The 144,179-nt window shown below is 37.2% G+C and overlaps 5 protein-coding genes, 2 long non-coding RNA genes and 2 other non-coding genes across 17 annotated transcripts; 3 read left to right on the top strand and 6 right to left on the bottom strand.

Annotated features, from left to right (window-relative positions):
- Positions 1-16,308: 16,308 nt before the first annotated feature.
- On the bottom strand, positions 16,309-26,034 carry LOC126816490 (uncharacterized). Of its 3 annotated transcripts, XR_008787682.1 has the most exons (10): positions 25,582-26,034; positions 25,277-25,322; positions 24,787-25,049; positions 24,502-24,662; positions 24,194-24,382; positions 20,352-20,848; positions 19,357-19,481; positions 19,010-19,097; positions 16,799-17,855; positions 16,309-16,737 (listed from the first exon to the last, which is right to left on the bottom strand). It is a non-coding gene; the product is annotated as an uncharacterized LOC126816490 (long non-coding RNA). The 3 variants fall into 3 exon arrangements; XR_008787681.1 differs by lacking the exons at positions 24,194-24,382; positions 24,502-24,662; positions 24,787-25,049; positions 25,277-25,322; positions 25,582-26,034 and adding an exon at positions 23,844-24,103 and having other exon boundaries at positions 16,310-17,855; XR_008787683.1 differs by lacking the exons at positions 24,194-24,382; positions 24,502-24,662; positions 24,787-25,049; positions 25,277-25,322; positions 25,582-26,034 and adding an exon at positions 23,844-24,103 and having other exon boundaries at positions 16,310-17,855; positions 20,352-20,814.
- A 32,693-nt stretch (positions 26,035-58,727) lies between these two features.
- Positions 58,728-74,651, bottom strand: LOC126816461 (cysteine desulfurase). The gene is made up of 13 exons (XM_050543065.2): positions 74,452-74,651; positions 73,269-73,354; positions 72,195-72,311; positions 71,062-71,199; positions 70,154-70,252; positions 68,650-68,743; positions 66,282-66,416; positions 65,035-65,192; positions 64,071-64,176; positions 63,359-63,440; positions 61,540-61,623; positions 59,893-59,982; positions 58,728-59,146 (listed from the first exon to the last, which is right to left on the bottom strand). The coding sequence occupies exons 1-13, from the start codon at positions 74,555-74,557 to the stop codon at positions 59,083-59,085; spliced, it is 1,359 nt and encodes a 452-aa protein (XP_050399022.1). The 5' UTR covers positions 74,558-74,651; the 3' UTR covers positions 58,728-59,082.
- Positions 74,652-74,685: 34 nt separating this feature from the next.
- Positions 74,686-76,997, top strand: LOC126816457 (pyruvate dehydrogenase [acetyl-transferring]-phosphatase 1, mitochondrial). Its single transcript, XM_050543057.2, has one exon. The coding sequence runs from the start codon at positions 74,785-74,787 to the stop codon at positions 76,327-76,329; it is 1,545 nt and encodes a 514-aa protein (XP_050399014.1). The 5' UTR covers positions 74,686-74,784; the 3' UTR covers positions 76,330-76,997.
- Positions 76,998-77,088: 91 nt separating this feature from the next.
- LOC126816497 (uncharacterized) lies at positions 77,089-82,535 on the top strand. The gene is made up of 2 exons (XR_007678418.2): positions 77,089-81,408; positions 81,528-82,535. It is a non-coding gene; the product is annotated as an uncharacterized LOC126816497 (long non-coding RNA).
- Positions 82,536-84,449: 1,914 nt separating this feature from the next.
- On the bottom strand, positions 84,450-102,027 carry LOC126816453 (RNA-binding protein 39). Of its 5 annotated transcripts, none has more exons than XM_050543038.2 (15): positions 101,871-101,985; positions 100,800-100,856; positions 99,540-99,589; positions 99,172-99,233; positions 98,439-98,497; positions 97,808-97,994; positions 97,075-97,140; positions 96,014-96,232; positions 95,484-95,607; positions 93,962-94,252; positions 93,270-93,335; positions 92,166-92,373; positions 89,535-89,709; positions 88,343-88,527; positions 84,450-87,913 (listed from the first exon to the last, which is right to left on the bottom strand). In XM_050543038.2, exons 8-15 carry the CDS (start codon positions 96,037-96,039, stop codon positions 87,759-87,761), a joined length of 1,230 nt encoding a protein of 409 aa, XP_050398995.1. In that variant the 5' UTR covers positions 96,040-96,232; positions 97,075-97,140; positions 97,808-97,994; positions 98,439-98,497; positions 99,172-99,233; positions 99,540-99,589; positions 100,800-100,856; positions 101,871-101,985; the 3' UTR covers positions 84,450-87,758. The 5 variants fall into 5 exon arrangements, with proteins under 5 accessions (XP_050398995.1, XP_050398994.1, XP_050398993.1 ...); XM_050543037.2 differs by having other exon boundaries at positions 97,808-97,895; XM_050543036.1 differs by lacking the exons at positions 97,808-97,994; positions 99,172-99,233; positions 99,540-99,589 and having other exon boundaries at positions 101,871-102,027.
- On the bottom strand, positions 90,432-90,640 carry LOC126817050 (small nucleolar RNA SNORA53). Its single transcript, XR_007678742.1, has one exon. It is a non-coding gene; the product is annotated as a small nucleolar RNA SNORA53 (small nucleolar RNA).
- Positions 95,107-95,316, bottom strand: LOC126817049 (small nucleolar RNA SNORA53). The gene has a single exon (XR_007678741.1). It is a non-coding gene; the product is annotated as a small nucleolar RNA SNORA53 (small nucleolar RNA).
- Positions 102,028-111,580: 9,553 nt separating the features above from the next.
- LOC126816484 (adenine phosphoribosyltransferase) lies at positions 111,581-121,413 on the bottom strand. 2 transcript variants are annotated; one of them, XM_050543106.2, is made up of 5 exons: positions 121,308-121,413; positions 119,671-119,764; positions 117,865-118,102; positions 117,065-117,143; positions 111,581-116,329 (listed from the first exon to the last, which is right to left on the bottom strand). In XM_050543106.2, exons 2-5 carry the CDS (start codon positions 119,751-119,753, stop codon positions 116,193-116,195), a joined length of 537 nt encoding a protein of 178 aa, XP_050399063.1. In that variant the 5' UTR covers positions 119,754-119,764; positions 121,308-121,413; the 3' UTR covers positions 111,581-116,192. The 2 variants fall into 2 exon arrangements, with proteins under 2 accessions (XP_050399063.1, XP_050399062.1); XM_050543105.2 differs by lacking the exon at positions 121,308-121,413 and having other exon boundaries at positions 119,671-119,854.
- LOC126816447 (coiled-coil domain-containing protein 102A) lies at positions 120,155-138,118 on the top strand. 2 transcript variants are annotated; one of them, XM_050543027.2, is made up of 9 exons: positions 120,155-120,287; positions 124,704-125,530; positions 126,695-126,803; positions 127,841-127,906; positions 132,147-132,263; positions 132,849-133,058; positions 133,847-134,017; positions 134,689-134,792; positions 136,948-138,118. In XM_050543027.2, exons 2-9 carry the CDS (start codon positions 124,782-124,784, stop codon positions 137,066-137,068), a joined length of 1,647 nt encoding a protein of 548 aa, XP_050398984.1. In that variant the 5' UTR covers positions 120,155-120,287; positions 124,704-124,781; the 3' UTR covers positions 137,069-138,118. The 2 variants fall into 2 exon arrangements, with proteins under 2 accessions (XP_050398984.1, XP_055955978.1); XM_056100003.1 differs by lacking the exon at positions 127,841-127,906.
- Positions 138,119-144,179: the final 6,061 nt, after the last annotated feature.

The following is a 144,179-nucleotide window of genomic DNA, read 5'->3' as shown; positions in this document are numbered from 1 at the left end:
TACAGCAACATGACAGCCCTTATTTTAATCTGGGGTCTTCCCTAAAACTTTGGACAGTGATTTAAGGTATTAAAAACGGTGAAAGTCTTGTTCGTCTCCATACAGTATTGTTTACACTGTGTCCGTGTTGATAGCCTCGTTTGTCACGCAATTAGGTTTTCTGCAATATTCTGCTATGCACTGGTTAATTTGGGCATAATAAAATCGTGAGTCATGACGTAACGTTGTGTAAACATAATTGGTCCAATTGGGAGCTCTGTTTAAAGCGTAATGACATTGTTTCGCAGTTAGCTATTGGTTGTTAATCGGACTATTGACCAGTTATAATTTGGAACAGAAATTTGCTTCCATTAAAGCAGTGTTTAGTGGGATTAGCTTTTATCACCCAATAATACATTCTACAGTAGATATCGCTTGTGTGATATATTTCATAATCTACATGAATTTGATTGGTCAGTTGAAAAGGAACTATTTTTTTTTATTTTCAAATAACAGTTCATTTCTTATAACAAGTAACTTTTTTTTTTAAAAAATGAACTATTGTTATTCAATTGACCTTGATGGAAACACTGGGCCAATATAAAGGACTTTGCAATGGTTGAATTGCTGTCAAAAAATGATGTATCACTACGCCGTAATGTTCAGTAAAAGTGAAATCTATAGCAAAGAATTATATTTATTTATTTGTGCATGTAAGAAGGGTTTGGGTGATAAATAAAATCTCCTACTCGTAGGAGATTCTCTATTTATCAAACGAAACACTGCGGGGAGTATGATGTTTACTGTGTACGTAGTTTTCCTATCTATTACCACCTACAGAAAAGGGTTCCGCATGAGTAACTTTCAATGTCGGTATATATCCGCTTGTTACTCTTACTGGTGGCCTGCCTGTATGTAGTAGTTATTAGCACACTTTCCGAGGTGTATCGGAGATATCAGGACAGTTTTGGTCGAGGGGCCCAGCCGAGGCGGAGCCGAGGCGGAGCCGAGGCGGCTCCCGACCAAAACTGCGTCAGTAAAGACCATTCACAATACCGCAAACACAACACAACCCGTAAATGAAAGTATTAGACTTGTATTCTACAGTGAGACGTTATACAATGGCGTGGTACTCAATGCGCATGCCAGAGAAGCCTTCGGCATCCAGGCATGTGCATAATAATAACATAGCCTAAAGTTACTATATATAGTATACTGGCGTAATCACTTTTCTCTTCTTTTTTTTTTAAGTACGTAAGTACTAAGAAATACAAAAACAAAATAATTGTTAGCAATTCGAGACATGAAATTAAATGTTAAAAAATTAAAGTTCAACCACAAAGTCTTTTAGATGTTCTGGTAAGTCTTTATGACGTGTGGACCTGCGTAAAATATCTTCCGCTTGTACGACTGGTGTTCCGGATTTTGGTATAATGTCGGTAGTGTCATTCGGTGGCGCTATGAGTGGTGTGTCTGTCGGTTCTGGTGGGACACAAATTTCAGGAGGGATATTCTGGAGCTCATTAAATGAACTATCATTGTCATCATCACTTAGCACATCAGAATAGTTTTTCGAGCTTAGTTGAGTGCTAGTGAACTTTTGAACGTTACACCAGTTTTTTGTAATAGAAACAACAATATAGCGGTCACGAGCAGCTTTCTTACTGTAATCAGAGTAAAGATATACTATATCTCCAACTTTGAGTTCAGCGAGCGGAAGTGTTCCTTTACCACGTGCCTTGGATTTTGAACTGTAAGAGTGATTAATAGAGCGTAGTTGAGATTGATCATGGATAAGTTGTTGATTAGAAACTGTGATAGATTCATGGGAAAACTGATCACGCAAACATAACATCTCCTTTGAGGAAAGACCACGTTGTCGTATGCGAGAATTCAAACGAGAACAAACGATGGATATCTTTAAAGGGGTTAGTGCCATGCAATGTGGATCATACTTGAGTAGTTCGTCTGTAAATTCCGAAATGGCCTTCTCTGCTACAGGATTCTTGTTTATGTTTTTATGGCGTCCTACATCAAGATGAATGTTGTATGTTTGCAACAGAGCGTCGTCTACTAGTCCAACGAAGCCTGGTGCCGGGTCAACACGGATTGTTATTTTCTGATTATTCAGTGGTATAAAGTTAAGACATAACTGTACAAGAGCTGACTTCAGAGTTGCTTTTTGTTCATTGTCGACTAGACATGCTGTAGTGTAGGGTGTAACGGTTTCTCTTAATAAGAGGACATACTGACGATATCGTTTGATGACATCTGCAGCGAAATTTACACCAATTGTCTCAGGAGGTGGGCAGGAACTTTGTTCGACTAGGCTTGTTGGTACCTTTTGAAGTAAAGCACATAGGTGACAACCTTGGACGATATGATCAATGGCGGAGTCCAGATCTAAGGCGTAGAATTTAAGAAGGAAGATAAGTTTTAACTGGTGTGCGGATGGGTGACCGAACTTAAGATGTAAAGAAGTCAATAATCCATGGACAATGGATCTAGGAACAACGATTCGTTCTGTTGTAGCCGATAATGGTTCTTCTTTTGGCACAATGAGTAGACCATCTTTGGCGATGTTTACTAGTCGTAGATATCTTTTCACGTCCTTAATGTCAGTTGCTTTTTTCGATGGACGAGTGCCTTGTGTTAAATGGGCGTGAACCCGTCGCAGATCAGAGCAGTCGTGTTGTAGGGACAACCAGGCATGTCGAGATGAATATGGTACGGAGCATTGGCCACTGACGACATCCTGTACGGAGATATTACATACCACTGAGTCGTCGATGGTGTTGATGAAGCTACAGATCTCGCATAAAGGTTCAAAGCATTCAGGTGCATTTCTGCTGGCGAAGTCAGAAGACGTGTTAGCACTGCCAGAAAGGTGAAGAACGGTGACTTGATAACGGCTAGCAGTTGAAAGAAATGTGGTCACTCTAGAGCTAGCAGAGAACTGTCCGCGGCATAACTTCTGGTATGCTTGTACACATGGCTTGCTATCAGTGAGAATTGTGGAACGTACAGTGGATTGGATGATGTATGGCGCATAGTGACGAATGGCAGCAGTGATAGAGAGGGCTTCTATCTCACATGGTAACCAGGTGACTTGGTGTTTTTTTTAGTTTGGCGCTAAAGAAACCAGCAAGCAAGAGTTTGTCATTACGTTGAGCGTATAATGTGGCTCCAATACCCGTCTCTCTGACGCACCCATCTGTCACAATCCATAACTTGTCGTTGTACCTTGGGAGGTGAATAGTTTTGTGGGAAAGTAAGTGAGTCTGTGCTTTAGAAAAGAACGTTTACAGTGGTTCATCCCATGGAATTGTTGCCTTAGATTCCTTTCCAGCAATAGCATTCTCAAGAGGAGTAAGAAAGTTTGAGCACCCTGGTAGTACTCTAGCCAAGACTTTATAAGCTCCTTTAAAGGAGCGGAGCCCTTTTACCGTGGTGGGGCGGGATGCAGTACTAAGGGTCGAGACGACATGAGGTGTGGCTGAGATGGCCCCCATCTTCCAAATCCACCCGAGTATAGTTGTGGTTTGAGGAGCTACAATGGTTTTACTGGCTGATAATCGAAGATTAGATTGGTGAAGAGCTTTTAGAGTTCGAGTCCAGTTACTTAGAAGTTGTTCAGGGGTGTCGCCTCCACAATAGAGATCGTCGGCTAGCTTTGTTACGATGCCCTCTTCTAATAAGTGGCCTAACACACGACACATAAGTTCCTCTAGTGCAGTTTCGGATCCAGGCATTCCCATTGCAGTGCGAGTATATACACGAACACCTTTGTAGGGGGTGACTATGCCGCGGTACTTCATAGACTGTTTAGATAGTGGGATCTGATAGAAGGCTTTGGTCAAATCAGAGACGATAATGTAATGCCATTGTCCTATGACTTGAAGGGAGGATTGTACGTTGGGCATTAGTGATGGTTGAGGTTTACTATATTGACCCACTTCACCAAACGCGGTTACTAGACGATGGCCACCGCCGGGTTTAGAGATGAGGAATGATGGGTTTAAGTATTCAACAACAACTCCTACATCTTCGGGTTTTTCTAGTACATGAAGTTGTTCTAATTCATCGAACTTTTGTTGAATTTCATTGAGTTTGGATTTAGGATACAGGGGCATTCGTCCTTTACGCTGGGGTGGTTGTACAGGTCCCATATTAACAACAGCTTCAATGGGTCCAACAGCATTATTGTAAGTTTCGATGACAGGATTAAAGACATTAAGGAGGTCTCTGTGTAGATGGACGAAGCCTTGGCGTATGGTTGTAGGGAGCAAACAGTGAGGGTCTATGGTGATTTTTTGAAGGTATACGTGAGACAAGGGTGGGGTTGTAGAACCGGCAGGTGAGGAGTCAGTGGTAGGTGCGGATAATGGCGGTGACATTGATGGCAGGACTTGACATATGTGATCATGTTTCTTTATAATCACTGGCTCGGAATGAGAGTTGACTAAGCGAAATGTGTCGCCAACTGGTTCAATCAAACAGGCTTGAGGCCAAGAGTTAAGAGAACGTTTGAACTCTAGGCGTGGTTCAACTGCTAGACAAGGAATATCAGTTAAAGATGGGGGTATCTTTATTTCGACGTAATCGCTTGGCCAGATGGTGGTGTTAGTTGAGGCTCTGAGGATATGGGCTACAGATTGTCTTGTTGGACATGATGATGGTAGTGTAGAACCGGTCTCATACGTAATAAGTATATCATTTCCTAGTACGGTCTGGCTTTTGGAAGGTCGAAGGGCAATATCATTGTGTGATAGAAATGGTGTTCCAGCAAGGATGTCGACTTCGAGGTCATCAACAACTAAAGCATCAAGTGTAAGACTGATGCCATTTCGAGTAAGTGTTAAATGGGTTTCGCCATAAACGGAGAGTGGAGTTTTTCCATCTGCTTGGAGGGCTTTTTGTTGACTTTCAATAAAAGGAGCTTGGATGTGTTTGGCTAAGGATGTTCGAATCATGTTGATTTCTGCACCTGAATCTAGAGTTAGACGAACTGTGTAATGGTGGTAATATGCAGTGAAGTAGGGCGACTTTAAAACACCAACACGGGAAATAGTGGCCCGTGGAATGATGGTATCAGTAGTAGATGTGTGTAAGATTTGACCTGGTCCATGGGTACCGTTTGGTGTAATCTCTTCATCATCAGCAGCAATTAAGCGGGCTCTGGATAGGAATTTACGGTCACTTTCAGGTAGATATGTACATAGGCTCAGATAGTGAGTATAATTAGGTCGGCCGGCTTGTTTGCATAAGGGACATATTTTTTGGGTTGATGGCCGCATTGGTCTGTAGCTGATCTTTTGGCGCGTTCTGTTGATTTGGACGTCGTCGTTATAGGTTAGTTCATCAAATAACGAGTCTAGGGCCTGGGATATTTCAGGTTTAATTGAGGCAAGAGTGTGTGAGCGGAGTTCAGTGCCATATTTTTGTTTAACTAAACGGGGTAAGCCGTTATGTATTAGTTTTAGCCAAATAAGCACAACAAAGTTTTCTAACGTAGGCGTAAGCTCTTCATCGATAGTTATAGCTTCACCATGGTGACTAAGGCCAGAATCCAGACGGAGTAAATTATCTTCTACAAATGACATAATGCGTTGGTAAAGTGTCTCGGGTCTTTCTTCAGGTTTCGGGCGAATATCATTAAAGTCAAGAAAGTGGGCGCCTGTGGTCTGGAATCCGTAATGGAGTCTGAGAGTCTGCCAAATGCTGGGTAACGAGGTTGAATTACGTATGATTGTGTTACGTGAAATTACGGGAGCGTAATTGGCAATCTGTCCTAGTAGGAGCTCTAACCTATGTAGTTTCTGTGTGGCAGTTTTGCGATGGGCGGCTCTAACGGCGTCTCCGTCATCTTCAAAGCCGCGGTTAGGATTTGCCGCAGACTTTTTGTACCACGTGGTGTTGGGAGAGAGAAATGGTGTGAAATGTTCATCGAGAGCTAATATGTACAACAAATTGGCCTGCCATGCTTCAAATGACGTAAGTGTTTCATTCTCTGTGAGTGACCACTGTTTTGGGGCTCTTGATGTCGCACTCATTATAAGATAATACGAGATAATACTTATCACTTGTAGGGTGACCTATGTACTCACAGAAATACAGTCCACCGCTGATAGTTCGAGACTACCACTGAAGCGTGCACATTCGCCGTGCCGAGACCAACTTTCTGACAGTATGATACTATAAATAGCCATGGCACGTGCAATTCTCTACAAATCTATCAACTATTACAGCCGTAAAAAATTTATTGTTGACGATTTTGAATAGCAGTTAAATTAAGCTTCTTGGTTATTACAGCAGATTTAGAAATTACGTTCGTTTCATTTTTTAAATCGCTTTATCATTAACTGTACCGTTAAGAGCGGCATCTTTTGGTTTAGTACAAATAATATCTCTGAATCACTCGGGTTAGGCAGGAACATGATACTAGCAGTAGTTTGATTTTACTTTTACAAGCTTCTTAAAACGATTGTTGAGCTACCTAACGTGCTTATTTCTAAATTCAATTTCTTGTTCTAGCTTTCTGTTACGTTTCGTAAAAAAGTAGTCTTGATTATCCCGACCTGTCAATCAGACGTAGAATGGTCGATAGACTGGTTAGGCGAGACTAATTTCAAAACAAGGGCACGTAACCTATCTTTTACTCAAAAGTGTCTGGATGTTATGGACGACTCTTGGAACCAGTTTTCAGTCTATTATTTATACATGATTAATGGTCATAGCTTATTAAGTACAACATGATCGTTTATTTAGTGACTATAATTGTGTGAAACTAATTTGAGGCTTGGCATATATTTAAATATTGTGGCGTAATTGTCGAGATATATGGAGATATTTATTTATGGTGGGTCACCCTATCACTTGATAGGTGAGGTGTGTCTTATTCACGACCTGTATTTCGTCGTCTGCTTGAGGTTGATGTTGTGAGCGTTAGTTATACTTTTGCGATGTAAGGTACGGTTGATTTCTCACTGGTTTGAGTATCTTCGTTTCCAGACACAGCCACCACGTCAGTAAAGACCATTCACAATACCGCAAACACAACACAACTCGTAAATGAAAGTATTAGACTTGTATTCTACAGTGAGACGTTATACAATGGCGTGGTACTCAATGCGCATGCCAGAGAAGCCTTCGGCATCCAGGCATGTGCATAATAATAACATAGCCTAAAGTTACTATATATAGTATACTGGCGCTGTCCTGATATTCACCGATACACCGAGGAAAGGTGCTAATAAGTTACTTACATCACATTTCTATCGAGTATTGTGAAGCAAAATGTGAAAAATAGTATTTATTATCGAGTCGTTTCAACCGAAAAGTGACAAATACTTTCTGTTCTTTCATTATTTATCTCTTTCTGAGCCTCACGTTACATTTCATGGTAGAATGATTTCGCAGTGGAGAGACGACATGAGTAGTATTCACACGTGCGTCTTGCTATGATACTCTGAGCATAAAAGAATCACGTGTTTGTTTAGACCACATCGTCAAAACAATGTCTATGGCGTAGAGGACTGCGATATTATTAAATGTAGTGTAAAGGAAATGCGAAACGTGGGTCATTCCTGGAGAAAGTATGCATCGGCGGATGGTCCTTCCGTTGAAATTTATTTGTAATAAAGTTTATGACTTTCTAGGCGTTTTTTTTTTCATCCTGCTTATTTTCAATGCCTGTGAAGTGTCCAGCAAGAGAACTGCGCCTTCTATCATCACAATTAATTAAAATAATTATTCAATATTCTAATTTATATATTTTGCATATTAATATAAATCAAACCAAATTATGAAATAGATGCCAATTGGTATGTATAATAACTGATTTTTGTAATATGTTATGTTAATTTAATGTCATTGTACATGTTTTTGAACTGCCATGTAGTTCCCCCATTTTGTTTTGTTACTATGATTTTGACTAGTTGTTTCATGTACATTGGTTAGAGCCTCGTTATCAATTGCGATCTGGGTCGGACTAAACGTCCGCCAATTATTGCTTGATAGATATCTAAAACGGTATAAAAGTATCCGTGTATCAGAAATGATCAGTACTCTCTCTGTACATTTCTGATACACGGATACTTTTAAGCATGTATTGCAATTAAACAGGACAGTTTTATCAAAGGTTGCCAGTGGCAACGAGTAGAAGTGGGATGTAATTACATTTACACTTATATTCACGAAAGCAACAAGGTCACATTGACCGTACATTATCTTTTCGCTATCGGTATTACGCCTTTGTATCATAAAGTCTGTCATTGAGTCAACTGGCGTGCTTTCGAATCCCCGGTTGTACGTGGCAAAGAGTAGGGTCGGCTGTCCAACCTCGTGGGTTTTTTTTCCGGGTCCTCCGGTTTCCTCCCACTGCTAAAGACCCCTACGCGCAAGCGAATTATTGAAATAAAATTAAACCATAGTGATTGTAGCTGCCTAGCGAATATTCACTGCCGATCAGTGTGGTCATTTGCTTGTGGAAAATCTGAATTTCTTATAACGTGAGGTCTAACTTTACCTTATAAACCAAAGTCCACTGCAGATCTACTCTAATATTAAAATGACCCCTCACGTGACTTTTTAAATGTGTATAATATTCAGATGTGAATCATTTTCATTTTTCAGGCATTTGGATTTTTCTCGTGTGTTGTTTTTGCGGCTGATGGAATTTTAACTGTAAAGGAATTGAAGGCCGAGAGAGATGCTTATCTTTCGCGTACTCCACGTACTTCTACGCGCGCCCCGGATGTTGATCTGGAACGTTATTAGACCCGTATTTCATAGTCACCATATAATATACACCAAGGACCATTTGGGTCGACATTCCGATTTTCCATCACCGATATTCAGTCGCTCATTATAACGATTTTCCATGGCTGATGACTCCTCGCCGACAGTAAATTGTTGATATATCAAGAGACTGCCTCGTAGATTGATGCTGAAAAATCAATCTGATTAAAGGAGCTAAATCGCTAACATTTGGGACTTAGAAATTCACAAAAGTGGGTTGCAATGCATATAATACTGTAATATGAATGTATATAAACTGATTTACATTCAATGGTTTCCGTTTTTACTCTAATTTCAAATCAGTTAGGTTCGGCGAAATAAGTCAGCAATCTCAATCGAGTGCAAATTTCTAGCGTCTAGTTATTCTAGTCTACATAACTCCATTTGATTTGGTGCAATGTGTCTAGCCTCGTCCCTCGAGTCTCTCAATACAACTGGGGCTGAAGCGCATAACGTGTCAAAGTTTTTGCCCCGATTTTGCCACGTTGTAACGAGGTAAAAAAAATACCTCGTTTGTCTGGAGTTCCAAAACGTGGTTTTTTAAATTGCCCTGTTTTTGGAACGAGGTATTTTGTTCAGAACGAGGCTGAGTAAAATTGCCCCGTTTACTAAACGAGGTATTTTATCCAAGATAATTATTAGCTGTTTTTGCTGTCAACAAATATAGCCATACAAATAATGTTCGGACCATCATGTGACCAATTGCAGATTTACAAATTAGATTATTTATTTGGGACATGATATTGTTCATAGTTATGGCTTACTACACTGAAGTTCTATTGTGTATAATAAACGCTTCCCAAGCGAAACAAAACATAACAATGTCACGTGACATATTACATATGGCGGATACAAGCGTTCTTTGATTACATGCTGTTTGGTTTGATTTTTAAATAATACGGCAATCTGTATTTATGGGAAAGGAGAATGAATTTCCCCAAATCGAAAACTAGATGACTGGATTATTTATTGAATGGAAAGTGAATATTTTATAAACAAAAATATTCGGATTTGCAGTTTTCTAGCTTAGGTGGATTTGTGATTTGAATCTCGAACTCAGTGTTTTATACATTTTATTATAAAATTGTAATAAATGTTTTTCATGAATGAATAAAATCTACAATTTCAAACAGTACAATAACATTATGATTCGACGCTCTACAAATTACTAAAAGTATAACAATTGCTTGTTGAAAAAGTGTTACTAAAATGATTTTTTCAATGCAGCAAAACCTACTGGACTGTTTTACTTAACTTATTAGTTTTTAAACATATATTCAAAAAGAATGCGTCTTTTACAAATTTCAATATAACCACAAATGGTTGATTGTTTTAATGCTTAGATAAGTATTAATGCTTTGTATTTGAAAATCAAATTATATAAGCGAAAAATATTAAGATACATTATTTATATCTTAAAACAACGCCCTTAATATATTTATTAGTTCACTAGTAGGCGGGTATAGAAAACAATACACCTAGAACAAACTGCAACAGAAATCATTTCTTTGGGAACCGTTCAGGTATGGTCTCTAGTACTTCCATAACAAAAGCGGCCATTATCGGTCTTGGGGAAATTTGCATAAGTAACATAAATCCAAGATGGCCGCCAGTGGACCAGAAAATCGCCAAAATCTCCGAATCAGTTGACTTTAGTGCAAATAAATGTATTAACGGCCTATAGGATATCGATACTCGCGAGTTCAAAAATGCCGACATAACCTACGATCTTATTATGACGTCGTAACGTCATTTTGATGGCATTACATCGTTCTCATTGTGACGTCATTATCAATTGTATTGTAACTACGCTCGGAAAACTGTTGGAAACCATGAACCGCTGCAATCTGTTCCACAGAGGATTACGAAAGTCTTCTAATATCTCTGTAAAAGATGACTGCCTTCAGCACATGACGTCACATCACGCGACGTCAATCATTGGCTCAATGGGGCGTGCAATGTTTACATAAGACGTTACTGCTTCGGGCAGAATGCTGCCTTTTACTCATTTTTATACCCATTTACACTAAATAGGAAATAATATTTACCTACAAATACTTCAAACGTCGTTATTTATTTTTCTAATACTTTAAACAAATGTTTAAGAATTTAATTTGTCGGGGTAAAAAAAATGTTTTAGAATTTAATTTGTCGGAGTAAAAAAGCAAATATTTGGGGCTCATTAAGTCGCATCGATGTCATCCTTATCATTGATTGTAGCATGTTCCTGAAGCAACGACCGCGAGTTTTACAACATCTAGCTTGATAAGATGTACGTAGTTAAGGCGAGATCAAGACTTCTATTGAAGATGTGATTGTAGCGGCTTAGCGAATATTCACTGCTGATCAGTGTGGAACCGCTGTACAACTCATCAAACTGAAACTCTACATCATCGTTCATCTACAGCTGGGGGACACGGTGGCTTGCTTACCTGGGGGTGGCAGGCATTTTGAAAGAAATACCCGGCGCCATATGAAAAATACATTTTTTAAATTGATGTTTGTCAAATTGAATTTTTCGGCACATTTCGCTCGCATAATCCCTCTGTGTTTGAGGAATTTAAAAATAAATTATTTATTCTGCCACTACTAAAACACTCTTATTACGAGATATGGCTCTTCGAAAATTCCTGAAGACCGCCATATTCAATTATGTTGATTACGTCATTTTGTTTGACATTTATCATTGAACTAAACTGCATTGGTTTCTTTTGCAATTTGTTTAAGGTAAAACGCTATCCCACCCAACATAATAATACTGCAAGAAGTATATAAAGCTGTATGACGCCATGGTACGTCATGGTTTTTGTGGCGTCATAGTTGGGACCCAAAATTGCGCCTGGAAATGAGTTGTCTTAACTTTCCCTATATAGGGCTTTGGTTACGGTAAGGTCGTAGGGATAAAATGGCAGCATTTTTTAACTCGCGAGTATCGATTTCCTATAGGTCGGTAATACATTTATTTGCACTAAAGTACACGGTTTCAGAGATTTCGTCGATTTTCTGGTCCACTGGCGGCCATCTTGCAATTATGTTAATTATTCAAATTTCCCCAAGACCGATAACGGCCGCTTTTGTTATGGGAGTACTAGAGGCCATACCTGAACGGTTCCCAAAGAAATGATTTCTGTTGCAGTTTGTTCTAGGTCCCCCGACACATATTGTTATCTCTATCCACCTATAGTTACAATAAAATCATGCATTATAGCTATTTTTATTTATTTATCCCTGGTGCTTCAAATTCAATTTAGGGTGCATCAACATATTTAAAAATATGTTTTAAAGCTTTAGCTCATTTTATTATATCTTTCTACCATAAATAATGCCCGAATTTAAGTATACCAAAAGTTAAAGAAGAAATATGACCAGTTTTTGAGTCATTCAGATATGACTGCCAAAATTGTCATCAGCACGCATGTTTTTTAGGCTAAAGTCTAACCAGAAAACTTAGTGTCAATACATAATAAAATTTATATTCCATTAATCAATTCCATTCCGCCATTGGTTTGTCTTAAACTCGGCATTTGTGTTCATGGGCATCAGGGTCGAGATGGCAACGTTATATGTTTTATTCGTCTAATTTACTATAAAACACCATTCGGTTCGCGTCACGGGTTAACGGCATATTAATACTTTATTCACTGAGATGGTTCCTTTACTTGTGGTTTATTTTTCGAATTGCTTTTTGTATTTATTTACAGAGGTTAAAAGTTTAAATGGAAATATTTAAGCACCTTCTTGTTAAACCGTTGAAAGATTTAAGTGTGTATTAGGGTGTTAAAAATAAAAAGTTATTCCCTACAAGGTGGTCCCCTACGGTTCTTACCATACAATTCAGCTGTGAAATAACACAGTTTCTTTCATTATGTGTACAACAATGAAACTAGTTCAATTGCAATTTGTCTAAACCACGGTGTTGTCATGTATGCATCTAAATGTTTCGACGACCCACCAATCAGTAGTGGCATGATGATTAAATTTATCGGACATGGAATGTGAAAATGCTTTGGAACTTTCAACTATAACACCTTGCACTAATTACTCAATATAAGCCAAAAGGATCCACCTTGTTCATTTATAGTCCGGCCCTGTCTTCAGTATTAAAATATTATAATGAACACAAAGTATATTTAGTAATCCGTATAGTAGTAATGTCAATCACGGATTGTGTTTTTTTTTTTGTTGTTTGTTTTTTTTTTTTGCAAAATCCAAAATAACTACGATGTTCCTTGAATGACATTTAGAAGTAGAGGTATAATATTCATAATAACACAACTTTATGGATTTACTACTTCTTGGTTTATTACATGCAACGTTTCAATACTCTTACAGGTATCTTTATCAAGCAATGATCAATAATGAATAACAACTCTACATTTATAGTACATCCATGAGTAAGAACCATTTTAACAATAAAAACATAACATTAATTAAGACTATAACAACAAACATTTCCCTTTGAGTATGGCTTTACCATTTTTTTTTTTTTTTTTTTTTTTTTTCAATCTAAGGTGTTAAAAGTGGGGATTGAAGCCACCGCCTTAGCTAAAATGCAATCAAAACCCATTAACCACACCATCAAATATTTAATATGACTAATTTCAATACATTATGCATAATTAGTTAGGTTGAACCCACCCCTCTTGCTCATACATTTACCATATTATTATATAGAATTTTTTTTTAATTATTGTTCCAATAGAACAAATAAATAAGTTATAGTAGCCCTTATAAATAATAGTTCCACTGATAAATAAAATTTTTAATTTCCACTCCACTGATACGAATAATAACTTATAGATCCACTCACTTTACTTTGGTTACCGGCCATTCAGCCATTCGGGTCGTACATGTGTCAAGTATACAGTCATATATACAAACGCATAACTATAGAAGCCTATAACTACAATTCTTAATTTCTACTTTTCCGCCTCCAAAACACGAAAAGTCTTAAAGTAGCAGTCACGACAAAATGTGAGGCGACACACGCTATACAAGTCAAAATCTTCTCGAAAATAGGAAATTAAGAAATAATACACTGCGATAATAGCGCCCCACGTTTTTTCCTAATTTCTTATTTTCGACTTGCAGTTTGGCTTGTATACCGTCTTGTCGACTTTCGACTTAGTCATATTTTTGTATTTATTGATGTTAGTAAAATGTTACTATGGAGAACGTAAATTTCAGATTATTAATTCCAGACTTTGTAATTGTAAAAGTGCTCTAAACTTCCATAGATTTGTAATGCATATTTCACATAATCCGACATGGAGATGTGACCATACTCAAGAAGACAGCGACCATTATTTTCTGCACTGCCCAAATTATTCGTCTCAGCTTATCTCAACATTAAATACCCTCCCATTTAAATCCATAAATACAAAAGCGTTCCTATATGGCGATACCAACGAAAGTAACTCGTACAACGAAGTGAGTTTTAGTAAAGTTCACAAGTGTTTAAAACAAATTGAGCTTTGAATAGATATGGTAATTGGCAGGCGACGATGATTGATGTTAAATAGTGATGATGATGATGATGATGACGATGATGATGACAATGAAGATGATTTATTTATATATTTATTTATATATTTATTTATTTGTATAAATGTAAGATATAATACCTTTAAACTATTCATCAAAGTAGTTTAAAATCCATCAAACGGTTCAGACGAAGCCGAAGATGTAAAAATTAACTGACTAACGAAAGGGGGAAGTACATAAGCTAGGCTACATCTACAGGTCAGATGAAAACATAAGGCTGGTAACAAGTTGTACAGGTTGATTCTGAAAGATTAAGCATATCCTGCTTTGTACATGACACCCTTTATAACTTCTAGTTATGAGACAAATTAAGACCTTTATGAAAGTTCCTCTTGATTTTCCATTGTGGTTTCCCGTTTTTCAGAGGGGGTGGGGTGGACCTGGCAAAGAACAACGTCTAATTGTTCGGTGTTTAATGCTGATAATCTAAATTATCAAATGATATTCGCCGAAATAGCAACTGAGAAGGGCGTTGTTTTAAGATATACATAATGTATCTTAATATTTTCGATTATATTATATAATTTGATTTTCAAATACAAAGCATTAATACTTATCTTAGCATTAAAACAATCAACCATTTGTGGTTATATTGAAATTTGTAAAAGACGCATTCTTTTTGAATATATGTTTAAAAAATATTAAGGTAAGTACAACAGTCCAGTAGGTTTTGCAGCATTGGAAGAAAACATATTAGTAACACTTTTTCAACAAGCAATTGTTATACTTTTAGTGATTTGTAGAGCGTCAAATCACAATGTCATTGTACAGTTTTAAATTGTAGATTGTATTCATTCATGTAAAACATTTAATACAATTTTATAATAAAATGTATAAAACACTGAGTTCGAGATTCAAATCACAAATCCACCCAAGCTCGAAAACTGCAAATCTGAATATTTTTGTTTATAAAATATTCACTTTCCATTCAATAAATATTCCAGTCATCTAGTTTTCGATTTGGGGATCGCCATATGTAATATTGTCACGTGACATTGTTATGTTTTGTTTCGCTTGGGAAGCGTTTATTATACACAATAGAACTCCAGTGTAGTAAGCCATAACTATGAACAATATCATGTCCCAAATAAATAATCTAATTTGTAAACCTGCAATTGGTCACATGATGGTCCGAAAATTATTTGTATAGCTCTATAGAGCGTACCCGATTGGACAACAACACGCGGCCTCTTCGTAATCATGGTAATAGATTTTAGTACCATCCAACATTGATTGTTTTTCAGAGTAAATGAATATAAATACGCCAGGAAATAATTTACATCTTTGAAAAGAGCTATGAACGTGCTTTTCAGTGATACGTAATATAACATCTGGAATTTTGTATTAAGACCCATATTTTTAATTTAAATACCCTATTCCCGTCAAATAATACGAGTTTCGTACCACACTGGACTTTCATCGCTTTTCAAGGCATGTAAATACACTGTAAAAAAACTTGTGTTGAAACAACACAAACTTGTGTTGTTTTCAACACAAGTAAGGTGTCTCTATTTAACAACACAAACTTGTGTTGAAACAACACAAAACTTGTGTTAAATGTTGAAACAACACAAAACTTGTGTTAAAATTTATCAAACAACACAAACTTGTGTTGAAACTTGTGTGAAAATCTACACAATACTTGTGTTGAAATTTTTGAAACTTGTGTTGAAATTTTTGAAACTTGTGTTGAAATTTTTGAAACTTGTGTTGAAATTTTTGAAACTTGTGTTGAAATTTCTGAAACTTGTGTTTTCCCCAATTTATATACAGTATAGCAACCTTTTTATGCAGGACCCATCTCTTTGCTGTTAGACCTGTAAAGTTTGATAAAAGAAGGAAACAAAATTTTTTTTTGTTTTTGTAAGATTATTATTTATTCATAAAATCATAGGAAAAAGTAAATTAATACATCAAAACTAAATAGATATTTGAAATGTTAACAGAAAAACAGAGAATTCTAATACTAATTATATTGTGTTATATATAATGACCCCCCCCCCCCCCCACACACACACACACACACACACACACACCCCACTTTACCCATCACAAAATATAACATAGCTATTTAAATTGTTCTTAACCCCACACACTTTACCTATCACAAAATATAAAATAGCTATATAAATTGTTCTTTACCCCAAAACAAGAACTGAGAATATAAAGATATGTACACAGTATCCCTACCCCATACTCCAAAATATATAATTCAAATAATATCTAAATTTAATAACATCCAAACCAAGCACTAAGATTAATTATGCACTAAATTGAAACAATTTCAAAAACTGAAAAGTGCTACAAAATCACACTACAAGTGATTTGTGAGACATATAGAAATAACTAATATACACAGAAAACTAACAAATGAAAAATGCACTATTTTGCAGGAGTAATAAAATGATGTAAAACCTTTTCCTCATTAAAAAAAACCCAAACAAAATGAATATTTTGTAAATAAAAGAAGCAAAACATCAAGATTACAGGATTGAAATAAAAAAATATCATATGTACAAAAAATTTATATACAATCACAAGTCATAAGCCACAGTGGTTCAGTGAGTATAAGGTGTTGGCCGAGAAATTTCAACTGGATTTTCCGGCATAGTTCCCACTTGTCAGTAGTGTTGGATATGGCAAGGGATAATTGGGTACAAGCCCGGAATCGAAAGAGAGAGAGAGAGAGATGGGGTTTAACGTCCACTTGACACAAACTAGGTCATTTCGGGATTAACATATGGTTTAATTTTATTTCAATAATTCGTTGTGCATAGGGGTCTTTAGCAGTGGGAGGAAACCGGAGGTCCCGGAGAAAACCCACAAGATTGGACAGGCGACCCTACTCCTTGTCACGTACAACCGGGGATTCGAAACCACGCCAGTTGACCCAATGACAGGCCGTATGATACCGCACGCACGTACTTACCATTCGGCCATCCACCACCCCCTCCCCCATTCCCGGAATCGAAACCATCCCCACTGCGTTCACTTAGAAGAACCCTTGACAATTGAATTATTTGACTCAATGACAGACTTCCTGATCAAATGTGTGCGTGTTAATCATTGCCCCCCCCCCCCGGGTTCCCGTTAAAGAACCCTTGACAGTTGAAATATTTGATATAAGATTAGGGTGTATGGCAGAATCACTCTAAGAACACAGAAAAGTAGGATACTAAACCGTATTTCATTTCATAAGCAAGGGAAAGTCACCTTTATGTAGGTCAAGGTTTTTTGTAATTCTGGGTGTATTTGATCTACATTTGGTTTCTAGTAATGCCTATTAAATACTTTATGATTTCTGACCAAATTCTAAGTGATATATATGTCACTTTACTTGCTATATTATACATACATTTCTGAAGAGAATTAAAATCTAATTGTGTTTTGGAAGAAAATTTAACATTAAAAACAAAAAATAAATATTTAAAAATTGGGTCAAATGCATTCTTTCCCAGAAGTATAAAATAAATTGATGCTTGGGTTTTCTTGTTGTTATCATACAGCAAATACTCTTTCAATGGTGTTCCAGCCTAAAAAATAAAAAGTAGGCAATAAGAATACTTTCTATGGTTCACAACGTTTAAATAAACAATTTATTTTGCCACATCGAGACCGAGTCTCTATTTGGTTTCAACTTTGCGTAACTCTTATTGTGTCTTGTCCAGTTACAGTCCCAGGCAGATTATTATGCTCAAATCAAATGAGTTAGAAGTCAGAAAAAAGTCTTGATATTTGGGACTGAAGTCTCATAATAGGTCAACTATTCACCCTTTCATACATGTATTGTCTGCAAATCCAGATTCCCTACTACATCATGGCAGCACCTATTTACTTGGCAATGTCTAATTATTTTTGGACCCATTCTTATTTTATTTCCATTGACAACAAATTGGATATTACCCTTTAAAATCTATTGAAATCTATTTGAAAGTAAAATACTGTCCATCATTATTTTACTGCTATTTACTGTAAAAATACACATACATGTAGGGCCTATCGCAACTTGAAGGAAATCAATGGATGTGATTGGCAAAAATCAAGCATGCCAAGTACTTGAAACAGCATAGTCCTAGGCATTGCCCCAAGAAGAATAACTAGATTACCAAGCAAGTGTATAGAAGTACTTCCTGATTAAAAATACAAATATATATGTTACTTACATTTTGCGTGTTTTCCCCTTGTCAGTGATACAGGACGGAGGACCTGACAAGGACAGCTGTCTAGTCGTTCGGATGGGACGAAAAACCGAGGTCCCGTGTACACATTGGCGTGCACGTAAAAGATTCCTTGGCAATTGGAATTCGATATAAGAGTAGGCTGTAGCGCCGCTGCCCGGGCAAAATTCCCTTCATAGCACACTGTATGGCGTATGCCCGTCTTCATTAGCCCAATTTATGAGCAAAACAGTAGGATGTTAAACCCCATTTCATTTCATTTTCAAAATTATAAAATAATTTGATGGCTTAATATTCAAAAGGTACAGTCCTTTATGTTTATAAAATTGTACGGGAGCCATAAAAAGCTCCTGATACCTTGAATATATGCAGTTTAAAAGTAAACAAAAATCTCAATATTTAGGAGAGAGAGAGAGAAATGGGGTTTAACGTCCATCCACCCCCCCACCCCCACACCAAGTGTATAGAACCAGTTCCTGATTTAAAAAGCAAATATGCATGGTACTTACATAGTCTTTGTCTGATAAGCAAGATCTGTGAGAAAACGTCTCCACAATATCAATAGCCCTTTCCAACTTGATCTTCCGAGGTGGGTAACTGAAAAAAAAATGGCAATGTATTAGTTGGCTTAAATTGACTAGACAGTTTTGATTAATTAAAAAAATGTTAATTTAATTACATTTGTTTTGTTTCATGTGTTGGTTTGCTTTGCCACAGATGAGACAGTGATATCTACATATAACTAAGATTATGTCTCTGCTCATACATGACGTGTACAGTTTTACTATACTAAACTGAATTTTAGATTTCAAAATAGCATAACAATCTTTTCTATTAGAATTGAATAGTTACCCACCAAGAAAAAGCTGCTCTATCATCATTTTTTCCAGCCATTTCTTCTTCCATTTTTTTCTTTTATAATTTCTTTTGTTATTACATGATCTTTTTCTGGGTGATTTGCATATACATCCAATATTGAAACTGAAAAAATAAATACATGATATGTAATTTACGATTAAAGCTACCTTAGCATATATACAAACTGTGTGATATGAAATTGAAACTAATGTATCTATATGTATCAAAAGTTTTAATCCCAAGGAACTACCTAAGCCATAAAAGTCTATCTTAATAATCCTTGTTTGTCACATGGTTTAACTGTCGCAGTAATTAGAAGACGGCCATGGTGAGTAAATTAGGTGCTGGCACACTAGCATGGAGGCCACAGGTTATCTCTTGGGGTTGACCGAGAAAGCTCATCTTGATTTTGCAGAGTGGTTTTCCCTGAGATCCAATGTACACATTGGCGTACACATAAAAGTTCTCTTGGCAGTTTGAATTCGGTATGAGAGTAGGCCATAGTGTCGCTGCCCAGACAAACATTTTCACTTAGCACAATGCATTAGACCAGTCGGAGCTGACCAGTAGGACGTTGTCTTTAAACCCCATTTCATTTCAGGTAATCTAGTATTTTTCTAGTAAGATTGAAGTCTCTCTACTTTCTTTATATGTAAATATCATATTTGAAATAAGTCATACTTTTATTCGATATGGGGTGGGCTGGGGGGAATGGTCTAGTAGGTAATGCATGCGCATGAAATCACAGGGTCTGTCATTGTGTTAAGTGACATGGTTTCAATTTCAAGGAGTAGAGTCGCCTGTCCAATCTCTTGAGTTTTTTCGCTGGGTCATTCGGTTTCCTCCGTTTTCTAAATACATGTACCCCTACGCCAAGCGAATTATTCATATTAAATTGAAGCATACCTTCTCTAATCTCTGGGTCCTTTTGTTCCTCCTTTTGCTAAATACCCATACCCGTAAGCGAATTATTCATATTAAATATAACCTTACCTGTCCTTTTTCCCGAAACGACCTAGCGTCTGTAGGCTAAGTAGATATAAGGACCCATCTTGCAACAACTCTACATGTAGGTTCGTGCATAATTAATATTACAGTAACATACCAATTTTTAATACATGTAGAATGAGACAGTGTGCAGGGAAAGGGTGGAAACGGAAGTAGGCTAATCCTCGTCGTAGTTAATTACCGGTATGCATATAGGCACAACATGGACTACTTGATTCTTCAAATACAAGTACATGTAAGGCCTTGTTTATGTCATTTCTCTCTCTCTCTCTGTTGCATGTAAGTGCCATATAAATACTTTATTTTGGATTGTATGTTCACATACACTAATCATTGTAGGACATTGGTAAAAAAAAAAATAGAAAATATAAAAATTAATTGAAATTTTTAACTGTTTTTCTTCGATTCAATGCCAATGGAGTCCTTGGTAAATTCTCAATAATTATTGCTGGAAGGTGGAAAGAGTCACATATCATCATTGACTGGAAAAAATAATAAAACTATAGAGAAACTTCCACAGGCTGATTCTAGTTCCATTATTTATTAACTGTGACTGAATCAGGCAAAAATGGGGCCTAATATTAAATATTACACAGACTCACAGAGGTTGAACAACGGATTACATGTCATTTGGGACTCACGTCATTTGGGACTCAAAAAAATATGACCACGACATTTGGGACTCGGGTTAACGACGTTTGGGACTCGGGATAATTTATTAGAAATAGGCCAATTCAAAACACGAAAGAAAATATTTAATAACATGAAACACGTGGTTAGTAAAAGGCTCAACCAAACGATAAAACATTAGTTGCACTTACGGTTCTTTGATAATCATCGTTTCTCATAAAAGTTTTATATTTATTTAAAACGAATAATATGCTGATGAATTTATTTGAAAATGACCTACACAAAAAACAAAATAAATATTTACACGACATGCAATCTTTTTTACAAGCCCCTAGAAATTGTTAACGATAATCCGTGAGCTGCACGTTGACATGCTTGTCGTAGATGGCAATACCAATTGATAAATTAGTGCGTACAAGGCAAAGTTTTTTTGTGGAAAATATAAGAAATGGCAACGAACAAAGCGGGATAATTAAAGCTGATTAACTGATAATCCCAATGTTATTACAGTATGTTCAAAGAAACCTAACGGTTCTTTGGTGGATGAGAAAAAAAGTGAGTTGTCAATCATCGAGAATGGCGGCCGTGTGTTGATTGCAGTTATACTGTTTCAGGAAAAAACATTAGCAGTGGTCGGTCAATCAAGCTCGTTTACTATTTATAACGCAAATTTTTCTTTTCGGTTAAAACAAAATATACGTCCATTTTAATTGGCCGAAGGATGTGTGACTAATAGAAATATGGCGGGCGGACAAACTGACCAAACAGTATATTTCGAGGTATTTGAGGTAAGCTAATTTAATATTATATCATAACTGCATGTGCATACTTGTGTTTCTGTGTGATTAAATATTCAAAAAATCATTCTTAGTATACAGCCTCGACACCAGTCCGCCTTGAATTGCAATGTTTGTTTTGTGTTCTGGGCGCCATTTTGAAAAAAACTGACATGACCTATATAATACAATCCAGCGATAGTGCAGTCAATTTCCTTTAACAGGGAATCCGAATTTGTTAATTTTCTGCAATATCACTTCGGTGGTAGCGGACGTTAAATAAAGCTATTTCACGTACAAAGACCTACAATAAAATCCAGGTGAATTGGGAAAAATATTCATGTATTTTCTTGATGAAGAGTAGCTATTTCAATTTGTAAATGCCCAGTCATCTTAGACAAATAATAATTCCAACTTCAAATCAGTTGTATTTATTCAAATCATACTATGAATAATTGTATTTTTCCACTTGCATAATAATAAAAACTTGACTTTTATTATTTTATTTTTTCAGGCCAAGAACATGGAAAATTGGTAATTGCCTTGTATCACTGCTAACTATAAGGCACAGGGAGCCTTGGGCAGAAATGATAATAATATGTTTCTCAGATATGTTACTGTGTACAGACTGAACAAAAAATATATATACACTTGCTATTACATGTACATTATATCATTGGCAATAATAAAATCCAATTTTAGTTTTTAGTTACACACTGTTAACCACCAATAGATGACAATAAATCATAAAATGTATTCAGCTCGACGTAAGACTTAAATAAATAGATACAGTTGGTTTAACTTGAATAGAAGTTTTAATTATCTATGCTGCATATATGCATATATCACCTTGCAGCTGAATCACATTACATATCTTTTTAGTTGATGTTCATATCGTCTTACGTATTTGTCAACATCAATGTGACCTTGTTCTATGTCACATTAGCCTTTTCACACTTGACTAAAGAAACATTTTGTAGGAATGTATGCTTTTATAGATTGGACACTTGTTTGCAATATCATTGTCGGTGGAAACTGGCACTATACCTAAAGAATGACTGAACAAATAGCGGAGACGGGGTTTCAGCCGGCTGATTTGAATTATTTCTTTAAATGCAGTAAAGCTTGAAATATGTCAGTTTTCACTCTTTAGAATGTTTTTGTAAATAAGTTTTTATTGTAGTTTCCGTGGCGTATTCCCAATAAGCGTTAGAAACAAAGATATACACCCTTAATCCCGGTGCCGATAAATGTTGGGTTGTGTGGAACATGCTAACAAATCTCAGGTACGATATATGTTTGATTCTGGTTGAGAACAGCATGAGAGCAATATGAATGTTTTCATTGGAGATGAGACGCAAATATTCAAAGGGGTCAGACAAACTCTAAACCAACCGCGTTCCCTTTACTGAGTCCCTTCAAAGGAGACCCTGTCTGTCTACCTGTGGAATAACATGCATTTGTATCTGTTAAATTTGCGTGGTAGACAGATTGATATTATTTATATAACGTCTTACCCCAAACAAATTGCAAAAGAAACCATGAAGTTTCTGAGAGCGATATTTCGTAATTAGTGTGCTTTAATGGTGGGAGAATAAATAATTTCTTTTTAAATTTTTCAAACACAAACTGGTCATATATAAAATAGCATTTTCTGACAAGACCAGCGATAATCTCGTAAGATATGACTTTTACTATGTCTATTAAATGGTTTTCGACGTCTCTTCAAGGTCACCGTCATGCGCCAAAGTCGTGAAACGCACCGTCGAGGGATTTGTTGGGGCCTGTCTCCCCCAGAAAAATTTCTAGAAATTTCAAGTCGGTCTTGCCTGGCCGTGAATACGGCAACCTGAAAGTGGTCGATTTTAATGTAGACATCTGAACTCCAATCAACAAATCAATCAACCAGGCTGTTGTCGTTGCATTCACATGACACCAGACGTGTCACCGATGAAACAAATATGCCTGAAACAAATGTCGCTGTTAGTGCGACCCATTTGTGACAATTTCAAGGTCCCAAATAATAGTCCTTTTACTATTAATAGTAATTCAATCAGTAAGTGCTATTTACCTTATAATAGTCGTCTTGGCTTTTACCCGACATTACACAAAACACCAATGGTAACTGTCGGGTGGTCTCTCCAGTCTTAATGAAGGCGTGGATGGAAAACAGCTGAGACCATGGCTTGTTCACCACCCGAAAAGTTGCATCCATATACCAAGTTTTTGCGCGTGCGAGTAGTTGCATCTGTCTATCAGTACAAAAAATGTGATGGCGCCTTTCCCCAACTTTTACTCTTTTTTGATAAAATCCCGGTGCACTATGATCGATGAAATGTTAATAAATAAATAAAATTGTACATTTAATTACATGTTAATAAATTCTTATATACATGGGTATTTAATTGCATGAATACTTACGCTTGACAACACGTCAGTGGGATCTTTTGGTCGCAGAGTCTGTCGGGTTCTTTGTAGCGACCTTACAAGTGCTGCCATGGGTGGTCTGCTATGAATGGGTTCTTCTGCAGAACCGACACTGGATAAAACTCTCTCCGCTATTGAGGAACATGACTTGGTAAAAACATTTCCTTTGGCTTCATGCTTTGCCTGTAATGATAAGATAAAACATATTAAACTACAAATATATTATTGGTTTATTTATATTTTATTTATTTACACACATATATAAATTTTTAATTTAATTGATATATAATTTTTAAACCTACTGTAACTTTTATCTTGGTGCCGTGTGTATACCGGGTTCTGCTGGGTGAAGATGGTTCTTTAAGCCTGGTTGGTATGTATCACCATCTTGGATTACTGTTGCCGGACATCGTGTTGGTCCGCTTCTTTTGGAACACCTCCAAATCGTAGTTTTCTTCTCTGTCTAAAATATATTAAATTCATTTATTATTATAGAGTTAACTAGGTTAACGGGAGTTAATTATCTTTACATTTTGTAGCTGAAATACATTTCTATACAAGGTAGTTAACTAGGTAAAAAAAATCACCTTTCCTTAATTGTATAACTAAACCCTTGGTTGTCAAACAACTTGGACTTGCCACGGGAGGAACCAGCTTCTACCTGCGTATACACCACTACGGGTTCTTCGTCGCAGAAGACACTAACGTCGGCATCGTCTGAGATGGAGGACTCCATGACCGGAACTGGCACATCGTATCGGGTTTCGGCTGTAAACGATTCTTCTACTTCCTTAGTTTCAGTTGTTGGGACCTCCATAACTTCTTCTTGTTGTTCGTCCATATCTTCCGTCTGCTTATTAGATTTAAGGTTGTTTTTTTAAACATAAATTAGATTACAATTCAACTAACACAAAAGTGTAAAAAGATTTTTTTCTAGTCTGTGCCCGCGTTTACGTCTACTCTTGGCAAAATCGTTATAATATAAAAAAATCATGAAACAAGAATCAAAATGGCCGCCAATCGGGTCTCCAACGCCAATCCAACCTCCCAAGATATAGTTTCAAAACAGATTCTTACCTGCTGGTTCAAGTCGAGCCGTTTCTGCTTTAATCATAATGTGATTCTGTAATGTAAGTATTTGAACAACATCGTAGCGCCGAACAACTAATGTTAATTATGCATGATTTCAGAAAAATTGAACAGATTTGATAATAACATGCCGAAATTTTTTTCCTGACCGCGCCATATTATAAACATGAACTTCCGGTTTAAATTGTTGGAGTTTTTTTTAAGGAAACGAAATACTAACATTATACAGAGAAACAATATCGATGCTAAATTACATACATGGTATTATTTTTTTTATATAAATATTCACAAACCTGCGGTCTTGTATTCTATGTGACCATTAGCTTACATTTGTCAAACATATCACTGCTCCAAAATCATTTCAGCACGTTGTTAAATGTTAAATTAATTGTGTGAAATCACTTCATTTAATGTCCGCTTCCACCGAGATGATATCGCAGACAAAATGTAGCCTATAGTACGTTGATTTTATCAACCAATCACATTCAATAACAGTTTTACTTATTTTCTAGTCAACGCATTTGGAGTCAATTGTTAAAATCACACCGGGCATGAGCGCTCAACAGGCCTTTGATCTACCAGTTTATTGGGCCCAACTTTATTTTAACTACAGACATCTTAACACCAATTAGCATTCAAGTCTGTCTGGCTATATTGTCTGAGTAAAAAATACCTTTCTCTTACTTGTGGACCCCGGATTAAGACTTTGTATGGAGTTCAAATTTAAAAAAAAAAATATTTGTTGACGATACACATTACTTGTGTTAATTATATGGAAAAAACACAAGATTTGTGTTAATGCATTAAAAAGAACACAAGTTTGTGTTAATGCAATGCAAAACAACACATAACTTGTGTAGAATAATTTTCACACAAGTACTTGTGTTGAGATCCAACACAAGTTTTTTTTCAGTGTATGACTGTCCTGGAAAATTATTTATATACTTGAAAGGGGCAATAAACATGCTTTTCAGTGATAGGTAACATGATATATTATGTAATTTCGTATTCAATCTATATCAAATCGAGCAATGTAACAGCGCTTCACGTTTGAGGCGATCGATCGCTGTCGTTCAAATGTCATTTTAGACGGGTTTTTCATCGCTCTTCCGTAGATAAAATCGCTCTCGTCATTTCTTACAAAATTGTCCCCCCCCCCCTCCAAAAAAAGAAGAAAACCCCGAACCCCCAGACTGCAAATAAAGCCCAAGTAAACGATCCACGAATATCGTCCAATGAAAATTTTATTTTGGACAACAAAAATAAGTAGCCTATTGCTGAATTCGATACTCGGTTCTGGAATCACGATGCCTAAAGTAAATATGTGCTTGAAATATTTTTGTTAACGTGAAATTATTCTATTAGTTCTATTAGCAACTGCACACTATATATTCCTACGGTACTACATATTGGTCATTGAGGTTATCGATCTAAAATTAATTCCAGCCAATAATACTACAAAGTATGCAATATGCAAATAAGATTGTTCGCCTTTGTGCTTGCACGCTGTTAGCTAATAGTTACTGGAAATTTTACGGCGTTTAGACGGCTCTAACCAATGATAAAATAGTTGGCGACGCAGCGGAAAGTCTGCATTTTTACGATATTTCCTCTTGATTAAAGATGAATAACAGAAATAATAAAATGATTATATCGAATCAGTGAATAATTATTATACCTCAAATTAAAATTTACAAAAAAAGAAAGAAAATATATCCAGTGAGTCAGAACAGTTTTTCAAACGTTCGATTCATCATCACCCTACGTACGGTATCCAGCTTCTCACACGATTTTCTATAATAAGTGTGTGTGTGTGTTTAATTAATGGGTTTGTTTTGAAAAAAAATTAAATGAAAATAAAAACTGAATTAACATAGGTCTCGAAATGTCGCGTCAGCAACTAACCTATTAACTTATTATTTTCCACGTCAGACATTATCCATGTAGGTACACAAACACGATGCAGCTAGTTCGCCTATATAAATAAATATAATGGTAATTTTTTAAAAAATACTTAACGCCGTAGAAACAGAATTTTATATTATTTCATATTAACAAACACAACACCGCTCCGTCGCTATAAACGCGTTATATGCCACGATCGAATTCGGATTTTAAATAAACAAATTATTTTATACCGGTTATAGCCTATAAACAAACATCGTTTTGTCGCTATAAACGCGTTATGTCACGGTCGAATTCGGATTTTAATAGAAATTAAATATAAAATTTAAAATACATAGACAAAATCTTTATTCAACATAAAAATCACATGACAAAAGCGCAACAATCATAATTCCAACTGCAATCACATTGTAACTATCGGATCACGTGTAGTCTGGTTCTCCACCGAGATGGCGGCGGCCAATGTGTGTGACGTCATGTGAAATGAAATGAAATGAAATGGAGTTTAACGTCCTACTGTTCTGCTCCTAACCTGAGCTAATGAAGACGGGCATACGCCATACAGTGTGCTATGAGGGAAATTTTGCCCGGACAGCGGCAATACGGCCTACTCTTATATCGAATTCCAACTGCCAAGGGATCTTTTACGTGCACGCCAATGTGTACACGGGACCTCGGTTTTTCGTCCCATCCGAACGACTAGACAGCTTCCCTTGTCAGCCCCTCCGTCCTGGACGTCATGTGAATTAACTCTATTTGTAAATCTGCAATTGGTCACATGATGGTCCGAACATTATTTGTATGGCTATATTTGTTGACAGCAAAAACAGCTAATAATAATCTTGGATAAAATACCTCGTTTAGTAAACGAGGCAATTTTACCCAGCATCGTTCTGAACAAAATACCTCGTTCCAAAAACAGGGCAATTTAAAAAACCAAATTTTGAAACGTTTTTGCCTCGTTTGGACAGAAATGCCGAACGAGGCATTCTGAGGTTTATAGTGATTATGGTACACGATTCGTGTACCAATGATAAAAAAATTATTTTATCTTAAATATCGGATATCAGAAGCTCATCTTTTCCCGGTAAGTTTACATCATCAATGTTGATTTAAATTGACCAATAATTCGTGTTTTCGATGTCGAAGATTTTGGAGGATTTTGAGTTACGGACTTAGGTCCTTTAAAACCTCTCTTATTTCGTTTCGTGAATAAACTATTGATAAATTGTGTACTGTTACGACTATTGATTGATCCGGTTGTGTAACATAACTTTTATCCTTAAAGAATTTGCCCGAAAATTTTATTTGTCACCTGAATCTTCAGAATGAATCAATCATTAAAGCCCATCGTACACGAGCAAATTTTCTTTGACAAATGGAGATTTGTCAAAGAAATTTGCTCGTGTACGAGAGGAAATTTGCCAAAAGGTGGCATGCATAGCTTTTCGTCAAATAAATAAGTCAAAGATTTGGAACTTATGCTCGTGTACGATAGGCCGTCAAATGAATTGCTGGCTTCGTACACTGTCAAAGAAAATTTGAAGAGACCGTCAAAGAAATTTGTCAAATTTTCTTTGCTCGTGTACGACGGGCTTAACTAAAACGAATTTTCCACAAATCTGTGATGACCGAATCTGTTTGGGAAAGAGGTTGGGGGTGAACTCAATTGAATTTACATAGGATTTTGTCATAATGTTTGTACCTCACGATAAAGGTTAATAAATGAATTTATAAAAATTAACATCGCTTTGTCTCTTTAAGTTTCGAACAAGACACAAAACGAAACATCACATTCGCTCCTAATTTGAGCGGGGGGTTGGATGGCCAAATGGTTAGCACGTGCGCGCTGTATCATGGGGCCTGTCATTGAGTTAACTGATGTGGTTTCGAATCCCCGGTTGTACGTTACAAGGAGTAGGGTCGCCTGTCCAACCTCGTGGGTTTTCTCCGGGTCCTCCGGTTTCCTCCCACTGCTAAAGACCCCTACGCGCAAACGAATTATGGAAATAAAATTGAACCATATGTTAGTCCCGAAATGATCTAGTTTGTGTCGAGTGGACGTTAAATCCTCTCTCTCTCTTCTCTCTCTCTCCTAATGTGAGCGCCACCCTTTTTCTTTGAGGGTATATCACCAATCCATTCTTCTGAAGGAATACAAATAAAATATTTCCCGTAATTTCGGGGCATATCATAATATTTGCGGCACTTCGTTAAAACCAATAAAATACCCCCTTAATAATCGGTTTAATACACGTATAGACAAACCAAAAAACTTGAAGATATACCCGTTAATACTTCGTGAATGTTTATGTGTTAATTTCAAAATTACGATACTGTTAACCCACTTCTAGTTAATTAATCAAAGAACATTTTACTTTTGCATATAAACCTCTTAATACTTCGTTACTACTAATTCTAAAAGTCAAAACATGTGTTCAAAAAGAAGCTATTATCATTTACAATCTTATAAAAATAACATGTAATAGTATCAAGTCTAAATCATCAATACAACAATAAATAAAGGGGCGTGGCAAGGTAAGTTTTAATTTGTAGGGCTGCGACGATTCATCCATATCGATGAACCGCGATGTTTTAAAAATCCACGATGCACGATACAATCACTGGCCGTATCGCGATTCGTTATCCAAATAACAATTTCACAAAAATTGACTGATATTCCTTTAAGTGCGTAAATAAATCCATGAGCAAAATAACTTGTTTTACTTTCAGCGAGTGTTAACACGTTTTCGACACATGAAGTGGCTAATTATAGCTATTTCGCCATGATTGAAATATTAGTCTGGCTAAGCAATAGAGCAGGAGCCCAGAGGGTTAACCTAGCTGAAAAGTGTACCAATTTTCTCCTATATGGTATCAATGTATGTATATCTGGTATCATCAGAATGTAAGTCTGCCGGGTTTCTGGTGGTGGGTGCGGTATTCCACGCCCAAAATGCCATGCCCCCCAACTAGTCTAGATTAGCTCAAAAGTGTACCACATGAAAATCGCACAGCAATGTAAAGTACATCTTCAGGTATTACAAAAACACTCTAACAGACATTTCTAGTGGTGGGGTACCCCCGACAGAGCTATGTAATTGCCAGACATTTGTAGTGATGGAGTATCCCCGACAAGAGTTATCTAATTTCCAGACCAAAGCTAGGCTAGATTAGCTCAAATCTGTACCACCTAAAACAGCTTTGGAGTTGTTCAGTACCACCACAGGAATCATGAATGACCACCGCCAGACAGACAGACCCCCAACTAGGATAGATTAGTCGGCACTGTTTCTGTGGTCCAAAAAATTAAAAATTGTGCCAGGATGCGTAGAATAGTAATACCTAGCACATTTGGAAGAGGCGATAAACTGTGGTTGTAGGAACAATTTTATTTTTCAAAAACGCATTTTTAGCCCCATAAAATGTTTTTTGCCCCAAAATCAATTTCTTGCAATCACAGTTTATCGCCTCTTCCATACGTGCTAGGTATTAGTATCCTACGCATCCTGGCTAAAAATCTAATTTTTTTAGAACACGGGGACAGTGCCTGCGAAGCTAGCCTAGTTCGGGGCGTGGCATTTTGGGGCGTGTCTGTTAGGGGTAACCCACCGCATAAACTGTCTGGCAGTGGTCATTCATGACTCCTGTGGTGGTACTGAACAACTCCAAAGCTGTTTTAGGTGGTACAGATTTCAGCTAATCTAGCCTAGCTTTGGTCTAAATATTAGATAACTCCTGTCAGGGATACTCCACCACTACAAATGTCTGGCAATTACATAGCTCTGTCAGGGGTACCCCACCACTAGAAATGTCTGTCAGAGTGTTTTTGTAATACCTGAAGATGTACGGTACACTGCAGTAAGATTTTCGTGTGGTACACTTTTGAGCTAATCTAGCCTAGTTGGGGATCAGGACATTTAGGGCGTGGAATACCACACCCACCACCAGAAACCCGGCAGACTTACATTCTGATGATACCAGATATACATACATTGATACCATATAGGAGAAAATTGGTACACTTTTCAGCTAGGTTGACCCCCTGGGCTCCCGGTCTACAAGTAGTGCTGGAAATTAAGATGCGTTCAAATTACACACTTGAATAATATATTAATATATATAGGCCTATATGCCATTTGTGATAATATTACTGTATAAGAATGGCGATTTGTACATACTGCATACATTGATCAGCACATTTTCAATGTATATTAATATTTGATATTAAAATCTTCGTAGCGTTATTTTCTTTGCTGTTCCGTAATCTATGACTGACCTGACAACGAGAAAGTTTCACTGGCTGCAATTGTGGTGGCAATACGAGCCAGCCAGCTGAAATTTGTTCATAATGAATTCACCAAATACAGGTCGCAGGATCGACAAAAGCAATATTGAGTGACAAGTAAAGTATGGGAGTTTTTAGGATTTTCCGTTAAGAATGACAACAATGAAATCCGGTCTGTTGATCCTGAAAACCCCACATTTAAGTAAAGTAAATCATAAAAGTAGGCCTTCGAATTTTCACAGTGAAAGTCTGTCAAAATTAAACAACATTTTTTAAATTTATTTCCTATATCGCGATATTAATCGTATCGTAGACTATGAATCGTAATGCGCATCGTATGGTGGCCTGGCGTATCGTTGCAGCCCTAAACATGACTCACCCGAATCAACAGTTGATGGATGGGTCCACATATAAAACCAGTTGATCGATGGGTCCACATATCAAACGAGTTGATCTATGGGTTTACATGTTACTTAAGTTTATCGGTGGGACTACACATGCCGGTATTGTTATTGTTATTTATTCGATTCGCAGCCGCTGTGGGTCTTACATCAGAACAATGGTAGTGTAACATTATTATCACTTTACATGGGTTCAGTACTTTATATTTTAAAATATTCCTGAAAGTCCACACAAGCACATTATCGATCCCCATAGCAGATGAACGATGGTTCAATTGGTTCCATGCTGCTGGGGGTAATTTCCCTTGTGGTACGAAGACGTATGTATCGTGGGAACCTTGGTATCCTTTATCACTACATTGACTTCCGGGCCTCATATCACACTTCCGTTCCAGGCGGCCATGTCGGGTTAAAGCATACACCAACTTGTTAGAAACCATGACATCTTTACTAATTAAGTCCAAACCGTATTCCGGATACACGTCGCCATGATTGACCATCACAAGTCGTCCGCTCAGATTAGAAAAGGCGAATTCGTACGCGGTGCTTGATGTTGTTGTGTCCTTTACTTTATGGAATAATAGCTTGTTTAGATTAGTTGTTATCTTAGTTTGAATATATTTGATGATATGTGGCTGGTCGTACAGAAAGTGTATATTAGAAACGCATGGATGACTTAAAGTGATTTTTAAACATTTAATATATTCAGCTAAGCGCTCTTCAATCTTTTCCCGTGGATATTTTGAGTAATTTGAGGAATTCATTATGACTGGGTCTGTTAAGAGAGGAAAGGTCGTGATAACGTCGAGCGTCATATTGTTCTCTTCCGCTGTACTGCTGAGTAGTGTTTGCCGCTTGGATATTGTTGGAGAACAAGGTTGTCGGTAGACATAAAGGCAACAGATCGCCAGAACTGCTATGAATGGAAGAACGAACAGAAGAGACTTTGTCTAAAAAAAAAGAACAATGTATTAGAAATATATCTTCTTTTATCAAGTAGGGGGTTGGATGACCGAATACTAAGGGTTTCTGATTTTCTGGCGTGGTCCCCCATGGCCGAATGGTTAGCACATGCGCGCTGTATCATAGGGTCTGTGATTGAGTCAACTGGCGTGGTTTCAATTCCCCGGCTGTACGTGACAAGGCGTAGGGTCGCTTGTCCAATGGTCTCTAGCGTCATTTTGGCGTATATCTGGTGGTCACTTTGCTAAAACACAGAAACTGAGAATTAAGTCAATTAACGCATCATTGTAGCGTTCTACAGTGTTCATTGCTAAAACACAGAAACTGAGAATTAACGCATCATTGTAGCGTTCTACACACTCGTACTTGACCCCGATTACCTGACGTGACCCGCAAAACTTGACGGTGACGAGACCCGCAAACGGAACAAGGGCGGTCCTGGGCCCCACGGCGCTAAGGCCTGACAGAATCCGATTTTAATCCTACCCACACCACTAGGTACCCACATTGAGACAAATCATTGGTTTATTTCTACTTTACAATCAATTAAAGATAAATTAGTTAAGAGTTTTATAAAGAATTCGCCATTCTTGCTATAATAATTCAAAAACAGATGATAAAAAAAGAAAATATATTGAAAATTTCAAATTACTTTATTCTGGGCGGAATTGTCACTGTTGGAAGTTTGGACTAGAAATAGATATCAACTGTGTCCGCACCGTCTACGAGAATTGCCGATCGTTTGATTGACAGATGATAACGCCGCCCATATATTCTCGATTATCAAGTAAACTCTAAATGGCTATGGTACCTTCGCCTGGTGGGTCTTTCATCACCAGTTTCCGGTAGTGACGTCAGTGACTAACGGTAAACGTTAGCTTGGTCGGCCATTTCTTGATTTAATTTTAAATGGGCGACTGTTTAAAACCAAGCTGTATCCAAGCTATCCGAGGGCCCACAGAGTTGATTTTGAGCTTATCATGCGTAAATAAAGGTCTAATTAATAATAATAACATCTGAAGCCTAAATAAAGACTTGCAATAGGCAGATTTAGCTCTTGCATAATGTATGTTTAACAGCGTATATTTTTCTTTATCAATTTATACCAACAATGTTTTTAAAACATTATTCGGCATACCACCGGCACCGGGCACCAGCCCCCCCCCCCCCGCCTCCTCCTCTTGACGAGTCTGATTGTAAGCATATCTCTTACAAATGAAATAGAAATTTTTACTGCCGATTCAGATTCTGATACCGTTACTGTAGCTGAAAATACAGTCATGACCCCTGCCAATATGAATACAGTGCAAAATCACAGTTGATATATCGATAACATTATAAATAAGCTGAAAAGAAAACAATGGCGCCCTATACTATGAAGACCTACTCAGAAAAAATGTCAACATTGTTTTGTTTTGCTATTAAACGTCGAAACCTTCAAATTAAGGCTTGTTGCACGATTTCTACACGAAAAGCCGACGGAATTATAATACGGATTGAACTATTAATTTGAGCAATTCCGCCCAAGATATAATGCATACAGCGTAAAGTTGACTAAAAATACGCTCGTATCATGAAGGGCGGTCATCTTGGATTTTCCCTCGTTTCTATATTAATCTACATTGTTAAACATACATTATGACGTCACATTAATAATGACGTCCTTGTAATTTAAACATACATTATGCAAGACCTAAATCTGCCTATGTCTTTCTTTAGACCTGAAATGTTATCTAAATTATTAATTAGACATTAATTAACTTTTCCAGGCCATAATCAACTCTCGATGGCATCGGATTTCTCCGATATTAAATAGATTAATACAGTTCGGTCATATTTTGATCTAAGCTTAAAATGGAGGTGCGAGACCTAGCTACGAACAACCAGTACGGTGGTTGAACTTATTGCACACGTCTTGTCAAACGTTTAAAGGCTAATATCTTCGCTCGCAATAATTTATCCAGATCATAATCAACTCTCGATGTCATCGCTAGCCTGCAATATTTACTGGATTGGAATCCGATCTACTGCTCAAAGCTCATTGATGATTAATTTTTTTTTTTTAAAGTGGATAATCGAGACTATGTTTTATACTGTACCGACTTTAGTAATGATGATCGAGGCTAGGCCTAAAATTCAATCGCTAAATTCTCGGTTCAGAGTCGTGGATCAATTTGACTAAAATTTTCAGCAAATTCCCTTTACTTTATCTAGTTTCTAACTATTATAGTAAGAATTGTCAACTCTTTATCTAATCTCCCATATTGTATCTTTAATCTGTTGTCGAGACAGTTTGGGGAGCCATTTGCAGCAAACAGAAACTCTATTATAATTTTTCTAGGTCAAACCAAAAATTGAAATGACTATACGTCTCGTTTCGACTACAGCTTATATGTTATACGGTCCACAGGCACTTGAAGGGATTTATTATAAAAAATAAAACTTCTTACTACTGCTTGGCTATATATTATAGTATATAAGAAGGTATTTCAGCCGCCATCTTTGTTTTCACGTCTTCAAGGCATTTCGTCTGCTAACATATCACAATACTCACTAGTTCTAACACTACCCGTCGTTTTTATTGCCAACGAGGCCTTATTTGATCATTATTCAGCTTCCGGTGTAATTAAATTGGCCATTTAACAGCGTTATTAATTACAAATCAAACTTGAAGCGCTGTCACTTACCGATATTCGTCTTCATGAGCCCGGAAATAAGATTTGTTTGTAGCAGTCTGTATCACCCAGTCCCTTATAAATCTATCCGTTACTCGAAATTTGGTCGGTAAATGATCGAGCCTACGAAGCGAGGCCGCAGTCTGGATCACCAAGTTCCTAGGAAAATTTCGAGTAACGGATAGGTTTATGAGGGACTGGGTGATACAGACTGCTACAAACTAAACTTATTTCCGGGCTGATGAAGACGAATTTCGGCAAGTGACAGCGCTTCACGTTTGATTTGTAATTAATAACGCTGTTAAATGGCCAATTTAATTACATCGGAAGCTGAATAATGATCAAATAAGGTCTCGTTGGCAATAAAAACGACGGGTAGTGTTAGAACTAGTGAGTATTGTGAGATGTTAGCAGACGTAATGCCTTGAAGACGTTAAAACAAAGATGGCGGCTGAAATACCTTCTTATCTATAATATATAGTCAAGCAGTAGTAAGAAGTTTTATTTTAATCCCTTCAAGTGCTTGTGATACGGTCTGGTGGTTTTATTAACCCGACATGTATAACCTCTCTATAGCTAAAATAGACCCTGTCATAAATACATGTCATTTCGACTAAACAGCTTACAACAAATAATAACCATAGTAACAATTAGGCCTATTGTACACAAAAAACATAGCCTATAAAGAAAACTGGAAAATTGCCAATCCTTGATGGCATTATGACGAATCGAACGTAAACAAGCCAACAGTGAGGCTGATGTCCCCCTCCGAAATCCCAAAATAAATAGATGACATCGCACATTTTTTTTTTCAAAAGTATCGAGCAATCAAACTATACACTAAGTTTCATCACTCTCTATCAAATAGAATCAAGATTATGAAACTGATAAGCTCTGCTTAGCTTCAGTTCGAAATGTTAATCATCGAACTTAGTCAAGGTAATGATATAATAAATTTATATTCGGAGTTTCATCGCTCTCACTTCATTATAAAAGAAGTTATCATGCCCCAAAGCATCAACCAATCAGATTGCTTATCTCTGCTTACCGTAAGCATATAATGTTCATCATCAAATTCCATCAAGCCATTCACCTAATGAAAGTCTACACCAAGTTTGAACATTCTACATCAATTAGAATGTGAGTTATTGTGTTCCAATGTCTCGACCAATCAAATTGCTTATCGCTCTGCTTAGTCTGAGCAGAAAATGCTCATCATTGAACTTAGTCAAGGTATTGATGTAATGAAACTATACACCAAGTTTCATCAATCTCACGTCATTAGAACTAAGGTTATCATGTCCCAAAGCATCAACCAATCAAATTGTTTATCTCTGCTTACCCTAAGCAGAAAATGCTCATCTTCGAACTCCATCAAGGCATTGACCTAATAAACACATACACCAAGTTTGAACATTCTAGCTCAATTAGAAAGAGAGTTATTGTGTCCCAAAAAGTGTGACGGACAGACGGACGGGCGGACAGACAGACGGGGGACAATAATGAAAATATATTATTCAATTTATTCAATACGGTGTGAGAAAAGACTTAAAGTCACCAACAGTAAATAGACACCAAATATAAAATCTGATGTTAGTAAATCATCCCGGACGGGGTTGGATGGCCGCGTTGTATCATAAAGTCTGTCATTGAGTCAACTGGCGTGGATTCGAAACTGAGCTAATGTATTACGTAAGGAGATGTATATATTTCATGAGTTATTGTGCATTATGTACCGGTAATTGTTTTATGATAGGGCCACCTGAGGAATAAAATTGTCTCCCCTCCCCCCCGCCCCGACACATTTGGCACCGAACACAAATTGGCAACCTATTCGCCTAGCGGCAGATTCGACCGAACAAGCTGGCAACCCTTTCGTTGGCAACCAGTGTGATGCTTGTTAACAAGGTTTTTTGAGCAGCGGTTTGAGAACTGCTCCGACACGGATTATTGAGGAAAGTATGATATCGATAGGGTTCGCAATAACATAATGCTGAACATCAGACCTGAAAAAAAAGATATGTTAAAACGGTATCCTTTATCACTATTATGTGCTTTTTACTTCTATCGTGTAAAATCAACATAATATCCTTAAACATACATTATGACGTCACATTAATAATGACGTCATTGTATTAATCATATTAAACATACATTATGCAAGAGCTAAATCTGCCTATTTCAGGTCTTTCTTTAGGCCTGAAATCTTATCTAAATTATTAATTAGACATTAATTAACCGGCCATAATCAACTCTAGATGGCATCGCTAGCCTGCGATCTTTAGTGGATTGTAAGCCGATTTACTCCATAACTTTCCTTCTCGATTAAACGATTAAATGGATAATCTAGACTATGCTGTTTATCGTACTGACTTTAGTAATGATGACCGAGGCTTATGGAATTTCAATCGCTTAGTTCTCGGTTCATAGTGGATCAATTTGAATGAAATTTTCACCAAATTGCCTTCACATTATCTAGTTTTTAACTATTATAGGGAGAACTGCGAACTCGTTACCGAATCTCCCATAATGTATCATTAATAAATGAAATGAAATGTAATATCATCAATAATCTTGAACGTTAAAGGAGCTAAATCGCTAATATTTGAGACCTCAGAATTGACACAAGTAGATTGCACCGCATATAATCATGTAATATGAATGAATATAAACTGATTTACATGCAATCATTTCTGATTTTACCATAATTTCTAATCAGTTATGTTCGGCGAAATACGCCAGAAGTCTCAATCGAATGGCAATTTCTAGCGTCTGGTTATTAAAGTCTACACCGATAGTATTTACTGCGCATGCTCTCCAGATAAGAATATGTGGTGACTGTTTGGCATGACTTGTGGAATATATCTAGCCTCTTTCTTCGAGTCCCTGTTACAAATGGCACTGAAACGCATTATGGTAAGATGTTTATTTTGTCTTAAATATTGGATATCAGAATCCCATCTCTCCCCGTTAAGAACACAATATCAATGTTGACTTCAATGTCGAAGGCTTTGGATGATATTGAGTTAGAAACTTGGCTACTTTAAAATTGTAATGAAAAAAAAATAGATGATAGAAATGTTTACTGACTTCCACAAACGACACATAAATCTTCAAGGGAAACAATTGGGGTCACGGTGGCTAAGTGGGTAAGATGCTGGCTCGCTAGCCTGGAGGTCAGGTGTTCGATTCCTGCATTGGCCGAGAAAGTTCATCCAGATTTTCCGGCGTGGTTCTCCCTTGTCAGTGACGCAGGACGGAGGGGCTGACAAGGACAGCTGTCTAGTCGTTCGGATGGGACGAAAACCGAGGTCCTGTGTACACCTTGGCGTGCACGTAAAAGATCCCTTGGCAGTTGGAAGTTGATATAAAGGCCATATAGTCCTGCTGCCAAGGGCAAAATTTCCCACATAGCACACTGTATGGCGTATGCCCGTCTTTATTAGCCCAGTCGGAGCAGAAAAAATGTTGTTTTTGTTTCGCGACAGTAGGATTTTTCAGCACGCCAAAAACAATTTTTTATTTTTCCAATTAGAACATTCCACAATACGAAACCGTTGTTGGATTTAACTATACAGAAACAATCGGAGAAAATAACACTTACCTTAGGCATATTTGTTCAGCCTGTAACACAAGAGCCGTAATGATATTCTTCAATATGCTAAACAGAGTGGACTAATGCGACTGCTTTCAACATACTATAATGGTGATAAGGCTACACAAAATAAATGTCTTGTTTCTCGGGCAACTGACAGCTGAAACTGTAGGGGGGGGGGGGGCGGTTTATTTTTTTTTTATCTCATTTCTGGCTAGAGGATGGTGCAAAATACAATTTGCCTATTGTTGAAAATTGTTGTATTTTTTTTTTTTTTTTTAATGAGAAAGTCATTACTTGTCTACGGTTTTGCTTTCAGTTATATATTATACATACTTAGAACATAAATCCAAAAATCAAGTCTACTCAAACACTGAACACTGACTGAAAGGAAAATAATTTTCCATATTTAATTCACGTAATGTAGCTTACTAATGGTAATGGTGACAACCATAATTGAAATTGGTTTAAAATAAAATTCCGTACGACTATTAATAGCCGTCCATAATAACGACAATATTTTAAAGAGTAAGCCTCTGTCAGCATGTGTATCAAAAATAATCATCACGGTAAACGACACTTCGATCTAAATCTAGTATCGCTGGTTTATAATGATTGACCTAATTCCAACCAATGCATGTCACGTGTCATCGGGATTCGTGAAATGACTGTTTCTCAGGATATTTGGTGTGTTTCTCAGCATATTCGGTGTTCTATCTGGGGTTTATATCGAATGACTATTTAAATTTAACTAACAACTCGTCAGTAAAACCATCAAATGTGAAATCCAATTATTATTTTCCGGATTATCAAAACTACCGTTAAACGTGCTAATGACCCAGATTCTGACTAAGGTATGGTGACTATCATCGTATCGTATTCGTAGCCACAAGTTATAATAATTAACCTGTTCTACGATTGTTTGTTTTATAAGTAGGAATTTTTCAAACATGGACCGACTGAAGCCGGCAATAATGAGCCGATTAAGATCGAATGATTGAAATACATTGCATTGTTGTCAATGACTTTCGGTGTTTAACACGAATCAAATTCTAGTTCACAAGGGGAGGTAATTAAAATCACGTGATACAAAAATGGAGGTTCTTTCGATATCAATAAAAAAGACCCGTAAATGAGCGTTTACATCTGAATCAGTTTAATACATTTGAATGGATATTCACGAATGGGGCATGTAGATACATGCGGCATATTTTTTTTATGACTTGCTTATCGATGTTCGGGCGGGCGTTACATATTTTTTATTTTTCATCAAGACTAATAAATAGGCCGCACGCGCAACCAATTTTGCGTGCGGGCGGTGCCCGAGAAACAACTTATTTTATTTGTGTTGCCTAATATTGTGAATTGTTGGTATTTCCTCCTTTCAATATATCATTCATTCATTGTTCATTCTTTCATTTAAACATTTCTATTTTTCTTATGTTTCTATTAATCCTGCGTTGTTAATTAGACGTTAAGCTACTTATCTAATGACTGATCGTTGACAGCTGACACATTAATGAGTTTAATTACTACCTTATTGCAATCTCTTTTATATTTTAATCTTACCTCTTTAATTGTTATTAGTATAGTTGGTGTATATTGTTAATTCCTTATAAATACCGATTTGTACATTTATATAGATTCTAGGTTTCATCCCGTTTCCAGGACAGTTACTCTGCTTGTCGGACGTGCTGTTCTCCGTATATGATGTTTAATGTTTTCCGGTAATAAATAGTCTCAAGGATAGTTCCAGTCTTTAGTTATTATCGAAGATTTACACTGTTACAATACCCATTTACACTTATTACGAAATATTGTCAGGTCCGTAGCTATTCGGGGGGGGGGGGCAGCTGCCCTCCTGGAAAAAATCGGCGCAATATGAAGCCAACGACCAAGTGCCCATATCACTTAGTTTTATGGGCGCCTCGCCAAACATGTCGTTATATATGAGACGCCCCCAAATGGTGAGGCGCCTCATAATGAATCACACGATTAATGCCACAACTTGATTGATGGGGCGCCCAAAACGGCGTGATCTGTGGGGTGCCTTATTCAGGAGAAGCGCCCATAATGACATTATCGGTGGGGCGTCTTATAATGACAATATATGATTGTCGGGCCGCACATAATGCATAATGCCGAGTGAGATTGGTTGGCCGCCCACAATGGCGAAATTGGGGGGTCGCCCACGACGAGATTATTGGCGCCCATAATATAATTGGCGGGGCGTTCATAATGCCGAATGAGATTGGTTAGGCGCCCGCGAATGAATTCGTATTCCTTCCTTCAAATTTTTATATTAAAATAACATTAAAACGCCAATATCGCAAATTCAGCCTCAAAAATGAATTTTTTCGTCCTTTTCATAGGTGAAAACCTTATTTTCCAAAATTTTCAGCGTGGAGATCTTTATATTATATTATTATTGGCATACTTACTCAACAAGGATGTTACTCAAATATCTATTTTATTTTTACACGTGTTATGAAATAGATGTAGATGGCGTTTCATATTACAGGTACTTGGTGTAAAGCTTTGAATAACTTGCCTTTGAAATCGGCTGACTCGTGAAGCCAAAATTTCATATTTATTACTTCAGGGTTTCTTCATAGCTCCGCCCCCCCCCCCCCCCCCAAGTATGTTAGTGGCTAAAATTTCTTTTTTAGATTGCAAGAAAAACTGTTTGCTTGTAGATTGAAATTCTCTATACAAAATTCAGACCTTCATAAAAAGTCTCAGCCAATTTCAAATGTGCTAACGGTATTTTAAAAAGATATGTATGCACACTGAAATTTTAAGGTAACTCTTTTTTAAAAAAATCATTTGAATGGGTGACACTGTCAGTTTCTAAGCCCTGATTTAATATTGAAAATATTGTCATATTCATTTAAATCCAGTTGTATTGGTGTATTTTCATATAGTAAATACTCGAAAGTAGGCTCAACAGCTATAATAATTATAACGCTTCGTTATACTTTCAAGTCAGATATACAAGTTAAATATTGGTCGTATCATCCGAAAGACTAGACAGCTGTCCTTGTCAGGCCCTCCGTCTTGCATCACTGACAAAGGGGAACCACGCCGGAAAATCTGGATGACATTTCTTGGCCAATGCAGGAATCGAACACCCGACCTCCAGGCTAGCGAGCCAGCGTCTTACCCACTTAGCCAAGTGATCCCCCGACAGTATAAAATCTGCATGAATGTAGCTCTAAATATCAGATAGTGACGCTGTTTTTTTTTCTTCTAACAATATTATTTATTTAATCAGTATTATATAATCTAAAGATACATAATTATTGGAGCTGAAAACAAGCCAGAGCTTATATCTATATATATATTTGTGACTGTCGTTTGTCTGTCTGTTCGGGGTTGGCGGCTACACTAGGTCTGCCCCGAGTCTGAAATTTGGGGTATAGGGGTAGCTCTGTCTGTCTGTTCGGGGTTGGCGGCTACACTAGGTCTGCCCCGAGTCTGAAATTTGGGGTATAGGGGTAGCTCGGACCGGGGAGTAACATAGGCCAGGTGGCGTTAGTCTACCACTTCCTGTTTCGGAGTTATGACCCCCGAGCGAAGCCGGGAAGCCGGGTATCCTGCTAGTATATATATAGGATTATGTTGAATATATTAATACGAAAATAAACTCCTCAAATTTCTTTATAAATATGTTAATACCCTTTTAAACTTTCTCTCTGTTGTAGGCCTCTGAATGTAAGATGAGCTCTTCCCGGCTACAACCCTCCATAAATAACAGTGTAAAAAAAGACTTTATTACAGGTTGAAAGACTTTATTGTCAGTAATTTCGACGGGGGACCTGGCAAGGATGTTGTCTATTCGATTCGCTGGAGTACATGTAAAAGAATCCTTGACAGAATTCGATATAAGAGTAGATAATTACGCTGCTGTCTGGGCAAAATTTACTTCATAGCACACTGTATGACAAACACCTGTCATCATTAACCCAGCCATGCAGAAAACAGGAGAAAAACCCCATTTCATTTCATTTTCTCATCAAATTTAATGTGAACAAAAATCTGTTAAAGGAGCTAAATCGCTAACATTTGGGACCTAGAAATTCACAAAAGTGGGTCGCAACGCATATAATACTGTAATATGAATGTATATAAACTGATTTACATTTATTGGTTTCCGTTTTTACTCCAATTTCAAATCAATTATGTTCGGCGAAATAAGTCAGCAATTACAATCGAGTGCAAATTTCTAGCGTCTAGTTATTCTAGCCTACATAACTCTATTTAATTTGGTGCAATGTGTCTAGCCTCAATACAACTGGGGCTGAAGCGCATTATGGTACACGATTCGTGTACCAATGTTAAAAAAATTATTTTATCTTAAATATCGGATATCACAAGCTTATCTTTTCCCCGGTAAGTTTACATCATCAATGTTGATTTAAATTGACCAATAATTCGTGTTTTCGATGTCGAAGATTTTGGAGGATTTTGAGTTCCGGACTTAGGTCCTTTAAAAGATGTATCTATCGTATACTGTTTGAATGGCATTTAGTAATTAAACACATTAAAATAAACACACATTATTGTGCTTGTTAACGACAAGAGAATCATTGTTGAAACGCAGCTTTATAGAAATATAGTAATTGTTATCCATAGAACTCTTGTGTTTATTTTAATGTATCTATCGTGTTCGGAGAAAGGGGATAGGGGGTGGGTGACTCTGGAACACCTCATTTGATATAAATTTGTTAAAAACTGTAGCCTCTATTGCTTTCAGGAAGTTTTCAACAAAGGGGCGACTCCGAAACGGACTTTTGTTGAGCACTGATTATCGATGGGGTTCGTCCTCTCATGAACGAACAATCAGGGGTAATAATTCAGGAATTTAAGGTTCGACGTGTCTCCGAGTTATTTTGGGAAATAAACATATTGTAAGCTTCATCTAAATTGGATAACCAGCGGCTGCCAGACAGGATACACCCACATTTTCGAGAGATGGATAGAAAACAAGCTAAAACGAAATTGATTTTTCCTACAATCAAGGACCATAATTCAGGAAATTACAATTCGATATGCGCAAATATCGAAAGAAACCAAGATCTTTGGGTTATAAACTTACATTTCAAGTTTCAACAAAATCGGATAAAAATTGTGACCTCTATAGTGTTGCGGACGATGTTAAAAACGAAGGCCCATTCTAAAAAACGATGTTTTTTATTCGATGACATACATTACAATTATATCGATGGACGATGAAATGTGGAAGCGTGCTATCCGTTCTTTCTCTCTCGAAGCTCTTCACCCTCAGAGGTACGATGGGATATATGCTGTGTTTGACACCTGATCGAAAAATGTGATCTCGAATGGCTGCGCTCTAATACCATATCGATCACGTAATATCATTTTAAACATATCCCCCTCCTTGGTGTGACTAACATCAAAAGCGAAAAAACAGATAACCTACATATTATGAACAAAATAATCACAAAAGTTCTATAGTTAATGTCAAGTCTCGAACAGTTTTTAAACAATGAACGATGTTTCGATGCATTTCACTAAAATTTCACGAATTTACCGATTGAACACAATATACACGAATGAACACGATATACATTTTTTTTTATTTTATATTTTATTCCATAAAACGCACACTATGGACTCTATAAAACGCACACTATAAACTCCATAAAACGCACACTATGGATACATATTTTCTAAAAACACAGGTTTACACTATAATATTACACATCTAATGGACACAAATGACTTATAGATCGCCTGTAGATTTTTTCTCCAATTTTCACATCCACAACGCGAACGTGATTATCGACACCTTCATACACTTTGATTATTCGACCTAAAGGCCATTTTCCACGCGGCGATTGGGGATCCACAACTATCGCGATATCTCCTTCCTGGAAATCTCTATGAGTACGATTCCATTTTTTACGAGAATTGAGCATTGGTAATAATTCGCGTAACCAACGCTGCCAGAAATGTTTTACCAATTCCTGAACTCTGCGCCATCGTTTTCGTGGATTGAAACGACAACTGTCAACCGACTCCGGTGCCAATTGACCACTAACTTGTCCGTATATAAAATGATTTGGGGTCAATACAGGGTCATCTAACGCGTCATCACCCTGGTAACACAGTGGTCTAGAATTTATCAGACCTTCAGCTTTTGTAAAAGCTGTGATTAGTTCTTCGTCGCTTACGTCAGCATCACGAGTTATGGCTTTGATAGCCCGTTTCGCAGACTTTATCATGGCTTCGAAGACTCCACCGAAATGTGGCGATAACGGAGGATTAAACTTCCATTCGATAGCATTGTTCGCCATTGAAGTACCAATTCGAGTTTGGTCTAAGGCGCGTAACAAATCGCTTAATTCTCGTTCTGCACTAATAAAGTTCGACCCATTATCTGACAATACGGTTAAAGGTTTGCCTCGGCGATTTGTAAACCGGGAAAACGCGCACAAAAACGATTCTGTGTCCATACTCCACGCCATCTCCAAATGACAAGCGCGGCTAGATAAACACGTAAATAAACACAAGTATCTCTTGAATCTAGTTTTACCCCTACCGTGCTTGGTATAGAAAGGTCCCGCATAGTCAACACCAACCCTTGCGAACGCACGTAGTGGAGATCCAAGACGATATGCAGGCAAAGGTGCCATAACTTGTTCGGCAGGCTTCTTGCGACGTCTGACGCACTCATTACAAGCGGACTTGACAGATTTTACGAGACAACGAGCACGAATAATCCAAAATGCAGTCCGTAAAAGCGACAATGTGTGTGAAACACCGATGTCGTGGTTGCCATCCTCGTGACAAGCCGATACGATAAGACGCGATACATAGCTATCTCCCGGCAATATAACGGGGAATTTCGCATCATACGATAAATGTTCTGACTTGCCGATTCTTCCATCGACGCGAAGTACTCCATTGTTATCTAAACAGGGATGTACTGTTAACAGTTTTGAACTCTTAGGAATAGACTCTCCCTTAAAAATTGCGTTAATCTCATCACTAAATGCAGTAGCTTGAGCAAATTTATACCAAAATCTTCTAGAGTGATCAATTTCTTCAGAACTTAGAGTTTTTGATAGGATGCGCGAATTAGAGTTTCTTGAATTGTTTACAAACCGAAGCACCCACGAAGTTATTCTTAAAAGTTTAGACCACTTAGAAAAACGTGACGGTGCTAATCTTCCGAAGTCTTCTATGCGTGGAAAAGTTAGAAAAGTATCCGAGACATTAGATCGAACTTCAGTCAAAGCTGTATCAACTGAAGCTGGTATCTCGATTTTTGGCCAATGTGACGATTCTTGCGAAAGAAACGATGGGCCATACCACCATGCGTCACTGTGGGCTAAGTCGGCTGCGGTCATGCCGCGCGTAGCTAAATCAGCACTGTTTAAATTTGTCGGTACAAAACGCCATTGACTAGGTTCAGTTAGTTGGTGAATCTCACCCACACGATGTCCAACAAACGGTTTGTAATTCCTTGATTCACCCTTTATCCAATATAACACGTTCTGTGAATCGCACCAAAAAGTTACTAATTTCATCGAAATATTTAATACTTCACGAACAGTTAAGCTTAAGCGAACTCCTAAAATTGCTCCACATAGTTCTAACTTTGGAATAGAAATTGTTTTTAAAGGAGCTACCCTCGTTTTTGCAACTATTAAATTAGAAGTGACTGAGCCATCTTCATACTCGCTCCTAAGGTAACAACAAGCTGCGAATGCCTTTTCTGAAGCATCGACGAATACATGTATAGTCTTGTTTACAATGCGCGATCCGTCGTTTACTAAACACCTCGATACTTCGACATTTGCTAATAAAGAAAGTTCTTTGAACCAATTAGTCCAATTAAAGGCAAGATCACCGGGTAACTCGTCGTCCCAGTCTAATCCACGTACCCATGTCTTTTGTATACCTAATTTTGCGCGTATGGTGAACGGAGCGACTAGGTTAAGTGGGTCGAAAAGAGTGGCTGTTCTACTCACAACCACTCTCTTAGTAAGAACTATGTCCGATGGTTCCGTGATTTCAAAAGTGAAAGTGTCTGTTTCTGCCTTCCATAAAACACCTAGAGTTTTTACGGATGGTAAATTATTATCGTCCAATGAGAGGCGATTTACACGATCCGAAACAGGAATGTCTGCCAACACTTCTGTCTTGTTGGACAGCCATTTGCGAATCTTGAAACCCGCACTATCTAATAAACCGGTTACCTCGTGGCGCAATTGAATAGCTTCCGAGATGGACTCGACACTATCCAGAAGGTCGTCCACGTACATGGAATTCAAAACCGAGTTAGTACCATTTGGGTATACATGACTATTTCGATTGCAATGTTCTCGAAGCACTGCTTGGGACAAGTATGGTGACGATGTATTCCCAAAGACTAGTCTATTGTATTCATAAATTTTAACAGGTTTATAATTGTCCAAATCTCGCCACAAGAATCTGTGATATTGGTGGTCCTCTTTGCGAAGCCCAATTCTCAAAAACATCTCACTTATGTCAGAGGCAATGGCGACTGGCTTGCTACGGAAGCGGAGGAGAACGTCAAAAAGTTCACGCTGAAGTTTTGGTCCAGCGTTAATACAGTCATTCAAAGCGACATTGTTAGTTGGCGCTGCAGCGTCCATTACAATTCTCACTTTCGTCGTCGATTTGTCATTTCTAACGACTGCAAAATGCGGAAGATACCACGACGGTTCACTATGCGAGTCAACCAGAGAAACGTATCCTTTTCGTATATGATCACGAATTGTTTCACAATACTGTTCAGCAACCTCGGGTCGTTTAGCTAACGAATGTTCTAGTTTGTATAGACGATTTAACGCACTTGGATAATTCGACTGAAGTTCATGTCGATTCGATTTCCAAGGAACGCCAACGATATAACGATTAACGGATTCATCGAAACGCAAAGTGTCCTGTGTAGATTGGATTGCCTCTTCCTCGGCCTTAGTAAAGTTCTGTGATTCAAGCCGAACGCCTGCGTTCTCGATCTCCCAATAATTACGAAGTAATGTATCTGTATCCGATTCAGTTTTCACGAAATACGCGAAATGAGCGAAATTGTTTGTATTAGGTCGAAATGGACTGACAGGACCAATGCATGTCCACCCCAACGGAGTTAAGCGGGCGACTGGCTCACTTGAGAGACCTGCTATCTCCGTGATAGCTCGATGAATACCAGGAACATTAAGACCTATCAAAACATCAACACGAGTGTTCTCAATTTGCGGAAACGGTATTCCCTGCAAATGCGGCCAAAATCGCGCTTGTTTATTCCAATCAACTGTGCGCAAGTCTCCGGTAACGTTTTTAACGGTAAATGCGCCGAACGAAACACATGTTCGGTAATCAAGACTACAAAGTTCTGCGACTACATATGTGGAGTTTAATGCGCTCGATTTTCCACCTAAGACATTGACATTCAAGTCCGACACTTCACCCCGTAAACCTAACTCTGCAGCTGCGCATTCGTTTATATAACTGTCTGTTGAGCAGTCATCCATTAAAGCGTTGCAACGAATTGATCTGTTGGCGCTTCGAATAACGATAGGAACAACTCTCATTACTAAGGCAGTGGCTTTTCTAACTTGCGTGTGCGTATGCCTAGACGATATAAATTCTGCAGACGGCGAAGGTTGAGATGTGGACGATCTATAAACTGCTGGTAGGTGGTTGGAACCAAGCGAGGGCGTGTCTGAATCCCCCGATCCCCCTCCGTGCAACAAGAAGTGATGAGTACGTGTACACCCATCAAATTTACACTGTTGACAGTTATTACACTGATTACCTCTATGATTTGCACTAAGACACCGAAAACATAAACGTTTCTCTTTGGCTTTCGACCAACGTTCGTGAACGGACAAGGACCGAAAGTACGCACAATTGATTACACCAGGTTCGTGACTATGAGTACAGAGTTCACACGATTTCGGATTATCATTTGTTCTAGCATTTGTAGCAAAAGTTTTCGATCTATCATTGTGATATCTAGATCTAGTATGCGAAAAAATGTCAGCTTTATTGCTCGATGAAAACGATGAGGATGAAGTCGAAAATCCTTCAACCTCTTCCTTAGATTCTACTCGATATTTGATTTCTTTCGAAAGCCATTCGTGAAATGTTACAACAGATTCTGGTTTGCGTTCTAAAGTGGCCCAACGTTTATATTGAGCAACATTGTTCGAAGATATTCTCGATCGGGCAACACAAAAGAACATGGAGTTGGGTCCAAACTCTTCAGTTCGGCCACTTTCGCGAAGCGATAAAATACAAAGTTCTAAATTGTCTACAAATTCTTCAAATTTCTTTAGATCATTAAAATTGACATTTTTAACGTTCATGATCGATTCCAAATGAATGAGAACGGCGCGACGGTCACCACCGAATTTGTCCTCAAGCCGATTAAGGGCTGCATCGTACCCAGTTTCGGAAGCCGGAAAGCCTTCAATTGATTTTAATGCCTCACCAGTTAAGTGTTGTCTAAGTTGGAGCATTTTGTAAGCTTTAGAAGACGATGTATTATTAATACATTCTCGAAATGCATCTATGAATGGCGCGTATTCTCTCTTATTGCCAGAGAACTTTCCTATCGACACCCTACCTAATTGCCTATACATATCTCTATCTATTTGTGTAAAATTTGAAACCTGTGGAGATTGTTGATAACTTTCACCATTACCATCTGTATTAACACCATTACTATCTGTATTAACACCATTACCATCTGTATTAGCACCATTATTATCTGTATTAACACCATTACTATCTTGTTGAGGAGATTCGGTTGGATTTCTCGCTCTGGACTTCGTTGAACTAACTGTGGGCTGAAGCCGGACTGTTTCAGCTGGTGAAATTGCCTCCCTTGATTGACGTCTACACAACCAATCTGTAGCTCTCGACAATAATTCTGAGATGCTCGAATCATCTTGAACAGCGTCGAGTTCTGCTTCGAATTCAAGATTCTCATCACAGAGACTGTTGAGAATATCAATAGCAGCATCTTGATGTCGTAATATAGCATCAACAGCATTTCTAATTTGTTGCTCTTGTTTTTCACCGGCACAAAGTAGGCTGGTCAGCAAAAGCTTCGATTTTGTCAATTGAGATTTACAAACTCTCTTCTTGCTGCGCAATGCAGCAACTGTTGCTTGATTATCGTTTCCGTCGACAGGTTGATCGGCAGATTTATCCGTTGTGGTCTGGTTGTTTACTTGATCAGGGTTATCTCCCATCTTGGCCACGCTTTCGTCTATTTTCTACTTTTCAAACTTCGATAAAACTAATAGAAAATACATTACGAACCACGCTCTGCTACCATATGTTGCGGACGATGTTAAAAACGAAGGCCCATTCTAAAAAACGATGTTTTTTATTCGATGACATACATTACAATTATATCGATGGACGATGAAATGTGGAAGCGTGCTATCCGTTCTTTCTCTCTCGAAGCTCTTCACCCTCAGAGGTACGATGGGATATATGCTGTGTTTGACACCTGATCGAAAAATGTGATCTCGAATGGCTGCGCTCTAATACCATATCGATCACGTAATATCATTTTAAACATATAGGGTCCACAACCTTGATATACAATATTTTTACGCAATTTGAGAACGAGGGGCGGCCATTTTGTCTGTCAGTTTCGGGCCGATATTTCACGAAATTCGAACTCAGTCGTCCTTAGGGTGTAACGGTGATATAATAATACGTTTTTTTAAAATCGGATAAAAATTATGACCTCTATAGGGTCCACAAGCTAAAAACGCAATTTTCCGTACAACCAGGGGCCATAATTCAACAAGTTACGGTCCGATATGCGCGAATATCGAAAGGAACCAAGATCTTTGGGTTATAAACTTACATTTCAAGTTTCAACAAAATCAGATAAAAATTGTGACCTCTACAGGGTCTACAACCTTGATATACCATATTTTTACGCTACTTGAGAACGAAGGGTGGCCATTTTATCTGTCAGTTTTGGGCCGATTTTCACTAAATTCGAACTCAGTCGTCTTTAGGGTCTAACGGTGATATATTAACACGGTTCTTTAAATCGGATAAAAATTATGACCTCTATAGGGTCCACAAGCCAAAAAACGCATTTTTCCGTACTATCAGGGGCCATAATTCGGAAAGTTACACTCCGATATGTGCAAATATCAAAAGTAACCGAGATCCTTGGGTTATAAACTTACATTTTCAGTTTCAACAAAATCGGATAAAAATTGTGACCTCTATAGGGTCCACAACCTTGATATACCATATTTTTACGCTATTTGAGAAGAAGGGCGGCCATTTTGTCTGTCAGTTTTGGGCCGATTTTCACAAAATTCGAATTCAACCGTCCTTAGGGTTTAACGGTGATATAATACAACGGTTTTTTTTAAATCGGATAAAAATTATGACCTCTATAGGGTCCACAAGCTAAAAACGCGATTTTTCGTACAATAAGGGGCCATAATTCATGAAGTTACGGTCCGATATGCGCGAATATCGAAAGGAACCGAGATCTTTGTGTTATAAACTTACATTTCAAGTTTCAACAAAATCAGATAAAAATTGTGACCTCTATAGGGTCCACAACCTTGATATACCATATTTTTACGCTATTTGAGAACGAAGGGCGGTCATTTTGTCTGTCAGTTTTGAGCCGATTTTCACGAAATTCGAACTCAGTCGGCCTTAGGGTGTAACGGTGATATAATAATACGGTTTTTTAAATCGGAGAAAAATTATGACCTCTTTAGGGTCCACAAGCTAAAAACGTGATTTTTCGTACAATCAGGGGCCATAATTCAGGAAGTTACGTTCCGATATGCTCGAATATCGAAAGGAACCGAGATCTTTGGGTTATAGGCATACAATTCAAGTTTAAACCAAATCGGATAAAAATTGTGACCTCTACAGTGTTCACAAGCCAAAAACGAGATTTTTCGTACAATCAGGGGCCATAATCCATGAAGTTACGGTCCGATACATGCCAATATCGAAAGGAACCGAGATCTTAGGGTGATAAACCTATATTTCAAGTTTCATTGAAATCGGATAAAAATTGTGACCTGTAGACTGTTCACAAACAATTGTGGACGGACGGACGGACAGGGGCGACGACAATATACGTCCACATGAAAATGTGGGCGTATAAAAATTGTGACCTGTAGAGTGTACGTCCACATGAAAATGTGGGCGAATAAAAGGTGCTTAAGTATGAATAAAGAAGTTATTTTTATTTATTTTATGATCAGTAGTGGAATACTGCGTTTTATCAGTGAAATAAAAGTGTTATTCCACTGGCTAAAGTAGTCCATGTTGTTTTTACCTAGAATGATTGTAAAATCATAAAATAAATAGAACATTTGTCGTTTTGTCGTGAATAACATATTTTATTTCATCTCTAAGCAAGAAAACGTTTATATTTTCACTCATGCTACGCATTCGTGAAAATATAAGTTTTCTTGCTTCTCGATGAAATAAAATATGTTATTCACTCTAAAACGACAAATATCCTCTATGTATTGGATTATTTTCTGTTATTATCTGTAATTGTAAAAAAATGAATAAAGGTGTTCTTTTTTTATGTACCGGTATCTTATTGTTGTGTAAATATTTGTTAGTAATATTGTTCTAACAATAAAGGACCACGTACGTATGTACTTAAAAGAACCCTTGCATGGACAGATAGACGCTGTCCGGGCAAAATTCTCCTTTCTTGCATTTTACAAACAGTCATAGAATAAAGATTACCACATGTTACCCTAACGAAAACTGAAGTATTGCATGCGTTGACAAGATTTTAAACCCCATTCCATATATTATATGTTTTGCGATTATATACAATTTAATAGGCCAATAATAGCAATATTCATTTCTAATTATATTTTTTATTCAAAAGTTCCCTGATGTTATGGCCGGCACCCGTAACCATATTTTAGTCTACTATTTATTGATGGTTAAATGTTCATAGCTTATTAAACATACATTATGCAAGAGCTATGTTGAAGACTCCGGAGGTTCTGGGTGACCGAGTCTAGATACGTTCGGGTCCCAGAAACCGCGGTAGCATTACCGGTTAATGGTCATTGATAGTTCCGTATCATCGTAAAGGACTACCATTCACGTCCGTCATCTAAAATTGTCTGTACATTAAACATACATCATGCCAGAGCGAAATCTGTCTATTGCAGGTCTTTCTTTAGGCCTGAAATGTTATCTAGGCCGGTTGTACGTGACAAGGAGTAGGGTCGCCTGTCCAACCCGAAGTAAGACTTAATATGAATAGATACAGTTGGTTTAACATGAATGTAAATATTTTATTTTTAATGTATGTTAGACAGGTATCACCTTTCACTTGAATCCCATTAAATATCTTTCCGCATTTCAACATCCTGTTCTATTTTTCCATTAGCCTATTCAGGTTTGTTTCACAGGCACTTGAAGGGATTAAAATAAAATTTCTTACTACTGCTTGACTATATATTATAGTATATAAAAGGTATTTCAGACGCCATCTTTGTTTACACGTCTTCAAGACATTTCTTCTGCTATCACCTCACAATACTCACTAGTTCTAACACTTCCCGTCGTTTTTATTGCCAACGAGGCCTTATTTGATCATTATTCAACTAGCTTCCGATGTAATTAAATTGGTCATTTCACAGCGTTATTAATTACAAAATCAAACTTGAAGCGCTATCACTTACCGAAAACCAACTTGGTGTGGCTCTGCCTCTGGGGATTGGGCATTCACTAAAAACAATAGGGATCATCCTTAGGCCTGTGGACCACACACAGACACACGCTGGGGGTTGGACACGCACCTTAGGGTTTAAGGAACAAATATGAAAAGTTTTCAAGACAATCGATTAAGAATTGAGGCATGTAGGGGACACATGGACACACATAAAGAAAATGGGCGAGGCCCTGCCACTGGGGTTGGGAATGCACCAAATACAATAGTGATACTAATCCTTAAGGTATGAGGAATAAGTATGAATCCGTTAAAAAATGTGACCTGTAGATGAAAAACAGATACAAAGAATGGGCGTGACTCTGCCCCGGGAGTGGGGGGGGCGGGCATGCACCAAAAGTAATAGGGATCATCCTTAGGGTATAAGGAATAAGTATGTAAAGTTTCAAGACAATCAATTAAGAACTGTGGTCTGTAGGCGACACACAGGCACAGACAGGGGCGACGGCAATATATGTCCACATTATGAATGTTATAATTATAAAATCCTACCCTCAAGCTAAGTAATAAGTAAAGGGGGTTTAACATGCACTCAACACAAAGTAGGTCATTTTGGGGCTGACATGGTTCAATCGTATTTCAATAATTTTACTGAAACCTTTGAACTACATTTTAAACTCATCAATAACACATGGTAACAAATGTATCTAAGGAATTGACATTGCTGGATTTGGTTGATTCTGTGTCTATTTTATAAAATGTGTGCAATGCCTATGTGGAAGTCTGTTTAATGGTTTCACTGGTACCGGATGTGACAAAGTTCAAGGGTAACGTGGCACTGGAAGTGACATAAGTTCAAGGGTAACGTGGCACCGGTGAAACCCGTCATTATTGCATCGCAGTTCTAGTTAGGGTTTCACACAACTTTGAACTATAATTTGAACTCATCACTTGACTATTCCTTTGTATTATTTTGTTTATTTATAACATGTATGTATTTTTATAATCATATTTATAACATGTTTTTCATAATCATATTTATAACATGTTTTTTATAATATTTATAACATGTATGTTTTTTATTTACATGTACATTATAAAAGCGCCACTGTCGAGCAGTCAGACTGACTGAATGTTCAGTGCTTTAGAAAATGATTATTATAAATATTAATATTATTATTGTTTGCTTGCATGCAGGTGTCATTAGCGGTGGGAGGAAACCTGGGAGACCCCCAAGGTTCGCAGACGACCCTTATCCGTATCATATGACTAAATGATGAACCATTCTCCCCACCGCGCTCATATATAAATAAAGATAGGTTGCCAGGCAACGAAACATACGCCCACAGCAGCTAAATCGTCTGGGCAGTCAACAAGTATTGTCACATATTTTTACTTTTTTTGGTAATGAAACATTTATAATACACTAAAATCTGATTAAGAGTAACAACTCATTAAGTAATTATCAATCTGAAGTCAATCAGATGATAACTTGAGCCTCTAGAACCTCACAAGATTTTTCAAAGTGATCAAGGGCCATAACTTTGGCAGTAATTATCGGAAATCGTTTGAAAATTAAAAGGCTTCTTCGTCTCATGCCCTTAAACACTGTGTATAAATTTAAAGATAATCGGATATTAACTTTGACCTCTAGAGTGTCCACAAGATTTTTTGAAGTGATCAAGGGCCATAACTCTGGCAGTAATTATCAGAAATCACTGAAAATCAAAAGGATTCTTCGTCTTGTGACCTTAAACACTGTGTATAAATTTAAAGTCAATCTGATATTAACTTTGACCTCTAAAGCGTCCACAAGATTTTTTGAAGTGATCAAGAGCCATAATTCTGGCAGTAATTATTGGAAATCGTTGAAAATCAATAGGATTCTTCGTCTTATGACCTTAAACACTGTGTATAAATTTAAAGTCAATCGGATATTAACTTTAGCCTCCAGAGCGTTCACACGCAATTCTGGACGCCGGACCGCTGGACAGGGGCGACGACAATATACGACCACATTTCAATGTGGGCGGATAAAAAGTCAATGTTTCATACTAATTCAATCTGATTAAAACACAGATCCTATTTCATTTTGTTTTTTATAGTTCAAAATTTCTTTTTACTTGTCTTTACTACACTAGGATCTGGAAGAGTTGTTATATAACCTACGTTCTGGATGATCTGACGGGGTAGCCAATGAAACGGTCTGTTACAGCGAGTTCTTGGTATGAGGTGCACAGAACCGTGGGTAACCCACTAGAAACATCAACGCCGATTGGTTAATCAAATGTCTGACATCATATATAGTTTCTAAAACTGCTTGTATGACCTCTGACGCAATCTTCCACTACAACTAGTCAGATTATCATGTAGTGTAGGTTATCAAAAGCATAAACCAGCGGCTGCCAGGCACGATACACCCACATTTTCGAAAGATGGATAGAGAACAAGCTAAGAAGAAAGTGATTTTTCCTACAATCAAGGGTCATAATTCAGAAATTTACAATTTGATATGCGCAAATATCGAAAGAAACCGAGATCTTTGTGTTATAAACTTACATTTCAAGTTTCAACAAAATCGGATAAAAATTGTGACTTCTATAGGGTCCACATCCTTGATATACCCTATTTTTACGCTATTTGAGAACGAAGCTAAAAACATGATTTTTAATCCAAACAGGGGCCATAATCCATGAAGTTTCGATCCAATAGAAGCCAATATCGAAAGCAGTCGAGATCTTTTGGAGATAAACCTATATTTCCAGTTTCGTCAAAATCGGACGGACGGACAGGGGTGACAACAATATACGTCCACATGAAAATGTGGGCGTATAAAAAAACAAAACGAAATATAGATCTTTATATTACGCCACAATATTTATATATATGCCAAGCCTCAAATCAGTTTCACACAATTATAGTCACTAAATAAACGATCATGTTGTACTTAATAAGCTATGACCATTAATCATGTATAAATAATAGACTGAAAACTGGTTCCAAGAGTCGTCAATAACATCCAGACACTTTTGAGTAAAAGATAGGTTACGTGCCCTTGTTTTGAAATTAGTCTCGCCTAACCAGTCTATCGACCATTCTACGTCTGATTGACAGGTCGGGATAATCAAGACTACTTTTTTACGAAACATAACAGAAAGCTAGAACAAGAAATTGAATTTAGAAATAAGCACGTTAGGTAGCTCAACAATCGTTTTAAGAAGCTTGTAAAAGTAAAATGAAACTACTGCTAGTACCATGTTCCTGTCTAACCCGAGTGATTCAGAGATATTATTTGTACTAAACCAAAAGATGCCGCTCTTAACGGTACAGTTAATGATAAAGCGATTTAAAAAATGAAACGAACGTAATTTCTAAATCTGCTGTAATAACCAAGAAGCTTAATTTTACTGCTATTCAAAATCGTCAACAATAATTTTTTTACGGCTGTAATAGTTGATAGATTTGTAGAGAATTGCACGTGTCATGGCTATTTATAGTATCATACTGTCAGAAAGTTGGTCTCGGCACGGCGAATGTGCACGCTTCAGTGGTAGTCTCGAACTATCAGCGGTGGACTGTATTTCTGTGAGTACATGGGTCACCCTACCATATCCTTCACATTTGTGGGGAACTGGTCATAATTGTGTAGCGAGAATTTTATACATTGTCAGCTACTTAACGTCCAATGCTGCAATTGAGGCAGTGGCAACATTCACCATTTGACAAGAAACTAAGAATATCACATTATCGGAGACAAGGGGTCATGTCAACCCCCCTCCCCTTTCCTTAAAACAATTTGTTGGTTAGAAGTGCCTAATCTGTTCTGCGCTCGGTGCTAGCTTTGTATTCGGAATCTTTCTTACTGATAATATTGTGTTGGTCATTCTAGTAATCTAGATCTGACAACAAATCTAGGTACCCTACCAACCCTGTCAAAAGATGATTCTACATGGAAATTACAATTAAGTTCCATGCAGATTTTTATGGTTTCAAAAATACCTTATAATTCATATATGCACTGTTAAACATATCGATACATTATGCAAGAGCTACATCTACCAATTGCAGGTTTTTCTTTAGGCCGGAAATGTTTTCTAAATTATTAATTAGACATTAATTAACTGATCCAGGCCATAATCAACTCTCGATGGCATCGAATTTCTCCGATATTAAATACATTTGAACGGTTCAGCCATATTTTGATTTAATCTAAAAATGAAGGAGCGAGACTTAGCTTCGAACAACCAGTACAGTGGTTGAAATTATTGCACACGTCTTGGCAAACCTTCAAAGGCTAATATCTTCGCTCGCAATAAAGTAATCTGAATGAAAATTTCAAATTATTCATTTTACATTATCTATTTTTGAACTAGCTCTTTATCCAAATCTTACATAATGTATCTTTAATACCTCACATTTTTTTTTTTACTTTGATTGATTATTATTCAATCTTTATAGGAAGCTGTAGTAATCTAGTATGATGGTATATGCATACAAAAATACAATTTATGTCTGCGGTCTTTAAGTAGCTAAGTCTCTAACTTAATATCATCCAAAGTCTTACAAATTGAAAATTGTCAATTCAAATCAACATTGATGTTGTGATCTTACCGAGAAAAGGTAGGTTTCTGATATCCAATATTTAAGACAAAATAAATATTTTACCATTGGTACACAAATCGTGTACTATAGTGCGTTTCAGTGTCATTTGTAACAAGTGATCAGAAAGAATGAGGCTAGACATATTCCACAACTCATGTCAAACGATGACGCCATATCTTATCTGGAGAGCATGCACAATAGACTGGAATAACCAGATGCTAAAAATTTCCATTCGGTTGAGACTCATGCCGTATTTCGCTGGACAGAACTGATTTGAAATTAGAGTCAAAACGGAAACAATTGAATGTAAATCAGTTTATATACAATCAGATTACATTATTATATGCGTTGCGACCCATGGGTCAATTTCTAGGTCCCAAATATTGGTGATTTTGCTCCTTTAAATTACCTCTTGTTGCCAACAAAGTTTTTCGTGCGACAGTTAGATTATGGGAAAGCTTTGTAGCAAAAAATGACACAACAGAAGAAATCAATTCTTGGCTGTGATAAAGTTGGTACCATATGAAACCAAAATAAATATGTAACCACTTGAATTCAATACACAAGAAACCGGTCATCGGTTGTACATCTTGGATGTAGTAAATATTACAACCCTACACATCTCCTGGCTATTTACCAGGTCCTTCAGGACAAGTTAATGTTGACTCCATTTAATGGTCTTGAGATCTATTCCCTCCTGGACCATCTCCCACAATGGACTAAAAAACACAAAATTAGAATCATATATAAAAAAAATGGATGATAGAGACTATTCGCCACCCCCACCCCCATCCTCCAAGTTTTTAATAATAAGCTTATCTTTAATCAATCTGATTGAAATATAAGGTCTATATTTCGTTTCTTTAATCAATCTGATTGAAATATAAGGTCTATATTTCATCTAAATGACAGCATTCTGATCAAAATACAGATCTATATTTTTTTATACTTTCGATGGCCTACACTACATGAAGATCTGACCAGTTGTACTAGGAGGTCGAGTCAGGGGTCATGTAAAACGAGACAGGATCTGTGTTCTAATCAGATTGATCTTTACTCTAAGATATAAACATTGGATGACTCCGTTTACTTTAATAGTACCGTAAATGCAGGAGAACCACACATCATACAAAACAAAACTGACACGACAATCCACCTGACACACAAATACATTGCAAGACATAAACAACAAAATCAAATGGATCCAGGGGCCAGCTGTAAGCAAATTAAAGGACAATATTGGTGTCAGTCATTACTTCAGTCAGTTATATAGAAGGATAACTCGTATTTGTCATGTTTGTTGTCACTTTCCATTTATTCAAGGGTTTGTTACACATCTCCCGTAACAATGATCTCTGTGTTATATTTGGAATGTGTTTAACCAGTTCTATCACATACGTAATAATGACTAACACCAATATTGTCCTTTAAGTATTGGACCAATGAGCAGACTCCACTAACATACCTCATTTCTCGTAGCCGAGTGGCGTGTTCTATACATTTTTCTGCTGTGTAATCAACTTCTTCTTCTGTTGTAAAACGACCAATTCCAAATCTAAAAATACAAAATAAATCTCACTTGAAAGTCTGCAATCTATGGTTACTATAGTAACGAAATGAAATGAAATGGGGTTTAACGTCCTACTGTTTTGCTCCGAACTGGGCTAATGAGACGGGCATACGCCATACAGTGTGCTATGAGGGAAATTTTGCCCGGACAGCGGCACTACGGCCTACTCTTTATCGAATTCCAACTGCCAAGGGATCTTTTACGTGCACGCCAATGTGTACACGGGACCTAGACAGCTGTCCTTGTCAGGCCCTCCGTCCTGCATCACTGACAAGGGGGAACCACTATAGTAACGAGGCAGAGAAAGAGAAATGAGGATAATAAATGAGGACTTACAGTCCTACTGTTCTGCTCCGAGTCGGCTAATGGAGACAGATATATGACGACCGTGTGCTATGAGGGAAATATTGCCTGGACAGCAGCATTACAGCCTGCTCTTATTTCAAATTCAAACTGTCAAGGGTTTTTTTTATGCACACGCCAATGACTACACAGGACATTTTTTTTTGTCCCATCCAAACTACTAGACACTGTTCCTAATCCTTGGCGAAATAAATTTATACTTAAATCAAGTGGTCCATGGTCTTGTGTAATACTCAGTGGACCATGGCATCATTCTGGAGTAATACTCAGTGGACCATGGTATCATTCTGGAGTAATACTTAGTGGACCATGGCATCATTCTGGAGTAATACTCAGTGGACCATGGTATCATTCTTCAGTAATACTCAGTAGACCATGGTATCATTCTTCAGTAATACTCAGTGGACCATGGCATCATTCTTCAGTAATACTCAGTGGACCATGGTATCATTCTGGAGTAATACTTAGTGGACCATGGCATCATTCTGGAGTAATACTCAGTGGACCATGGTATCGTTCTGGAGTAATACTCAGTGGACCATGGTATCGTTCTGGAGTAATACTCCGTGGACCATTGTATCGTTCTGGAGTAATACTCAGTGGACCATGGTATCATTCTGGAGTAAAACTCAGTGGACCATTGTATCGTTCTGGAGTAATACTTAGTGGACCATGCCATCATTCTGGAGTAAAACTCAGTGGACCATGGTATATTTCTGGAGTAATACTTAGTGGACCATAGCATTGTTTTGGAGTAATAATACTCAGTGGACCATGGTATTGTTCTGGAGCCCGACAAAAGGGAAGCAATGACGTCTGTTCAGGATTGGATTGATGAATTGGATTAAGGCAGATTAAGTAGTTAATCAAGGTAGGTGTATTGGCGGTATAACACGATAAATATGTTGATCACTAAATTACCTAATCAATCCAGCGTATTATCAACGATAATCGGGTTGAGTGGTAGATATACAATCAGTACACTATATTAATTTTGGAATATTGAATATTATTCACCATACCTTGATGTCCGATTGGGCATATTCCTGGTCAGACAATTTAGTATGTTTGGAAAATAGCGTAGGACATGTCCGGAATATACGTGAGAAATCCCATCACTGCATTGGTCCATGGTATCATGAATTATAACTAAATTAAATGGACCCATACTGTACCTACCTGATAGATGAATGTGCTAAATCTTCATCAGTTCCAATGGCTCTTAATACATACGATGGTTCTAATGATGCTGATGTACAAGCACTGAAACACAAGATTTTAAAAATAGGTTGCCAGGCAACAAAACATATGCCAACTAACCAACTAAATTGTCTCTGAAACACAACATTCTGCTAGCGTGTTGGCAGGTCTCTTGTGAGGTCAATAATACTGGCATCAGACAAACATAATTTCTGCATCAGACAAATTTACCATTTGAATGGCACTATTCTACTGTTCATTATATCTGTGAAGTCAGTAAATCATTCTAGTTTTGAGTCTAAGCAACCACTGTGGTCCCTTCAAATAGATGCTTTCAACCCCAGGACATTCTAGTTTTGAGTCTAAGCAACCACTGTGGTCCCTTCAATCAGATGCTTTCAACCCCAGGACATTCTAGTTTTGAGTCTAAGCAACCACTGTGGTCCCTTCAACCAGATGCTTTCAGCCCAAGGATATTCTAATATTGAGTCTTAAGCAACCCCTGTGGTCCCTTCCATCAATATAAAACACATTAATATTATTATATAGTGGTAAATTGAATATCATTGTGGTCTGAAATCTATTCTAAATAGATATAAGTTATCTCCCTTATATTGTAGTTCTCCTGTCGTTTTTAGTAATAAATATATAGATTAGAATTCTAACATGGAAAATTGTTGTGTATCACTTTTACCCAGATGTTAAGTGTAACATCCTAAGATCTGAAGGGTTTTAACACTTTGGCCCTTGAGACAATTTTGGGTCTTTATAAAATTGTCTCTTCAATTTTGTCTATAAAGTCAAATCACATGTACTTAATGAACGTGGGTATAGCTATTCGTAAAAAAACAGTGATATTTTGGTCAAATTATAATCATTGTTAAAATAGTCATCAAATTCTTGCTGTTTATTGACCTATGGTTGATAGACCAAAAACAGGCAATGTTTCCTATCTTATTTGTGGGGGGGGGGGGGGGTGGATGGCTGAATGGTTAGCGTGCGCGCGCTGTATCATAAAGTCTGTCATTGAGTCGACTGGCAGGGTTTCGAATCCCCGGTTGTACGTGGCAAGGAGTAGGGTCGCCTGTCCAACCTCGTGGGTTTTCTTCGGGTCCTCCGGTTTCCTCCCACTGCTAAAGACCCCTACGCGCAAGCGAATTATGTAAATAAAATTAAACCATATGTTAGTCCCGAAATGACCTAGTTTGTGTTGAGTGGATGTTAAACCTCTCTCTCTCTCTCTCTCTCTCTCTCTCTCTCTCTCTCTCTCTCTCTCTCTCTCTATCTTATTTGGGAGAAATAAAGAGTTTTATTCCTTATATGGGTTGGAAATTAACGTCTAGGTTATCGAAGACCTGCAGAAATTAGGGGGTATAAATTAGGGTGTAGAGGCGAGCTGGATTAGAGCTCACCCAGAAATTCCTACCAGCCATTATCATTGAGAACGAGGAACCTGGAAAGCCAGTACAACTTAGAAATAAAGTTGTGAAACTGTTTTATGCTGTAGTCTTATTAAAGATCACCAGAAAGTAAACACAACAAGAAGAAGTCCTATAGTACTACAAGGGGGGATGGATGGCTGAATGGTTAGCACATGCAATCTGTATCATAGGGTCTGTCATTGATTCCCTGGTTATACGTGACAAGGAGTAGGGTCGCCAGTCCAACCTTGCGGGTTTTCTCCGGGTTCTCTGGTTTCCTCCCACTGCTAAAGACCCCCTACACGCAAGCGAATTATTGAAACCTCATTTCTCTCTCTCTCTCTCTCCCTAAGATCTCAATATAAAATTATACAAACCTTCCTGAAGATACAGCTATATCTTTAATAGCCATTAATAAACTTTCACCTTCGACATACGCAAATGACAGATTTAAACAACCTGTAATATACAGAATATAAAACAAAAATGAAAACGAAATGTGGTTTAACGTCCTACTGTTTTGCTCCGAACCGGGTTAATGAAGACGGGCATACGCCATACAGTGTGATAGGAGGGGAATTTTGCTCGGACAGTGGCACTACGGCCTACTCTTATATCGAATTCCAACAGTGTGTTATGAGGGAAATTTTGCTGAGACAGCAATTGAATTTCAACTGCCAAGGGTTCTTATACGTGCAAGCCAAGGTGCATACTGGACCTCGTTTTTTTTTTGTACCATCCTAAAGACTAGACCCTGTTTCCTACCAGGCCCCCATCCTGCATCACTGAAAAAGGGAAACCACTCTTGATAACCTTGGGATCTTCTCAGCGAACATCTGGATCAAAGGTCTGGCCTCCTGGTGGGTAAGTCAACACTTTACTCACAGAGCTACTGCTGCTCTCCTTCTAGATATAAACATGATATCATAAAAAGTCCCCCTTAAACTTTGATGATGATGATGAATGATGAATGATAATGATGCTGCTGCTGTTGTTAACAAGAATAGGAGGATAACAATGATGATGATAACAATGATGATGACAACAGTGATAACAATGATGATGATGATAACAATGATGATGACTTACCAGGATAAGTTTCTTCAGGATCACCATTTCTAATAACATGTGGAACATTTGACACGATTTTTTCTAATAATCTCTTTGATAACATATTAACTCTTCTAGAATCATACTGAAACCAAAATAAAAATTACAACAATAAAATACTTTCTGAATAGTCTGCAAAAGACTGGGTGTATTGTCAATACAAATTATAATTGTTCAATTTCACAGAAATTTTAAACTTTACTCCAGTTCCCCTGAAACCTGGGGTGTGGGATGGCCGAATGGTTAGCACGTGCGAGCTCAATCGTAAGGTCTGTCATAGAGTTAATTGGCATGGTTTCGAGTCTGGGGTGTACGTGACAAGGAGTAGGGCCACCAGTTCAACCTTGTGGGTTTTCTCCGGGTCCTCCGGTTTCTTCCCAATGCTAAAGACCCCCTACGCACAAGCAAATTGTTGAAATAAAATTGAACCATGTGTTAGTCCTGAAATGACCAAGTTTGTGTCACGTGGACTCTCTCTCTCTCTGTCTGTCTGTCTCTCTCTCTCAACCCTACAAAACTCTCTCTCTTTCAACCCTAATAGTGTAACCCTAATATTTAATGGCTGTAAGAATAATTTGAGTTGAGTGGACATTAAACCCCATTTTCCCCTTTCTTTCTTTCTTTCTTTCTTTCTTTTAGAACAGCAGAACAGAAATGAAATGAAATGGGGTTTAACTGGGCTAATGAAGACGGACATATGCCATACATCGTGCTATAAGATTAAATTTGCCATGGCCTAATCTTATACTGAATTCCAACTGTCAAGGGTTCTTTTACGGATACGCCAATCTATACACAGAATCACAGTTTTTAGTCCAATCCAAACAACTTTAAGTTTTCATTTGCCAGGCCCTCCATCATGCACCAAGGTGGAATCATGTAGGAAAATCTTGACGGGATCCTAATAATATTTAATGGCTGCAAAAAAAATTGTATCAAATACCTCCATTTCTTCACTGGCTAATTCACAAGCAGAACCTAAACCTACAACAAGAGGGGTCGGGACAGTTCCACTCCTCATTCCACGCTCCTGTCCTCCCCCTGACTGCGGTGCTTCAACACGAACTCTCGGTCGTCGTCTGACATACAACGCACCAACACCTATAATATATTACAGTAATTGATATAATTAACGACTGTGAGTCGTTTTAAATCTTAACTCTAAACTTTCTTAACCCGAAACTTGCTTGTTTCAAAACCATGATCTGTAAATAAAACAGTGTCTTTGAAATTGTATTAACACACTTTATAAATGACTATATTATTATAATATTATTAAAATAAAGACGTTACATTGTCCTTGATGATGGCGTAACATTACTTCAAAAAAAGGAAATGAAATGAAATGGGGTTTAACGTCCTACTGTTCTGCACCTAACCTGGGCTAATGAAGATGGGCATACGCCATACAGTGTGCTATGAGGGATATTTTGCCCGGACAGCGGCACAAGGGCCTACTCTTATATCGAATTCCAACTGCCACAGGATCTTTTATGTGCAAGCCAATGTGTACATGGGACCTCAATTTTTCATCCCATCCGAATGACTTGACAGCTATCCTTGCCAGGCCCTCTGTCCTGCACCACTGACAAGGGGAAACCATGTCGGAAAATCCCGATGAACTTTCTCGGCCAATGCAAGGATCGAACACGTGATCTCCATCTAGCGAGCCAGCTTCTTACCCAATTAGCCACTGTGGCTCCATATTTCAAATAAAGGAACGGAAGGGGGAATGGTAATACACCCTTAAAAGAGCAGCAGAAGCTGGACAGGCTGGTACCTACTGGATCTGAAGATTCATTTGACAATGGGTATGTCAACCCGAAATGATATGATAAATAATTACCTACCATATCTATGTAAGGTTTGTTTGTACTGCTGTTGAGCGGGGATTTTTATATAAACATTCATTCCAAATAATAGTATAGGCAGGGAGCAGGACAATAAAATGGTCGGCAATTGTCCTCGCTGGCAACTGTCCAGCCACATTGGTTTTTTTAGCTTTGTCTTTACTGGCAACTGTCCAGCCGCAATAGTTTTTTTTTAGCTTTGTAAGGAATCCCGACGACCAGTAGATGTACAAGCTCGAGATCCCAACCACAAACACTTGAATCAAAGCGTGTATATTGAACTACTCAAGCCCGCTTCAAGAAGAAACACAGCTTATATTAGAAGATAATTAAAACCTACCTTTTGGTCCATATATTTTATGTCCACTAATAGACAGAAGATCAATTTTCATATCATTAACATTTACTGGTATTTTACCCACTGCCTGGGCTGCATCCGTATGGAAGAAAACTTTCTTTGATCTACATAAAGCCCCTGAAAAGATAAAGTAATCAATAAATAACATCAGCATTGATCAACTCCACATTTAATTTCTCTTACATAACACAGGTAATATGAAGAAAGAGAGAGAGAGAGAGAGAGAGAGAGAGAGAGAGAGAGAGAGATGGGGTTTAATGACCACTGACACAAACTAGGTCATTTTGGGACCAACATATGGTTCAATTTTATTTCAATCATTCACTTGCGCATAGTTGTCTTTAGCAGTGGGAGGACACCAGAGGACCCTGAGAAAATCCATGAGGTTGGACAGGTGACCCTATTCCTTGTCACATACAACCGGGCAATCAAAAACAAGGCCAGATGACTCAATGACAGACCTTATGATACAGTGCGCACGTGCCAACCATTCGGCCATCCAACCCCCCGTAATGTGAAGGAAGAATTTTGATCAGACATTAGTATGCATGTATGGAATGGAGTTTTACATCCATACATATAAACTAGGTCATTTTGTCCGGACAATGACATTTCCTTCTTCTCTTCCTCGAATATTCCAACTGTCAATGGTTCTTTTACGTGCACGCTGACATGTTCATGAGACCTTGTGTTTACATACCTTCCGAATTACTAGACCCTGTTCCTTGCAAAGCGGAGAAAGAGAGAAATGGGGTTTGACGTCCACACCACATAAACTCGGTCATTTTGGGACTAACCTGGTACAATCTTACTTCAATTATGCACTTGCATGTAGAGGTCTCTTCAGTAGAGGGAGGAAACCAGAGAAAACCCACGAGATTGGGCAGACAACCCTACTTCATGTCACTTACAAGTGTGGGATGAAAACCATGTCATATGAGTCAATGATAGATCTAAAACCCACACATTAGACCATTCATGTACAACCTTGGGGATAGACCTTGTGCACATGTATCTAAATCAGAGAGACAGAGGTTACACATAGGCATAGCCTGTTCCCCAATCCAAATTCAGATTTACCCAATAAAAAAATATTGTTTATTAAAAAAAAAATGTCAGACCTTATGATCTAAAGTGCACTTGTTAGACTAGTCAACCATACCCCCCGCACCCCCAGTATGAAATGAAATGAAATGGGGTTTAACGTCCTACTGTTCTGCTTCGAACTGGGCTAATGAAGATCGGCGTACGCCATACAGTGTGCTATGAGGGAAATTTTGCCCGGACAGCGACACTAAGACCTACGCTTATATCAGATTCCAACTGTCAAGGGATCTTTTACGTGCACACCAATTTGTACAAGGGACCTCGGTTTTTCATCCCATCCGAATGAGTAGGCAGCTGTCCTTGTCAGGCCCTCCGTCCTGCATCACTGACAAGGGGGAAACCATGTCGGAAAATCTGGATCAACTTTCTCGGCCAATGCAGGGATTGAACACCCGACCTCCAGGCTAGCCAGCCAGCATCTTACCCACTTAGCCACTGTGACTCCCATAAATATTTGAAAGCATACCTTTGTATTTTTAAATACAAGATAATTTTGATTATTTAACATGTCAGGTATTTCCAAAGAATTTACTACACGTGTTCATTACACACACGCCATGATGAATGGTTCCAGTGACCCATGTGTCGTCAACTTTGACCCTATCGGCACACAGCATGGCACTCAAGTGATAATATAAACAATTTTACTATACTGTCTATTTTAATATTATATCTACATCAGCACATCAAACTGATTTGTTTCATTTTGAGACTTTTTATAGAGTGACCAGGTAAATAAATACGATAAAACAATTAATTCGTCAATCAGTCGAGGCTATCTCATGCTTTGCAGTAAGTGCTAATAATGACGTAATGTATACAAATCTTCGAGCGGGAATTAAAGGACGTTAATTTACCGTGATATATTATAAATGACATGTGCTATATGAAGTATTTATATGGTCTTTAGGTTTTGAAGGTCAGATATGATATGAAAACGAATATCGGTTTGTAGTTTTTTGAACCGTTTCACCAGTGCAACCGAAGCGTGACCGGTTAACCGAGTAGCCGTATACAACCTTAATTTTTAGGCAATCTATTCTATGATCTTTAATAAAAAACGATAGGTTGGCAGGCAACAAAACATATGCCCAAATATTGAAGATTAAATCTTGTACCTTGTCAAACTATGGACTAGTGGATATTAGTGCCTAACAGTAGACTACTAGCCCTGGGCTAGTGGATTCAACAATTTTTTTACGCCCCTGGTGACTCCCCCGCCCAGTAAGAAGAATTTGTTTACCTATATCAGCTACTGGTTGTTTAACTCCTATTTCATTATTTACTGTCATTATAGATACGAGAGATGTTTCTGGTCGGATTGTTTCTTCTAATAACTACAAATATACACAAAATATTATAAACATTTTACATCAGCTCATCAGATCTGATATCCATACCTACATACAGTCGTGGCCAAAAGAATGGTTGGATTTCTTACGTGTAAACTCACTGGATCATATATCGGTCTTCAGATGGCAGATATATGATCAAATGAATTTACACGTAAGAAATCCAACCATTTTTAAGCGTGTTTCTATTCTTTTGGCCACGACTGTACGTTATTCATTTGACATGAGAGAGAAGATCAAATAAGGTCAAAAAAACAAAAAAACATTAAATCAGTGACACTTTGAATTAGCAAAAAGCACAACTACTATATTGGTTGAGTGTGTTTATGTGCTATGCGCCAGAATGAGCCCATTTCTCTTAAATTTCGTTCGATATGCTATAACAAACATTTACAAAACATAAGACTATATGTCAATACCTTCCTATCAACAAGGCGGGGTTGCATGGCCGAATGGTTAGCATGTGCACGCTGTATCATAAGGACGGTCATTGAGTCAAATGGCGTTTGTTTCGATTCCCCGATTGTAAGTGGCAAGGAGTAGGATCGCCTGTCCAACTGATAAAGACCCCTACACGCAAGCAAATTATTGAAATAAAATTGAATCATGTTAGTCCCGAAATGACCTCATTTGTGTCAAGTGGCCGTTAAAACCCATCTCTCATATCAATAAAACTATTTAGGGAAATGTGTTAATAAACCTTTTAGTGGTGCAGGACAGAGGGTGTGGCAAGAAACAGTGACTAATCAGTGACAAACACCCAAGGGCATGTGTACATGTTGGCATGCATGTCGAAGAACCCTTGGCAGTTTGGATTCGAAATAGGAGTAGGAAAAAGCGCCACTGCTCCGGCAAAATTTCAACATAGCATGCTGCATGGTGTATGCCTTCTTCTTTAGACCGGTGGGAGCACAAAAACAGGATGTTAAACCCCATTCCATTTTATATCATGTTAATAATTCACTTTCTTATCAACAATACCATCAATCTGAAATACAGATCTACATTTCGTTCCATTTTCTTATACTTTTGATGGCCTCTACGATCTGACAGGATGTTACGGAAGGTCGCACCAGAGGTTATACGGGTGGCTTTTGACCCAGTGACGTCTGGCATTTGATTAACCAATCAGCATTGATGTTTCTAGTGGGTTATCCACAGTTTCGTGCACCTCACGCCAAAAAGCACCTCGCGCCAAAAAACGTCGCCGTAACAGACCATTTCATTGGCTTATCCCTCACTTCAACCAAAATGCCGGTAATATAACAACTCTTCCAGATCCTAGTGTAGTGAAGACAAATAAAACCAAATTTTGAACTATAAAAAATGGAACGAAATAGGATCTGTGCTTTCATCAGATTGCAATACCATTTTAACATTATGTTAATAATTTACCTTCATATCAACAATACCATTTTGTTTAACTGGTAAATATGTGACATCAAAACCTTCTCCTTCTAAAACACGACAAGAATCTAACACACATTTATGTTCCTGAAATTAAAAAAGTTTCTAGAAATTAATCAAGATGTCAGGTACTAATGACGTTTGCAGAGGTGGGAACTTGGACATAAGTTGCATCAAAAACTCCACTTGGAAAATTTATTGGGACTCGAGACTCGACTTGGCAGTCATGGCGACTCGCAACTTGAAAGAGCATTGGACTCGAGTCGCGCGAGGGGGCATAACTCTAAGTTACCTTATTCACCATAAATTGCTGACTAATTTGATGAACAGGTGACTTGAACGGGATTCGATCTTTGTGAAGATTTGGGACTCGACTCAACTCAGTACTAAAGTCAGTGACTTGGGACTCGACTCGGAATCAAGGTCCCGCAATTTGTTCCCACCTCTGCTGGGCGTTTTGCCGTCCATGTGTTAGAAATATCCATAATAATAACACAGCAAAAAGATACATGATAGGCACCAGCCTTAATTTGTGCCAGAAAATGTCTGTCACAGGTGCCTTATTTCCAGGCTCATTAATCCCGAAGTGTCAGGGCGGTACAATGGTTGAGTGGTTTAACATGTGCGTTTTAGATCATAAGACCTATCATTGAGTCAAGCTGGATGTTTTCGATTCCAAGCTTGTACACAGCAAGGAGTAGAGTCAAGTGTCCAACCTCGTGGGTTTTCTCCCGGGTCTTCTGATTTCCTCCCACTGCTAAAGACCCCTAGCGAATTATTAAAATAAGGTTGTACTATGTGTTAGTCCCGAAATAACCTACTCTATGTGGAGTGGATGCTAAACCCCAGGGTCCAACTGTGCCCATAACATATGACTGGAATTAAAGTCTACTTACCGTTTGTGTCGTTATCACATGAGTCTTTTTACTTTTATAAAATCGGGCCACGCCTTTTATAGCTATATTATTTGATTCTGTTGCACCACTTGTAAAGATTATCTCCCTTGGGTCTGCTCCTATTAAACTAGCAACTTGCTGAAAATACAGCATCAGTTTATTGAATGGTAACACTTAGGCCATACAGGTGTGTGACTGTGTGGACAGGTTGTGTAGATGGGGTGGATAGAAGGAAGCAAGTTTGTTTTGGACCCAAACTACAAGAAATCGGTCAGACAAATACCTTTCGGACTAAAAACGTAAATTTATAAGTCACAATTAGCACAATATCTGAATACCCGACAAAATTGTAATGAGGAATCTTAAACATGCATTATGCAAGAGCAAAATCTGCTAATTACAAGTCTTTCTTTAGGCCTGAAATGTTATCTAAATTATCAATTAGACATTGATTAACTTATCCAGACCATAATAAACTCTCGATGTCAAGGCTAGCCTTCGATGTTGGCTGGATTACATTCCTATATGCCGCTAATAATTAAATAAAAAAAAAGTGGATAATCGAGACTAAGCTGTTTATATTAATGATTTTAGTAATGATGACCGAGACTATGCCAAAATTTCACCCGCTTCTTTCTCGGCTCATAGTGGATCAATTTGACTGAAATTTTCAGCAAATTACCTTTACACTATCTAGTTTTTAACTATTATAGCGAGAACTGCCATCTCGTTATCTTATCTCCCATAATGTATCTTTAAAGGGACAATAACATTCTTGCTAGCTTGACAGCTCCAGAAAATAAAAAATAGCCTTATTCTAAGTACTAGATGTGTTAGTGTCCTACCTGTTGTGTAAATTATCCATTAAATCCTATTTTACTTGTCCAGAGGGTTCAAATATATTTTTAAATCCAAGTCACATTTGAAAAGCTTTCCGTCAGGCTTTTCAAATCATTTAGTTGAATTTTTCCAATTTTCTAAATGAGGTGTGTTAAGATGAAATTTGTATCATCAATTAATTTGAATATTGTAAAATAGTACAATTTGTTGACCAGAATAAAGATTGGGACATATTATTCAGTTACAACAAGAGTGGTATTGAGCCTTTAATACATAATCATTCATTAACTCACTTTTCTAGCATTTTCCATGGCTGTTTCACTTTCCCAACCATATGCATGTGTTCTGGAATGTGGGTTTCCATAGTAACTCACTTGATATGGCATCATAGCATCCAACACTCTTGGGTCCTTGAAAAATGAAAACAATTTTAATTCTGAGAAACCATAAACATCCACTACTTTGGTTTTCCAAATCTGGCATCTTTTAATTTGAGCAATTGTATCAGTTTTATTTCAAAATCTACAGTCAAATAAGAAGTTATTTCCAATAAATGTATTAGTTACAAAAGAATTTAAAGGGGGCAAGTTTTTAACTCAATATCATCCACAGTCTTCGACATTGCAAACACGACTCATTTGTCAATTTAAATCAACATTGATGTTGTTATCTTATAGTGAAAAGATGGGCTTCTGATATCAAATCGTTTTCCAGAATGCTTTCAAGCATCATTTGTAATGTAAGTGACTCTATGAACGAGACTAAACATATCCCATGTAGGAGAACACTACCGCTGTAGCTTAGACTGGAATAACCAGACACCAAAGGCTTTCAATCATTTTGGACTCTTCGTGTATTCCGCCGAACATAACCGAACAGTAAAAACAGAAATGATTGAATGTAAATCAGTTAACATGCATTCATATTAAATGCATTGCGACTCATTTGTGTCCATTTCTAGGTGCCAAAAAGTAGCGATTTAGCTCCTTTAAGAATCAACAATACATGTCAAATTTCTTAGTGGCAACTGGCAAGCCTGGAAATACATGCAAAGCACCTGTCATTTTGTCCAGCACAGAATTTTGTATTTTCTCTGATTTATTGATATTTTTAATGACATGTCCATCACAATATTAAAAATATCAGGTCTTACATGAGTAGTGTCTGACATTCTGTCACATACAACTAAACTCATTATATTCACGCCTGGCTACTGGAATCCGTCCAGTCACTCCCCCACCTCCTTAATCTGCCATTGTCTGGATTCAGTCCAGTAATTCCCCCACCTCCTTAATCTGCCACTGTCTGATTCCCTATTAATGTGGCTATATCAGGGACCATATCCATGGCTACCTACATGTACTTACCAATGGTGTTGTAGCTTGAACATCTAAATAAAGAGGTCTCCTATCTTGAGATGGCAATTCTTTTTTGATTTCCAATTTTTCTGCAGCTGGAATAATGAAAGGAATGGGGGTTGAAAGTCCTGTCAATACACCATGTGATAGGACGATCCTGTCCAAAATCCAACCCATGACACTTCATGCATGAAATCGATACACCTCTACCAAGTGAGCCCAAGGGAATTCCCTACTACCAAAGTACAAAGTCAGTAGAAAGCATGTTTAAACTCAAGACAACACAAACACAAGACAGAACACACAGCATGCAGTGAGTGAGAGAGAGAGAGAGAGAGAGAGAGAGAGAGAGAGAGGGTTTAACATCCACTCCACATCCACTAGGTCATTTCAGGACTAACATATGATTCAATTTTTCAATTTTATTTCAATAATTAACTTGCACTTATCGGTCTTTAGCAGTGGGACCCGAAGAAAACCTTCCTACAAGCAATGTATGTGTAACACATAGGCTATTGTTTACTGTAGTACTAATTGGATGATAATGTTAAATAGGCCTTAAGCCTATTCATATAATATTTGATGACAGAGGTAATAAGTTGCAAAAGAGTTTATTCCAGTTCACGATGATCAAAACTACAACTCAATGCTATGTCCTCCCACACTGACAACCACAAGTCAACTGACCTCTCTCACTGGAGTGCACACACTCCCACACATACAACCTGGCTTACATTAAAGGGACAACACATATAGTATGATACTATAAGACAATAATATTATAATTATAACAGTTTTTAAAAAATGTACATGTATTTTTTTACTTGTTAAACTTTAATCTCTTGGTTAGCGAGTTTGCCAGTTGGCAACAAAAATTCAGTTTTTTGTTGAGAGTTATAATTAGTTTTATAACTTGAACTTTGTTTTCCCTTTAAATTATTATCTTTATTTTTATACTATAGGCCTATTTAATTTTAATTATATAACAACGCATGGAAATATAAACACTTGATCTATATGGACGTTTTAAACGACTTATAATTTGAAAATAATCTTTAATAAAGCAAAAATTATTCATCAAATAACACTAAAAATTGATCTTATATATAAAAATTTTGCAAATTTGAAATTATATAATTCACGAATCACAAACAGTACACGGTGAGTGACAATTTGCGATACTAAGACCTACCTGCATTTGCAGCATTTTCTGATGATGTTTGAACCGCTCTTGAAATGACAGCACCTCCATTCTTTAGGAGACGTGATGACCTCACATAGAATCTTGAAATAATCATGATTTTTAAATGCCTTGGACTAGAAAATCAGGAGTAAATGGCACCGAGTCGAAATAAACAACGTGCAAAATATTATGACGTCCTTGACCTTGCACTTACAGAAAACCCTCTAGCGACCTCTAACGGAATTGACGTTTATCAATGGAGCATGCATTGAAGTAGTGAGGTAAACGTGAGAATGTAGTGATTTAGAAACGCTCTAGTTTCAGTAATATCGTAGCAGAGAAATGTTAAAGTGTGTTAGACATTATATTAGTAAAAAGCACAAGGGACAAATTGATATTGTTAAAGAATGGATGAAAACAAGTTCAGGAACCGCAAGACATTTTTCGGTTGGAAGTCACTCCAACGACAGGTCGAATCCTAGTATTTTTACCGTTGGCTCCAGACATTATAAAGGTCTTGATGATTCACAGTCTCCAAGATTGACACCTCACCAAGTGACAACAATATTACGCCTAAATGAAACTTCGATAGAAGAAAACAATGGCGCTATTCGCGGTTTCGAAACAAATCAATTGAGATCGAACAATCCAATTGAAGATCGCAGAGGAGAGGCCAAGCTTCCCCATGGAAATAAATATTTATTTGGGGTTTATGATGGGCATGCAGGATGTGCATGCGCTCAAGCACTCAATGAACGCTTGTTCAATTATTTAGCAGTGGCCTTGTCGCCATCAGAAGTTGTGGAAAGAGTGAAAAATGGTGAAATTGATCTAGACAAAGAATTGTTACATTGGTATCATGGCGGTGTTGAATACAGACACTCAGAGCTTCGAGAGTTATACGATAAAAGCTTGAGAAAGTTCGCAAGGGAAAACTTAACTAATTTTAGTGACGATCAGTATGTGCCTGACATTTTGATGCAGGCGTTTCTCCGCCTTGATGAAGATATCGGAAGTGAAGCCTTGCCTGTCACAACTAATTCGGTGTTAAATGGTAATACCAGTTCTGTTCTGAACACGGAGCTATTGACGATAGCGTTTGCTGGAGCCGTTGCGTGCGTAGCGTATATAGATGGTACAGATATGTTTGTGGCAAATGTTGGCGATTGTCGTGCCGTTCTCGGAGTAAACAAAGGGGCAGATAACTGGGAAGCAAAGGAACTGACCCAACAACATGACGCAAATAACGAGAGTGAGGTTAACCGAATACTGAAACAGCATCCTAACGAATCTAACAACGTAATAAAAAATGGTCGATTATTTGGGGATTTAGCTCCATTCCGCGCATTTGGCGATGTTCGCTACAAATGGCATGCGAAAGATCTGAAACACATTATGAACACAAACCGATTTCCTCATTCGTTTATAAGTGTCTATGGTGATAAACTCCTCCCTAATAATTATAATACTCCGCCATATTTAATAGCAGAACCAGAAATAAAGTATCATCAACTTTCACCGAAAGACAAATTTCTTGTTCTGGCGTCTGATGGACTCTGGGACATGATATCGCCAGAAAAGGTGATTCAGTTAGTTGCTGGTCACATGGACGGACGACAGGTTTTAGTAAATTTTGATTTGCCTAGAGAAAACATGACGCTCGGTGCCATCAACCAGTTGCTGACTCAACGAAAGAAGAGTTTTGCCAATAAAACAGTGGATTCAAACGTTGCGACACATCTTATTCGTAATGCCATTGGTCAAGATCACCTCCAGTTGTCGGCCCAGCTAACATTACCCAACAGTATATCACGGTTTTATCGTGATGATATTACAGTTACTGTCGTGTTTTTTGATTCAGATTATATCATGGACAATGTTACTTAAAATTTAAAACAATTCTTTTAGAATATGTTATTGGTAATTAATTATAGATATTTAAAAATAGATATTCAAAGTAGATAAGTCTCTAACTCAACATCATCCAAAGTCTTACACGTTGAAAATATGTTAATTATATACTGGTACAAGTTTACAATAACTGTCTTGTTTTCTGGTTTATAATATTATTTATAACAATTGTGTTCTGAAAACATGTTCATTACATACCGGTGTAAACATTTATTAAAGATACATTATGGAAGATAAGATAAAGAGCTGGCAGTTCTCACTATAATAGTGAATATGCTTCAATCTAAGCCGAGAAAACCTTGTTTTAAAATCACTGTAGCCTCAATTTTTATTGTTACCGCTTTCACGATAATTAACAAAGTCTTGATTATTCATTCTTATGGTTAATCATCAATGGGCGTTGAATAGCAGATTGGATTTAAAGTCAGTGAAAATCGGACTCATAAGATGGCATCGAGAGTTGATTATGATCTTTTAATGTTAATAAATGTCCAATGAATCGTTTATATCACATTTCAGGCCTAAAGAAAGACCTACAATAGGCAGATTTAGCTCCTGCATAATGTACATGTCTGTTTAAGCAGAGCTTTTTTCAATTTATATAGAAAACAATAACTAGTTGCCCCTTATTCACGAAAACTTAAACTAAGATACAATCGAAATTTTAAGAAATACTGCAATTCGATTGGCTGACCAATATGCAAATTGGATATATGCAAATTGATTTTACTGGTCAGCCAATCGAATTGCAGTATTTCTTAAAATTTCGATTGTATCTTAGTTTAAGTTTACGTGAATAAGGGCCCAGATGAATACTGATGATCAAATATGATTTTTATGAATGAAAAGAGTTATCCTAAATACTAGTGCTAACGTACATGTAAATATCTGAATATACAAATTTGCATAGTTTTTCCAATTCTATACAAACCATTTTCTTTTTTTATTTATTTCTTATCCGGTGTCATTTAAATGTATAACCAATAGAATATTTTAATAATGACTTAAAATATTCAGATGGTAAAATCTGAATTTGATGTGACCACTATTTAATGTCCCATTTAGTCTTTGCATGTAATATTAATAATAATATTTCCATTCAGGGGTGGATCCAGACAGCGGGGGGGGGAGGGGGGAGTCCAAACCCCACCCTGCTCAGCCACATAAAAAATTTTGTAAAACAATGGTTGTGTGCTTTATCCTTTATCATCAGATGGCGGGATGGGGTTGGTATTCAAAGCGCGAAATAATGATAAAGACAAGACATGTGTGATATCACAATTAATGCTTAGCATCAATAAAATTGAATCACAATGGATTTCTCTCTTTAAAAGCTCAATGTGTATGTATGTCTACGTAATTCAGAGACGATGATGGCATCATGCATTGTCTACTGTCAAATTTCCTTAAAAGAAGCCTGGCGGCCCCCCACCTGTAATAATTCCTGGATCCGCCCCTTCCATTATAAAGTGTTAGATGCTCAAAACCTGCTCATAGTGGCTCAATAGGCCATGGGAGTCTAAAATCAAAAGTTGTAGGCATCTAAATGACAGCATTCTGATCAAAATACAGATCTATATTTTTTTATACTTTCGATGGCCTACACTACATGAAGATCTGACCAGTTGTTTTGGGAGGTCACGTTAGAGGTCATACGAGTGGCTTTTGACCCTATGATGTCGGACATTTGATTAACCAACCAGCATTGATGTTTCTAGTGGATTACCCACAGTTCCGTGCACCTCGCGCCAAAAGCTTACCATAACAGACCATTTCATTGGCTAATCCCTCACATCATCCAGAACACGTCAATGCTAACAACTCTTCCAGATCCTAGTGTAGTAAAGACAAGTTAAACAAAATTTTGAACTATAAAAAAACAAAACGAAATAGGATCTGTGTTTTAATCAGATTGAAATGACAGTTACATATAGAATACCGGTGTTTGAATTATTTTAAGTCTGAAATGAAATTATACTAATTGTACTAATTGTTTTAATTATAATGTGTGTATATGAGACTATATATTTATTTGTTATTTAGTTTGAATGATTTATTTAATGATATAAAATATACTACTGTCTGAGCCATGGTAAAAAAATATAGTGTTTACGTCCCAAGTGAAATGGGGTTTAACGTGCTACTGTTCTACACTGACTGAGCTAATGAAGAAAGGCAAACATCATACAGTGTGCTATGAGGGAATTTTGTCCGGACAGCGACGTTACCACATACTTATATCAAATTCCAACTGCTAAGGGATCTTTTGCATGCACGTCAATGTGCACACAGGAATTCCAACTGCCAAGGGATCTCTTGTGTACACAGGACCAGTTTTTCGTCCCATCCGAACGACTATATGTCATCCCTTACCAGGTCCTTTGTTCAGCACTGGGGATCATGTGGCTAAGTGGGTAAGACGCTGGCTCGCTAGCCTGGAGGTCGGGTGTTCGATCCCTGCATTGGCTGAGAAAGTTCATCCAGATTTTCCGGCGTGGTTCTCCCTTGTCAGTGATGCAGGACGGAGGGGCTGACAAGGAAAGCTGTCTAGTCTTTCGGATGGGACGGAAAACCGAGGTCCCGTGTACACATTAGTGTGCACGTAAAAGATCCCTTGGCAGTTGGAATTCGATATAAGAGTAGGCCGTAGTGCCGCTGCCCGGGCAAAATTTCCCTCATAGCACACTGTATGGCGTATGCCCGTCTTCATTAGCCCAGGTTAGGAGCAGAACAGTAGGACGTTAAACCCCATTTCATTTCATTTCATTTGTTGAGCACTACTGACAAGGGGGGACCACGCTGGAAAATCCTGATGAACTTTCTCAGCCAACACTGAGATCGAACACGGGACCTCCAGATTAGGGAGCCAACATCTTACTCACTGCGACTGGCGTAGTTTCGAATCCCCGGTTGTACGTGGCAAGGAGTAGGGTCGCCTGTCCAACCTCGTGGGTTTTCTCCGGGTCCTCCGGTTTCCTCCCACTGCTAAAGACCCCTAGGCGCAAGCGAATTGTGTAAATAAAATTAAAACCATATGTTAGTCCCGAAATGACCTAGTTTGTGTCGAGTGGACGTTAAACCCCATTTCTCTCTCTCTCTTACTCACTGAGCCACCATGGCTCTCATGTCCCATATGAACAATTTATTTAAAGATACATTAAGGGAGATTAGATAAAGAGCTGGCGGGGATGTCGTGGCTAAGTGTGTAAGACTCTGACTCGCTAGCCTGGAGGTCGGGTGTTCGATCCCTGCACTGGCCGAGAAAGTTCATCCATATTTTCCCGCGTGGTTTCCCCCTTGTCAGTGATGCAGGACGACGGAGGGCCTGAACAAGGATGGCTGTCTAGTCCTTCGGATGATATGAAAAACCGAGGTCCCATGTATGCATTGGAATGCACGTAAAAGATCCCTTGGCAGTTGGAATTCGATATAAGAGTAGGCGATAGTGCCGCTGCTCGAGCAAAATTTCCCTCATAGCACACTGTATGGCGTATGCCCGTTTTCATTAGCCCAGCATAGGAGCAGAACAGTAGGACGTTAAACCCCATTTCATTTCATTTTCAAAGAGCTGGCAGTTCTCTCTATAATAGTTAAAAACTACATAATGTAAAAGGAATTTGCTGACAATTTCAGTCAAATTGATACACTCAATTTTAGCGATTAAATTTTCAGCCTAGCCTTGATTATCATTACTTAAGTCGGTACGATAAAAAACAGTCTCGATTATCCATTTAATGATTAAATCATGAATGAAAGTTTACCAGTAAATCGAATCATAATCCACTAAATATCGCAGGCTAGCGATGACATCGAGAATTGATTATGGTCTGGATAAGTTAATTAATGTCTAATTAATAATTTAGATAACATTTCAGGCCTAAAAAAAGACCTGCAATAGACAGATTCAGCTCTTGCATAATGTATGTTTAATGGAGCTGTCCAAGTTTTATTTGGGAGAATAAAACTGCTTAATTTTGTTTGAAAGTGCTTTACAAACCTTTATCTTAGTCCCCAAGAAACTACATGTACCTCAAATTATGTAATAAATTTTTATAAACTAAAAAAACGTCAGCTTAACTCTGGGTTTGAAGATTGGCGTCCTGGCTACATCATACAATGTGTCCGGACTCCGGATAAAACAAGACTATGCATGAGCAGACATACCGCATACAAACAATCACACTGATCAGCAGTGAATTTTCACTTGGCCGCTAATGAGACGTCACGTGTTGAAAGTAATCATCTTTTACAGAGATATTAGAAGACTTTCGTAATCCTCTGTGAAACAGATTGACAAACAATAACAAAAGACAGGACACAAAGGTACACCTCAGATCAAGGGAATGGATACAGGACAAAATATTTTTATTGTTTTACTATGGTTCAGACAGTAATTAGTGTTAATTTTTACTATAATAGCAGGTTGATGTAGATTTGTTGTCTGATAATACAGATCTATTTTTCGTTTCGTTTTTTTTTTATACATTCGATGTCCTACACTACATGAAGATCTGACCGGTTGTATTGGGAGGTCGCGTCAGGGGTCATATGAGTGACTTTTGACCCTATGACTTCAGACATTGATTAATCAATCAGCGTTGACGTTTTCAGGGGTTTACCCACAGTTCCGTGCAGAGCACACTAAGAACTCGCCATAACAGATCGTTTCATTGGCTAATCCCGCACATCAACTAGAACACCTGTTATATAACAACTCTTCCAGATCCTAGTGTAGTAATGAGAAGTAAAACGAAATTTTGAACTATAAGAAATTAAACGAAATAGAATCTGTGTTTTAATCAGAATCAAAGTTAATTAACCCTACATGTATTTCCGGAAGCTGACAACGACTTCCATTGAACTAGTACTGTGTCAGTTAACCTAAAATGATGAGAAAATTTTAAAGTAGCATCCCTGGTAAAGAAGGAAATTATATTTTTGAAATAGCTCCAGGGATGCCATTTAAAAATTTTCTTATCAGACATTTTATTTGGGGTTAACAGACACACGTGGAGAGAGAGAGATGGGGTTTAAAGTCCACTCGACATAAACTAGGTGATTTCGGGAATAACATATGGTTCAATTTTATTTTCTTATCAGACATTTTATTTGGGGTTAACAGACACACGTGGAGAGAGAGAGATGGGGTTTAAAGTCCACTCGACATAAACTAGGTGATTTCGGGAATAACATATGGTTCAATTTTATTTCAATAATTCGCTTGCGCGTAGGGGTCTTAGCAGTGGGAGGACCCAGAGAAAACCCACGAGATTGGACACGCGACCCTACTCCTCGTCACAACCAGGTAATCGAAACCATCCCAGTCGACTCAATAACAGACCGTATGATACAGCGCGCACGTGCTAACCATTCGGCCATACACCCCCCCAACGCACGTAGAGCACTATTGATGCATTAGCTTTCTGGTGATCGAACATCTCAGATTCATCAGGGTTTTTTTCTTGCAATTGATGGACATTGCATCAAGTTCTTGTATTGATCTTTTAGAGGAATTTAGTAACTGGATTGAGCAATGAACTATAACACATACATGGAAGAACATTTACTGATTTATTTAGGCGACGTTTCAAGAAAGTAGGGAGAATACTCTTCTAAAAGTCGGCCAAATAAATCAATAATTGTTCTTCTGTAAGTATGTGTTACAGTTTATTATTTGTATTGTCTTTAGAAATTACTATATTTAAACAAACAAATAGACATACTTATGTATTGTTAAATGGTCGAGAGCGAGACATTGCGTAATATATTGTAACAACAAGAGGGCCATGCGCCCCGAGTGTTTTTACAATATATTACGCAATGTCTTAAGCTCGAGACCATTAAACGACTTAAAATACAAACACATGCTTTCACAGTGAAATACGTCATGCGAGTCCAATATTTCACTACTATAAATAATATACAATTGGCAAGTTGCCCATACGATTATTTGAAATAATGGTACTCCAACATCAAAGGGTGATGTCACATCTGTATTTTAAAGTCATTGATTGTCATTGTATATTACACGGCTTACTCAAAGATTTTTTAGTCTGCTTTAAAATGTACTCAAATTAATTACTCTATAATTATTAGAGAAAACAGCTATCAACTGTAACTAATCTCCTAGTTTGGATTTAATTGAAATGAAAAAGGACAATAAAGATTTTACACAACACTTATAGGTGACTTTGGCATGTTTATCCAGTCTGCAAGGGGGTTGGATGGCCGAATGGTTAGCACGTCGCACTGTATCATTAGGTCTGTCATTGAGTCAACTGGCGTGGTTTCAATTCCACAGTTGTACCTTACAAGGAGTAGGGTCACCTGTTCAACCTCATGGGTTTTCTCTGGGTCCTCTCTCTCTCTTTCTGCAGCAAAATTTTAAGAATAAAATGAAACGGGGGGTTAACGTCCTATTGTTCTGCTCCAACTGGGCTAATGAAGAGGAGCATACGCCATACAGTATGCTATGAGTGAAATTTTGCCCGTACGGCGGCGCTAAGGCCTACTCTTATATCGAATTCCAACTGCTAAGGGCTCTTTTACGTGCAAGCAAACGACTAGACAGCAGACCTTGTCGGACCCTCTGTAGTACACCACTGACAAGGGCTGCCATGTTGCTGTACTTGGGACATGACTTATTTTCTTTGGTAATTGTGGGTATTGGTATATACAGTATATTGATAAGGTCTGTCATCGAGTCAAGTGGCGTGGTTTTGATCTCGCACTTGTACATGACAAGGAGTAGGGTTGCCTGCCAACCTAGTAGGTTTTCTCTGGGTGTTTCCACTGCTAATGACCACTTAGTGCAAGAGAATTATTGAAATCAAATTGCACGATGTTTGTTCAGAAATTTGTGTTCAATAAACATTTAAGTACATTTTTATTCATCGTCTCTATGTTACTAGTGCAACTACACGTAGATCTAGTATGACTCCATGGTTTCCAACAACTTTAGGCAATGAACGGTTGATTCCGATGACAATCCACAAGAGGAATGAAATGGGGTACGATTCTGCCAATGTTGACACGAGCCTCAGTTTTTTGTCTACACGTTTTCCCTTGCCAGGTCATCCATCCTAAATAGGAACCACGCCAGAAAAAACCTGATGACATTCTCAGCTATTACCAGGGCCCTTATTCACAAAAACTTAAACTAAGTTACAACCAAAATTTTAAGAAATACTGCAACTTCATTGGATATATGCAAATCGAATTGCAGTATTTCTTAAAATTTCGACTGTATCTTAGTTTAAGATTTCGTGAATAAGGGCCCAGGAATGATCATCTCAGGTTAGCAAGCCAATGTCTAACTTAGAAACTGCAGCTCCCCATACAGACGAGAATGCTGGCAGGGATTAGATCACATGTGTTCCTAGCACCATGGGGTAGAATTCAGAAAAATATTCAAAAACATTTGTCAACTTATTTTAGTTGCCTTGGGTTTTGTTCCAAACATCTAACTTAACAGTTCAGTATGTCTTCTGCTAAATAGAGAAATGGGGTTTCATGTCTACTCAACACAAACTAGGTCATTCCGGGACTAACAGATCAAACTGGGTCATTTTGGGACTAAAACATGGTTCAATTTTATTTCAGTAATTCGCTTGCGCGAAGGGGTCTTTAGCAGCAGAAGGAAACCAGAAGACCCTGAGAAAACCCACAAGGTTGGACAAGTGGCCCTACTCCTTGTCACATACAACCAGGGAATTGAAACCACGCCAGTTGACTCAATGACAGGCCTTATGACACAGTGCGCACATGCTAACCATTCGGCCATCAAACCCCCCCACTAAATAGAGAGAAATGATATGTCAACGTTCGACACAATGTAGGCCATACTGTTGCTCTCAGGCAAAAATTTCGCTCATACTACACAACATGTCATAATACATCTGTCTTTATTAGCCCAGTCAGTGCAGGAAAAAATAGATGGCAAGACTCACTTTTCTGATCAACTCCGAAATCAATTACTCAATGTCCAGCTTGAAAATTCCAAATGGACCTTTAAATTAAAGCCAACCAATGGCTTCAAACCAAGGACTGCCTTAGAAATGTGGGATCAAGGTTGAAAAACTGACTCGGAGAACTAATTATTTCTATTGGTATTTCCTTTATTTACAGTATTTATATCTGGTCACGAAGAAGGGATGTATACATTTACAACCCATTCAACTTTACAACCCATTCAACGGCTGTGTACATTTACAACACATTCAACGGCTGTGTACATTTACAACCCATTCAAGGGCTGTGTAAATTTACAATCCATTTAAGGGCCATGTACATTTACAATCCACTTTAGGGCTAAATACAAAATTCTTTCATACTTTACACAAAGTCATTATATCGCAATTTTAAATTTATTCAAGATTTACTTCAAAATTCTGCCAAGGTTTTACTTATTTGTTTGAATATTTTTTTCCCAAATAATGACAATTTTGAGCAATATCTAAATATATTTTTATTGGTTTATTTTTTCACATATAAACCATATATTATAAGATTATTATCTCAATTTCTAAATAGATTTTTATTGGTTTTCTTCCCACATAAAAACCATACATTTTTTTTACTTGTTTCATTTTTTGAATTCGAATTCTATATGAATAATGACTTGTATCAGGTCAATTTTACCATCAGGACTGGTAAATATGACTGAAACTAAACCCCTGAAACAAAGTACACTAAAGTCAAAGAAAATGTCAACAGCCCTTAATCTACTTCACAAACTACTCAAATAAGAGTGTAACCAGCCCTTAATCTATTTCGCAAACTATGCATGGATATAATGATTCATAATATATACAATAATGTTTGACAAACTCCATAATCATTTTATTTTTATTTTTTTTTTACAAATGAAGACTGAAGTTTGAAAACATGATATTTATTTACATACATTAAAACATATATCAGCAACTTAAAAACAAACTTTCTAACAGAATCAGAAATTGGGGATACTCGACTGAACGTTCCAAAATTGAATTCTCAGTGACAAGCCAGTAAAAAGGGGGATTTGGGGTTGTAGTGCTCGTGTCGATTGCATAAGAATAAATATATATATCAACCGACCATGACAGCCAAGACATATTCTTGTTAATTTTCATTACGTCACGATTCTACTCACAATCAACCATCCCCATTGTATCTTAACAGAACACGATAACACGAGAATGTTTTCTCCTATAATAAACTTTAAACTTTAAAAAATGTGAAATTAACTTCAACTCAATCAATTTTTAACCATTTGAGGCTTGCCTTCAAGACCAACAATCATAAATGTTTGTGAATTAAATTTCTTTAAAAACTAATTTTATCCCGTAGTGTTAAATGTCCCTGCCCATTCTAATTTGCTTGGTTTGGACAAAAAGCTGAGGTCCCGTGTACACACAGGCTTGCACGTAAAAGAACCCTTGACAGTTGTAATTCATAAGAGTAGACTGTAATGCCGCTGTCTGGGCCAAATTTCCGTCATGGGACACTACATGTACATGTATATGGTGTATGGCCATCTTTATTAGCCCAGTCGGTGCAGTATTTGAATGCAACCTAAAAAGTAAGCTTTACAAAATTCTTTTTTTTTTACACCCAGTTCTGCTATATGTGTATAAACCAGTGATTGTTTTCCATATAAATTGTGTTGTGTTTTTTAATGTGCTCAAATCACTAAATGCCACTCAAGGATTAGACATCAGGGATGTGTGATTCCGCAGAAATAGGTAGGCGAATACGACAACAAATTATCGTTATTTTAACCCTAATGTTTTAGCAAAATGATTGTCATAATTTCAGCAGAATTAAAATTCTTTGTCATGTTGAAGATTATGTTGGAAGTTGTTTGCAAAAATAAAATATTAATCAGGAAAATACACCAGAGCATCAATATAGCATTGTTCACTACATGGCAGCCAAGTTCAAACATTTTTATTGTGAAACTTTAATAAATGGTCGCATTTGGTTCTCACTAGAACAAGGAGGAAGTCCAGGAACATCAACACCAGTGCTATCATAGGGGTGATGATTTTCCGTTTCAGAAAATAGCAAATTCCGTTTTAAGTATTTTTAATTCCGTTATTTTCTGTTTCAGAGCTGACCATATTCCGTTTTTTCGAGATAAAATGTTATTTTATGAATAAATGAATAAAACATCTTAAAATGCCTTTTATTACAAAACGGATCATTTTAAACCAAGGATAACAAATGTTGAATTGTGAATGACTTGTAATGTTCAATGACTAGTTATTCTTTAAACCTGTTTCCGAATTAAATAACAGAAAATTACATCTTGTGAGCTCGTTTCATCTTTTTAGCAGACGAAGCCATTTTTCTCAGCTGCTAGGTGTAGTCGCGATTTATCCAGACATCTTCGTAGTTACTACCGTTTCTTCGAGAATAAGGGCTGGATTCACAAGGCTACGGTATATTTCTGATGTCACGTGGTTAATGCGGATAAACACGAGTCACGAGCCCGGCAGTAAAATAAGAAGTAAATGAAACAATTTTTACTTTTATGAAGTGACAGAAGTTTTTTTTACGACATATATATACATTACAATGTTTAATTCAAGTTAAACTACAGAGTAATTTTATAATGGGATACATGAAAGACGGGTTTTCGTTTCAATTAAAATTATGATTCCTAAATGATGAAATGAAAGTAGCGAAATACTAAAATAGACAGTAACAAAACCACGCGATATCATTCAATATTTCCGATTTTTATGAATAAAAAGATGAAATACTTGGATAACTGCAAAATTATTTTGAGTTTGTGTTTAGTATCAGCAAATATCGGCTTTTCCGTCTTTTTCCGTGTGAGATTTCAAAATTCCGTTTTGGGTGGACAATTCCGCTATTTCCGCGTTTTTTCCGCGATCACGAAAAATCATCACCCCTACTATCATGATGCCCTAATGTAGAAAATATACGGGGAGAGCTTAAAAGAAATGTATTTGCATTATTGCTCTAGTGGAATCGGCGGTTAAGTAGTATACAAGCAGAAAGCAAGTCTGTGGACCCCAATAACACTGTAGAGTGAAGCCCTTGGTGTACCTGAAGAACTAAATTGGTGTAACTCCATTTGTAGACACCAATTAAAGTATACACTATTTAAGCGTCTTTCTGAAACACAGGTATAACCAGACCATCACATGCAGCAGTGAAAATGATAACAGCATCAACGATAATTATTACAGCCGTTCCATATGCTACAGTAAATTATCTCTAGTGTCCCTGTATTTGTCTTCATTGTGTGTGGTTATGTCCTCCCTGAACTTACAAATATAAGACATTGTAACCTAGTCCCAAAATGTATCGCAATAACACAGACAATTCACAATTTTCTCGGGACAAAATGTCTAAATTCACAAATTTTATAAATTGCACGGAGCTGTGTTGGGTTATAAAACAGGCTGCGACATTGATGAGAAACCCGATGCGTAAGAAGCCTGCAAGGCCTGTGAAGATGGTACTATAAGTTGATTGGCTCGTACAGATTCGGGAAACAACGCATGATAATTAGGTAGCGGAACATAGGCTGCCGTTATTATACGTCCTGAAAAACACAAATAATTTAGACATGAGAGAGAGAGAAATGTGGTTTAATGGCAACTGACACAGATAATGTCATTTTAGGACTTACAACTAACATATGCACTTGTGTGTAGTGGTCTTTAGCTGTGGGAGGAAATCAGAGAAAACTCACACGGTTAGACAGCCGACCCTACTCCCGACAAGCTGTGAATAATTCAGAAAGAGAGAGATGGTTTATTTCGGGACTAACATATGGTTCAATTTTATTTCGATAATTCGCTTGTGTGTAGGGGTCTTTAGGAGTGGGAGGAAACCAGAGCACCCAGAGAAAAATGACGAAGTTGGACAGGCGACTCTACTTGTCACGTACAACCGGGGAATCAAAACCACGCTAGTTGTCTAAATAACAGACCTTCTAATACTGAAACCTGAATGAAAAATATATACAAACCTGCAAAATATCGGCCATGTAATGCACTAACAGATGCTACAGCTGCTGCTATCGTGGGATTTTTAACGTAAACATTTCCTTGTGGTGAAGCTTTATCAACAAATATATGTAGAACTCCGCCATGTTTACTGCATTCTTCAATAACATCATCTCTGATCTCTTGATCCCAGTTCATCCTTGATTCTCTATTAAAACAATATCAATATATTATTCATATATCAACAATATCAATATATCATTCATATATCAATACATCATTCATATATCAATACATCATTCATATATCAATCAATATATCAATCATATATCAATACATCATTCATATATCAATACATTGTTCATATATCAATATATTATTCATATATCAATACAGTCTCCAAATACATTATTCATATATGAATACAGTCTCAGAATACATTATTCATATATCAATACATTATTCATATATCAATACATTATTCATATATCAATACATTGTTGATATATCTATACATTGTTGATATATCAATACATTATTCATATATCATTACATTATTCATATATCAACAATATCAATACATTATTCATATATCAATACATTATTCATATATCAATACATTGTTCATATATTACAGTCTCAGAACCTCAATTTAAAGAAATGAAATGGGGTTTAACGTACTCCTGTTATGCTCCTACTGGGCTAATGAAGACAAGCATACGCATGCAGTATGCTATGAGGGGAATTTTGTCCAGACAGTGGCACTATGGCCTACTCTTATTTCGATTTCCAACAGTCTAGGGTCTTTTTGCATGCACGCCAATGTGTACACAGGACCATAGTTTTTTGTCCTATCCGAACGATTAAACAGCTGTTTTGTCATGCCCCTCCGTCCAGCACCAGACAAGGGAAAATCCTGCTGAACTTTCTCAGCCAACACCGGGAGCAAACCCCTCGACCAGGTCGAATGAAGACAAGCATACAGTGTAATGTTAGGGAAATTTTTGACCGGACAGCTGTTTCTTATGGTTTATTACACAGCGATGTATCCATGACAACTTGCAACATTCAAAATAGTAATACCTCTCTTAACCATTCAGCCCCTGCCCTCCTACCGAACCCCAAACATTCTCAAACTATACTTAGTGCTTCTAAAATCGGTAAAATATGAATTTAAATGTCAGTCAACTAGCTTTAATTATATCCACTACTTACGTGATAGGATCGAACATGTTGGATAACATAAAACATTGTGTAGCTATGGGTGGCGCCTGTTGAACAGCTGGAGGAGGGGGAGTTGTTAAAGTGGTTGGCAACATAGCAGCTGGGGCTGGAGCACCCACTTGATTTAAAGCATTCGCTGCATACTGGGGTATCTGGAAACCAGTTCCTGAAAAACAAACAATATGACAAATTATATTATAACATGCATCAAGAACACAAACCAATATGTAAAATTGGTGGATATTACATTTGGAGTATTTTTAACCATTGCTATCACAGAAGTAAAATCGGTGGACATTATCTTAGAACACTTTTAACCATTGCTATCACACATGTAAAATTAGTGGACATTATATTTGGAATACTTTAAACCATTGCTCTCACACATGTAAAATTGGTGGACATTATCTTGAAAATATTTTTAACCATTGCTATCACACGAGTAAAACTGGTGGACATTATATTTGGAATACTTTAAACCATTGCTATCACACATGTAAAATTGGTGGACATTATATTTGGAATACTTTTTTTGTTAAAGATAGTTATGTTATATCTAAGCTAATTCTGCCAACTGCAGATCTTTTTCTAGCTTCAAATGTTATATAAGACATTTAGACAATTATTCACATGAAAACTCTCTAGAGCATCGGATGGTCGAGATATTAAAAGCCATATCTTCGTTACATGGAAAATCAAGATTTTGTTTATTAACATAGCAATGGTACTTGACGATAGAGACTATTTACGCTATTTCTTTCAAACATCCATAACTTGGCTTAGAATAAAGTAATTTCAGTGAAATTTTTAATACATTCATTTTGCATTATCTATTTTTGAACTATAGCAAGAACGGCCAGCTGTTTATCTAAATCTTACATAAGTTGTTCTGTCCTAGGTACTGGTTATCATCATTACATAGTCAACACTTGGGTGCGTGTTTGTAAAGATACAACGACCAGTCACTAAGGTATATTTCTCTCACACACTTATGACTCAAGCACCCTCGATATACAACCAACAAAGTTGTCGACTCACCCTGAATATCAGAGCTGATATAAAGGAATCATCACAAGGGTGGATCTAAGGAGCATGTTTTTAATTAATCGAATGAATTTGCTGATAAACCATACTAGTTATAATTAGTATATAAGGATATTGATCATCATCTGAATTTTCAGACAGTATCTAATTTCTTAGAGTTAAATCAAATCTGATTAAAATAAAGATTTATATTCTGTTTCGTTTTTTTTTTTATACTTTCGATGGCCTACATGAAGATCTGACAAGTTGAACTGGAAGGTCACGTCGGGTTGTACAAGCGACTTTTGACCCTATGATGTCAGACATTGATTAATCAATTAGCGTTGACGTTCCTAGTGGTTTACCCACAGTTCTGTGCATCATACGCCAAGAAGTCGACATAACAGATGGTTTCATTGGCTAATCCCCCACACTATCCAGAACGCAGGTTATATAACAACTCTTCCAGATCCTAGTGTAGTACAGACAAATTAAACAAAATTTTGAACTATAAAAAAAAAACCAAACGAAATAGGATCTGTGTTTTAATCAGATTGAGTTTAATCCACACTAAAATCAAGTCATATTCATTATTTAAGTCTAACTCAATATCATCCAAAGTTTTCGACATTGAAAACACAAATTTGTCAATTTAAATCAATATTGATGTTGTGGTCTTACCAGGAAAAGATGGGCTTCGATATCCAATATTTAAGACAAAATGTGTACGATAATGCATTTCGGTACCATTTGTAACAAGGGACTCGAAGAACGAGGCTCAACATATTCCACAAGTCATGTCAAACGGTGACGTCATATTCTTATCTGGAGAGCATGCGCAATAAATACTATCTGTGTAGACATGAAAAACCAGACGCTAGCGACTGCCATTCGATTGAGACTTCTGGCATATTCCGCCGAACATAACTGATTTGAAATTAAAGTAAAAACAGAAATGATTGAATGTAAATGAAATGAAATGGGGGTTTAATGTCCTACTGCTCTGCTATGAACTGGGCCGATTGAATGTAAATCAGTTTATACACATTCATATTACATTATATACGTTGCTACTCATTTGTGTCAATTTCTAGGTCCCAAATATTATCGATTGAGCTCCTTTAAATATTCAATTTAGTTTAAGCTTTGTTACATGAAATGCTAAATTGATGAAATGAAATGAAATGAAATGGGGTTTAACATCCTACTATTCTGCTCCTATGCTGGGCTAATGAAGACTGGCACACGCCATACAGTGTGCTATGACGGAAATTTTGCCCGGGCAGCGACACTACGGCGTACTCTTATATCGAATTCCAACTGCCAAGGGATCTTTTACGTGCACGCCAATGTGTACACTGGACCTCGGTTTTTCCGTCCCATCCGAACGACTAGGCAGCTGACCATGTCAGGCCCTCCGTTCTGCATCAGTGATAAGGGGAAACCACGCCGGAAAATCGAGATGAACTTTCTCGGCCACTGCAGGGATCGAACACCCAACCTCCAGGCTAGCGAGCCAGCGCCTTACCCACTTAGCCACGTGATCCCAATTGATGAAATAAGGATAATTAAAATTTCAATGTTATCTGAATGACGTACCTTCTGCTAGTTTAGCCATAAGTTGTAACCTGCCTGTTGCTCCGAGATCTATTCCGGCTCGATCCATTTCTTCACAATCTAACATAGAACCTCCCGCTTGCATCTCAGCCATTCTTTCTGTCACATGACCAACTTTCATTGGACGACCTGCCAATTCAAAGCCGTTCAACTGTTCCAATGCTTTTTTGGCATCTTCTGCTTCTGGAAACTACAATACAGAAGACATTGCGATCAAATAAAGAAAGAAATGAGGTTTGACAGCATGGTCATTCTGAGAGAGAGAGAGAGAGAGAGAGAGAGAGAGAGGGGTGGTTTAAGACCCACAACCCACAAACTAAGTCATTTCAGAACTAACATGTCATTTAATTTTATTTCAATAATTCGCTTGCACATAGTGTGAGGAGAGAGAGAGAGAGAGAGAGATGGTTTAATGTCCACTGTCCACTCAACACAAACTAGGTTGATTCAGAACTGACATATGGTTTAATTTCATTTCAATAATTTGCTTGCACATAGTGTGAGGAGAGAGAGAGAGAGAGATGGTTTAATGTCCACTCAACACAAACTAGGTTGATTCAGAACTGACATATGGTTTAATTTCATTTCAATAATTCGCTTGCACATAGTGTGAGGAGAGAGAGAGAGAGAGATGGTTTAATGTCCACTCAACACAAACTAGGTTGATTCAGAACTGACATATGGTTTAATTTCATTTCAATAAATCGCTTGCGCGTAGGAGTCTTTAGCAGTGGGAGGGTAACTGGAGGACCCGGAGAAAACCCAAGAGGTTGAGGTTGAACAGACGACCCTACTTCTTGCCAAGTACAACACCTAATGATTGCACGCTCAAGCATTAAATCGTTGGACTGGGAATAAGGCACCTGATATAGACATTGTCAGGCACAAAATTAGACTTTGTCTGGCACAGATTTGTCATTGCAGCCATTTTTAAGTGATGTGAAAGTATCTGATAAACTAGATTTTTTTTTTTTTTTGGGTCTTCTAGTCACAAGTTTAGTTGTGTAAATAGCAAGGGTGGGGGTGACTAGCAACATACTCGGTAGATTTTGCTTTTAAAATTTTTATATCAAAAAATATACTTACTGTAACAAAACCGTAACCTTGTGATCTTCCGGTTTCATGATCACGAATCAATTTTATATCTTCTATCTGAAAAGAAACAACATATTTCATTGAACTAGTAGAAACTAATGCCTGTATTTCACGTTGCATGAAGTCCTATATGTCCTCCAGGGGTCTTTAGCAGTGGAAGGAAGACCCGGAGAAAACCTGCGAGGTTGGACAGGCGACCCTAATCCTTGTCACATAAAATCGGAGAATGGAAACCTGACAAGTTGACTACATGACAGACCTTATGATACAGCGTGCACATGCTAACCATTCGGTCATCCACCCCCCCACCCCCACCCCAGAAAAGTAAGACATTAAACCCCATTTCATTCATTTTGTTTCAAGGATAGGATCTGAGGATTAAACAAATTTCGTAGGGCAAACATTTGTTAATGGTAATCTACAAGTACCGTATCTTATTTTCAAAGCAAGATGTAGGAGGAAACTGAAGGACGGAGTAAAATCCCTGCAAGGTTGGGCCGACGACTATCCTTCGAAACCACGACACTAGACTCAGTGAGAGACCTTATGATCTAAAGACATTTCAACCCCTCAAACCCCACCTCCACTCAAGAGCACACTTCATGAAAGATAGCATATCTTATGTCATAATCCCCTTTCATGGAAACTTATTTATCCTAAAATGTTAAAATCTGAATACAAACCTTGCCGAAAGGTTGAAAGATTCCCTTTAACATGTCTTCAGTTATGTTGAAATGAAGAGACCCGACGTATAATCTCATAGGTCCTTGAATTCCTTTAGTCATTATACTCGTTGGAATGGCTGTTCTATTTTTTTCCGCCTGTGACGCTTGCACAATTATTGGAACTCCCAGTAATTTCTGTCCCGCTAAACCAATAGCCAATGGAACGGATTCTGTACTCATGAACTCTATATATGCGATACCCTTTGACCGTCTTGTCTTGTTGTCTGTGATCAATCTTACATCTCGAACCTTAAAAGAGAAATGAAAACAAACTAACATTATCCATAGTAAAATTACAATGCACTGAACACTTCAAGGATACCCTCAAGACAATGCAGTGTAATATGAGAGAAATTTTGTCCATACAGAAACTGAATTCAACTGTTCTTTTACTTGCACGCCAAGGTATCAGTGTCCACAGAACCTCCATTTTTTTTTTTTATCGTACCATCCAAACAACTAGATGCTGTTTCTTGCCCGGCTCTGTCCTACACCACTGACATTGGGAAAACACGCCCGAAAATCCAGAGACACTTTCTCAGTCAACACCGGGATTGAACCAGGTACCTCATTTGTGGCTAACGTTTACTAAAAGCACTCAGGTAATTAACAGGTAATTAACTGGGGAGCCGGGGTGGCTCAGTAAGACACTGACTCATTAGAGAGAGAGAGAGAGAGAGAGAGAGAGAGAGAGAGAAATGGGGTTTAACGTCCACTCGACAAACTAGGTCATTTCGGGACTAACACATGGTTTTAATTTTTATTTCAATAATTCGCTTGCACATAGGGGTCTTCAGCAGTGGGAGGAAACCAGAGGACCCAGAAAAAACCCACGAGGTTGGACAGGCAACCACGCCAGTTGACTCAATGACAGGCCTTATGATACAGCACGCGCGTGCTAACCATTCAGCCATCCAACCCCACCCGACTCATTAGCCTTGACAGTTGGAATTCGATATAAGAGTAAGCCGTACCATCACTGTTCAATATAGCACACTGCATGGCGCATGCCTGTCTAAGCCCAGTTGGTGCAGAAAAGTAAGACGTTAAACCCTATTTCATTCATTCATTGATATTAGAATGGTGAAGATATCAGTAATCTATCTGTCCTAGGTACTGGTTATAATCTTTACATAGTCCAACACTTGGGTACGTGTTCGTAAAGATAGAACGACCAGTCACTAAGGTGTATTTCTCTCACACACTTATGACTCAAGCACCCTCGATATACAACCAACAAAGTTGTCGACTAATCCTGAATATCAGAGCTGATATAAAGGGATCATCACAAGGGTGGATCTAAGGAGCATGTTTTTAAAAATAGCGATAAACTTCTAGTTTGCTGGTTAGTCAGCCCGTAATCATGCCAACATTGGATAATGAATTGCTATATCATCATTTTGAATTTTTTCAGGAAACTTTGAGACCAACAAAATTTTCTTTTAATTGCATTTATGGCTAAATCTATTTCTTTCCTTACCTTCCCAATAGATGAAAAGAATTCTTCTAAATCTCTGGGTCTAATTCTGGCGGACAACTGCATACAGAATACTGTCCTGGCATCCTTCTCTTCCGGAGATAAATCTATAGATGGCAGTACGGTGCTACAATAACAAGACAAAATTCAAATTCAACAAATTCTACAACAAATAAAATGGGGTTAACCATCCCACTTTTCTACACATACTGGGCTAATGGAGATGGATGTACCATACATCGTGCAGTGTGAGGTGATACATTTGGTCCCCAACGTTCTAAAGGTGTCCAGTGAAATAAACAAAAATACAACAATGTTGTTAACGAAGGCCTTGTCGACAATATTACCCTTGGAAGTGGATGCTAAACTCCAGGAACCAATGAACAAACAAAGGCTTTATTCATATTTTTTTTGTCACGTACAGGCAGGGAATCAAAACCATGCCGCACCACTTGACTCAATGACAGGCCTTAGGATGCAACGTGTTATCCATTCGGCCACCCAAAGCAAGACAAAGAAAACTAGATACTAACCTGACTCGAAGTGGACTTTTACTCATCTGTCTCTCCTCTCTCTTTCTGTAACTGTAACTATCATAATATTTACCACTTCCACCTCTTCTCTCAGTTCTCTCAGGACTTCGACTTCTTGGACGGTATTTATCTCGATCAGATCTTCGACTGTCTCTTTTAGGGCTTCTACTCTTTTTCCTTTCTCGACTTCTGCTCCTACGCCTGTCTCGATCTCTATGACTATAATACAAATAAAGGCTATTTTAAAATGTATATTCATGACCTTTGTATGAATATTAATGAGTTATGTGTGTTCACAGCCGTGGACTCAGCTGCTATGATAACATTTGCAGTTGTCTTTTGTACATCAAAGCAATAAATGATTGATATGGATGTGAGAAAAAAGATAAATAAATTTATAGTTAAGTCATTTAACAGGTAGTCTTAGACAAAGACAGGGCTCAGACACATTTTCGATGATTTAACTTTTTCAAAGAAATCTGTCACTTGCTTTGATACTAATGAGATTTGTTGCCGGTTTTAGTCTGAATTAATCCCAACTATTAATTGTTGCCAATTGGAATATTCAGGTTTCGGTCATAAATTGACATTTTGAACCACTAGCCATTTTACAAATACAGGTATCTTTATTGTGGTCATGTGAGCATTGCTATAGATGACAAGTTTGGCCAGGTGGTAGGATAAACAAGGTCAACACATAAATAGTTATAACACGACCTATGGGAATTTGGATGAATTCAGACAGTAAGTTAGGGGCCTCTTTCACAAAATTTTAACTAAGATAAAATCCAAATTTTAGTAATTTGATTGGATATTAGATTGGTTTTAGTGCTTAACCAATCAAAATTGAAGAATCTACTAAAATTTGGATTTTATCTTTAGTTAAGATTTCGAGAAACAAGGCCCAGGATGATAAATTCTTTTAATTGTTACCATTTTTATCTTCAAATCCTTTGTTAAAATAGAACAAATCTACAGTGAGCATTGTGATACTTGGTTAGCAAAAATAAATTTTTATAAAAAAAAACAACTATGAAATGCTGAATTCATGATTTTCTTACCTTTTGCGATCTCGGTCTCGATCACCACGTCCCTTGCTCCTACTTCTACTTCTTGTTCTTTTCTTCCTGGAAGGGAAAAATGAAAATTCTTGTTAAAACCTTATTTAATATACTAATCAACAAAAAACTTACAATGAAAGGACCTGAAATACGCCATTTTCCAAGTATTGTACAAGTATTATCAGCATTTTAAAATTGTCAAGATAATGCAGTGTGTAATTCATTCAAATACAAACAAGGGATGAAGTGAAATCTTATTCATGAATTTCCATGAACAAATTGTTACTCTAAACTGATACTCAAAACTGATTTTAACTAAAAATAACAATCATTTTATTACCGGATGGGGACAAATGGACAGATGTCCAACTTAACAAAAGGCCTGCTTTCGACAAATTCAAATAGATTTTCTAAAGAGGAATATCGAATCAATTGAACTTGGGTATTTCGGGACTAACATGATAAATATTTCATTTCAGGGTAGTCATGGTAACAAGCCTTGTGAAATGTAAACAGATATTAATAGAGACAGTTCCAGTTATTAGAAGCAACCCGATTGAATGTGCATGAACAGAACCATTTAACCCTCAACTTGAACTGACCCCCTGATGGGAACTCGGTGGCCAGCTGCGAGTTGTTTTCTATTCTCGGCAAGACACATGTAGCCGACAGATTCTCCTCTTTTCAGGGGCTAGCCCGATGAACTTGAACCAACAATCTTTGGTTCACGTACCTTTCAAATCAATCACATGATAAGCTTGGTTCAAATCATTCATTTGTTTCAATTCAATGTTTCTCAGTTACTCAAATGACAAAGATACCTATAAACAATTTGAACACATATTATATTAAGAGCACAATTTTTTTTTTTTTAAAAACATGTCTTTCTTCTGCGTGCGTGTCCTTTATTGTTCCACAGCCTAAAAAAGAAACGAAAGGAACTTTAGTCCATTGTTGAAACATCCATATTTGGTAGTCAAGCACACACAGCGTTACTTACCTGCCGTAGCTTCAGACCTAATATGTTATCGACCATAGCAACACAACTCTACCTTACCACATCATCCAAGATGGAAGAGCTTTCAACTAACTACTTTCTGCACCTCTTCTAAATCCTATCATACTCCACCAACTCAAAGCTAATATGTACACCATGGTCGGTTGAGGAGGATAGGATTGATTTTTCAACATTTATTTCATAAGCCATTTCACAGTGAAACATGCAAATTTTAACCTTTCGACTACTTAGTACCAACACAAGAAAGATAACTCTAGCCTACTGCCTACTAAAGCACCTGCATTTGAATGTTTACTAACTTTCCATACGCACGGTTCTAAGACATTCTCAGATTCTCAAGACTTACTTTTTGGTTTTTGAGGTGCTTCTTTCATATTCTGGATCTTCATTTCCTCGTTCTTCTTCCTAAGATTTCCAAAACAGCACATAATCAAATAGGTTGAAGACACAGCAGGATAATAAGGGAAAAAGACAGAATCAGAAAACATTAATAAAATATTTAATCTTTAAATTACTTATAAATTCAAGCATTTAACCTATAAAATCCAGCCAGATTTGAAAACATTTCAATAGTATACTCCCAAATTTTTTTTTTTTTATAATTATGGCATTATAAATCTAGATACAGTCCAAACACATACTAAATGTCTCCAGTTTTGTCTAGGATTAACCAAACACTGACAGAGAATGGAACTTCTTTGATATTTAATATGTGATGGTCACTGGAAGAATTATTTTTAGAGACAAGTCCTGGGGGGATGTGAATCCTGTCAGAGCTTGCCTGGTCATGTGCAATGTGAAGCATTTAAAATGGAGCCGTATCGTAACATCTCCTGTGAAAGAGCTTAAAACTGTAAAGTCATACATGTCCAGGATTCAATTTATGTCTTGCCAAAAAAAATTGTTGATAAAAATAGCCAGAAACAAATTGGTCTAATCTACTGTGGAATTCAAGAGGATAATTTGAAATGTTTTCATATTTTCCTTTTAACTTCGACAAAGTGTTTTTCTGTGGCATGTTGAGATACGGGTAGGGTTCCTTTCGAAGTACCGTACGGTGAATCAGAATGGCATCCAACCTTTGAACTTCTGTTAAGCCAGTTTTCCAACTATTGCAGTTAATAATCAGCATCCCTTGTCCCTACGATAAGATAGGGGAATTTTATTTTAGTAACCATCAAATAATTTTATTTAAAAAAAAATTAAAAAAAATATAATTACAAATTGCCACCCAAAAACATGAATTATAAATATTTCTGAATGCAAATTTTATTTAATACCGTAATTGAAAAAAAAAAAATTCATAAATTTTGATTTACAAAAAAAGTAGACTTTGTTTTTGAGAAAAAAATAAAGTTAAAAAAAATAATAAAAAAAATTGATAATTAAAAGGATGATTTGTGTGCGTTTTTTTAAATCAGTTTTTATGATGTCTGTTCTGTTATACCTTGTAAGTTTGTAATGGTAGGAATCAACTGCTTTACAGTGGATATAGATCTACAGTAGAAAACAAATTGAAACCATTGAATTACTTTAATTTAAATCCAAGGTAGTGACAAATAACCCTTTCACTTCAAGTATTAAAATGGTGGAAGAATCCCTGTAACAGTACAAGTATGAATCTGGAGAAGAGCAGGAAAAAATCCAAATAAATTAATGCCCGAGGAACAAATATAGAGTCAAGCTTCTTGCTCGGGGATTAAATTTATTTTTGATTACTTTAAATTACTAAGGAAAAAGAGGACAAGCCTTTAGAATCTTAGACCTACATGTAAACTCAAGATTAGTCTGTGATTTATCGTACCTAATTAGTAATATACATGGTGGTGTTAGAAAAAAAAACAAATTGGGACTGGGAGTAAAGATCCTATAATCACCCCAAAAGATATTTATCTTAAAATATTTATTCTTCAAAAAGTATATCACTCCAAGCATTCAACAGCAACCCAATTTTGAGGAGACAGTAGGGAATACTAAAATATGAAGACTCTTATTTTATTCTGTATTAATATCAACTAATCGGCTCTTCTGATTCTATTCTTTTCGTTGTATGGATGTCAGGAGGGTTATAAACCATGGACGCTGTTTCGCCTACAGGTATATGCCTGACATGTCCTATGTGAGTTGACATGCCCAATCGGACATCCAAGATTTTTTGAATCATATTGAGGAATATTACTGATGTGAACTTATAGTGCAGGAATTAAATATGAAAAATAGACAGGTTCACCTATTTTTTTTGTACTAATTAAATTATAATCGATTCATTATTCAGAACACAATATGCTACCTAATATAAGAAATATTTGTAGTTGAAGTCTATTAAAGGGAATGGAAGGTTAATAACCCTATTTCCCAAAGCTGACAAAGGCTTCTGGTGATCTAATTCTGGCCTCTTATTTTAATAAGAGGCCAGAGTTAAACCTCTAAATAAAATTTTTGAAATAGCATCCCTGTTATAAACTAATCTGGTCTTGATTTTGATGATTGGCTAACTCGATTACTTCATTTATTCATAGATTCAATCAATCAAATATGACAAAATCAAACAAATTATAAGTAAAATAATAACAATGATAATTCATTACTCAATTCAGTTTGTTTTCTTTAGAAATATCATAGTTCAGTTATTTATTTTCATACAAATCCTAAGGCATTGCTCTAATAATTTATTGTGTAATAAGTAATTTATCGCCAATATTTTTACCTCTTTTCTGTATGGTGCCTCCAGCATAGCTTCTACATCAAAATCGTCTGACATTTTCTAAAATAAACAAAAGCTAAATTTGCACGAGGTAGTGAAAATAATTTCAGAAACTTAAAATGCGATCATATTCCTATCTTTAAGCATTTGTAATCATTGTACTTGATAAGGATAAGAGAATACTTATCGAAACGTTGTGCCTAAGGCTTCTTGTCACGTAGGTCCTACATCAACAATGACAACATGTACAAATTATGCAGGATTGAAATAACAGCACTAGAATTGATGCAAGAGCTTTGCATTTAGAAGATGCACTTAATAGGCTACCAACAAAATTCATAATCATTCACTGAAGTGAGAGAGAGAAATGGGGTTATACATCCATTTGACACAAACTAGGTAGGTCATTTTGGGACTAAAATAAGGTTCAGTTTTATTTCAATAATTAGCTTGATGGGGGTCTTTGTTCTTTAGCAGCAGTGGAAGGAAACTGGAGGAGTGGCCAGAGGAAACCCACAAGATTGGACAGGCGACATAATCATTGAACGAGAAGGCCTACCTACACACCATTACTAATAATGATTACTGTTGGGCTTCAACATCAAGACGGCGGGTGACTGGTTGGCCATGGCAAAAAAATGAGCAGGCAAGAAAAACGTAGAGGCAAGATTATCAAATACATATACTATACTTATACTAAGTATAATAATTATAGGCCTACTTAACTAGGCCTACAGTGCTCTCGAACATGTTCTCTTACCAAGTCTTATAGGACTTATGTGAGTCTCACTCAGCAGATACAGAAAAATTTTAGTTTAGTATTAAATTTTAGTTTCTACATATGTGTTGAGCTATGAATTTGTTTTCAGATCAGAAATATGTTGAAAACCCCTTAATCTTCGCGACAATCTCGCTCACGTCTGGGGTGGAAAACAAAACAAAACTCGGCTGATCAACATTCAACTGAACAAACAAGCCACTCAACAAGAAGCCAGAACTAGCCTAGTAAGGATCAAAAATAGAAACCATGGGCCATAGATCTAGTTCTTTTTTCTAGTTTAGCCATTTACTTACTCTTTGCTATGTTGGAATATCAACCAGCAAAACGGATAAATATCGAGGTGAACGTTGCGTCTTGTTTTGTTTTGTTTTTTTAATTTGTGATTCAGCAGGCGTCAACCTATGTCTTCCAAAAAGGATGTCACTACGGGGTTTACAGAAGATGAAATATCCACGGGCACCTTGTCAAAGGGAGGTAATTTTTTGTAGAACTGTTCATTTTTACCAGTTATTTTTACAATTTTGATTTAATGCGGATCTATTAAATGGAAGCGGAAATGGAAGGAATGTCGCGATTGCCCGGTCGATTTCTCTTTACGATTAACTGAAAGGCTGGATAATCGTGATCAACTCACGCACAAGAGAAAAGAAATTTCAGTCAAAACTTCAAAATGTTGATCAAAGTAAAGGTAAAATCTTAGTAAATGTGGAAATCTTTTGGGTGAAATGGAAGGCATATTTGGCGGAATGAATTTTTTACATATTTTTTTTTTTGTTATTGATTTTGAAATTCAACACAGCAGTCTGATATTTGAATTTATGAACGAAAAATTAGAATGAACAAGCAAATTCTATGAATCATTCTGGTTTATTTTTACCAACTTACTAAATTGCTTTCTTTGAGTACAACTTGAATATAATATCAATGTTTACAATTAAATGGCGTATGACTCTATTTTTTGGAACCATAAATAGGTCTAAAAGCACGTGAGGGTATATAATATATGTTGAGCGCGGACAGACAGATTATGCATGTACGAAACTCTGTCTAATTTTCATTGACTAATCTTCGCGTACGCGGAGTGAACTCTGCGCAGGGTATATTTAATGGATTACCGCACTGATAATCCACCCCGTCATTAAATGTTTCGTCTACATATATTTACATATTTCAGTTTCACTTATGACTAATCTGTCTGTAAGCTAATTAAATTGATGAAGCACATCAAAGGAAAACAATTAAATTTTAATAAGTGTGATTTGAGTAGTGACAGTACAGGTAGTGTCATTACTCCCAATGTGCTGTCATATAATGGCCCAAAATGTATATAAAAAGGCCCAAAATATATAAGAGGGGTTGGAAGGTCGAATGGTTAGCGTGTGCGCGTTGCATCATAAGGTCTGTCATTGAGTCAAATGGCATGGTTTTGGTTCCCCGATTGTATGTGACAAGGGGTAGTATCGCCTGTCCCGAAATGACTTAGTTTGTGTCAAGTGGGCGTTAAACCCCATTTCTCTCTCTCTCTCTCTAGCAAGTGCGTCATGAATGGGCCATAATGCTATGGCCAGACCCAGTCAAATGTTTGAGTTTCCTATTTCTTTGAGAAAAAAAGTAATTCAAAAACAAGTCTATGCATTCAAGCTAAAAATATCATGCCACAACTGGCGTGCAAATATAAAGAAAATTTGCGTGTGCCAATCTCTAAAAAGTATTACATGTGCGTGCACCAGACATTTAGCTCTTATAATGCATCTTTAGAATGAATAACTCAATTCTTTTACCTTAAAAAATTTGTATTATATTATGTAATAAGATTTCCCTTTCTTTTTCTTTCAGACACTGACAGGCAAAGAGGTAAGTCAATTGGAACTTCTTTTATAAAGATTTGATTGTGATCTGCATGCCTGGAAATTTGAAATTTTGTGTCCGTCACATGCATGTATGATAAAAAAAATATCATAAAAACACACAAAAAACATTATCTCAATCAAAGACTGAAATTTTGTCTTTGGCTGGTGTTTTATTTCTGGGCGTGTACAATGGGGAATGGGAGTCGCGGGGGCTTAGAGAGTAAGATCCTGTGTACGATCCTGGTGTGTACCAGAAGATTCCATCAAGATTTTCCGATGTTGGTCCCCCTTTTTACTGGTGCAGGACGGAAGGCCTTGCAATGATTGTGTCTAATCACTCGGATGGGATAAAAAAAGAATTGAGGTATGCACAATAACAGAACCCTTGATGTTTGGAATCCAGTTGCTTATGGGAGAAAATTTTCCTCATACCACACTGTATGCCCGTCTTCATTAGGCCAGTGGGTGCAGATAGGAAGGACGTGGAATCCCATTTCATTCGATCTGGGGGAAAAACAATTTTGCATACTTAAATTTAAAATAGATAATTACATGTAGCATCTGACATATTTGAAAACTATATGATGTAAATTCGACCATTCGGGGAAAGTACAGGACTGTTGAAATGGGTTTGTATGTCAGTCTGTCTGTCAACTTGTCACATGTTTTGGACACATTAACTCTGTAATTCAGTTAGAATGTTCAAACTTTGTATAGAAGATTGCCTTTGTTGCGTGACCGAGTTCGATGTTGACCATTTTATTCTGCGACTGAACGGAGATAAATAATTTAAATTGTGGATTCTTTGGAATTAATCTCAAAAATACTAGTACAGTGCTAATGTGATTGTTTCACTTCATATTCCTATACATTAGAAGGTTGTATGTATGGACCTTTAATTTCTGGGGGTTTGGATGGCTGAATGGTTAGCAGTGCGCTCTGTATCATAAGATCTGTATCATTGAGTCAACGGGCAGGTTTTCCATTCCTCGGTTGTAGTAATGTGGAGTAGAGTAGCCAGTCTTCAGTTTCCGGGTTCTCCTTTTTACTCCTACTACTAAAGAATACCCCTATGCGCAAGTGAATTATTGAAATAAAATTGAACCATGTATTAGTCCCAAAATGACCTAGTTTGTGTTGATTTGATGTTAAACCCTCCCCCTCTCTCTCTCTCTCTCTCTATTTCCTTTTTTGTTTAAAATTTTAGTGTAAATATTTGGTAATTTCAGATTGAGATAGACATAGAACCAACAGATAAGGTAAATTTTATTTTAATTTTGAAAAAAGAAGCTAAGAATCAAGAATAAATCCCCCCAAAAAGTTACTTGATTCTGAAATTGTAAATTACGGAGTATAGGGTTGGAATAGACTACATCATTATCTTTAATGTGGGTGTGTCCCTAGGGTATGAAGGAGGGAGATGATGTGGCTGGTTGAGTGATTTAACTTGTGTGCAGTATCAGAGGCCTGTTATTTGTGCAGGGGAGCCACAATGGCTCAGTGATTAGGACGCTGGCCCCCTAACCTGGTGAGCCTGTGTACTGTCCCTGCATTTGCCGCAAAAGTTCATCAGGATTTTTCCAGTGTGGTTCACTCTTGTCAGTTGTGTTACAGGGGCATGGCAAGTGACAACATACATGTATATACATGTACATGTAGTCGTTCGGATAGGAAGGAAAATCAACATCCTGTTTACACATTAGCGTGCACGTAAAAGAACCCCTGACAATTTGAATTCGAAATGAGAGTAGTCAGTGAGTAGACTGTACCAAAATTACCCTGATAGCACACTGCATGGTGTATGACAGTTTTCATGAGCCCAATAAGACAGTACAGTAAGACATTAAACCTCATTTCATTTATTACCTGTACAAGTCATAGATTTGCACAATGAGGAGTAGGATAGTCTGATTAAAATGCAGATCTATATTTCGCAACGTTTTTGTATACTTTCGGGGGGGGGGGGGGGGGTTGGATGGCTGTATGGTTAGCACACGCGCGTTGTCATTGAGTCAACTGGCAGGGTTTCGATTCCCCGGTTGTACGTGACAAGGAGTAGGGTTGCCTGTCCAACCTCGTGGGTTTTCTCTGGGTCCTCCGGTTTCCTCCTACTGCTAAAGACCCCTACGCGCAAGCGAATTATTGAAATAAAATTGAACCATGTGTTAGTTCCGGAATGACCTAGTTTGTGTCGAGTGGACGTTAAACCCCATTTCTCTCTCTCTCTCTGTATACTTTTGATGGCCTCTACAACATGAACATCTGACCAGTTTTCGTGGGAGGTCGCATCAGGGGTCACACAAGCGGCCTTTGGCCTAATGACATCAGATATTTGATTAACCAATCAGCTTTGATTTTTCTAGTGGGATACCCACAATTCCGTGCACCCCATGCCAAGAACTCACCGTAACAGGCTGTTTCATTGGCTAATCCCTCACATCATCCACAATGTGGGTTATATAACAACTCTTTCAAATCCTAGTTAGGTACAGACACGTAAAACGAAATTTTGAACAATAAAAAATGAAAGAGAGAAATTGGGTTAAACGTCCACTCGACACAAACTAACATATTGTTTAATTTTATTTACATAATTCGCTTGCGCGTAGGGTTCTTTAGCAGTGGGAGGAAACCGGAGGACCCTACTCCTTGCCACGTACAACCGAGGATTCGAAACCACGCCAGTCGACTCAATGACAGACTTTATGATACAGCGCGCGCACGCTAACCATTCAGCCATCCAACCCCCCATAAAAAATGAAACGAATTAGGATCTGTGTTTTAATCAAATTGGCAGAATTAATATCTATAGTACAATATTTTCTCATCAACAGGTGGACCGAATAAAAGAGAGAGTTGAGGAAAAAGAGGGAATTCCCCCACAACAACAGAGACTTATTTTTAGTGGAAAACAAATGTAAGTCAAACATATTTTGTTGTATTTGTGCCTTTGAAATGTGATTGTATATGACAAAAGTTAACATGTGATACGCTTAAAATTTCACATTAGTTATCGACGCTGATATAACCCAAATTCTGTGTCCCTCAATTTCAATTCCTTAGTCTATGATTAATAAGAAACACGCCTCCATGTAAATATTCCAGCGAATCAAAACTTCTCTCTTGAAAATTTCTACCTATATTTACTTGTATTTTCATCTAAGTCTGACACAACAAAGCACTTATTATGTGTTTGACGAAACATGCCTCCTTGTAATAAGCACTTGCCATGTGTTCGACGAAACACACCTCCTTGTAATAAGCGCTTATCATGTGTTTGCGAGACACGCCTCCTTGTAATAAGCACTTTTCATGTATTCGACGAAACACGCCTTCTTGTAATAAGTGTGACTTATCAATACCAATTTTTTTTATATTTTAGGAATGACGAAAAGACAGCCGCAGATTATAAAGTAATGGGAGGATCAGTGCTCCATCTGGTGTTGGCTTTACGGGGTGGGAGAAGATAACTGTGATATATAAATATATAAGACAATTTCTAATAGAACATGTTAATTTGTGGAATATACTGAAGAAATCTGTTATGTTTTTTTTTTCTCTAAATTCCTTTCTTTAATTTAAAAGTATTTTCTGCAGTACAAAATGCAAATCTATGTATTCAGAGATTGGCGGAGAACGCTATATCATATGACATCACATGTGGATTGTGGGTTCGGGTGAAGGCTGGGGATTTTGTCAAGGTCTCAAGATGTAAACAGAGCTAACCCTAACCCTAGCCCTAAATCTTACCCTAACCCAAACCCACAATTCACGTATGACGTCTTTTGTGCTAGACCGTCTTTGATCTAGCATTCTCTGTGATAGGCCCATTTAAAAATATTTTCTGTGGTTTAAATCTGTATTCAGTGATTGTCTTTGGTTAATAATGACTGCCATGTTTTTTACATGAGAAAAAGGTAGTTTTAATTATCTTTGTACATTGAAATCTTTTTGCCCTCCCTCCCCCAAATAAATTATCTCCCTTGGTGCATTAAATTATCTCCCCTGATTGAACCCTAAATAAGGTTGGAAAATCTATGTTTAAAAAGGAATATCTGTGTACATTATTAATAGTAATTGTGCTTATAGCATTTCACATATAAAAGCGCAATAATAAACAAATATAATTTTGAATATTTCAAGTCATGATGCTTGTAATTTTGTGTATCGCAAAAGTCATGAAGATTGTATTCCAGAAAGTCAAATAATAATGGAAGTTCCGTACACCAGTAATGAAAAAGATAAATACGAAGGGTGTCGTCTTTTTAATGTGTAGTTAATACATTTATTTACATCGTGAGGATGCTTGATTTCTAGTCTGGAACGTCCCAAATTGACAGGATTTCAATCAAGTGACGCAGAATTCATTCCTGTCCCTCCCGACAACTAAGGTCGTGTGAGTAGAATCGTACTGTTTTATCTGTCATGTGTTGGTTGAGGTATGTTCTTTTTCAGACCATAATGCGTTACGGCCCCAAATCCCCCTTTTTACGCAATTGACACTTTTTTGGGGATTGAGAGAATTAATTTCCGGAACGTCCAATCAAGTATCCCCCATATATTGTATCCTACCCTCCTATTCTCTGATAAACTGAAAGTAGACTATCAACTTCCTGTTTGTTTGTATGCATGATAATGTGCGATGTTTATTTGTCAATAAAATTATGGTTAGCTTTGTAATTTGTCTCATCTTCTGTACATTGTTATAAAAAATTTAATTTTTGTTCCTTTGAATTTATGGGGCAGGGGAATGGTTTAATATAAGGTCTGTCATTGGCATGGTTTCAATTCCCTGCTTCTACATGACAAAGAGTAGGGGCACCTCTCTAACCTCCGATTTCCTTCTACTCCTCAAGACCCCTACACACAAGGGAATTATTGTAACAAGAGCATCGCCAACGCTGCAATATACGTCCACATTCCAGTTTTGATTGATATGGTACTTTTTAAAATGAAGAGAATGAAATATGAAATGGCTGTAATATGATCAGAGGCCAAGAAGGCTAGGCGTCGGGTTTGTTTTGCCAAATTTACAGACAAAATACTAACAATAAAGTGGGCGTGACACTGCCCTACGAGGTCGGGGCAAGCATCAAAATAAATAGTTGCTGTCTTTATGGTTTAAGGAATAAATATGCAAAATTCCAAGATGATCCATTCAGAATTGCAGCCTGTAGACCACAAATACAAAAACTGGGCGTGGCTCTGCCCATGGGGGTTGGATATGGAAACAATATAAATAGGTACCATCCTGTTATTGAAATGACAACATCAATAGTTGCCGTCCTTAGGGTATAAGGAATAAGTATACCAAGTTCCAAGATAATCCATTCAGAATTGTGGCCTTTGGGCGTTAAAGCCAAAAATTCGGCGTTGCTCTGCCCCTGGGCGTCGGGGCATTCACCAAAATCAATAGTTGATGCCCTAAGGCTATAAGGAATACATATGCCAAATACCAAGTTGATCCATTCAGAATTCCGGCCTGTAAACGATAAACATAAAAATTGGGCGTGGCTCTGCCCCTGGGGGTTGTGACATGCAATTGTCGTCCTTAGGCTATAAGGAAACATATCCCAAGTTCAAAGACAATCCATTAAGAATCGTGGCCTGTAGGCAACTCACAGAGACACAAAGAACAAAATGGGTGTGGCTCTGCCCCTGGGGGTTGGGCAATCACCAAAAAAATAGAGGTCATCCTTAGGGTATAACGTATAGGTATAAAAAAGTTTTTCGAGATCATCGATTAAGCATTTGCAGGATGTAAGTGACATACAGACACACAAAAAGAAAATGGGTGTGGCTCTGTCCCTGGGGGCTGGGCATTCACCACAAACAATAGGGATGTTCCTTAGGATAGAAGGAGTAAGTATGCAAAATTTCAATGTGATACGTTAAGAAATGCGGTCTGTAGATGACAAACAATGAATACAAGAAATGGGCGTGGCTCTGCCACTGGGGGTCAGGCGTGCACCAAAAACAATAGGGATCATCCTTAGGGTATAAGGAATTCATATGAAAATTTTTCAAGACGATCGATTAAGATTTTTGGCCTGAAGGCAACACACAGACACACAAAAAGGAAATGGGTGTGGCTCTGCCCATGGGGGCTAGGCATGCACCCTAAACGATTGGGATGTTCCTTAGGGTACAAAGAATAAGTATGCAAAGTTTCGAGATGATGCGTTAAGAAATGCGGCCTATAGACGACAAACAAACAAATATAAGAAATGGGCGTGACTCTGCCCCTGGGGATCGGGCATGCACCAAAAACAATAGGGATCATCCTTAGGTTATAAGGAATAAGTATGTAAAGATTCAAGATGATAACTTAAGAATTGTGGCCTGTAGGCAACACAGACACACAAAAAGAAAATGGGCGTGGCTCTGCCCCTGGGGGTTGGGCATGCACCCCAAGAGATAGGGATGTTCCTTGGGGTACAAAGAATAAGTATGCAAAGTTTCAATATGATACGTTAAGAAATGCGGCCTGTAGATGACAAACAAAGAAATACAAAAAATGGGCGTGGCTCTGCCCCTGGGGGTCGGGCATGCACCAAAAACAATAGGGATCATCCTTAGGGTATAAGGAATAAGTATGTAAAGTTTGAAGATGATCACTTAAGAATTGTGGCCTGTAGGCGACACAAAGACACACGAAAAGAAAATGGGAAATGGGCGTGGCTCTGCCCCTGGGGGTTGGGCATGTACCCCAAACGATAGGGATGTTCCTTAGGGTACAAAGAATGTATATGCAAGATTATAAGTTAAGAAATGTGGCCTGTAGACGACAAACAAACAAATACTAGAAATGGGCGTGGCTCTGCCCCTGGGGGTCGGGCATGCACCAAAAACAATAGGGATCTTCCTTGGGGTATAAGGAATAAGTATACCAAGTTTGAAGAAAATCCAGTAAGAATTGCGCCCTGTAGGCGACACAAAGACACACGAAAAGAAAATGGGCGTGGCTCTGCCCCTGGGGGTTGGGCATGCACCCCAAACGATAGGGATGTTCCTTAGGGTACAAAGAATGTGTATGCAAAGTTTCAAGATTATTAGTTAAGAAATGTGGCCTGTAGACGACAAACAAACAAATACTAGAAATGGGCGTGGCTCTGCCCCGGGGGGTCGGGCATGCACCAAAAACAATAGGGATCTTCCTTGGGGTATAAGGAATAAGTATACCAAGTTTGAAGAAAATCCATGAAGAATTGCGCCCTGTAGGCGAACCACAGACACACACACACACACACACACACACACACACATACATACATACACACACACACACACACAGACAGGGGCGACGGCATAATACGTTCACATTATGAATGTGGACGTATAATAAAATTGAAACAAGTTAGTCCCGAAATGACCTGGTTTCTGTTGACCGGACGTTAAACCACATTTCTCTTTCTCTATCTTTAAATTTAGTGAAAGAAAAAAATGTAGATTAACGTGGACTGAACACAAACTAGATCATATTGGTACTAACAAATAGTTTTAAGTTTACATTGGTTATTAGTCACTGGGTATTAACGTGGACTGAACACAAACTAGATCATATTGGTACTAACAAATGGTTTTAATTTTATATTGATTATTAGTCACTGGGTATTAAAAGAAATGAAATGAAATGGGGTTTAACGTCCTACTGTTCTGCTCCTATGCTGGGCTAATGAAGGCGGGCATATGTCATACAGTGTGCTATGAGGGAAATTTTGCCCGGGCAGCGGCACTATCGCCTACTCTTATATCGAATTCCAACTGCCAAGGGATCTTTTACGTGTATTCCAATGTATACACAGGACCTCGGTTTTTCGTATAATCCGAAGGACTAGACAGCTGTCCTTGTCCGGCCCTCCGTCCTGCATCACTGACAAGGAGGAACCACGCCGGAAAATCTGGATGAACTTTCTCGGTCAATGCAGGTATCGAACACCCGACCTCCGGGCTAGCGAGCCAGCATCTTACCCACTTAGCCACTGGGTATTAAAGATACATTATGTAAGACAAAGACCTAGCCATTCTTGCTATAATAGTTCAAAAATAGATAATGTAAAATGAATAATTTGAAAATTTCATTCAAATTACTCTACTGTGAGCGAAGATATTAGCCTTTGAAGGTTTGACAGGACGTGTGCAATAATTTCAACCACTGTACTGTTTGTTCGAAGCGAAGTCTCGCTCCAGTTCTAATCTATTTAATATCGGAGAAATCCGATGCCATCGAGAGTTGATTATGGCCTGGATAAGTTAATGTCTAATTAATAATTTAGAAAAAATTTCAGCCCTAAAGAAAGACCTGCAATAGGCAGATTTAGTTCTTGCATAATGTATGTTTAAGCAGTGAAAGAAAACAAAATGAAATATGGTTTAATGTCCTACAGTTCTGCTCCGACTGGCTAATGAAGGCGGGAATACGCCATACAGTGAAATTATATATCGAATTCCAACTGCCAATACATACATTGGACCTTGGTTTTATGCCCCATCCGAATGACTAGACAGTTGTGCTTGTCAGGTCTTCCATCCTGCACAACTGACAAGGGGAAACCATGTAAGAAACCAGGAGAAAATCTGTGAAGGTAGGCAGGGGATTCTACTTTTTGATGCGTATAAGCCTGTACCATTGACTACGTCTACCATATCTTTAAACTGAGCTAATGCAAACATGCATATGGAATTGTTGCCCAGACAGCAGCGCTATGTATGGCCTACTCTTACAATGGTTCCCTTAATACATTGGGAGAATTTGCTCAGACAGCTTCTCTTTGTATTCTTGTTTGAACTACTATATGTAAGGAGACCTCAATCCACAATGAAAAGAGAGAGAGAGAGAGAGAGAGAAATGGGGTTTAATGCCCACTGACACAAAACAGGTCATTTTGGGACTAACATATGGTTCAATTTTATTTCAATAATTCGCTTGCGCATAGGGGTCTTTAGCTGTAGAAGGAAACGGGAGAAAACCCACAACGTCGGACAGACGTCCCTACTCCTTGTCACGTACAACTGAGGCACAATGAAAAGAAAGACAATTAAACAAAATGTTTTTCTGTTTATTACATAAATCAACAAAATTAATCCGAATTTAACATAACTAGGAATATCCCAATATCACCAATAGGAAAATATAATACCATATAAAAAACAAAAAAATATTCCTCTTCTCAAAAACATAAAAAATATTAAACATACATTATGCATGAGCTAAATCTGCTCTAATTTATTAATGTCGATGACATCGGATACTCAAGATTTTAACTAGAATAGAACGGTTCAACATTTAAAAATTTAATTTAACCAGCGGCTGCCAGGCAGGATACGCCCACATTTTCGAGAGATGGATAGAAAACAAGCTAAAAACGTGATTATTCGTACAATCAGGGGCCATAATTCAGGAAATTACGGTCATATATGCGCGAAAATAGAAAGGAACCGAGATCTTTGGGTTATAAACTTACATTTCAAGTTTCAACAAAATCGGATAAAAATTGTGACCTCTATAGGGTCCACAACCTTGATATACCATATTTTTACGCTATTTGAGAACGAATGGCGGCCATTTTGTCTGTCAGTTTTGGGCCGATTTTCACGAAATTCGAACTCAACCGTCCTTAGGGTTTAACAGTGATATAATAATACGGTTTTCTAAATCGGATAAAAATTATGACCTCTATAGGGTCCACAAGCCAAAAAACGTGTTTTTACGTACAATCAGGGGCCATAATTCAGGAAGTTACGGTCCGATATGCCCGAATATCAAAAGGAACCGAGATCTTTGGGTTATAAACTTTTATTTCAAGTTTCAACAAAATCGGATAAAAATTGTGACCTCTACAGTGTTCACAAGCCAAAAACGTGAGTTTTCGTATAATCAGCGGCCATAATCCACGAAGTTACAGTCCGATAGATGCCAATATCGAAAGGAACCCAGATCTTAGGGTGATAAACCTATATTTAAAGTTTCATTGAAAGCGGATAAAAATTGTGACGTGTAGACTGTTCACAAACAATTGTGGACGGACGGACGGACAGGGGCGACGACAATATAAGTCCACATGAAAATGTGGGCGTATAAAAATGGGAAAGCTTGGCTAAGTCTCGAATATACCAGTTCCCTGGTTACCACAATGCACACATCTTGTCAAAACTATAAACAGTGATATTTTCGCTCAGAATGAAGTAATTTGAATAAAATTTTCATTTTACATTATCTAGTTTTGAGCTATTATTGCAAGAATGATGATCTCTTTATCTAAATCTTACAAAATGTATCTTTAAGTAAGGATTGTCTGAGAACCCAAATTTTTTTTTGCATGGTCTAAGGATATGTATTTTTAACTTTATAAAATTATTACAACACACTGGATAAACATAAAGCTAAAAATTGCGACAAACAAACATTAACGTATAGCAGTATGATTGACATATTCACAATTCGTTGATTTCATCACATTTAGAACTCTGTTGCTTCAATAAAATATAGTAATATTCACAGGCAATCTGATTAAAATACAAATCTATATTTCGTTTCATTTTTTATACTTTCGATAGCCTACACTACATGGAAATCTGATCGGTTGTAGTGATAGGTCACCATTTCATTGGCTGATCCCTCACATCAATCAATACGCCGGTAATATAACTCTTTCAGATCCTAGTGTAGTAAAGACAAGTAAAACGAAATGAAATGAAATGGGGTTTAACGTCCTACTGTTCTGCTCCTAAACTGGGATAATGAAGACGGGCATACGCCATACAGTGTGCTATGAGGGAAATTTTGCCCGGGAAGCGGCACTACGGCCTACTCTTATATCGAATTCCAACTACCAAGGGATCTTTTACGTGCACGCCAAAGTGTACACGGGACCTCGGTTTTTCTTCCCATCCGAACGACTAGACAGCTGTCCTTGTCAGGCCCTCCATCCTGCATCACTGACAAGGGGGAAACCACGCTGGAAAATCTGGATGAACTTTCTCGGCCAATGCAGGGATCGAACACCCGACCTCCAGGCTAGCGAGCCAACGTCTTACCCACTTAGCCACGTGATTCCCCAAGTAAAATGAAATTCTGAACTTTAAAAAAACGAAACAAAATAGGATCTGTGTTTTAATCAGGTTGTATTCACAGGTCACGATGGAATACAATCACTGATTATTACTGAGAAACATTGCTTGATAATGACAGGAGAAGTCTAGTTGAGAGAGAGACAGAGGGGGAGGTTTAACCTCCACTCAACACAAACTAGGTCATTACGGGACTAACATATGGTTCAATTTTATTTAAATAATTCGCTAGCGCGTAGAGGTCTTTATCAGTGGGAGGAAACCGGAGGACCCAGAGAAAACCCACGAAGTTGGAGAGGTGACCCTACTCCTTGTCATGTAGAACTGGGGAATGGTCAATAATAAACAGTACCCCAGTAATTGTATTCCATAGAAATGTGACCTGTGTATTCTAATTACTAAATGCCATTGAAACAATTTATAATAATATTCAATTCATTATCATGTTGTGAAGTTTGAAATTGAATCGAATTAAAATCAGATTTATGTAAAATTTAAATATTTCTTTGGCTATATGAGGGGTCAAGTCAGGTCAGGTACAAACTTGTTAATGATGATGTTCGATCTTAAGGTAGTGTAAATACAACTAACAAACAAAAAATTAAAAGTAGGGTCTAATTTAAATTATACATGTACTTTTAGACTCAGGTAAACTGTCTAAACTGTCTAGAATTGGGTAAACCATCTAGACTTGAGTAATCTGTCTAGACTGGGGTAAACTGTCTAGACTGGGGCAAACTATCTAAACTGGGTAATCTTTCTAGACTTAGTAAACTATCAAGACTGGGGTAAACTGTCTAGACTGGGGTAAACCGTCTAGAATTGGATAAACTGTCTAGATTTGAGTAAACTGTCTATTGCCCTTACCGCTTTTGAGCATAATAATGCTATAAATATAAATAATTAAATATTGCTATCAGTATATTGCTTACAGTATATTAGATTGGAAATGATTAATATCTAGTCAAGCAGAATACATGACCTTCATCAGGTCAACATAAGGTCAAAGGTTAATCACTAAAAACAATGGTAAGCAGGTGTATCATTTTCTGTTCAAAATTCAGTTTTTTCAAATTCATATGCTCATTCAATTTATTAATTCTTGCATTCACAAGTCAAATTATATGCCTTCTGGTGGCCCAGAAAATATTAGAAAATATCAGGGTGCACATGTTCAGGGCTGACCCTAGGAGCTCTGTGGCCCGATTGTGAACATTTTGGACCGGCCCCCGAATTCACAGCAAAGATTTGTTTAAGTGAAATGAATGCTGTTTTACAAGACTAGATTGCCCTAGCCCTGGACCAAATTGGGAGCAACTGGCTTATAGCAACCCTACATATGTTTTATGATGGTCATATCAAGTCATTTCGGAACTAACATGTGGTTCAATTTTATTTCAATGATTCCCTTGCTTGCACACAGGGGGCTTTAGCAGTGGCAGGAAACCAGAGGACCACAAAGTTGGACAGGCAACCCTATTCGATGTCATGCACAAGCAGGGAATCAAAACCACCCAATGACAGACATTATGATCCAACGACACTTTAACCATTCGACCACCGAACTGCTTGAATCTTTAAAAGAAAATTCAATCCAAAATTTATTGAAAATTTGTGAACATTTGGCATTCGCCAAATCATATAATGGTTCTATCTAGATTGACCTTTGACCTTTGATGGGTGTTATTAATGATATTAATATTGAATTAATGAAGTGACAGGTTTGTTTATTTTATCTCTTCCTTTAAGATCTACAAGTTCTATTACAAGATAACATTCGACCACATCAGCACCAGCCATTTCTATCAGTTCACATGCTGCCTTCATACTTCCTGTAATATACAATATACTAGAATCAGTCCACCTCTCATATAACTTAGGGGGGTTGGATGGCTGAATGGTTAGCGTGCGCGCTCTGTATCATAAAGTCTGTCATTGAGTCGACTGGCGTGGTTTCGAATCCCCGGTTGTACGTGACAAGGAGTAGGGTCACCTGTCCAACCTCGTGGGTTTTCTCCGGGTCCTCCAGTTTCCTCCCACTGCTAAAGACCCCTACGCGCAAGCGAATTATTGAAATAAAATTAAACCATATGTTAGTCCCAAAATGACCTAGTTTGTGTCGAGTGGATGTTAAACCCCATTTCTCTGATTGATTAATCAATGTCTGACATCCTAGGGTCAAAAGCCGCACATTTGACACCTGATGTGAACTCCCACTATAACTTGTCAGATCTTCATGTAGTGTAGGCCATCGACGATATAAAAAAACGAAACGAAATATAGATCTGTATTTTAATCAGATTGCTTTCATCAAGGAAGTAGATTTAGACTATTTTCAAGACTATAGTCGAATTAACCAGCAGAAGTGATTCAGCCAGTTTTCCAATTACGCATTTTCGTGGCGTTTCCACAAGCATTTTCACAGGTTATGTGGAAATGGTCCCATTACATCTGCATTAGACAAGACTTTATGGAAACATGGAAACAAGGCCTTATTGACATAGCAAATAAAATTTTGCTGCCCTTTTTGATAAAACTAGTAGATATTGAACATGTAATTTGTGTACCTCCTGTAGCTATAAGATCATCAATAATCACCACTTTCTGTCCCGGTTTCACAGAATTCTTCTCTATTTCAAAACTATCCTGTAATAAATAACACCATAAAATATTAGAATTGTTGATCGGTATTTACATGTTTTCAACAGTATTTGGTTGCAAGAGAGAGATATGGGGTTTAACGTCCACTCGACACAAACTAGGTCATTTCGGGACTAACATATGGTTTAATTTTATTTCAATAATTCGCTTGCGCATAGGGGTCTTTAGCAGTGGGAGGAAACAGGAGGACCCGGAGAAAACCCACGAGGTTGGACAGGCGACCATTTGGTTACAAAATGCAAGTTAAAATGTACTTGCACTTTGAGGGAAAGTTTGTTCGGAGAGCAGTGCTATGGCCTATTCTTATATCGAATTCAAACTGCCAAGGGATCTTTTACGTGTACGCCAATGTGTACTGGGACCTCGTTTTTTTTTTTATCCCGTGCGAACTATAACGTCCACTCAACACAAACTAGTTCATTTCGGGACTAACACATGGTTCAATTTTATTTCAATAATTCGCTTGCGCATAGGGGTCTTTAGCAGTAGGAGGAAACTGGAGGACCCTGAGAAAACCCACGAGGTTGGACAGGCCACCCTAGTCCTTGCCACATAGAACCGGGGAATTGAAACCACGCCAGTTGACTCAATGACAGACCTTATGATACAGCGCGCACATGCTAACCATTTCGGCCATCCACCCCCTCCACCCAAGAATATAGAAAACGAAACAAATTTAACTTGTTCAATCCCGTATTTTTATTACCTGACCATATTCTAAAGAATAGCTGACTTTAAACTTTTCGCCCGGTAACTTCCCGGCTTTTCTTACCGGAGCAAAACCAATGTTTAATCTCTGGGCTATGATTGGTCCAAATAAAAACCCTCTTGAATCAAGACCGACAATAAGCTCCACATTCGAACATTTCGATTGGATGTGTTCAACCATCAAATCACATAATGTCTTAAAACCTTTCGGATCCCGTAACACTGGGAATATATTCCTGAAATATACAAAATAAAATGGAGTTTAACGTCCTACTGTTCTGCTCCAAACTGGGCTATTGAAGACGGGCATACGCCATACAGTGTGCTATGAGAGAAATTTTGCCCAGACAGCGGCACTTCGGCCTACTGTTATATCGAATTCCAACTGTCAAGGGATCTTTTACGTACACGCCAATGTGTACACAGGACCTTGGTTTTCCATCTCATCCGAATGACTAGACAGCTGTCCTTGTCAGGCCCTCTGTCCTGCATCACTGACAAGGGGGGGAACCACGCCATAAAATCTGGATGAACTTTCTCGGACAATGCAGGGATCGAAGAACCGACCTCAAGGTTAGCGAGCCAGCGTCTTACCCACTTAGCCACCGTGACTCCTGAATAATACAAATGATGAGAAACTCTAAACTCTAAACATGTTCCTTTGTCTTGTAGGAGGAAATGAAATGAAATGAAATGAAATGGGGTTAAACGTCCTACTTTTCTGCTCCGACCGGGCTAATGAAGACTGCCATATGCCCTACAGTGTGCTATGATGGAAATTTTGCCTGGACAGCGTCACTACGGTCTACTCTTATTTCTAATTCTATCTCTGTCAAGGGTCCCTGTTGGTTTTTCGTCCCATCCAAACAACTATACATTATCCCTTGCCAGGCCCTTGGTCCTGCACCACTGACAAGGAGGAACCACGCCGGAAAACCCACATCCCTCATGAACTTTCTCAGCAAACACAGTGATCGAACACAGGACCTCTAGGTTAGCAAGCCCTGCATATTTAAAAGATGTTTAAACTACACAAATATAGATTATAAAGTTTATAACGATGTCATGTTACTAATTACAAATGTCAACAACACCGCGGAGATCTTATCAATACAATCTGATTAAAATACAGGTCGTACAAGCGGCTTTTGACCCTATGATGTCAGACATTGATTAATCAATGAGCGTTGACGTTTCTAGTGGTTTACCTACATTTCTGTGTAAGGCATGCCAAGAAGTCGCCGTAACAGATGGTTTCATTGGCTAATACCTCACGCCATCCAGAACGCATGTTATATAGCAACTCTTCCAGATCCTAGTGTAGTACAGACAAAAAGAACGAAATTTTAAACTATAAAAAACAAAACAAAATAGGATCTGTGTTTTAATAAGATTGTTATCAATATGAAAAAATAATACATATTCTAGTTTTAAAGTCCTAATGAAGACGAGAATATACCATTTAGTGTGATATACCATTTAGTGTGCCAAGGGTTTATAACCTTTTACCTGCACACCAATCTACGTGACCTTGGTTTTCTGTCCTATCCCAACAACTATACACTGTCCCTTGCCGGGCCCTATGTCCTGCACTAGTAGTATACTAACAAGGGGGAACCACGCCAGAAATAGGCCCGAATCCTAACCCTAAACCCGATAACATAACATTAAATCAATTCATATGTTTTAAAGAGTGACGTCAAACATAAACGATTGCTAAATGAAATAAAAGTACCATCATGGCATACAGACTGACTGACTCTGAGACTGCATTGCCATTGGCATGTTATTATTATATATATACCTGAAACAGACTCCTTTCTTGGGGAAATCATGATGGGCCGTAATCAGCGCCTTTACTTCTTCTAGCCTGCCATCAGTTGCCATGTTGTCTTGTCCTAGAAATATTACAAGTGGGTATAATAAAATAAACTAAACTAATATCAAGGACTTCACTCGTGGATCAGTGTCACAGTGCACAGTCTGTTGCAGGGTCACACAGGGTTCAGGGGTCATAGTTCATATTCTGAAGTACCTATTGTTCAAAGCTACCATTTAAAATATAATATTTATAATATATATTTCCAAAATTTGATTCGCCGAGTCAGAATGCGATTCATTATTTCTGACCATTTTATCATAAATAAGTTTTAGTGTGTTTCCTTTTTTCTTTCAGAATAAGATATTTAATTAATCAAAAAGAAATCTTGATAATCGAATCATAAATTGACACAGTGACCTATATTTATACTCTCACAGAATCTCGGATAATCCCGTTTGACCTGGAGATTTAGAAGGCCATGTTGACGTCTTGAATGAAGTCTGTGATATATTGTATTAAAGTGAAGATATACCGGGGTTTTATTCCAGATATTGTGAAATAAAGGTATGGAATATACAGTATAATGCACAGTTGACGAGGTAAATAAACACAATATTGCAACATTGTTGCTGAATTTTTATTAACGATCGTAATATAACGGCAGTTGTTAAAATTCTATGCAGAAGTCCAGTAAACGGTATAAATAAAGAATTTATAATAATGGATTTGACGTATTCGCGTGCCGTGACTTATAAATTAAAAAAAACAACAACATATATTTCCATTTCTTGATCTGTTTGTAGTTATTTTTCACTTTACATTTGTATTATGTTTTCAAAAATATATTTCAGTAAATTAGCAATAAATTAACCTAATTATCATATACTACCCGGGATCTAGGGCCTTCCTTAATTTAAAATCAAATGGGTTTTAAAGGAGCTAGATCTCTAATATTTGGGACCTAGAAATTGACACAAATGGGTCGCAACGCATATAATAATGTAATATGAATGTATATGAACTGATTTACTTTCAGTGGTTTCCATTTTTACTCTAATTTCAAATCAGTTATGTTCGGCGAAATATACATGGCAATCTCTAGCGTCTGGTTATTTCAGTCTACACTGATAGTATTTATTGCACATGCTCTCCAGATAAAAATATGGCATCAATTTATTGCACATGCTCTCCAGATAAAAATATGGCATCACCGTTTGACATGACTTGTGGAATATGTGTAGCCTCATTGTTCGAGTCCCTTGTTACAAATGGCACTGATACAGATTATGGTACACAATTCGTGTACCAATGGTAAAATGTTTATTTTGTCTTAGATATTGGATATCAGAAGACCATCTTTTCCCGGTAAGATCAGAACATCAGTGTTGATTTAAATTGACAAATAATTCATGTCGAATATTTTGGATGATACTTGAGAACGACAAGAGGAACTTGTTGAAACGTAGTGTGAAATAAAACCAGTGATTGTTTTTCATATAAATTTGTGTTTTATATCATATGTTCAATTAGTAAATGCCATATTAGGATCTCAACTTTATATTGTCGACACTATATAAATTAATTATTATCATTATTATTAAATAACATCTCGTACTTACAAGTCAGGTTTTCTAACCTGTGTAGTCAACCATTACCGTGTGAAATGTAATAACAAATGAAAAAACAGCTCCAATTAACTGATTTCGATCTAGAATGAGTCAATGACATTCGATTCATACATCATTTAATTAAGAGAAATTGTTTTGATGAAAGTCATAATAGGCTTTTTATTATCAATAATGTATCTGATTGTTTTGTTAATTTTTGTTCAAATTCACATGATCACCAGACACCATGACAACTGCCACTACATTTGTCAGTTATTTTCCATCAAAGAAAATCTTGCTACTTCATGTATGTGCTGAAACGAAACACACAAATATTATCTTCCTTGTCTATTTAATAAAAAAAATGATGTTTTTTGTGTATTTATAAATTGCTTCGTCAGTCATAATGTCAGTTTGTCATATATACACGACTAAATGACTCAAGTCAGGTGATTGTCTCTCAAACAAACCCAACGAAGGGACCCAATCAATACAAATTTAGTCAACCAAGAACTCTGTTGACTTTTTGAAGCTTGGTATATTTGATGTGGCATTTGTTGTCGTGTGCCAAACATGGAACGCTGGTCATTGCCAATGGCTGTCATCATGTCGTTGTTTTGGTTTTAAGTTTGTGAGGTTGATGTTAGCTAGTCTACTTCCCGGTGTCGCTGTTCGACACTGTTCCTTGTAAGTTTTTACTCATCCAGTTGGGTGGGTGGGTTTGTTAGGTCGTCAATGTCAGTTGTTGTTGTTTGTATTTTAGAGGAGAACCGTAAAAAGCTCCCCTTAATGAACAAACTGACAAAATCGCTCCCCTAAAAAAGCTCTCCCAGTTGCAATAAGAACAATGATTTAGAAATTAAGGAAAGTGATGTGATATTAAGGAGAGTGATTAGTTGTGTGTATGGGAAATGGTTCTAAAGATCAACAACTTACTGCATGTTAGCGGGGTCATTTCTGGATTCATAAATGATAATAAACCCCCATGACTTTGTAAAGGAGAGCGATTTTCAATTTTAAGGAGAGGGAGAAAAACTCCCCTCAATCGCCATTCAGGAGAGCTGAGGGTGCTAGAGAGCAATCGCTCGCCTTAAAAAACAATGACTGCAATTTTATTAATTTTATTCAAATTTTTGGTAAAATTCCCCAACAAGTTTTCGTGGTCTCTATGTATTGATCAGTATATTACTGGTGTATAAACATGATGGAAATATTGTGGGAGTTATTGATTCTGTTGATAACCATGTATAATCTACTAGTCTAACATGTATATACTACATGTACATTAATTCACTCATTTAATAATTCATCAAGTCTTGTCTCTACATGTAACACCGGTCTAGTTACATTATATACCAACATTTTCATCTGGGTTCATAAAGATGTCAGTTCTCCATGCAGTTAAACCCCATCTCTCTCTCTCTCTCTCTCTCTCTCTCTCTTTCTCTGACTTTTTATAGTTCTCCTTTTCTGTGCCAATCAGACTACAGTGTAATATACATGTAAGAGAGACATTTTGCCCAGACAGCAGTTTTTTGTCTATCCTTCAACAAACTTTTACATGTACACAAATGTGTACCTTCACAGGTGAACCTTGATGTTTTGTTTTGTCCCATTTGAATTCTTTGCTACTGACGCCACCTGTTCTTAATTAACAACAGATGACCTTTGACCTTCACCTCACTCTGTCAATATTTGTCCCGAATAAGATCACCATAGAACTTTATATACATGTAGATATACACATGTATGTACACATGTTTGTATGTCGACAGGCATTGTTCAAAATTATTACAAAGAGATTGACAAAGGAGAAAAAGAGAGAGGCTGACATTGGTTAGACAGACCTTACTTTTTGTCACATCCCTCAACACTGACAAAGGGAAACCATACCAGAAAATCCTGAGCGAACCTCAGACTTCCTCGTTATCAAACCTCAGACTTCCTCGTTAGCGAGCCAGGGCCTTAAATGTACTCACTGAGCCATGGCAGCTCTCCATTCGGTCTGAGATAGATATGAATTTTATACTCCCACATTTAATTGTCATCACCTGTGTCCATTGGTCTGTCAAACTTTCCTTGTCAATACTCAATACAATACAGTTTTTCGAAATCTCAGGAATTGGTCACCGGATCATGAACCCTGAACAAATTGAAAATCCATGCTCCAACTATGGAATATTTTAAATCTTTGTGGGATTGTTCATTGGATTAGAAAGAGAATGAGAGAGAGAGGGAGAGAGTTTAATGTCTGACACAAAATAGGTCATAAGGTTCAATTTTATTTTGATAATTCGCTTGACGTAGGGGTCTTTAGCAGTGGGAGGAAACCGGAGGACCCGGAAGAGAAAATCCACAAGGTTGGATCATAAGGAAGAACCGCATACTGCAGAGTTTGTTTTCCCATTCACATATTTACTTTCAAAGTTTACAAATGTAGTATGCATAATTTAAGACCTGCTGTTCAAAATAATAATAAGCATATATATGTAGGAGACTGATAGGCCCTTGATCTTTGACAGTCAAATTACCTGTCGTAAAATTAGAATTTTAAACAACCTTAAAACCAATCTAGAAGGTCACGTCACAGGTCATACGAGCGGCTTTTGACCCTATGGCATCAGACATTTGATTAACGAATCAGCATTGATGTTTCTAGTGGGTTACACACAGTTCTGTGCACCTCACGCCAAAAACTCGCCGTAACAGACTGTTCATTGGCTAATCCCTCACATCATCCAGAACGCTGGTTATATAACAACTCTTCTAGATCCTAGTGTAGTAAAGACAAGTAAAATGAAATTTTGAACTATAAAAAACAAAACGAAATAGGATCTGTGTTTTAATCAGATTGATTGTTACACTGTGTTCTCAGCTTAAACAGGGTTTCCCCTTGTCAGTGGTGCAGAACGGAGGGCCTGACAAGGACAACTGTCTAGTCCTTTAGATGAGACGAAAAACCGAGGTCCCGTGTATACATTGGAATGCACGTAAAAGATCCCTTGGCAGTTGGAATTCGATATAAGAGTAGGCGATAGTGCCGCTGCCCGGGCAAAATTTCCCTCATAGCACACTGTATGGCGTATGCCCGTCTTCATTAGCCCGGTATAGGAGCAGAACAGTAGGACGTTAAACCCCATTTCATTTCATTTCATTTCTCAGCTTAAGGATACATTAGTTAAGAGTTTAATAAAGAGTTGGTCATTCTTGCTATAATAATTCAAAAATAGTTGATAAAAAAAGAAAATATTGGAAATTTCATTCAAATTGCTTCATTTATTGTTTGTAGTATTGACAAGTCTGCATAGTGGTAACCAGGGCACTGGTATATTCAGGACTTACCCTATCTTTCCCATTTTTAAATGGCGAACTGTTTTAATTGAAAGCTATATTTTTCTCTCATTACAGATCTGGTGTGAATTATTTACGACGTCTGCTATTATGGAGAAGATATAACCAGCAATCATTTCTATATAAGGTCTTGCAATGAGTCAACGTGGGCCGCCCATTCATGGAAAGGGCGGTGACGTGTCGTATATCCGAGCTACCAGTGCAAATAATACAGGGTCGTTACCAATGGCACCGTTGTCGCCCACGGGCAATCGCGAAAAGAACTCAACACCCATGTCTAATATTTCATTAGCTGATTGTGAATTTAACGATCGTGATGAAATGCTCCTTCGTGAACTTGAGGAAGCTAAATCACGGGCGGCCCAGATGGAAAAAACTATGCGATGGTGGTCCGACTGCACGGGTAATTGGCGGGAAAAGTGGAACAAGGCGCGAGACGAACGAAACAAAGCTCGGGAAGAAAACAGACAGTTACGATCAAAGTTAGAAGCCATCGTTAAGGAACTGACTTTACAGAAGCGTGATCGCCACGACTTGATGGCAGAAAATGATCGTTTAAAACAGCAGTTAGAACTTAGGTCTCTAGAAAAGGATGGCAGAAGCTCCGCTAGTAGTTCTGTGAAGGAAGAAGATTTGAATAACGGAGGATCTTCGAAGGAGAAAAAATCTGAAATGGACGACACGGAAAAGGATGTGGAAGATATTAGTACGTCTAACGATAAAATGGACAGCTCTTCAAATGCTGTAGAAAAAGATAGAAAAGACAGTGTTGACAGTACGACGTCATGTAATAATAAAAATAATTCTAGTGACGTCAGTAATCTTCTGCCACGTTTGTCACTTCAACTTGAAGAATCAGAAAAAATAATAGAACAAGAGAAAAGGTAAACTCAATGAGATTGAGATTGAATTTTTCAGTCCGTTTACTTATTGTGTCAGAGATTCTATGGTAGGACAGTGATCAAGTTGTTAACTTATTGTGTCAGGAGGTGGGTTAGATGGCTGAATGGTTAGCATGTCCGTTGTATCATCAGGTCTGTCATTGAGTCAACTGGCATGGACTTGATTCCCCAGTTGTACTTGACAAGGGGTAAGGTTGCCTGTCCAACCTCATGGGTTTTCTTCGGGTGCTCCGCTTTCCTCCCACTGCTAAAGACACATCGTGCAAGCAAATTATTGAAATCAAATTAAATCATGTGTTAGTCCCCAAATGAGATGGTTTGTGTCGAGTGGACATTAAACCCCATTATACACTTAACCATACAACTAAAATATACCCCAAATTTGTCTCAAAATAGCCAAAATAGTGTGTTTGACATTAAACATTCCATTTCATTATTTTTACATATTCATTGTCTTCGTGGTTGTGATTGAGTTTATTCATCGTGATGGAGTTTATTCATCTTGATTGAGGTTATTCATCTAATTGAGTTTATTCATCATGATTGAGTTTTTTCATTGTGATTGAGTTTATTCATTGTGATTGAGTCTATTCATTACGATCGAGTCTATTCATTGTGAGTTTATTCATCATGATTGAGTTTATTCGTTGTGATTGAGTCTATTCATTATGATTGAGTCTATTCATTATGATTGAGTCTATTCATTGTGAGTTTATTCATCATGATTGAGTTTATTCATTGTGATTGAGTTTATTCGTTGCTGCGGTTGAGTTGATTCGTTGCTGCGATGGAATTGATTCGTTGCTGCGATGGAGTTGATTCGTCATTGTAATTGAGTTGATTCATTGTTGTAATTCATTGTTGTTGCTGAGTTAATTCATTGTAATTGAGTTGATTCATCGTGATTGACTTGATTTGTTGTTGTGATTGTGTTGATTCGTCATTGTAATTGAGTTAATTCATTGTTGTAATTGAGTTAATTTGTCGTTGTAATTTTGTTAATTCATCGCTTTTGTTGAGTTAATTCATCATTGTTGTTGAGTTAATTCATCGTTGTTGTTGTTGAGTTAATTCATCGTTGTTGTAATTGAGTTCATTCAGCATCTGATCATCTGGTGAATATTTTTGATTATTTTATTTTTACAGAGAGAAATGCGAGGTGACGGAATCCATGGTTAAATTACAAGCTGAACTAACGTCGTTAAAATCTAAATACGAAGAAATCAAAAAACAGAAACAAGAAGCCTATTTAGAGGTATATAATATATTGTTTATATGTATATCTCTTTTATGCATGTACAGGTTTATTTATTGGCGTAAAAGATTCCTTGGCAGTTGGAATTCGATATAAGAGTAGGCTGTAGCGGTGCTGTTCGGGTAGAAATTTCCCTCATAGCAAACTGGAAGGCATGTGCCTGTATTCATAACCCCATTTCATTTCATTTCATATCTCTTATATACATGCAGAGGTGCATATATTTCATATTGCACATGTGTATACATGTAAGTACATATTACATCATCAGTTCATTGAAGTCTCATTGTGTGATTTTAGCCCAATATTAATCCCTTGCAAACTACAATATTATAAAAGACAAATCTCTAATAGTAATACTAGTCCAAAAATGGTTCAGTTCTGTTTAGTATTTAGAAAGTTATGTTTGCTTGGGTCCGGTTTCTGTCTAAGTAGTAGGCTAAACACGAAAACAAGCTTACTATAGAAACTGATTGGCATAGTAATTGATTATGATAACACTCTGGTCTTTCGCCACAGAATTAAAAATCATTCGTCTTATACACAACTTTGACTTACATGATGTATCTAAGTGGGGGTTGGATGGCCGAATGGTTAGTGGATGCGCGTTGCATCGTATCTTTTCTCTGGGTTCTCAAGTGTCCTGCAACTGCTAAAGACCCCCACATGCAAACGAATTATGAATTATTGAAATAAAATTGAACCATGTGTTAATCCAGGAACAACCTAGTTAGTTTGTGTCAAGTGGATTTTAATCTCTCATGAAACCAACTTTAAGAAACTAATGGAGAGGCTTGACTTGTTTTTTCTGTATTATAACAAAAATGTTTAATTTTTTTAATGGATGGAGAGGCTTGACTTTTTTTTCTGTTTTATAACAAAAATATTTAATTTTTTTAATGGATGGAGAGGTTTGACATGTTTTTCTGTATTATGACAAAGCTATTTCACTTTTTAATGGATGGCGAGGCTCTTGACTTATTTTTATGTATGATAACAAAACTATTTCCCTTTTTAATGCCATCGTGGATATGTAGGATAAATATGATGATATTGATATTGATAGCTCGGATGGTGAGTTCGCTCACATCGGAGTAGCTGGGGTGAGAACTAAAACCAATATTTACTCAAAATATGCATCTTGTTTTATTGTTGAAATTTTTCTTTTCTGAGTACATTTTTATACATCTATTTGAAAATCTGGTCGTATATTGTTGTCACACCCATCTGTCCATCACTCTGTCCGTAAATTGATCGATCTGTCGTCCACAAGTGCCTGCCAAAGTGATGGCCCTTGATCACTTCTAAATTCTTCTAAATGCTCCAGAGACTAGAGACCCAAGTTATCATCCAATTGACTTTAAATTGTGTTATTAGTACATATTTTGTACAATAAACTTTGGCCCTAGGAAGAACTAGAAGTCATTCAAATTTCATGAATTGACTAATTTTAGTGGGGTTTTTTAATGCCCCCATTACATATATGTATGTAACTTCCAAAGAATATTTTTCCGATGTGATTTCCCCTTGTCAGTGGTGCAGAACAGAGGGCCTAACAAGAACAGCTGTCTAGTCCTTTGGATGAGACGGAAAACCGAGGTCCCCTGTATATATTGGAATGCACGTAAAGATCCCCTGGCAGTTGGAATTCGATATAAGAGTAGGCGATAGTGCTGCTGTCCGGGCAAAATTTCCCTCATAGCACACTGTATGGCGTATGCCCGTCTTCATTTGCCCAGTATAGGAGCAGAACAGTAGGACGTTAAACCCCATTTCATTTCATTTCATTTCATTTCATTTCATTTCCAAAGAATATCTATGCGACAACCCTAGTGGACTACTCGAACGACTTTACTACTGTGGGTGTATGTTTCATTGCCTGGCAACCCATATATAATTTTATGTGTGTGTGTTTGTAGATCTGTTTGTGAAGAATTTCTTTCAGGTTTCTTGTTTCAGTTATACATGTATTTACCAGACTTGATTGGCTGACTGTGAAATTGATCTCTTAGACAAACAACCTGTCAGTCAATTTACATGTCATGAAATTAGAATTATAAAGAATTTAACCTTAAAACAACGTAAATACCCGATACAGTTAAATTTGTAGTTTTATGTGTAAAATATCAAATTGTAATAATGCTAAAAATTGTCATATTCTTTTCAAAAAAAATATCTTGCTATTTAAGGATAATATTCCATATGTAAAAAATGGACTGACTTTTATAAGAAAGTACTACTTTATTTCCTAGTTTGTTTTGTTTTTTTATCATTAGGATTTTTTTTTTTTGAAAGCGCATGTTAAGCTGATGTTGTAAATGTTGTTTATAAAATTTGAAATTATTTTAAGGCCACTGATTGTCACTTGAAGCAATTTCGTCCACAATTTCTTGTGTACACTCTAACTCCAAAAGTTATCATCCGATCTTTCTGAAATTTACATGCATTATTTAAATTAGTGAAACGAAGAAGCCTATTGAATTTCAGCAATTTCCGTTTATTACCTCTAGAGTTATGGCCCTTGTTTCACTTTATTGAACCTTGTGAACGCTCTAACGCCAAAAGTTATCATCCGATCTTTCTGAAATTTATATGAATTATTTAGATTACTGAAATAAAGAAGCCTATTGAATTTCGGCAATTTCCGTTTATTACGTCTAGAGTTATGGCCCTTGTTTCACTTTATTGATCCTTGTGAACGCTCTCACGTCAAAAGTTATCATCCGATCTTTCTGAAATTTATATGCATTATTTAGATTGCTGAAATGAAGAAGCCTATTGAATTTCAGCAATTCCCGTTTATTACGTCTAGAGTTATGGCCCTTGTTTCACTTTATTGATCCTTGTGAACGCTCTAACGTCAAAAGTTGTCATCTGATCTTTCTGAAATTTATATGCATTATTTAGGTTACTGAAACGAAGAAGCCTATTGAATTTCAACAATTTCCGTTTATTACGTCTAGAGTTATGGCCCTTGTTTCACTTAATTGATCCTTGTGAACGCTCTAACATCAAAAGTTATCATTCGATCTTTCTGAAAATTATATGCATTATTTAAATTAGTGAGACAAATAATCCTATTGAATTTCAGCAATTTCCGTTTATTACATCTAGAGTTATGGCCCTTGTTTAACTTTATTGAACCTTGTGAACGTTATAATTCCAAAAGTTATCATCCGATCTTTCTGAAATTTACATGCATTATTGAGATAGGTGAAACGAAGAAGCCTATTGAATTTCAGCAATTTACGTTTATTACGTCTAGAGTTATGGCCCTTGTTTCACTTTATTGAACCTTGTGAACGCTCCAAAGCCAAAAGTTATCATTCGATCTTTGTGAAATTTATATGCATTATTTAGATTAGTGAAACGGAGAAGCCTATTGAATTTCAGCAATTTCCGTTTATTACGTCTAGAGTTATGGCCCATGTTTCACTTTATTGATCCTTGTGAACGCTCTAACGCAAAAAGTTATCACCCGATCTTTGTGAAATTTATATGCATGATTTAAATTAGTGAAACGAAAAAGCCTATTGAATTTCAGCAATTTACAATAATTACTTCTAGAGTTATTTCCCTTGTTTCACTTTGTTAAACCTTGTTAATGCTCGATTGATGATATTATCATCCGATATGTATGAAATTTATATGCATCATTTAAATTTGTGAAACAGGTCTATTGAATTTCAGCAATTTCCGTCAATAATTTCTAGAGTTATCGCGATTGTGAACGTTTGAATGACAAAAGTGATCATGTGATCTGTATGAAATTTATATGCATTATTTAAATTAGTAAAATGAAAAAGCCTGTCAAATTTCAACAATTTCTGTAGATTACTTCCAGAGTTGAGACCCTTGTTTCAGTTTGTAGAACCTTGTAAACCCTCAAACGACAAAATTTATAATCTGATCTGTATGGAACTGTCTTGTAAAGGCCCCCAATTACCTACAAAGAAATAAATATGCGACAACCCTTGACGACCGCTGGGACGATTTAGCTGCTGTGGGCGTATGTTTTGTTGCCTGGCAACCTATCTTTACGTTAAATCATCCATCATAAAACATATTCAAATCCACTAAATATCGCAGGCTAACAATGACATCAAGAGTTGATTATGATCTTGATAAGTTGATTAATGTCTAATTAATAATGTAGTAAACATTTCAGGCCTAAGGAAAGACCTGCAATAGGCAGATTTAGCTCTTGCATAATGCATGTTTAAATAATGAATATGAATGTAATTGAGCATGAATTTAGCCATGAAAAAATATAAATTATCAGCGAAATGCAAGCGATGTTTAGTGGTATTCACATAAAAATGTTGTAATATATTATTGAATTTTTATCAATGAGTTCTTGATATGGTTTTGCATGACTTAACACATCTTAATGCCTGAAACATTTGATAATGAAACAGAGAATAACAGTAAATGTAAGAGAAATAATTATTTGCATGCATGAATACGATGAATATGATATGTATATCTTTATTGTGTGAAAATCAGAAGTACATTGTAAGGTATACATGTAGTTCAGATCTAGAGTCTAGTTTGGGACATTTTTTTATCCCAGGTTTTTGGTATGCAATTCTTATTTCAGAGCATATCACTTTTGTTAATAAACTTGTATCATTCATTTCTAGAACTGTGAATATAACTTTCAATAGTATTCCAACAGATGTAGTAGTTTGTAATTGAACTCAATTTTGATCCACTATAACATGGTAGCATTTGTAATTGAACTCAATTTATGTCCACTATAATATTGTAGCATTTGTAATTGAACTCAATTTATGTCCACATAACATTGTAGCATTTGTAATTGAACTCAATTTGTGTCCACATAACATGGTAGCGTTTGTAATTGAACAAGGTTTCCGTGGAGGTGTTTGATTTCAGCGTGTTTGTGTCACAACCTCTGATTGGACGTGACTGTTCACTTGTCTGCAGTAAAGGGAGATAACGTAGTTAGGGAATTGCAAAATAGTGTGGCAATGTATAGCTGTTATAAAACTCACGGTTGTTGCTTCAGGAACATAGGGTTCCGGATACTATCTCATAATGTGTTTATAACTAGTATTTAATTGTTGATTACCAATAATACACCGATTGCCAGTGGTCATAGAATGTTAATGACCAAGTCTACTTGTTTTCTTATTTTTGTTGTTCAGTTTTCCAGGTGCCAACTAAGTTTGTCCATGGTGTGAATGTACATTTACCGCTTTGATTTAGCCTGTAATGAAATTGATATTAATATTTCAACATACCATATTATGAAATTGATATTAATATTTCAACATATCATACTATGAAATTGATATTAATATTTCAATTATGTTGCAGTTAACAAAAGTGAAAGATAGTCATAAAGATGATGTCAGTCGATTGTCTCAGGAATTAGACGAAGAAAGTTCTACTCGATCAGGTCTCGATAAAAAGATAGCAGAATTACGCAGAGAGGTACAAATACAACATAAATTCTTTTTATAGAATTTAGTGATAAAAAGTTAGATTATCACACTCAATGTGTAACAATGACCCTTGGTGACATGAAATGTGGGAAGATGTTTAAATTTCATCCCATAGTTGTACATGATATGGTATCCCATGTTACATGCAATGTGACAATAAGGGATCGAGCCCGAACCCCCAAATCCAACCCCAAGTAGGCGACTGATTCTCATTGTCTTCAAGATGTTCTTAATTTCTTTTAGTTATGACAGCTCGGCACCCCCTATGGTTGCCGAATGTTTAGCGCGTGCACGTTGTATCATGTTTGTCTTTGAGTCAACTGGCGTAGTTTTGATTCCCTGGTTGAACGTGACAAGGAGTAGGGTTGCCTGTCCATCCTCGTGGGTTTTCTCCGGGTGCTCTGGTGACCTCCCACTGCTAAAGACACCTACGCGCCAGCGAATTATTGATCTCCATTTCTCACTCTCTCCTATCCAACCACAAGTATGTCATTGATTTATTTTGAGATGTTTTACATTTCAATTAATTATGGTGATTTGAAAACTTATTTATTTATTAATGTTGTGTTTACAGTTAGAAAGACTTCAGTCAGAAAATGCATCAGAGTGGGCGAAAAGGGAGCGACTGGAAACAGAGAAATTAGCACTAGAACGCGAAAATAAAAAGTTACGAAGTCAAGCGGAAGATTTAGAAGAACAACTGGAGAGGAAAAGTCAACAAACCTCGGCCATAATGGATTCTGACATGAAAACATTACAAATGGAACTGTCTGAGAAACACAAGGTATGACTAGATTTGTCTCCCCTTTGTTGATCATATGTTAATACATCAGCTCCACTCTGACTCGTTCAGAACTCCTCATTTCCAACCTGCATTTTACGCAGGCCGCCGATGTGAGGGGGCCCTGTGGCTGGTGCCTTTAGGGACTAATGTATCATAATACAGTAGTTTAATAGACTACATGTACGTGATATAATGGCCAAATGGTTAACACATGCGCGTTGGATCAGAAGATCTGTCATTGAGTCAAGCGTGGTGGTTTTGATTCCTGGCTTGTACGTGACCAGGAATAGGGTCACCTGTCCAACCTCGTAGGTTTTCTCTGGGTCCTCTAGTTTCCTCCCTCTGCTAAAAGACCCTGACACACTAGCGAATTATTGAAACATGTGTTAGTCCCAAAATGACCTAGTTTGTGTTGAGTGGACGTTAAACCCCATTTCTAATAGTATTATAGATATGTTGGTATCTGTATACAGGATGTAGTTGGGAAATTGTACGCCCCTTGTCGTAGTTTTATTGTGTTGTAGTTTTATTTTGTCATAGTTTTATTGTTTTATTTTTTCGTAGTTTTATTTTTTCGTAGTCGTATTGTTTTATTTTGTCATAGTTTTATTTTGTCGTTGTCTTATTGTTTTATTTTGTTGTTGTTTTATTTTCTCGTATTTTATTTTGTCATAGTTTTGCTTTGTCGTAGTTTTGTTTTGTCGTAGTTTTATTTTGTTGTAGTCGTATTGTTTTATTTTTATTTTGTTGCAATCATATTGTTTTATTGTTTTATTTTTATTTTGTAGGAATTAAATGATCTGAAACATATCCATGTTAAAGTGAAGAAAACATATCAGGATAAATTAACAGAATTAGATCACACCAAACGACGTACTGAACAATACGAACTAGAAGTTAAAAAATTACGAAGTCGAATTGAAGAGTTAAAGCGAGATCTGGCCAACTCAGAAGATGAGGTAGTGTAATTTTTCCTTCCCGGGTTCAAATCCTGGCATGGGTTGAACGGAACCTTCAGGATTTTTCAAATCTGGTTGTCATATAGCCACCTTTAAGGTCAATTAAAGTCATTTAAGTGGTCCCTTGGCAGTTGAAATTTGATGTAAGAATGGGCCATAGCATTGCTATCTGGACAAAATTTGCCTCATAGCACACTGTATGGGGTATGTCCTCTTCATTAGCCCAGTTGGAGCAGAACAGTAGGACGTTAAATCCCATTTTATTTTGTGAATTCAAAACCATCTCTCTTGGAAATCCTACATATATTAATTTGTCATGTTGTATGTGTGGGTATTATTATAAAGATAGATTTGAAGCCCGGATTAAAGCGGGTGGGGGGCTGACTGGGCTGCAGCCAGGGGTCTCCAATATTAAAGGGGCAGCCAAATTAGTTCTGAAATTATCTTTTTTACCATAAATAAATGTCATTTATTATGTAGTATATGTTTGCCATACTGACATACAAATTGTATCTCTGTGAGTGACGGACAATGACCAGACTATGCCCCCATTTCACTTTTGATACAAGGGACCCAGTGATATTTCCTGCCAGAGGCCCTGTGCAAGTTTAATAAAGCTCTGATAGATTCCAATTGTCATGTTGTAATATTTATTTGTAATATTTTTTCAGGTTGATATTCAGGTCAATAATGTGCGTAAATTACAGAGAACTAATGATGAGTTACAAGCTCAGGTGGAGACGCTACAGGTACAGAATGATCATATCCAATCAAGGTAAGTCTATATGTACATCAGGTACAGAATAATCATATCCAATCAAGGTAATTCTATAAATCAGGTACAAAATGATCAGATTGATCAAGGTAAGTCTATGCATCAGGTGGAAATGCTACACGTACAGAACGATCATATATAATCAATGATCATAAAGTGATAGTCTATAAGCGTTTATTCTCATGTCTTAAAGGTACGTTATGTAAGATTTAAATAAAGAGCTGACAGTTAATAGTTAAAAAATAGATAATGAAAAGGGAATATGTTGAAAATTACAGTCAAATTACTCCATTCTGAGCGGAATTGTTGTTGATTGTAGAACAGTGTAGTCACGATTGTCATTGCTACTGGTGTTACAATAATAAACAGTCTTGATTATCCATTTTTAAATTAAATCATTAACTGCATCTGCCAATCTTATTTAAATCTGTTGAAAATCTAGAGCATTGAGAGTTGATTTTAGTCTTGTTATGTTAATAAATGTCTATTTAATGATTTATATAACATTTAAGGCCTACCGAAAGACCTGCATTAGGCAGATTTGGCTTTTGCATAATATACTATTCAAAAAAAGTAGGGGATATTTGATTTTGGGGGCATAATACTAAAATATGCAAATGACTACGAAAAAAGTCACTATAGAACCTAACAGAAGAAACATTTCCAGTTACATGTGACGCCCAAACGCACCAATAGCTACCGCATGGAATGCAGGTGATGCTTGGGATCATCATGGGGGTCCAACCCAAGATTTGCACGACTCTGACTTTGAATGTTACAGTCATTGTGGCATTGAATTCCAGGGTGGAAACATCAGTTTAATTGTTTTAGTGACCAGAAAACAAATTTTGATATGCGTCGGCTTACCCAAAATGAAAGGTTACGTGCCCTTGGCATGCTACAGATTGGCACAACACAGGCGGTTGTGGCGCGGACGATGAATGTTTCTCAGTCTGTCATAAGCAGGCTATGGTCCAGATACCGTGATACACAATCTGTACAGGACAGACCACGCTCAGGTCGACCAAGGGCGACAACTTAAGCCCAGGATCGATTTATCCGTACCTTGGCCTTGAGAAATCGTGTCATCACAGCAAATCAGATCAGCGCTCGTCTTCAAACAGACACTGGTGTGAGAGTGAGTGGCCAGACGATTCGGAATCGACTGCATAGGGGTCACCTTCGCGCCCGACGTCCTCATGTGATCCCTTGTTTGAGAGATCATCACATTCAGGCAAGACATCGTTGGTGTAGGGATCGTCAACACTGGGATAATCGACGCTGGAGCAATGTGATGTTTTCAGATGAGTCAAGGTTCACTGTTGATTTTTTGGACAGACGTAGGAGGGTGTGGCGTCGTCGAAACGAGCGCTTCCAAGACGTTAACGTCATCAGACATGATCGATTTGGGGGTGGTTCTGTTATGGTGTGGGGAGGCATCACTGTTGCTGGAAGAACGGCTTTACATGTTGTTGCAGGGCGTGTTACAGGCCAGTACTACTGGGACAACATCTTGGCAGTCCATGTTGTGCCGTTCGCACGACGTCATGGCCGCCGTTTCATCTTCCAGGATGACAACGCAAGATGTCACAGGGCCAGGATCGTTACAGGTTACCTCCAACAACAGAACATCACCACATTACCTTGGCCAGCACTGAGTCCCGACCTCTCCCCCATCGAGCATGTCTGGGACATGCTTGGACAGAGGTGTCAACAACGTCCTGCCAATGTCCAAGAACTTGTTGCTGTGTTGCAACAGGAATGGGACAATCTGGACCAAAATGACCTTAGACGTCTCATTAGGAGTATGCCACGTCGGATCAATGCTTGTTTGGCAAACAGAGGAGGATTTACCCGTTACTGACTTGGTTGTGATGCTGTGGTAACCCGGGTATCATTTTACCCTTATAATGGTCAGTCTGTGCCTTACTTAGTCTAACGATCATTTGGAATAAATCGATGAATGTGAACTTCATTTCATTTTGTCATTTGTTTCTTGGTCAGTTTCATTAGGTGACTTTAATAACACTTAAAAATCAAATATCCCCTACTTTTTTTGAATAGTATACATGTTTAAGAAAAAGGGCACTAATGTACACTAGTTTTAAATTTAGACACCAATAATATTTTTAACGCAATTTGTTTTTTATTTCAGGTTAAAGAGGAGTAGTCAGCCATGTTTAGCTAAAAGTCGTTCTTCCAGTTTGAAATCGTTCGCGTTACATGATGATTTTGATGCGGATGATAGTGATTTAGATCTCGGTGATACTACGTAGCATATCTTCTATAAAATCTCTACAGTATACACCACAAGGCACAAATATCGGTCAAAAATTGAATCCCTCAAAATAAATTTTTGAGTAGCCTACTTACACGAACAAATAAATGTTAACACCAACAAATAAATGTTCAAGTCTAATAATTGCATTTAGGGCTAGCATATTCCTGTCCCGATGTTGCTAGAAAAAATGGCCTTTGTGCGCGCCATTGCAATGACATTAGATATCGGCTTTTGTAGTTGGTGACAAAAAATTGCTCATCGTTCTGAAATCGTACATCATTTGCTATATATGCGAGAGAAAGCGATTTTTCTTGGAGCAATATTTGTGTGGAAAATCAGTACAAGCTAAACTTTTATGTGGACACAGGACTGACATTTTGACTACCAATAGTCACATGATCAGCAGTAACACTTTCTGAACCATCGCCCGCTAATTGCTTATACATGTGCGCACGTTGCTATCAATGTTGCTATTAAAAAAAGCCTGTCTGCCCCAGGCTTAAGGACTGGGATATAAATAGCTTCCGTATTTGCTGTGTGTTAAATGCTGTTTTAAGGCGTTTGTACGACACGATGGAAAGGCAGCTTGAGCTATTCCCTTCCTTACGATTTGACCAAATTAATAATTGACAGGGAGACTGCCTACTTTACGAAGATCTAAACTGAAAGTGAAAATGTTTGACTGATATTTGTGACTTGTACGATTATACTGTTTTTAAGGCATTTAATGATAGGAAAACATTGAAATAATATAAAACACAACTTTATGGATAACAATCACTGGCAACTTTAATACGGAAATGGTGTGGGGTGGAGTGTGTGGTGGGGGTGGGGGGATAGTCGAATGGTTAAGATGTACGCGTTGTATCACAAGGTCTGTCATTGAGTCAACTGGCATGGTTTCGATTCCCTTGTTGTACTTCCTCCCACTGCTAAAGATCCCTACGTGAAAGCACATTATTGAAATAAAATTGAACCATATGTTTGAGTTGAGTGCATGTTAAACCACATCTCTCTCTCTCTCTCTCTCCCTCTCCCTCTCTCTCTCTCTCTCCCTCCCTCTCTCTCTCTCTCTCTCTCTCCCTCTCTCTCTCTCTACCTCTCCCTCTCTCTCTCTCCCCCTCTCTCTCTCTCTCTCTCTCTCTCCCTCTCCCTCTCTCTCTCTCCCTCTCCCTCTCCCTCTCCCTCTCCCTCTCTCTCTCTCTCTCTCTCTCTCTGAATAGTAAAACAGCAAATTAATACAAAACAAGCTCAAGGTAAGCAATAACAATAAATTGCTAGTGATTGATATCCGCTGTGTTTTGTATTAATACTTTGTTACTGTCATGTCGCAGAATTCCAACATATTATATAAATTATATACCATGATGTTCAAGGGACGTTCAGCTTATTAAATTAATTGTTATTCAGGTTGTATACAAGTGGCTATATAAATATATATCATCATGTTTTAACTGATTGTCTATTATTGTAACTATAAATTATTAATCGGTGTTTTAGTCAGCTTCAGCGGGGCAACTGGAAATCCACCTATCCGATATATATCTTAGGTAAAGGGACGCTATTCGTGCAAAGAACATAAAAGGTCCCTGTATCTCAAATCATTTTATCAAGCTTGGAATTAAGGCCACACAAAGAAAATATTCTGGTTTTCAGACAATCCTTTTAAAAAAAGAAATTGATGTGGGAGGTGTTCTTTTCCGAACAAGCGTAAATTATTGACATTAATTTTCATTTTTATTTGTTTAAAAATAAAAACATGTGACGTGGCTCATTTTTAATGACAGCGGTATCTAAGAACCAGGATGTTTTTTTTATGTGGCCTAAGGCACCTGTCAAGCACAAAATAAGGCTAATGTCAGACACTAGAGATAATGTGCCTGACAACAAACTTATTTTGTACGCCACTGATTTATCTGTATTTTTATTGATATTATTAATACATCTCTTACATAATTGTTTGAAATGTCATGTACCAGTTGTGTCGCACATTTTGTAAGATACAACTAACATTACTGTATTATTTCCAGACCTGAGTCTTTTTTTTTAAAAAAAAAAGGGCACATTCGTTTCGATATTTAGTTTTGTAAATGGTTTTTAAGTTGCAATAATTTTCATGACACATATATTTTTGTTTTACAATACGACATCCATTTAATACATCCTGATATTTTAAAAGATATTAAAAGTATAGATATAATGTAAACATTAAAGACACTTATTGTCATTCAAGGGTTGCACGTTATTGTATCAAGTTATTGTATCAAGTGACCTGGTTTCAATTCTCAGCTTGTATGTTACACAGAATAGGGTCGCCTGTTCAACCTCGTGGGTTTTCTCCCACATATAACCCCCCCTACGCACAAGCAAATTAGTAAAATAAAATTGAACCTTATGTTAGTAGTCCCGAAATGATATAGTTTGTATCGAGTTGAGTTAAACCCCATCTCTCTCTCTCTCTCTCTCTCTCTCTCTTTGAGGGATTTTCAATCTGCAAACTACAATATACTGTAGTCATAGTAACAGATCACTGAACTTTTCAATCAATCCATATGAACTAAAGGGTCCTGGGGAGGGGGGGGGGGTTAAGTGATCTAACACATGTGTTTTACATCATAAGGTCTATTATTTAGTCAAGGGGCGTGGATTTGATTCTCCGTTTGTACGTGACCAGGAGATTAACTGCTGCTAATATTTGGATTTAGTTTTCCTAATTCAATGATGGATAATTAATCTGAGAATATTTCAGCGTGGATTAAGTCGAGAAGAATGACATGTTGTCTGAGAAATACAAATGACGATTGGTGTCTTTAAGTGTTTTGTTTTTTTTATATTGGAAGTTTTCAGGTTGTTCATTTTCACAGCATATCATGATTGTATATATACTTGTATTTATTTTTCATGTATTGGTCAGTTTAAGGTCCTATTTAAGGTTCCATGGCTAGTCACGGATATAACTGAGATGAGAGCCCTGGTCTGATTTGTTCATAATAAATAAATAAAGCTGTTTATAGAAGGAGTATTGATTGTAAGAAATAAATAAGCCATCTTTTTAGATAAGACATAGTAAAAAATCCCCGGTAACAAACTAGATAAGGTCCTATTTAAGGTTCCATGGCTAGTCACGGATATAACTGAGATGAGAGCCCTGGTCTGATTTGTTCATAATAAATAAATAAAGCTTTTTATAGAAGGAGTATTGATTGTAAGAAATAAATAAGCCATCTTTTTAGATAAGACATAGTAAAAAATCCCCGGTAACAAACTAGATAAGATAAGATTTGAATACTTGTAATGAATAAAAAAAACTGTTTTTAAAAAGGAGATTAAAGATTTGAATCATTGTAATGAATAAATAAACCTGTTTTTAAAGAGAAGATAAAGATTTGAATTATTGTAAGAAATTAATAAACCAGTTTTTAAAAAGGAGATAAATATTGAATCATTGTAATCATTGTAAATTATATAATATTTCTTTGGTCTGTTTTATTTTTAACGTGTAATTTTTCACATTTATGTTTGTATGATTCGTAGAAACATTTTGAAATTCTTTTTACGGCGAAATCATAATTGTCACCCAGACGATAATAGTGTAATTCATCTGGACAATAATAGAGTAGTTCACCTGGATAATAATAACGTAGTTAATCCGGAAAGTGTAATTCACCCGGACAATTATAGTGTAATTCATCCAGACGATAATAGTGTAATTCACCCAGATGATAATAGTGTAATTCACCCAGACGATAATAGTGTAATTCACCCGGATGTTATAGTGTAATTCACTGGACGGTAATAGTGTAATTCACCCGGACGGTAATAGTGTATAGCCAATATGTCTGAACAAAACTTGAATCAAATAAAACATTGAATGAAAGTGGATTTTTTTAAACACAATTTTTCCTCGAGTGTGGTCTTTCACTTGAGGGGACAGGAGAGGTCAGTCATGCCCTGATCGTCATGGCACTGATCATGACCTCTCAACTAGATTGTCCAAGGTTCAATATTAGATCGTTTTCGTGGATTTTAAGATTTGTAGAAACTGTAATTTTTTTAATGAAATATTGTTTCGTTTATCTATTTGTTTATTTTTAAATATGAGTGGATTTCATTGAATTTAAATAAGTAAAAATCTCACAGGGGATCAAAAAAAAGGAAGATCAAATTAATAGTAAATATTTTGTAGGGGACCAAAAAAAAATATCAAATTGATAGTAAATATTTTGTAGCAGACAAAAAAGAAGATCAAATTAATGTAAATATTTCATAGCAGACAAAAAAATATCATATTGATAGTAAATATTCCGTAGCAGACAAAAAAGATAAAATTAATCTAAGTATTTGGTAGCAGACAAAAAAGATCAAATTGCCATAGTTTTTATTACTATTAAAAAATGAATACTGCAAAATCAGTGGGAACAGCTTTTGAAATACTATTTCAATTCAATGAATATTTAAATAATGGGCATAAAATTATAAAATAGTTTTAAAAAAGTAATAGTGTTACTTCCCCTAGTTGCTATTAAGCATAACTAACATAGATATAAAATGTACAGTTTCACAATTAACCACATGTGTTCAAATATTGAAGGAGTTGGGGTTGATAGATAGAATCTACAGAATTAACCAATGTTTTCAAAAGATTGAAGTTGATAAATTTCAATTATAACGTAAGCTTATGAACATTTTCTGGGTAGAACATAATTTATTCTTGGTCATTGGAAGTAAGTTATCTGTAAATAGTAAAAAACTGAGCGAGATTGAATTATTCTTGAATGAATGTATCTTTGAATAAACCCCTTCAGTTTGCATTTTAATGAAAAGACCCTCAACTCCTTCACAGAATCACTGTAAATATATTGCAATGTTTCATATAAAGATATTACATTGTGCACGCTGGGTTAAAGGGGAAACAACACCCATCACAGATATTTTAATTTATTGACGGTTTCTATATTAGTTCATGTAGGTGATAATCAAAATACAATAAAACCTGTAAATACTATTTTACCCCTTTAATAAATATATGTGTGTGTTTATGATATATTTTTTTGTGGTTAGCCGCGATGGCTCAGTGAATAAGATGCTGGCTCACTTACCTGGAGATCTTGAGATTGCTCCCTTGGGATTTTCCGGGGTGGTTTTCCTTTGTCAGGGATGCAGGATGGAGGGTCTGGCAAGGAACTGCATCGAGTTGTTAGATTGGGACGAAAAATCAAGGTCCTGTGTAGAATCGTGGTCAAAGTAAAAGTAGAAAAAAAACCTGTCTTCATTAGAGCATTTGGTGAAAAACAGTAAAGCGCTAAACCCATTTCCAACATCAAAAATGTGTATTTTTTAGAAAGAGTTTTCAACTTATCTTCAAATTATATTATAACTTTCACAAGATTCAAACTATGTACAAATTATATTATAACTTTCACAAGATTCAAACTACGTACAAATTATATTATAACTTTCACAAGATTCAAACTATTTACAACTATATTATATTTCACAAGATTCAAACTATGTACAACTATATTATATTTCACAAGATTCAAACTATGTACAACTATATTATATTTCACAAGATTCAAACTATGTACAAATTATATTATATTTCACAAGATTCAAACTATATACATGTTTATGATCCCAATTTGGTTTAGAAGCGTTAAACCCAATTTCATTACATTAAATACAAAATAACTATAAAGGCTATTATTCCCCTTTAATTATTGATTAACTACTTAATTATTCTCGATTGACTTCCTTAATCTACACGATGTCCTTTATATCGTAATCCTGAAAACAGTTTGTGGTTAAACTGAACCCTGTATCATTTCAATAAATAAAAAAAACCTATAAAGGCTATAGTACCCCTTTAAAGATCACCCGAAAAGCATCATAATTTTTTTTAAATAATGCAAGTAATTATGTCAACATATCCTTTCCATAAGTATAACACCTTCCCGAATGTCAATGTTACCTGCCACAGGTAAATTTAAACGTTAGCAATTTCAGCCTAAAACTATGTCACAGCTTGTTTATTTGCAGAAAGTTACGACTACTCGCGGAGAACGGCGGAAATCGCTAACGTTGAAATTTACCGCTGACCTTTAATTATAATATGTTTATGATAACTAGTTAGTGCAGAAGATTTAAACCCCATTTCATTTCATTAGATAAAAAACCATAAAGGCTATTATTCCCCTTTAATTATATATATATATGTTTGTGTATAATTTATGTGCAATATAAGTACATAGATATGGTAGATAATATGATATATATATATACATACATGTATTTGATAATACCTTCAATAAATGTGATACATATTTAATAATATATTTCTTTTTAATTTGTGTGGTTGAGTGGTCTAACACATGGCTTTAGACCATAAGGTTTCCTCCCACTGCTAAAGACCCATACGCGCAAGCGAATTATTGAAATAAAAAAAATAAACCATATGTTAGTCCCAAAATGACCTAGTTTGTGTCGAGTTGACGTTAAACCCCATTTCTCTCTCTTGTAACCAAATACTGTTGAAAACATGTAAATATCGATCAACGATTCTAATATTTTATGGTGTCATTGAGTCCAGTGGTGTGGTTTCAATCCCAAGCGTATATGTGACAAGGAGTAGGGTGGCATGTTTAGGATGGTAAGGTCTGTCATTGAGTCAAGTGTGTTTCTGTTTCAAGCATGTGTGTGACAAGGAGTAGGTTTGTCTGCCCAGCCTCTTGGGTTTTCTCCTGTTTGCTCCCATTGCTAAAGGACTCTGCGAGCAAGAGAATCATTGAGGTAAAATTTGCCATATATTAGTTCCGATATGACCCAAGATTCTTTTAAGTGAACATTAAACCACATCTCTCTCACTCTCTCTCTGAAATCTGAATTTTCTATTAACAATCCATGGTTCAATATAGACCAATGTCATTAGATAGCAGGATTTTCAATTTGGGGGAGGAGGGCGGGATTAGATGGCTGAATGGTTAGCGTGTGCGTGCTGTATCATAAGGTCTGTCATTGAGTCAACTGGCATGGTTTCGATTCCCTGATTGTACCTGGCAAGGAGTAGGGTTGCCTGTCTAACCTCGTGTGTTTTCTCCGGGTTCTCC

Source organism: Patella vulgata, chromosome 3 (genome assembly GCF_932274485.2).
Source record: "Patella vulgata chromosome 3, xgPatVulg1.2, whole genome shotgun sequence".
Taxonomy (NCBI): domain Eukaryota; kingdom Metazoa; phylum Mollusca; class Gastropoda; family Patellidae; genus Patella; species Patella vulgata.
Note: the sequence above shows the minus strand (reverse complement) of the source record. Positions and strands in the feature narration are given on the sequence as shown.

Coding starts and splice junctions, on each gene's coding strand:
- LOC126816447 (XM_050543027.2), top strand. CDS start 124,782: ATGAGTCAACGTGGGCCGCCCATTCATGGAAAGGGCGGTGACGTGTCG. Junction 126,804..127,840: donor AACAAGAAGCCTATTTAGAG/GTATATAATATA, acceptor GTGGATATGTAG/GATAAATATGATGATATTGA. Junction 133,059..133,846: donor AACTGTCTGAGAAACACAAG/GTATGACTAGAT, acceptor TTTATTTTGTAG/GAATTAAATGATCTGAAACA.
- LOC126816484 (XM_050543106.2), bottom strand. CDS start 119,753: ATGGCAACTGATGGCAGGCTAGAAGAAGTAAAGGCGCTGATTACGGCC. Junction 117,144..117,864: donor ATTCTTTAGAATATGGTCAG/GTAATAAAAATA, acceptor TATTTATTACAG/GATAGTTTTGAAATAGAGAA. Junction 116,330..117,064: donor TGATCTTATAGCTACAGGAG/GTACACAAATTA, acceptor TGTATATTACAG/GAAGTATGAAGGCAGCATGT.
- LOC126816453 (XM_050543036.1), bottom strand. CDS start 100,853: ATGTCAGACGATTTTGATGTAGAAGCTATGCTGGAGGCACCATACAGA. Junction 96,233..97,074: donor CGAGACCGAGATCGCAAAAG/GTAAGAAAATCA, acceptor TTTGTATTATAG/TCATAGAGATCGAGACAGGC. Junction 89,710..92,165: donor TATGGCTAAACTAGCAGAAG/GTACGTCATTCA, acceptor TTTGTTTTTCAG/GAACTGGTTTCCAGATACCC.
- LOC126816461 (XM_050543065.2), bottom strand. CDS start 74,557: ATGATTATTTCAAGATTCTATGTGAGGTCATCACGTCTCCTAAAGAAT. Junction 70,253..71,061: donor ATGTGATAACGACACAAACG/GTAAGTAGACTT, acceptor TTTTAATTTCAG/GAACATAAATGTGTGTTAGA. Junction 64,177..65,034: donor TAGCCAGTGAAGAAATGGAG/GTATTTGATACA, acceptor TTTTGGTTTCAG/TATGATTCTAGAAGAGTTAA.
- LOC126816457 (XM_050543057.2), top strand. CDS start 74,785: ATGTTAAAGTGTGTTAGACATTATATTAGTAAAAAGCACAAGGGACAA.